Source organism: Pseudonaja textilis, chromosome 17 (genome assembly GCF_049901715.1).
Source record: "Pseudonaja textilis isolate UNSWEBS1 chromosome 17, rPseTex1.2, whole genome shotgun sequence".
In the NCBI taxonomy this organism is placed as follows: domain Eukaryota; kingdom Metazoa; phylum Chordata; class Lepidosauria; order Squamata; family Elapidae; genus Pseudonaja; species Pseudonaja textilis.
Genome location: NC_142006.1, coordinates 3,487,155 through 3,626,462, shown reverse-complemented (window position 1 = coordinate 3,626,462; position 139,308 = coordinate 3,487,155). Strand labels below are relative to the sequence as shown.

The 139,308-nt window shown below is 45.3% G+C and overlaps 8 protein-coding genes across 27 annotated transcripts in view; 7 read left to right on the top strand and 1 right to left on the bottom strand.

The window, feature by feature from the left end:
- SLC25A25 (solute carrier family 25 member 25) overlaps positions 1–18,572 on the bottom strand; it is a 45,234-nt gene extending 26,662 nt beyond the window's left edge. For 2 of the 6 annotated variants that reach the window (XM_026712323.2, XM_026712319.2), the window contains exon 1: positions 18,245–18,555. In XM_026712323.2, the coding sequence (XP_026568108.1) occupies positions 18,245–18,511 (267 nt within the window). In that variant the 5' untranslated portion in view covers positions 18,512–18,555. Of the gene's footprint in view, positions 1–3,649; positions 4,128–10,938; positions 11,063–18,244 lie in introns of those variants that run through there. The other 4 variants (XM_087914346.1, XM_087914345.1, XM_026712325.2 and 1 more) reach the window with 4 other exon arrangements.
- Positions 18,573–19,090: 518 nt separating this feature from the next.
- On the top strand, positions 19,091–24,567 carry NAIF1 (nuclear apoptosis inducing factor 1). 2 transcript variants are annotated; one of them, XM_026712302.2, is made up of 3 exons: positions 19,091–19,217; positions 20,735–21,314; positions 23,838–24,567. In XM_026712302.2, the coding sequence occupies exons 2-3, from the start codon at positions 20,801–20,803 to the stop codon at positions 24,308–24,310; spliced, it is 987 nt and encodes a 328-aa protein (XP_026568087.1). In that variant the 5' UTR covers positions 19,091–19,217; positions 20,735–20,800; the 3' UTR covers positions 24,311–24,567. The 2 variants fall into 2 exon arrangements, with proteins under 2 accessions (XP_026568087.1, XP_026568088.1); XM_026712303.2 differs by having other exon boundaries at positions 19,145–20,262.
- Positions 24,568–30,883: 6,316 nt separating this feature from the next.
- EEIG1 (estrogen-induced osteoclastogenesis regulator 1) lies at positions 30,884–79,156 on the top strand. 3 transcript variants are annotated; one of them, XM_026712301.2, is made up of 12 exons: positions 30,884–31,027; positions 35,052–35,760; positions 58,673–58,793; positions 60,018–60,047; positions 64,397–64,513; positions 65,966–66,012; positions 68,060–68,226; positions 69,938–70,042; positions 71,845–72,034; positions 72,893–73,014; positions 74,008–74,077; positions 74,273–79,156. In XM_026712301.2, the coding sequence occupies exons 2-12, from the start codon at positions 35,615–35,617 to the stop codon at positions 74,316–74,318; spliced, it is 1,161 nt and encodes a 386-aa protein (XP_026568086.1). In that variant the 5' UTR covers positions 30,884–31,027; positions 35,052–35,614; the 3' UTR covers positions 74,319–79,156. The 3 variants fall into 3 exon arrangements, with proteins under 3 accessions (XP_026568086.1, XP_087770672.1, XP_087770673.1); XM_087914546.1 differs by lacking the exon at positions 30,884–31,027 and adding an exon at positions 33,713–33,880; XM_087914547.1 differs by lacking the exon at positions 30,884–31,027 and adding an exon at positions 34,844–34,956.
- Positions 79,157–81,378: 2,222 nt separating this feature from the next.
- On the top strand, positions 81,379–85,979 carry DPM2 (dolichyl-phosphate mannosyltransferase subunit 2, regulatory). The gene is made up of 4 exons (XM_026712308.2): positions 81,379–81,516; positions 81,889–81,978; positions 83,505–83,607; positions 84,721–85,979. The coding sequence occupies exons 1-4, from the start codon at positions 81,514–81,516 to the stop codon at positions 84,777–84,779; spliced, it is 255 nt and encodes an 84-aa protein (XP_026568093.1). The 5' UTR covers positions 81,379–81,513; the 3' UTR covers positions 84,780–85,979.
- A 135-nt stretch (positions 85,980–86,114) lies between these two features.
- PIP5KL1 (phosphatidylinositol-4-phosphate 5-kinase like 1) lies at positions 86,115–97,235 on the top strand. Of its 6 annotated transcripts, XM_087914637.1 has the most exons (10): positions 86,115–86,527; positions 86,678–86,872; positions 89,803–89,853; positions 90,396–90,550; positions 91,747–91,871; positions 91,980–92,014; positions 92,535–92,590; positions 93,214–93,326; positions 94,530–94,692; positions 95,566–97,234. In XM_087914637.1, the coding sequence occupies exons 1-10, from the start codon at positions 86,504–86,506 to the stop codon at positions 96,077–96,079; spliced, it is 1,431 nt and encodes a 476-aa protein (XP_087770763.1). In that variant the 5' UTR covers positions 86,115–86,503; the 3' UTR covers positions 96,080–97,234. The 6 variants fall into 6 exon arrangements, with proteins under 6 accessions (XP_087770763.1, XP_026568083.1, XP_026568084.1 ...); XM_026712298.2 differs by having other exon boundaries at positions 86,115–86,872; XM_087914638.1 differs by lacking the exon at positions 86,115–86,527 and having other exon boundaries at positions 86,788–86,872; positions 90,312–90,550.
- A 2,425-nt stretch (positions 97,236–99,660) lies between these two features.
- Positions 99,661–113,110, top strand: ST6GALNAC4 (ST6 N-acetylgalactosaminide alpha-2,6-sialyltransferase 4). Of its 2 annotated transcripts, none has more exons than XM_026712305.2 (6): positions 99,661–99,960; positions 101,429–101,493; positions 101,951–102,136; positions 103,073–103,485; positions 104,797–104,904; positions 105,717–107,063. In XM_026712305.2, exons 2-6 carry the CDS (start codon positions 101,482–101,484, stop codon positions 105,904–105,906), a joined length of 909 nt encoding a protein of 302 aa, XP_026568090.1. In that variant the 5' UTR covers positions 99,661–99,960; positions 101,429–101,481; the 3' UTR covers positions 105,907–107,063. The 2 variants fall into 2 exon arrangements, with proteins under 2 accessions (XP_026568090.1, XP_087770733.1); XM_087914607.1 differs by lacking the exon at positions 105,717–107,063 and adding an exon at positions 112,973–113,110 and having other exon boundaries at positions 99,805–99,960.
- Positions 113,006–124,046, top strand: ST6GALNAC6 (ST6 N-acetylgalactosaminide alpha-2,6-sialyltransferase 6). 3 transcript variants are annotated; one of them, XM_087914609.1, is made up of 6 exons: positions 113,006–113,143; positions 116,417–116,481; positions 118,289–118,363; positions 119,189–119,586; positions 121,218–121,325; positions 121,412–124,046. In XM_087914609.1, the coding sequence occupies exons 2-6, from the start codon at positions 116,467–116,469 to the stop codon at positions 121,596–121,598; spliced, it is 783 nt and encodes a 260-aa protein (XP_087770735.1). In that variant the 5' UTR covers positions 113,006–113,143; positions 116,417–116,466; the 3' UTR covers positions 121,599–124,046. The 3 variants fall into 3 exon arrangements, with proteins under 3 accessions (XP_087770735.1, XP_026568092.1, XP_087770734.1); XM_026712307.2 differs by having other exon boundaries at positions 118,184–118,363; XM_087914608.1 differs by lacking the exon at positions 113,006–113,143 and adding an exon at positions 114,369–114,462 and having other exon boundaries at positions 118,184–118,363.
- A 6,785-nt stretch (positions 124,047–130,831) lies between these two features.
- AK1 (adenylate kinase 1) overlaps positions 130,832–139,308 on the top strand; it is a 14,943-nt gene continuing 6,466 nt past the window's right edge. The window contains exons 1-3 of one of the 4 annotated variants that reach the window (XM_087914340.1): positions 130,832–130,965; positions 136,403–136,445; positions 139,187–139,222. In XM_087914340.1, the coding sequence (XP_087770466.1) occupies positions 136,436–136,445; positions 139,187–139,222 (46 nt within the window). In that variant the 5' untranslated portion in view covers positions 130,832–130,965; positions 136,403–136,435. Of the gene's footprint in view, positions 130,966–131,928; positions 131,952–132,151; positions 132,459–133,259; positions 133,282–136,402; positions 136,446–139,186; positions 139,223–139,308 lie in introns of those variants that run through there. The other 3 variants (XM_087914341.1, XM_087914339.1, XM_087914342.1) reach the window with 3 other exon arrangements.

Genomic DNA, 139,308 nt, shown 5'->3' with positions numbered 1-139,308 from the left:
TCTCTCTTTAAAACCGGGATGATCTGCAGCGATTCAAACACATGCCCATTAATATTTCACCAAACTGGGAGGAGGAGAGGGAAGGGAAGCAAGTCTTGTTATATAGAAATGAGTCGCCCTAGTTGGCTCGAGGGAGAGAGTCAATAAAATCACCTCCAACTGGACTATGGAACTGTTCTGAATGCACAAGATTAATTGTGTTTGTTCCCGAGTGGCTGAAGCATCTCCGCAAACAGATCTACTAATCCTGCCAGGGTCCAGGTTGTGTGTGTGTGTGGGGGGGTGCTTGGTTTTTTTGTTTGTTTTTTGCAGAATAAGAGAGCAAACAAAAGGCTTTCGAAATCAACAGATGCTGCAGTTCGGGCAGGCAAGCCAAAAAAAAAAAAGAGAGAGAGAGAGAGAGAGAGAGAGAGGAGTTGGACGTTTCCTTCTTGCTCAGCAAACCTCACCTCTGTTCCAAAAAGGTGAAGCAATTTTATGACACGTGAATTGAACTGGGATTATCCATTCCCGATGACCGCAGCATAAAACGAGAAAGAGATGAGGCCGAAGAAAGGTGCTGCCTTCTTTTGGAGCCCCTGTCACGAGATGACTTAAGCAGGGACAACATTTCAAGAATTTAAATTAAATTTTCAAATGCAGTGTAAAAAAGCAGCGAGTGAAGTAGTATCCAAAACAACAACAACCTAGACTCAAATTGTGATGCAATCATGAGGTTTTTAAGACTTGGGGAAGTAAAAAGAAGAAGATTTTTACCGGGTGCCAGGAATGTGTTCGAGAACTGCTGAACAAGTTTTTTCTCCTTGCAGAGTTTGGGACATCCCAGGATTTTAGATCACTTAAAAGGAAGGAATCCTGTTAGCGTCTCCTTCCAGACCAGGGGTGTCCAAATCTTGTCCACTTTTAGGACCTGTGGATTTTCAACTCCCAGAATTCCCCAGCCAGCCTGAGGAATTCTGGGAGTCAAAGTCCGGGGGTCTTAAAAATTGCCAAGGTTGAGCACCCTTGGTCTAGACCAGGGGTGTCCAACCTTGGCAACTTTAAGACTTGTGGACTTCAAAGCTAGCTGAGGAATTCTGGGAGTTGAAGTCCACAAGTCTTAAAGTTGCCAAGGTTGGACACCCCTGGTCTAGACCAACCTTCTTGTCCACAAACCGGGGGACAAAAAGTTGATGGGATGAAGCAACAACGTCTGCCGGTTTGTGCCATTTTAGGGTGTTCGAATTCAGAGCAAGTTGCACCCTGCATCCAAAGAACAAGAGGCAACAGGGCAGAAATGCTTCAGTCTGAAAAAGCGGCATTCAGCAGGCCTTTGAATCAATGGAGCGGCAGAAGAACACGGGAACTGTATGTAATCTTGCACAAAAGGTCCTTCCCAATGTGACACGCCCCTGGATTTCAGATACTCCTGCACCAGTCAGGCCACATAGAGAATTAGGGGGTGCTAAAATCGAAAGAGGTCTGGAGGACTAGATTAGAAGCAAGGCCATTTCTAGAGGGCTGTTTTTCTAACACCCCGCAAAGTTTCAAGAACTCGTCTTCATCGTAACAGCAACCCAAACGCTCTCAGGTTTTTCTGTTGTGTTTTGTTTTGACGGTTCCTGACTTCAGACTCCTACCTACCTGAGACCCCATTTAAAAACCGCCTCTCCGTTTTTAGACTTTGCATGTTTGCAAAGAACAACCCTGAATGTTGACAAGGTTGTTAGATCCCTGATAAAGAAGGAAATATGCGAAGGAAAGCTCGCAGATTAACCGCACAGAGGTGGAAAATTTTTAACCTCGGTTCACAAGGGAGTATCGCAACCTTAGAAACCATTAACCGTGCCAGGTTCCGTCTTTGCTAGTCCCAAGCCGCAGCTTAAGATACTCCATCTTTTCAGCATGTTCTGTGTAACCGATCTAAGAGATTGTCTGATAGTTAATTTCTTTCTTCCTGGCCCAACCTTTGCCTTAGAGAGATTTCAAAATAAATATTCCAGCTTTCAAGCACCTTGATAAATGCTCGGCAACTTGACACCATTCTTTGACATTTTCCCTCTGCTATTATCCTCCTCATCACCTTCATTTGTAATTCTGAAGATCCTTATCGAGCCAAATGAACATCTAAAAAAACCAGTTTGCCGCCATTCTTGAAACTCGGGTAGCCTTGTTATACAAGGCTGGAAATTTTGGGAGGGAAATGCTAAGCTTTTTCGGACCGCATTCCACACCTGCATTTATTTCGGTGGGTGCCTAAAATACGACGGCTGTTATTTGTCCTAGATGCTGCACAAATGAAACCTACATCCAGATGTATCCCCAGGATTAAAAGAAGCGATCCAGAGGCACAGCACCGATTGGCTATTTTCTTTCTTGTACATTTGTAGGGGAGAAATAACCGAAGAGGTACATAAATCCTCCCTTTTTAATTAAGCACACATTTGTCTCTTCCCCCGTTCTTATCTATCTCTTCATCCTCTCCTCCATCCTTCCTATAAATTGTGAGAAGTTTCAGCATATTCTCTTTTCTCATTTTTTTTTTAAACCTCTTCCCGCCCACCTCCTTCCTAAAAGTTCTACGAATCCTACAAGTTCACTCTCCCCATGATCAACCTCCTTTCTGGCGCATTACAATTTTAATCCAGCAAATCTCATTTTATTTTTTTGCACGTAACATGCAAAAAAACGTAACACGTTCACGGTTCGCTTGTACCGAGTGGCCGGATCTGGCTTCCAAATGGGAAAAACCAAGACAAACTTTTGAGTTTGCTAGTAGACAGAGAGGCTCCCTTCGCTTTTTACGTATCTAATGCGAGAAGTACGACACTCAAAGAGTTTGGCCACCTCATGAGAAAGAAGGACTCCCAGGAGAAGAGCCTAAATGCTGGGAACGATTGAGGGCAGGAGAAGAGGAAGGGGACGGCAGAGAAGGAGGGGGCTGGATGGAGTCCCTGAAGCAGCCGGCGTGAGCTTCAACGGACTCCAGAGGACAGGGAGGCCTGGAGGAACGTTGTCCATGGGGTAGCAATGGGTCAGACATGACTTCGCAACTAACAACAACAAATGGGAGAATTTTGTCCTTTGTTTTTAAATTCTAGGTGGTTCTCTTGCATGGATGAACCAGGGCAGCTTTTCCGAGGCTCACCGCCCTCCTGCAGGCACCAACTGCATATTGACCACAGCACAAAAGCGGAGCTGCTCTGAGGCCGCAATTATGTCCCTAACCGAAAATCCTTTTCGCTCCCTGGAACGCAGGACCCTCGGCTTTCCTTGCGGCGAACGCGACCGGAGACCACGGAGAGATCTACGCGCTCTGAGGGGACCTCCCCCACAATGCCACAAGAGCCTTAAGTGAAGGCAAAAAACCCCCGGCCGAGAGCGATCATTGAAAACCTCCCCTTAGGTTGTCAGCCTGGAAGTCTATCAGTGGATAAGTAGAGCAATGGCAGATGGAGTGAGAATCATTCGGGTGCAAGAGTTGCATCAGGCCGACTGAAACTTCTTCGTGTGTGTGTGTGTGTGTGTGTGTGTGTGTGTGTGTGTGTTTCTCAAGTGTCCCCAAGGCTCCCATTCCCCAAGCAGTCACCCCCCCCCGGCCCCTTGCCCCACCCTCTTGTAACTAAGTCGCCTGGGGGGGGAGAAAAGACGTCTGCATCGAACCATTTACCTCTGTGAAATGCTCGGCAGGCCCAACCACCAGGAGGATGGTCGACCTCCTTTCGGAGGGGTCGGCCTCTTTGTTGTTGTTGCCGTTGGCGTGCAACTTTCTGGGCATCTTTGGCGTTTGGTCCCCGGGGTTGGGAAGCGGGGCTTCTTCCTTGGCCGCATCCTCCGGGGCGCCGGCAGGGCCCTGACACCCAGCCCTTAGAAAGAGGGAAGAGAAGAGACGCCAGAGCGACGGCAGCATCCCTTAATCCCAGGCGATGGGAGAGGCTGACTCGGCCGGCCGGAAAGGATGCTCGCCGCCGGCGGGATAAGCTCGAAGAAAGAGGAGGAGGAGGAGGAGGAGGAGGAGGAGGAATCGGTCCTGCAAACGGGAAGCTTCACACCCAGCCTTGCCAGAGACTCATGTTGCAGTCGCAGTGCCCGCCTTGCCAGCCTGCCTGCCTTTGAAAACGCTGGCAGCGCTATCGTGCCTGGACTCACAAGCAGCTCATTGAAGGAGGGAGGAAGAGAGAGAGAGAGAGAGAGACTAGAAGCTGGGCTGCCGCAGGAAGCCTGCGCAGAAGCCTCTCCTCGTGGCCAGAAGGATGGAGCTCCGCGCTCTTTGCCAGCTGCAGGATTAGCCGGGGAAGCGCCTCCCCCCCCCTCCCGCCACCCCTCCACCTCCACCCATACAATGCACATCTAAAGGAACAGGAGGGCACAAGCGGCGGCGACGGCAGCCCCCCGACGATCCAGCCTGCATTCTCACTGCAGCAGGGCCTGGCCAATCGACGCTCCCCACACTAACGGGTTCATTATTCAAAGCAGATGCCTCGGGCCAATCAGGGGAGCCTGTGACTGGACATTTTTCGGGCTTGCCAGACGGAAGGGGGGGGGGGGGCAAGAGGGCGACCTCGGTCTTGGGAGGCTACACGGGGCCCCCGGGGATGGTGGGGCAGGGTGTGTGTGTGTGAGTTGAAAGAGGAGCGTTCGATCCCAAAATGCATGGAGGAAAAAAAGAATTATTTTTGCATCCTCGCAACCTTTTCAGTCTTATTCTAGCTTTTTTTTTTTTTCCTTCTTGCCAAATAAATTTCCAAAAAAAAAAAAAAAGCTCTGGATGATCTTACGGAGAAACATCTGCAAGAAAACCACTCAAGGAACCCTCAGGTTCAAACCCAGAGCTACAAATATTCTCCTTAATTGGCAAACAAACAAACAAACAATATAAATAAATATGCCACTTTCTCCAGCCTTATCCTAACCAGACAGGAATCCGGGAAGCAGAAATATTTCTCCCTTCCCACCCCGCCTTTACTGCCTCTGTTTTCGGCAGATTATAAAGCAACATTTCAATTATAGCTTGTTTCCTCCTCCCCTTTCCAAATGAATAAAAGGCCAAAAACCAGACCCGGATCCTGGGGGGCCGGGGAGGGAATTGTAGGTCGGGCGGAGGAGACGGCTCAGGAGGCAGAATTCGAAAGGCAGTCTGGGCGTGCGAAGGGACAGATTAGATAGTCTCTCCCCTCTGGGATGTTTCTGCTTTCGACATGATAAGGCCCACGGAGCTGCCCCCTCGCGCGTCTGGTGCGGGGCCAGGCCAGCAAAACCAAGGATTCCACCTTCTGTTGCCCTTTTATGAGGAGTTTAACCTGGCCAGGCCTGTCTTAAGTCGAAACAGACTCCTCTGTTTGTAATCAATCAACTTTCTGGACGGGGAGAACCATCAACCCATGGAAGAGAAAGTCCCCTCTGAAGTTGTGGGACCGTCATCCCTCGAGACGTTCGGGAAGAGACTGGACTGCCACTTGTCAGAAATAGTGGAGGGTCCCCCGCGCGGGCGGGTTGGACTAGATGACCTACAAGGTCCCTTCCAACTCTGATTATCTGTTATCATCAAAGGAAGGAGCTGACTTCTCTCGCCGGTTTCGTCCTTCCATTCCCAGAATAAGTAACAGAGCAAAAGATTCTTTGGCACAACACTCCCAGAGAGTAAGAGAATAACTGAGTTGGAAGGGATCTTAGAGGTCCTCTAGTCCAGTCCCCAGATCAAAAAGGAGACCCTATACCATTTTCAGATAACTGGCTGTCCAAGCTCTTCTTACAAACTCCCAGCATTGGAGCACCCACAATTTCTGGTGGCAAGTTGTTCCACTGGTTAATTGTTCTAACTGTCAAGAAATTTCTCCTTAGTTCTAAGTTGCTTCTCTCCTTGGTTAGTTTCCATCGGTTGCTTCTTCTCCTGCCTTCTGGGTGCTTTGGAGAATAGCTTGACTCCCTCTTCTTTGGGGCAGCCCCTGAGATATCAAACACTGCCATCATGTCACCCCTAGTCCTTCTCTTCCCCAGACTAGCCAGGCCCAGTTCCTGCAACTGTTCTTCCTGGGTTTTAGCCTCCAGTCCCCCAATCATCTTTGTTGCTCTTCTCTGCACTCTTTCCAGAGTCTCAACATCCTTTTTATAGGGTGGTGAGAGAAGGAGACCAAGTAGGGGAGAGAAAAAAAAAGAGAATGGAAAATGCAAAGTCCAGAGGAACACAATACTGGAAACATTGTCAGGAATAAGATACCAAGGCTGGCTGAAAGAAGAGACACATATCTCCGGAACGGGTGTAAAAACAAAGCAAGGCTGAAGAGTTCTATTTCCTCCTCCTTTCCTGCCAAAACCATCCGGTGGGCGTATCCTTTGGCTATCTCCGGTGGAAAGTAATAAGGATTGCAAGCCCTTTTAAGGATTGCATCCTAATTTTTACTAAGGTTGACATGACGAGCTGGCTGCTATGATCAAAGCAAACTTGTTCCGCAAGAGTTTCTCTCTTTCTGCCCTCATTTAGAACATTTTTCTTTCATGACACATCCACCCACAAAGGAAGGCTAGCCAGTTAGATTTCTTTATATTCCCTCCTGCCTGACATCACACCTGGAATACTGCATCCGTTTTTGGTCGCCACACTATAAAAAAAAAACGTTGAGGCTCTAGAAAAAGGGCAGAGAAGAGCAACCAAGAGGATGAGGGGACTGGAGGATAAAACATACGATGAACAGTTGCAGGAACTGGGCCTGGCTAGTCTAGGGAAGAGAAGGACCAGGGGAGACAGGAGAGCAGTCTTCCAATACTTAGAAGGGCTCAAGCTATTTTCCAAAGCCCCCGAAGGCCAGAGAAGGAACAATGGATGGAAACTGAACAAGGAGAGATTCAACCTGGAAATAAGGAGACATTTTCTGACTGTGAGAGCCATCAACCCGTGGAACAGAAGTTGTGGGAGCTTCATCACTAGAACTTGTCAAAAGTGGTATAGGGTCTCTTTGCTTGGGTGGGGGTGTTGAACTAGATGGCCTACAAGGTCTCTTCCAACTCTGTTAAAATCTGTTAAAAGCATACAGATGGCCCCTCCACTCCATTAGGCAAGTGAGAACGGTTTAAGAAAAAAAAGGCAACATGGAGAAACTTTTAAAAAGCGACAGTTGAGCTCAGGGGGATGGGCTCCAGGTTCTTTAATGTCAAACGGGAAATTGGCAAACGTGGGATTTCTGAGTTTTCACACATTGGTCAGCTTGGACGGAGAAGCAAAGATGACTGTGGGGCAAGCAGGGAAAGAAATTTCCCCTTCGTCCAGGAAAGAGTGAGCTGAATTTTAAAAATTCAGCAGGAAGTTCCTCTGGGGCACTGTTCCCTTTCAACATTTGGTTGACGTCGTGAATTTCCAGCATGACACAAGTGGGCAGCCGTCACGGCTGTTCCTGACCGTACGGTTCGAATCCGCCTTCGGTTGCATTTGGGAAGCGTTAACGGGACCTGGGACCTCACTGGATTGTGGGGAAGAAGGAAAGAGAGAGAACATCAGAGAGCTGAGGCTGTCTTTCAACTCAAGATGGAAATGCCAACCCTGTCCCACCATGCAAGAAGATGATGGTAGAAGAATGACCCATTCACAAAGGGAGATGGAGAAGAAGAAAGTGTGAAGCAGCTGCCCCAAAAAGCCAACATTATCCTAGGCTGCATCAACAGAGGGATGGAATCAAGATCACGGGAAGTGTTAAGACCACTTTATAAGGCCACACTTGGAAGGCTGCCTCCAGTTTTGGTCACCACAATGTAAAGAAGGTGTTGAGATTCTAGAAAGAGTGCAGAGAAGAGCAACAAAGAGAATTAGGAGACTGGAGGCTAAAACGTATAAAGAACGGTTGCTGGACTTGGGTATGTCTAGTCTAATGAAAAGAAGGACTAGGGGAGACATGATAGCAATGTTCTGATATCTCAGGGGTTGCCACAAAAGAAGGGGGAGTCAAGCTATTCTCCAAAGCACTTGAGGGCAGGACAAGAAGCCATGGATGGAAACTAACCAAGGAGAGGAGGAACCTGGAATTAAGGAGAAATTTCCTGACATAACCATTAATCAGTGGGACAAGTTGCCTCCAGAAGTTGTGAATGCTCCAACACTGGAGGTTTTAAAAAGATATTGCATAACTCTTTGTCTGAAATGGTATAGGTAGGATTTCCTGTCTAGGCAGGGGGTTGGACTAGAAGACCTCCAAGCTCCCTTCCAACTCTGTGAATAGAATAGAATAGAACAAACAGAACTGAACAGAACAGAATACAACAGAATAGAACATAATAGAATACTTTATTGGCCGAGTGTGATTGGACACACAAGGAATTTATCTTGGTGCAAATTCAGTATACATAAAGGTACACTCGTTAAGAATCAAGAATCATAATGTACAACACTTAATGATAGTCATAGGGTACAATCAACAACCAAATCGTACTAGGATACAGCCAAGTGGGAGGGGATGGGTGATAAGGAGTGGTGAGAATATTACCAGTAATAGTAGTGTGCACTTTGTAAATAGTTGGACAGCGTTGAGGGAATTATTTGTTTAGCAGGGTGATGGCGTTTGGGTAAAAACTCCCCTCGTGTCTCGTTGTTCTGGTGTGCAGGGCTCTATAGCATCGTTTTGAGGGAAGGAGTTGGAACAGTTTATGTCCGGGATGTGAGGGGTCTCTAAATGTTTTCACAGCCCTCTTTTGGACTTCTGCAGTATACAGGTCCTCAACTGAAGGCAGGTGGGTTGTAATTTCTATTCTATTCTTTCTACTCTACTATTACTTCTATTCTATTCTTTTCTAATTCTATTCTCATTTAATTCTAATTCTCTTTCTATTCTACTCTATTCACCCCTATTCCCTGCACGCCAGGATAGGAAGATCAAAGGACAACCTTTAAAAAATGGGTTTTCCCAGTAGAACATAGGTTGTGTGAATGTGGAGAACAATAATCCATCTCATCATTTATGCTACAATGCATATGATGTCCTTCATCATGTAGGGAGGAAGGCCTCATGCCGGGGCAAGAAAATGCTGTTGACATGGCTCAATGCTAGCTGAATGTCACTTAGTTTTAATCCTATTTATTGCACATCCTTTTTACCTGAGCTACAGTACAATGACCTAGTTTACACCTGTTTTAATTGCTGTGGGTTGAAGGTTTGCAATTTGTGGCTTCTTCTTCTTCTTCTTCAGATGAAGGCAAAGAGGAGCTCCTGAAGAATCAATCTTAGGCCAAGCAAAGGCGACACAAAATGGATGTGGACTCTCTTTAATATATTTATTTTTGGTGGAGCTTTCTAAAATGGCACACACACACACACACCCCTCACAATCCTTCCATTGTGTTAACTTGTCCCCAAAGCAACACAATCTGTAATCCTTTACTATGTAGCTTTAGTCACAAAACAAAACGAGGAAAGTATCACTTTCCATGCAAACAAAACACCAAAAAGGATTCAAAAGTATCGCCCGGCCATATAGAAACATAAGAGAACAACAGGAAATAATCAGGAAATAATCCTGATGGACTAAAATTTGTTAAGTGAGTTTTGCCCCGGTTTACGACCATTCCTGCCTCCGTCGTTACATGAATCACTGCAGTTGATAAGTTACTAACCCGGCTGTTAAGGGAAACATTTGTTAAGGGAGTTTTGTCCCGTTTTACGACTTTCCTGGCCACATCTGTCAAGCGAACCGCTGCAGTGGTTAAATTAAGTCACCCGGTTGTTAAGTGAATCTGCCCCCACCCCACCCCCCCATGGATTTTACTTGTCAGAAGGTCACAAAATGGGGATCGCGTGACACTGTGAACCGCCGTAGATGTGAGCCGGTGGCCAAGTGTCTGAATTTTGATCCCACCGGCAAGGGGACCTTGTAACTTTGAACGCTCACTGAATGAACTGTTGGAAGTCAAGGACTACCCGCATATGGGCAGAGCCTGCAACTGAAGCAGAACAAAGCAGCCTTGATAGGAGATTTTTTCTTTCCCCCAAGCAGTTCACTGGGGTACAAGAGGGTACACACCAGTCCCTCTCTGGTGTGTCTAGACAATGCTGGAAACAACGCAACTGCCAACACAAGCTGCCAAGACAAATGAATGCCTCTGCTCTTGTTTTAAGGTCCAAAGGTTAGAGCTGCAGACCAGAAATAAAACTTGGCGCTCGTGACCGATGCAGGTTTGCAACAACCATTGACATAATTGTGAAATATTTAGACACTAGCTCGATGCCTGTGCTTCGCTGCGAAACTATGTGGTTGGGCTGTTTGGAGGGAGAAAAATAAGTGGTGGGGGGCAATTCTGCCTCTGCCTACCAGCATCCATCGGTATTCATCTGGCTAGCGTCCTGTCAGTGTCTGAGAGTTGAGGGCTGTTTGGAAACTGAAAAAGTATTTGCTGTGTGAGCAAGAAGGAGACAGCAAGGAGCCTGGGCGTGGCTTAGCTCCACTGTTCTGTACTAAAGCTGTTTGGTGCTGTGAAAGTAAAACCGAAACTCTTCTTTGTGTTTTGCATTTGGAAGAGATTTCTTTTCAGGTGGGGAGGGGGAGTAGAACTCCTTAGCATCAGAGCGTGTTAATAATAATAATAATATAGGAAATACTAATGCTCTGATTTCAAAGAATCCTTTTCTTAGTGAGCCCCTAGAAACCAAGAGGAACATATGTGCCAAATTTCAAGTTTGTAGGCTTTACAGTTCTGGAGATTTTGTGATGATGTGTGAGTGGCAATTCGCTTTTATATAGATAGAAGATTCCTCTCAAGGGCCCTTACCAACTTACGAACCGCAGTGATTCGCTGGCAGGAAAAGTCGTAAAATGGGACAAACGTTCTGCTTGCACGCAAAATGAAAATAATTCTGCCAAATTCTGAGCTGTCCCAAGACTCCAGGTGGGACTTCCTGTGTGTTGCTCTAACGTTCTGCTTGCACGCGACATGAAAATAATTCTGCCAAATTGGCAGAAGTGGGATTTCTGGAAACACACCGGTTTGTGGCAGCCTGGTTGAGACTGAACGGGCCTCGCTCTGTTGAACAGATGAGAAGTGGTAGAAGAATTCAGAGGCTGGATTCTACACATGAGAAGGGAGGGAAGGGAGGTTTCGTCAGCCCTACGGGAGAAAAGATGAAAAAAAGACAGAGGAAGTTGTCAGACAAGGAGAGATGAAAGCATGACAGGCTATGGAAGAAGAAGAAAAAAAACGCCCCTTGATATGACAGACACTCTTGCAAAGACAAATTTAGCAACACCAAGAGGTTCACGCTAGGCTATAAATACGGAAGCGGGAAGTGGTTTTTATGTACCGGGCTAACTTTGATCTCTTTAAAGCGGAGTGAAAAGAAAATTGGTCATGCCAAGGAAGCATCCCCAGGCAGCCAAATAAGGTTCATACGACAAGCAAGCCGGAGCATGGTGTTTGCGTGTTGTTTAACAAAGCTTACAGAAATTAGAGCTGCCCATACATGCAGCTAACACAAACATTCGCCGCCAAGAATGTAATCGCAAGCATGTTGGGCTGTCGAAGCAACACAAGATTATTTTGCATGACTGTTTTAACAGCAGCGCTGCAAATGAACGGCACCATTTTCTATTCCTCTCCCCACACAGCTCACAAGTAGGGAAAACAAGGCCTTCAAATCTTGCTGAAGTAGTCCCCCTAAGAGACAACGGGACTTTCTGGTTTTTCTTTGAAGACAGATTAACAGAGTTGGAAGGCTGAAAATCTCCATGGACATTTTGTTGGAGCAGAACTCCTAGTAGCTAAATCTGTCTGGCCGACAGAAAGGAACGGCAGGGTCTTCAAATCAGAAACTCCTTAGGCCTGCTATAAATTGAGATGTTTCCCGGAGAGTATTTGCCCTCCAAAATTATATAAAATCAACCCATGGATGCTCTCGGGAAAGAAATCACTGCTTGCGTTTGGACAAAGCCAGGCAAATCAGATTTCAAATATCCGAACCGTATGTGAAGCCAAGAAAGACATGCCGCTGTGGGCTCACAAAAGATTAAACATTCTTGGGCAGCAAGAATCACATTATTTCCACAGTAACCTGACGGTATCTAAGCTGCTCTTTGCGGCCGCTCCAGCGTTAACAGAAGAGGAAGCAAGAGCTGTCAGTCAGAAATGAAAATTAAATACTCGTGACTAAAGAAGTGGTTTGGCACGGAATCAGAAGGCGCTCAAGCCTAAAAATAAATTTCCCCGAGACTTGCTTTTGTTTAGCTTATTTTTTTTATTTCTGGGTTATTTTAATTGCTTTCTTCTTTTGATAAACCAGCCAAGACTGCAATGAAAACAATACGTAGAGATTGTGTTCATGGGAGAAAAATCAGAGAATATTATTCACCGCATACCAGAATCTATTTATATAAAAGGAAAATACCACTCACACATCATCACAAAATCTCCAGAACTGTAAAGCCTACAAACTTGACATTTGGCACTTATGTTCCTCTTGGCTCCCAGGGGCTAAGAAAGGATTTTCGAAATAACCATCAGAGCATTAGTATTTCCTATATTATTATTATTACTATTGTTTTTACTATTGTTATTACTATTATTATTATTATTATTATTAACACGCTCTGATGCTAAGGGGTTCTACTCTCCCTCCCCACCTGAAAAGAAATATCTTCCAAATGCAAAACGCAAGCAGAGGAGAGGAGTTTCAATTTTAGTTTCACAGCACCAAGCAGCTTTAGTACAGAACAGTTGAGCTAAGCCACACCCAGGTTCCTTGCTGTCTCCTCACACAGCAAAGCTGTTTCAGTTTCCAAATAGCCCTCAACTCTCTCAAACACTGACAGGATGCTAGTCAGATGAATACTGATGGATGTTGGTAGGCAGAGGCACGATTTTATCCCCCCAAAAAACTAAGCCCGATCACATAGTTTCGTAGTGAAGCACAGGTATCGAGCTAGTATATTATCTGTTCAGATGGACACCTCTCTCTCCCTCCCAAAGTATTTTCCCCACTTCAATCTAGTCTGTCACTGGTGCAATTTTGAAGTAAAACAGGTGATTGTATACCGGGTAGCCGAAGAAAAATCTTAAGGTCACAAATGAAGATTCTTGGCTTCAATGTAACTAGCAGTCCAGCTTTAGCTTCTCAGTGGAGAGCCACTACAGGTAGACCTTGACTTACAACGGTTCATTTAGTGACCGAAGTTACAACGGCACTGAAAAAAAGGGGCTTAGGACCATTTTGTCACACTTACGATCGTTACAGTGTCCCCATGGTCATGTGATCAAAATTCAGACGCCTGACAACTGATTCGTATTTATGACGGTTGATGTATCCCGGGGGCATCTCGCTTAGCGACAGAAATTTCAGGCTCAATTTTGGTTGTGAGTCAGGGAATACCTGTAAACTGGGCAATAGGGATTTCTCTTGGTAAGTCCTCAAAGGTAAGTTAGGATTCTATGGAATTTTCTCCCTTGATTGCATTGGTCAAGAAATATGGGCCGTGTCTATCAATGGTTAGATAATAAAATATAATGATAGAATATTTAGAATCTTAGGAAACAATGAATACATATTTTGTTTTTTTCTATGATATTATCTTTATAAAATTTTATTAAGATAGACTTGCTATGACTTTATGATTTGCTATAAAATAAATTAAGTAAACTATAGTTATCTCGCTAAGGTATGAATTAATAAAATTATAGTCAAATGATTGTTTAATAATGATATCAGGCTATATAATTGTTGATTGATAATATGAGCTATTATGCAATATAACTACAATGGAGACTTTGAAATGGATGCACACACAAAAAGTGATAAACCAACCCATACGCTGTCTGTAAACTCATGAAGGATGATGTTTTTATGTTTTATGTGTTTTTGTTTGTTGTCAAAATTAATAAAACTGTTTTCAAAAAAAAAAGAAAAAGAAATATGGGCCGTTTCAATAACTCGATGGTGCAAAGCTATTACAGAACCTAGTTGCTCTTCTCCGGTTACCCCAAAGACAACTCTTCATGGGGAGGACAATCCTCTGCACCCCGGCCAAGCATCCTGGACTCCACCTGACGCCGCCATACCTGGCAAGTCAACGCGAAGGTTAACCGCAGGGCCAACTGCCCCAAAACCAACAAGAGTGGATAAATTTAGCCTGTTTGACAAGGGCTGAGATGCTATCCAATGCCAAAGCAATCATATCAAAACCGCAGCAAACAAAAGGAACGATTAGAGAGGGCCTTTACTGACACGTGCAGGGATAGATACGTGCTCACCTACCAGTACGGATCATCCCAGGCTTACGACCGCTTGCTTAATGGCCGTTCGAATTGACAACGGCACCAAAAATGATGGTTTGGTTTTGTACCTTCATCTCTTCCCATCAATTTGGCGAGACTATTCCGTCGTTTCTCCCAGCTTTGTTACTTTACCTCCAGCTACAATCCAGGCCATCCAATTCATCACAGCTTCTAGGGTCCATAGACCACCCCCAACCCCCCAAAAGCAGCTTCTGTGATAGGATACTAGCTCTATATGAAACTATGTGGTCGGGCTTCGTTTTGGGAGAGAAAAATAAGGGGGGTGGGGAATTCTCATGAGAATATTCTATTATCCAGATTATGTTGAACAATCCACGAGGCCCTTGAAGGCTTTAAATTGTGATGGGGGTGGAAAGGAGCAGGAAAAAGCTTTGGTGAATGCATGGCGAGTGGTCCAATGTGACATATTTATGCAAGGGGAAAAATAACCCTCTACAGCTGGTGGTTTGTTAATCTCAGAAACGGCCAATCATTTATCCGGCTGCTTTGGCAAAAAGTCAGTGCACAGCACGAAGCACAAACCGAGTTCCCGACAACAGTTTAACTTGGTGGGAGGAATAGTTGCCAAAAGTCTATTATTCGGACAAGATTTTGTTTTTTCTAATTTCAGGCTTACGCAGTTGGGAAGCAGGCGACGCCAATGCTCAAGACATAAAGGCTTCCCTATCACCTTTTCTTTGCTTTAGTCTAAACATAACTGATTATGAATCATCTCATGAGGAAGGAGGCTGGGCACGTCGTTGCTTATTTAACCTGAGTGATGTACGTGCGTTTTATAAAGCCATCAATGGATCAAGATACACGCCCTATGTGAACTTTACAATCGACGTGTTATCAATATTGGATTTTGTGTTTTAGTATATAAAATACAAAGGAAAATAAAATAGGAAATTGAGTGATGGCGAACCTATGGCACACATACCACAAGTGACACGCAAGCCATTTGTGCCGGCACGCGAGCTACAGGCAAACTTACCTCATGTGCGTGCCTCACAGGTGATTTTTGGCTGGTTTGAGGCCTTTTTCGGCCTCCCAGAGGCTTGAAAAAAGCCTCTGCAGGCCGAATAGGCCCGTTTCATCACTTCCTATAGTACCAGAAGTGACGAAAATGAGTCTATTTGGCCTGCAGAGGCTTTTTCAAGCCTCTGGGAGGCCGAAAAAGGCCTCAAACCAGCCAAAAATCACCTGTGAAGCGCAGTGCAGGTAAGAGGGGAGGCAGTGGGGGGTGGGATTGCACACACATGCGCAGGGGCTGTGGGAGGGGGTGCTCACTGCCTTCTGGGTGCTGGCACGCGAGCGCTAGCACGCACACAATTTTTGGCGCAGGAGCCCAAGAAGGTTAGCCACCACTGACCTATTATCTTGTACGCAATTGACAAATAAATAAGCAAATAATCTGCTGTGCAGCGCCTCAGCTGAGCTTCAAAACTGCAGAAATAAAGGACAGACTGATGCAAAGGCCGGTGGGCGGGCCCAACCAACCGCCAGAACCCGTGCATACCCCGAGCAGCCCACTTCTAGGTGTGAGATACAAGGGGAAAAGAAGACAAAAACAAAAAACAGAAGAGCTAAGAAGAGTCAGAAGTCAATGCCCTTTTCTTCTATTTTCCCCCCCCTTTTGTCCTTGTATCTTACAATCGACTTTTGAGCATGGAATAATAATAAGTAAAAGGAAGAAGAGCATAAGGTATGGATGAAAGCAAATGTACTGACACAACCCTGCGAGGTAGTCCAGGCAAGAAACCCAAACCACAAGTGCAAACACTACCTACATTGGCCTATGTGTCATAAACTTCCCCTCTCAATTTGATTCAGACGTGTCTGACAGAAACTTTTTCAGTAACTGTCAGGTACCCCTAAGCGATGGGCTTAGTTATTTTTCCCTCTTAAGCTATAAACAGTTTCATGCATGTGAGAGAGAAATTGTGCAATACTAGAATAGAATAAGCTGAAAGAGATCTTGGAGGTCTTCTAGTCCAGTTTCCCCAAGCAGGAGAACCTACACCAATTGAGATAAGTGACTAGACTCTACTTAAAAACACCCAGTGATGGAGCACCCACGATTTCTCCAAAGCACCAGAAAGCAGGACAAGAAGCCAGGATCGAAACTAATCAAGGAGAGAAGAACCTAGAACTAAGAATTTTTCTGACAGCGAGGATCAATACCATTTGCCTGAAATGGTACAGGGCTGGACTAGAAGACCTCCAAGGTCCCTTCCAACTCTTGTTATTAACAGAGTCTTGCAGGTGTTCCCCCCCCACACACACTTATCTTTAAATAGGGATGGCCCCACAATATGCAAGTGAGTTGTGCCTGAATTTGCAACCTTTAGGCCAGGCTTAAGTGAATCACTGCAGTTATTAAGTGAATCATGCAGTCCTTAAGCAAATAGTCCCCCCCCCACACTTTGCTTATCTGAAGATGGCTGGGAAATTGATCATGTGATTTTGGGACACTGCAATCAGACATGCATGTTATCAACTGTCCAAATGCGGACCATGGGAAGGCTGCAAGGACCGGTTGTAATTTTTTTCCAGTGTTGTTCTATCTTCCGTCGCTAAATGAACAGTTGCTAAGTCAAGGACTTCTTCATATTTCTGATCCTTTAGTACATTTCCATCCAGTTCGTTTTGCAGAAGGTGCTCACACCAGAGTGGAAAAAACCCTCCACAAAAATCATCCCATCAACTGAAGATTTAGAATGCCATTATTGTCACTTTGAATGTACACTCATTGGCATACGTTACAATGAAATTTCGCTGCATGCAGCTCTCAAAGGGTCTCCACCTCCAATATACACTACATAAACATGACAAAATACAAAACTATGCACATATCCACACATAAATTGCAAAAGACTACTCATGGCGTCATCACAAAATTTCCAGAATCGTAAAGCCTACCAACTTGAAATTTGGCACGTACTTGGCTTCTAGGTGCTCAGTAAGATAGGATTTTTGTTTGAAATGACCATCAGAGCAGTAGTATTTCCTATATTATTACAGGCTCTGATGCTAAGGTGTTCTACTCCCCCTCCCCCCCTGAAAAGAAACCTCTTCCAAATGCAAAACACAAGTAGAGGAGTTTCCGTTTCAGAGCACCAAGAGGCTTTAGTCCAGAACAGTGGAGCTAAGCCATGCCCAGGCTCCTTGCTGTCTCCTTCTTGCTCACACAGCAAAGACTGCTTCAGTTTCCAAGCAGCCTTCAACTCTCTCAGACACTGACAGGACGCCAGTCAGATGAATACCGATAGATGCTTGGTAGGCAGAGGCAGAATCCCCCACCACCACCTTATTTTCCTCCCCAAAAACTAAGCCTGACCACATAGTTTCACAGCAAAGTACGGGTATGGAGCTAGTGTGATATGATACAGAGAAACCATACAGTCTAGCCCAGATGTTTACATGTACATGGCAAGAAAAACGATTCTTGCAAGTTTACCAGGTGGATGACCAAAGCTGTTACAGAACCTGGTAGAAATAAACAAAGTCCAGCTAGACATAAACAGAGTACCCAAATAAATTATAGGTAGTCCTTGACTTACAACCACAGCTGAGCCCCAAAATCTCATTCAGTGAGTTTTGTCTCATTTTATGACCTTTCACACCACACTTGTTAAAGCCAATCTCTGTGGCTGTCAAATCAGTCACACGCTTAAGCGAATCTGGCTCCTCCATCGGCTTTGGCTTGTCGGAAGGTCGCAAAAGTGGTTTTTATTTTATTCTTTTGCAGCACCGTCCTAACTTTGAACAAGTCACTAAGATGAACGGTTGTAAGCCGAGGACTGCCTGCACAGATTGCCTGCAGAGTTTATAGATCAGGAAAATCTATAAACCAGGATAAATCGAAGGAAAACACACACACACACACAAAGCAGGCTACGAGAGTCCGTCCAGGAAGGAGTTCAACACTTTGTGGGCTAACACGTGCGTGTAAAGATGCTGACACGCGTGTTCGAGCTTACGTGTGGATCCACGCTGGGGAGGGAGGGGGGCTAAACTCACCCAGAGGTCCCGCTCCGAGCGGTGAAGGCCGAGCCGCTCCAGCCCGACGGCCAGGTCGTGGACGCAGAGGGCGCCGTCCCGGTTAATGTCCAGCTGGGCGAAGAGGCTATACAGGCGACGCTCGTGCTCGGCCAGGAACCGGGAAGCGGCCTCGCCGCCGCCGGAGGAGAAAGAGGAGGAAGCAGGCGAGGAGACCCCGCCGCACTGGCACAACACGCCGTTAACGACCGTCGGGGAAGCCAGCGAACGCCGCGCGCCGGCCGGCATAACCGCCACACCAACACAGACACTACTACCACCACCACAGGCGCCGCCTCTCAGCGGAACTGGCCTCCTGCCCAGCGGAAGCGGCTTTTCTGCCGCCATGTCCCGCCTTCTTGAGGGCGCACCGCCCTCCGATTGCTCGACGGCGCCGCTTTTTTATCCACGCTGTCCAATCCGAAGCGAGAGGGCGGGGCGGAGGAAATCTCGCGAGAAGGAAGGATGGGAGGGCGAGAGGAAAGAAGGAAAAACGTGTCTTGCTTTGCTCCTCCTTCTCCTGCTCCTCATTACGTCACGGGGGAGGGCAGCGCGGATTGGAGGCGGCGCGCAAGGGCCCCCTGTTGGCCGACGGAAAGAACTCCAAATCCGAGTCCGAGGAAGAACGGGGCGGCCCTTGTAAGGAAGCGCCGTATAATCAAAACTCGCTCGCTTGACGGACAACGCTGGGAGCCAATCGAGTTTCAATCGAGGCCGCTCCGGCAATCGGCTTTCAGCTCTCCCGGATGACGGACCCACCCGCCGCGGCGCTCCGAGCCAATCGCCACCCCTTCGCGCGTGGCTGGGGCGCCGGGGAGGGCGGGCTCTGACCCCTAATGGGCAAAGAGCTGCGCCAATGAGAAGAAGGGGCACGAGGGGGCCGATTCTGGAAGCCATTACGCCACTGCCGCAAAGTAGAGGCTCTCTGCGGGGCGGGTGTCGCCGGGTAGTTGGGGTACGCAATTTGCGTACCTTTCTTCGCCTGCTGGGAAAGGGGACGGCGGGAAGAGCGGAGGGACCTCGAAATGGCGGGCTGGGCGAGGGGGGCGCTGGGAGGGGCCCGTCCAGTCCAGGCTGAGGGGCTTCTCTCCCACCAGGCCCGAAGCCTGAAGCCCCCTCAAAATCCCCCTGACACCTTTTCTTCCTCTTATTTTTTGGGGGGAGGGGAGGGGTGAAAAAATTAATTGATAAATTAGAATTCACTTTTCAATTCGGATTGCGTCGGAGAATGCAAACGATATCAATTCCCTTCTCTTGTCCCCTCACCAAATTCACTCCTGAAATGGAAGCCGCCAGTGCTCCCTCATTTCTGTTTCTCCAGCTCCCCCGTCAAAAAAAAAAATTAATATTTTTAGAGTAAATCATTACTGAGGCTTCTTTTTTCTCCTTCCTGAGATGTTAAACTGAACAGGAAATTATATGAATTGCTTTCACTTCTCCCTCTCTCCCCCAAAATGTACCTTTGCAATTGAAACCCCCATATTTTCCTCATTCCCCTCCCCTCAAAAATTGAAATTATTGCGATTTGGGGGAGGAGGGGGCTGCCTTCCTCAGGAATTAAATTAGAAATGAATGTATATTTGTTACGCGGCTACTCAATCCTTTAAAGGGCCATTTTCCCACTCCTACCCACCCCCCAAATTGAATTTACAGGTGTATAACTAGAAAATCCATTCCTTAATTTCATGCTTTAAAAATGACTGGGGTTGGCCTTACCGCTATTTATTTTTTTATTCCCTTTTATCCCCCTTCCCAAAGTCTACCTCAGGGTCATCACAGTTTCCATGTAGCCCCCTATTTCAGAGACACCCCCCCCCAAAAAAAAAAATATCCCATTGGGAGAATCCTATATTCCCATCTGCTTTAGAAATGGTCCAATTTCAAAATGCCATCCTAAACTAAACCTCGACCATCCTTCTCCTGACTCCCTTTTGAAACAACCCTTAACTCTGATTTCTGGACTTCCAAGTCCAGAAATGCTAAATGAGATGCTCTCCTAGGTAAGTTTGTACAAAAGGACCACCTGAATAGGCAGAGAGTCAATTATGCACTCCTTGTATTTGCTGTTTCGTCCACCCTCTTCGCTCTCTCAGTTGACTTCTTTGCTTTCCTAAAACATCGCCCAGTTTCCCCATGATTCTCTGTCATTTTGGAAAACTTTTCCTCAAAACATACCTTGGGAGCTAACTTCTCAGCGTTAACCCATGTATAATCTCTGCATCTCTAAGTCGCCATTTACCTTCAGTCCTGCATTATAAATACTTACAAATATGAATATTGTAAAATTTGTAAATACTTCACTGCAGAGCTGGCTCTGTTTATCTGCCCTTTGGTTGGATTTTGCATCCATCTTTTGGGAGATATTATTCTTGCATAACGAAGCCTCTCCTCTTCCTCCTGAAATAGGGTGACTTGCTCCAAATTGGCCCCTGGACCTGTTTTTTCAACATGATCCCCTTCTTTTATTTGCAGGCTCAGTCCCCGGGCTTTGTCTCCAGACCCCCTTGATCTGGCTTGTCTTCATCCTTGGGCCTTCCTATGGCCATGTCGTCCCCTCCGGCCCCACCAGCTAAAAAACGGAAGATGAACTTCTCGGAACGGGAGGTGGAGATCATCGTAGAAGAACTGGAGCGGAGCAAGCACCTGCTCATCAACCACTTCAACGCGGGCGTGCCGCTGACCGTCAAGGCCGCCGCTTGGCACAACATCCTGCGACGGGTCAACGCAGTAGCGACGTGCCACCGGGAGCTGCCGGAAGTGAAGAAGAAGTGGTCGGACCTCAAGACGGAGGTACGGCGCAAAGTCGCCCAAGTCAGAGCCGCCGTAGAAGATGGTGGCAATGACCAGGAAGGAGGCGGGGAAGGCCAGGAGGCTGAAGAAGACGCAACAGGGACCTCTGCTACCCCAGTGATTCTCACCCCCATGCAACAGCGCATCTGTAACCTTCTGGGAGAAGCCACCATCATTAGCTTGCCCGCAGGAAGCTGCACCGGCACCCATACGTCAGAAATACCCATTACAGCTGCCACAACCACCGTCGCCCTTACACAGAGTAAGTAGCTGGTTCCTTCCTTCCCATAGAGTCATTCCCGTACAGTGAACTTCAACTCCCAGAATTCTGGCTGAGGATGTGTGGACTCAACTCCCAGAATTCTGGCAGGGGATGTGTTGACTTTCAACTCCCAGAATTCTGGCTGAGAATTTGTGGACTTCAACTCCCAGAATTCTGCCTGGTGATGTGTTGACTTTCAACTCCCAGAATTCTGGCTGAGAATTTGTGGACTTCAACTCCCAGAATTCTGCCTAAGGATTTGTGGACTTCAACTCCCAGAATTCTGACTGCCTGGGAAATTCTGGGAGCTGGAATCCACCCATCTTCAAATTGCTGCGTTTGAGAAACACTGATTTGGTGTTTTTGGTTTTGCCACCCTGGTCTGAACCAAGTGCACATCCAGTCCCTGATCTAGAATTTGGGGAAAGAAAGCTTGCCTGGAACCCGCCCAACGTATTTCATAGCAGCAGGTAACCTGCACCTTTAAGGTCGCACCTGACTGCTTCTGTTGGATTCCGCAACCCTGCTGCTGGCAGCCCGTTCGGAACACCGCAGTCTCATTTTGTCCTTGCCTGCCAGAGGAGGAGAAAAATGTAGGCAAGGCATTGCAAAAACAGGGTGAGGTTGAACGTAAAAAAAAAAAAAAAAGCCAAGCTCTCCTCCTGGCTCACCTCCACTCACTGCTTCAATTAACCTTGCCAGGTGATTTAGTTGTGTTGTTTTTTTCTAGTAGCCCTGGAGATATATAATGAAAAACATCCTGTACCTGGTGTGTTCTTGATCCACTCCCTTCCTTGGAATGGATTCTTTGCCGTCTTCTACCGAGACCTAGTTGGACCTATTTCCATCCTTGGAAAAAAAATAATTGCTCCGATAAACACAATTGCCCTAATTTCTCAGGAAACATCCTTTCCCTATTAAGGCCACGAATACCATCATGTTGTTATCAGGCTTTGTGTGATAATCAGTAGATAAGGTTGCTTTTTCAGGCCCCCTGGGCAATTTATCAGGTAATACCTTCCTGTATTTATGGAGCACTGATAATGCTAGATCCGTAATGTGACTCTTTTCAAAGTCCCATGGAGGAAATTGGAAACTCCTATGTCCTTGGATCATGCGATCTATGAATCATATCTTCAACACCGCCACCCAAGAGGTTACTTTGCTTCTGGTGCCAGCTCCTCCTCTTCTTTCAAAGCTGGTCTTCTCCCTTGTCATCCAACTTCTCCTCCTTCCCAGCCATAGCCCAAAAAATTATATAAAACTATACAGGCAGTCCTCGACTTGCGCCCGTAACTGAGCCCCCAAACGCTATTGGTAAATTAGACATTGCTTAAGTGAATTTTGCCCCATTTTACGGCCTTTTCTTGCCCTGGTTGTTAAGTGAATCCCTGCAGTCGATAAGTGAGTAGCCCGGTTGCTAAGTGAATCTGGCTTCCCCGTTGACGTTGCTTGCCAGAAGGTCGCGAAAGGGGACCGCGTGACCCTCGGACACTGCAACCGTTAAAAATGTGGAGTCACTTTCCAAGCGTCTGAATTTTGATCATATTATCATGGGGACGATACAACGGTCGTAAGAGTGGAAACTGGTCCTAAGTCGCTTTTTTTCAGCGTCGTTGAATGGTCATTAAACAAACTTATAAGTCGAGGACTCCCTGTAATCAGTGGAAGCGCTTGCCTCCAGAAGTTTGTGGGTTCTCCATCACTGGAGGCTTTTAAGAAGAGACTGTCTGGAATGGTGCAAGTTTCCTGCTTGAGCAGGGGGTTGGACTAGAAGACCTCCGAGGTCCCTTCCAACTCAGATATTCTGATTCTTAAACTGCCAGAATGGGAAGCATTGGCAGAATCGTTGCTGGGTTCGGGGTTACCAGTGGCAACTGATCAGGCTGGATTTCGAAGCAGCCAGGAAGCATATTTTTTCCCTCCTCCCACGGCATTTGCTGTGTGTAATACCTCAAGCTGTCTCCCCAGCCCTGTTCCTTTCTTTCCTTCACACCAACTGTGAACGTGTGCAGATGGCATAAAAGAGGGGGAAGAAGTCACCACAATTGACTGGATTCACACAATGCATGTCACACTGCAGGGATTACCAGCAATCTAATCAGAGATCATTCATCTAACCTCCCCCACTTACTCTGACATGACATAGAAGCTGATAAATATACACCTATAAATAGCATTATTACCAAACACAGTCTTTGCTTAAGAGGCTGATAAAAAGGAACCACCTCATTTTTATGACCACCCTCTTTAGATTTAATTCTAAACTTGAATTTTAAGATGCTTTAAATCCCCAAATTTAATTCTAAACTCGATTCTTAGGATGCTTTAATTCCCAGATTTAATCCCAAACTTGAATTTTTAAGATGCTTTAAATCCCCAAATTTAATTCTAACCTCGAATTTTAGGATGCTTTAAATTCCCAGGTTTAATTCTGTTGACTGTCTTGGGAACCCTTGGTTGAAAGTCCACACTGCAAACGTCCCAGTTCTCAAAAAAAAAAAACTCTCCTCCTCTCCTTAGTTCCGGCCGAGATGACATACCACAGCCTGGAAGAGGGGGTGGTCGAGTACTGCACCACCGAAGCCCCCACCACCGTCACCGCCGAAGCCCCCTTAGAGATGATCACCCAGCAGGCCGAGGTGTCAGCCAAGCCCCAGGAACTGAAGAACAGAATCGCTCTGAACTCCGCCAAGCTCCTGCAGGAACAGCGAGTGACCAACCTACACGTCAAAGAGATCGCCCAGCACCTGGAGCAGCAGAACGACCTGCTGCAGAAGATCCGCCATTCCCAGGAGGTGCAGGCCTGCGCGCAGGAACGCCAGGCCCAAGCCATGGAAGGCATGCAGGCCGCTCTCAACGCCCTCATCCAGATCGTGCACCCCGTGATTAAGGACTTCCGGAGGTTTTTACAGAGCAACACTCCTGTTACTCCTTCGGGGACCACTGATCCGGCCCAAGCGACTCAGAATGGACAGGATAGCCTCATACAATGAAATTTGGGTGGTAGTGAGGGAATCTTCTAAACCCAAACTCGGCCCAGAAAGAAGCGATGGGCATCATATTTTGTGCCAGCCAACGGGTTCAGAAGCCAAAAAACCCACTCTGGATTACTTACCCAGCTCAGCTCATGTCCTTTTTTTAAAAAAAATATGGTTATGCAGTTCCTTGACTCTGCTAGGAATAAACCATAACTTTAAATGTTCGGTTTTAAAGGAAAAGATTGGCAAATACATTTTTATACAAACAGAAAGCAGCCTTTCTCTCTCTCTCTCTCTCTTTAAAAAAAAATGGTCAAAGAATTGCTGTTTCAGAATTCACGCTAGGATAAAGAGAGGAGATGGTCTCCACCAAGAATTATTGGAACCGAAGTCCCAGCTCAGAGAAAGGACACCAGGTGAACAAAAGCTGGACCGGAGGTAGCCAAGTAAGTGGGGATAATTGTAGACACGGTACAGAGATCAATGGATTTTGTGGCTGGGATGTGTTGATCGCAGAATGAGGTATCTAAACACTCCCTCACCACATCCTGAACTGCTCTCAGGACAGCCTCCAAGGTAACAGTCACACACACTGGTATGGCAAGCAATGATACAACAAACCTCAGTTTATTGAGTCTGAAGTTCACACGACACGAAGCCACAAGAAAATCATATTCTGGTTTAATGCAATGCACCCAGCCACAACATTGCATTTGTGGATGGCTGCTCATTGCATTTGGCTGTCTGTATAATGGGTCTATAACAAAAGCTTACAGAACGCCGTTAAATGTTCTACCTACAGAGATTTCCCAGTATCTGAAGCTTTGAATAAAATAGAGGCATCAGGGAAGACCGTTTTCCAATAACTTGTTTTCTGAGGTTCTCGTGGGTATTTGTATGTGGATCTTTGGTTATTCGGGTTTTCTCCCGTGTAAAATTGGAAGTATCTAGGCGATGTTTCGATGAAGTCTCATTCATCATCTTCAGGCTTGTGTCTTCAGCTTTGTGCTTCTCAGAGTAATGTGAGCTTGCAGCTGCTTCTTCCTTTTAACTGCTAGTGGGGGTGTGACTTGATTGGGTGGGGGCTTGGCTGTGTTCTGATTGGCTGGGGGGGGTGTTCTCATTGGTACCATTCTGGCACAGCAGTAGGCTAGCCCCAAATTTAAAACTGAAACGGCTGTGAAAGTCTGACTCACAGACGAACACAATACAGAAGCCTGATGATGGCAGATGAGATTCTGCCAAAAGGTTGCTACAACTTTAAAAGCACAACTATAATGACGTGGAAAATACCCGAACAAAGCTGAGTACCAGACATGTAAGTACCCGCAAAAACTTAAGAAAACTTATGTATATGTATATATGCATATATATGCATATATGTGTATGTATATATATATATATATATATATATATATATATATATATATATATATATATATATATATATATATATATATATATATATATATATATATATATATATATGTATGTTTCCTGGTGTTTCTATTACCTGCAGGGGGCATAATACCTCCACATTTCCAACTTTAAAAAAACTTGTGTTAAATAGAAAGCCCTGGAGCTCCCCAAAGGAAGATAAATTTAAAAGGCCTTTAATGGAGAACTTTGTTCCACCATCAGCCACGTAAGCAGTGACAAATGAGCACTGCAGTGTCAGAACGACGGATAAGCAAGAAGCTGCATTCGTACTTCTGGTTCTTTTAGTCTCACGTAATCCGAACAAGGGAAAGAAGGCGCCTAAAGATTTTTTTTCTTTAACCATTTTTGGATTGGCAAACTCTCTCCTGAAACAATTAGACGAAACAATTGCCGCGAAGAGCAGATTCTGTGCCCGGCCTGATGTCTGTTAGCTCCCAATTCTCTTCCATGATGTTCTCTATAGGAATATAAAATCTGCAGTGTCAGAATTCGTCCGTTCACAAAGTCCGTCCTTTCTCTTCTGGTTTTGTGGCACGGTCTACTGTTGTAAGAGGGTAGAGTACAATTAGATTCTAAGAAGTATATCATTACGGAGTTGGGAAAAGCAAGCTTTCAAATGCTACTCTATAGCCTGTGCTTGGAGCAATTCACCACTTACCGTTCTGCCCAATCTCCTTCAGAGCGCCGAATCCCCTACGAAAAAGACAATCTAAAACAGCGTTTCCCAACCACAGCAACTTGAAGATGTATGGACTTCAATTCCCAGAATCCCCTAGCCACCAATGGAGATCTCACACTTCCCCCACCCCCAGATGCGTCTTCCTGCCTCAGCCAGTTTTATTCTCACAGGTTAAGTTTACATACGAAATGCTAACCACGGTATAATTAGCGTGGCGTGTGAATTCCAGCCTTTAAATGGTTTGCAAACCACAGTTTTTGGCCTAGTGTTACAATTCAGAGTGGGTGAGGATGTTAACCTATCCTCCCCATTCTTAGCTAGACACCCGAACCAATACTGCTAACAATGGAAACTGAACAAACCAGTTTGAGCTTATGTAAACCAGCTGAAAGTTGCGATCATCACCTCTCCTGCTTTGCGGTATTTTCCTCAAGACAACGTAAGGAAGTATGAAGATGGGTATTTTTTTAAAAAACAAAGGACATTCTGGTTTTTCTGCATGACTGGGAAAAATTCTCTTAAGAGAACTGGCCTTTTTTAACCCATTGTTCAAAATGCAGAAATATTACCTCATGGGATTCACCACTTGGTCGGCCTCTCCAAGTTCTCCGTATGCTCAAAGCACAATTTATTTTCCTCTATTCATGACTTTAAAGTCCAAGCGGAAGAGTGGAGCGAATACCATAACCAGTACGGCAGGGAGAGTTACTCAGAATCAACAGGGCCTCCCAAAATAATAAACTGGATTCAAAGCTAGCATCAGTCTTGGTTTGTTTAACCGTGGTTGATTAAATAAATCAACATTCCCTAGGTTTGAGACTTAGGAATACTCTTAACTAGGACACCGCCTACATCATCGGAATTAATTACCTTTTTAAATCCCAACCTGAGCAGTAGTTTGCATAACAAAATATTAACCTGTACTGTTAATGTAATTCTTAGAAAAAAGTCCCTTTTTTTTTTCTTCTGTCATGTGCTTTCATTTACCTTTGTGGGGTATTTATAAGGAAAATAATAATTTATAACCCCTCCCCAGCTTTCTCAGCCACCTGGGAATGGAAGTTTTCTGGCATCCCAGAAAACAGCAGCAATGCTTCTAGTGCAAGAAAGCAAAAAAAATTTTTTTTGAAAAAAAAAAAACCCCACATTCCTGTAATACGTAATATTTCCAGCACTTTCTCCACTCTTCCTGTTAAGAGGGACATTTTTACTGGTAAGAGTAGAAAGGCCAGGAAACAATAGGAGCCATCAAGGCCAATTAAGTGCTATTACATTTCTCGGCCATCAGCCAAGCTTACCTTGGTTAATGGCCCCAAATGTCCAGTTGGCATCTTCCCAGCTCAAAGCTCCCTGGGACCAGATGGTTTTCCTGGCAGGCAGGGGGCTTTCGAATCAGACCAGCGTCCATGGGGCAAGCGTGGAGAAGGCGTCACCCATACCTTCAAAGCACCTGGGCTTTTCAACCATCACACTTGAGAAGACAAGAGGGGGTTACAACCCAGCTGTTAGGGTGGGCAGCTGAATTTCTCACGTTTTCCCGTTGTGAGAAGCTGGTGGGCTGGAGAAACCAGGCACGACCATGAACCCCAACAAAGGACTGGCAAACTGAGGAAGCCAAGCCATGACAAAGGTCTTTGAAGAACCTGTCCCATTGACCTTGACTAAGTTCGCGCACCTCATGCATACAAAATTCCTTCACCAAGACAGTCTCCTGAGTTATTAAAAAAAACCATCATGGTTGGGATGACACAGTCATGATGTCACTTGCTTGTTGATCAGGGTCTCAGCCAAACTCCGGTATCTTTGTCGGTGATTCACCCACGAGGGCTGATCCTGCCAAGTGCGGCTCATAAACGAAGGTTTATGGTTCATTGTGTTGAATGAACCCTACTAAGGATTTTGATAAGCTATGAATCAGTATAAAGACTGATTCAATAGATAATAGCATAAAGACGATTGTTTGTGACTTAGCATAACGTGTCAGCCTCCCTGTCATGGCTAAGCAAAGCAATGCCTTAACGTGTCAGAGCTCCATAATGGCCCCTTTCCCACATCACTCTTGGACTCCAAATAAAAACTAGCTTTTATTGCCCAACTAGGTTTATATAGTGAATAATGCTTATTTTAAAAATGCACTAATTTATCATGTACCCAGATGCATTTGAGATCTCGGTTTCTGAGAACTTCAGACATTTGATGGGCATCCTGGGAATCATTGGCTTCTTTGGGCCTTTTTACAAACCTGTGGATTAATAAGGTCAGTCTCGTAGTCCAATTATAATTATAATTATAACCATCTAGATATATAAAAGCGAAATACCACTCATGCACCATCACAAAATCTCCAGAACTGTAAAGCCTACAAATGTGAAATTTGGCATGTATGTTCCTCTTGGCTTCAAATTGCTCACTAAGAAAGGGTTTTTCAAAATGACCATCAGAGCATTTAGAGTATTCCCTATATTATTATTATTAACATACTCTGATGCTAAGGAGTTCTATTCCCGCTCCTCACCTAAAAAAGAAATCTCTTCCAAATGCAAAACACAAGCAGCGGAGAGGAATTTCAATTTTAGTTTCACAGCAACAAGCAGCTTTAGTACAGAACAGTTGTGCTAAGCCACGCCCAGGCTCCTTGCTGTTTCCTTGCTCACACAGCAAATACTTTTTCACTTTCCAAACAGCCCTCAACTCTCTCACATACTAACAGGACGCTAGCCAGATGAATACCGATGGATGCTGGTAGGCAGAGGCAGAATTCCCACCCACCCCGCCTTATTTTTCTCCCCCAAAACTAAGCCCGACCACGTAGTTTCCTAGCAAAGCACGGGTATCCAGCTAGTTAATTATAAAAGGAAGCCTCTGAAGAAACAAAAGCTTTGTGATCAAAGCCGCTGAATCAATACGGCATGAAATAGCAGGATTTACAGACCACTAGAAACATGTATAATCCGTCGGTATAATAATCACATGGCGAGTCCAAAGGGGAAGTTTAGAAGACTGAATCACAAAAGAGATTTTCCATCCTGGCACTAGAATTGGTTAGGAAAATGTATTATTTTTTTTCCCCTGTGGAGGAGAAAGCTCTTACCAAAGAGGTTTTATTAGACCCGTCATGGTTCCTCTGGTGTTCCCAACAATGCCCCAGCCAACAGGGGTTGGATTTTGGCTTATTTAGCTGTGTGAATTCAGACGTCCCGTGGTTGTAACCCAGAGTTTAGGGCTCTTGGGTTGTGCAAATAAAGCCAGTTGTGATTAGACAAGCCGGCCTCGACTTAACAACAGTCCATCCCGCTCAAAGTTATAACAGCCCTGACAAAAAGCGACTTAACGGTCATGTTTCACCCTTAACGACCGTTGCAACATCCCCAATGGTCATGTGATTTACCTGCAGATGCTCTCTGGCACTGACTCACATTTATGACGACCGCCATTGTTGACAATCTTGACAAAAAAGCCGAATCGGTGGGGGAAAACGGATTCCCTTAACACAAACCGTGCGGCCCGTTTAAAAGCTGCCGCCGCTCGCTTAGCAAGATGCGGTGAGAAAAAGCCGGAGGCAAGACAAACGTCCTGCTTAGCAACGTAAATCTTGAGGGGGGCATGGTGGTCATAAGTCGAGGACCGCCTGGGTCTCTGACCAACAGTGGCTCAACCACTACCACCCATGGTGCAGGATGATGGGGGACACATCCTGCCACCCTATTTCCCGGTTTCAGAGGAAAGGGGATGAGGAGAGGAAGCAGCTGGGTGGGTTCTGAAGAACATCTGGGTAGCCGCTCTGGAAAACAGGATACTGGATAATTTATTTTATTGGGGGGTGTGATACTGTGTGTGTGTGTGTGTGTGTGTGTGTATATATATATAAATAAAAAAATTTGGAGCACAATATATATATATTTTAATCGTGCTCCAAATTTACGATGCAGTTGATGCCCTGCCCGCCGTAATTCGTCCTCATTCCTTCCTTCCGAACCTGCTGCCTGGCAGATGGGCTTCATCCTAAAGCCCATCATCCCCTTTCCCAAAGCCTTGGCCATCCTGTTCGATGCGTTGGGACTACAATTCCCATCGCCCCAAGCACCTAACTCAGCTTTTCAACCGTGGAATCCCCATCCCTTAGGCCTTAAAAAAAAAAAGTGCTAATTCTAAATCCCACGGTGGCTGGGGATGATTGGCACGGGAGTCTCTCCACCTTCCTGAGGGCGCCAGGTTGCAGAAGCAAGCAATCAACTCCCCCCCCCCCCCCCGCCTGTCTTTGATAGTTTAAATTCAATGCAGAGGGCGGGCCTTTGGGGGTTTTTTTTTTTCCTTCTCCGCGCCTGATTGACTCACGCTTCCTCCAATGGCCGGTCTTCCTTCCGCCGTCGTGGTCAAGCGGAGCCAATGGGGACGCGGATGCCTTCCCACCCTCTCTGTTTTTTTTTTTTCTCCCCACCTTCAATTAGAGGCTTTACCCAATCGGCTTCGAGCATCTGCGGGCCTCGGAACCGGCCGCGGGCTTTCTCCCCTCCCCGTTTCGTCCCAATTACGCCAACGGCGTAGCGGGCGCAGTTGGCGTAAAGCGCTGGCAAGCCCCAGCTAAGCACAAGAGGTCTGGAACGAGCGCGCAGGTAGGAGAGAGAGAGAGAGCGAGAGAGACCCTTCCCCAAGGCTGATTGCTAACCTCCCCTCCCCATCATGGGGTGCATTGGGAGAGGATGAGGTGGTTACGGGGGAGCAATGCACCTCTCCCCTTGGAGGGTGGGGGGGATTTGGGGGAGGGGGTGCAGTCAAGGCAGCTGAGCCCTAAAATGGGTCTGGGGGAGCCATTGCAAGCTGCAAGGGGGGGCAGTCCAAGGAAGGGCTTGGAGGGGAGAGGTCGCTTGCACCCTATGCCCGGGGGTTTGCCAAGCATGCAAAATGCCCAGGTGCCTGCATGGGTGCACAAGGCGACCCTATGGGGGACGGGCGAGGTGGGGCAAAAGTTTCGGGTCGGTGCGTCCCCCCCGCCAACTGATGGTGCATGCACACGCACACACCCGGGGGTGTCTTTTTTTTCCGAGCACGAGAGCCTCTTCCCCCCACCCGGTTTCTCCCAGTGCAATACTTTGCCGGAAAAGGCTCGTGCAAAACACGTAGGTGCGCCTTCTTCACGTGTATTCCTTTCCCCATCCTGGCTTTTTGCTTGCGATGAGTCATCGGGCTCATCAAACCGTAATTAAAACCAGCCATGGTTTGTTGAGCCTCCAACCTGGATCCCGCAGGTATATCTTTTCTCCTCTGCCTCATAGCCAGGTACACCTGCATACAGGTGCCTCTGTGCCAAGCCATTGGCGGCTTGCTCTGAGCCCCTCCGCCCCAGACATTGGGCCATATTCAACAAACCCTATTTAAAACAAGCCACGATTCGACGTCCCGCGTGAGTCCTACGAATGTATCCTCCTCTGCCTCATAGCTAAGTTTACCTGCCTGCAGGCCTCTCTAAATTTAAATGCAAACTTTTTCCCATCTCTTTGCATGAAAGTTGCGTCTCTTACAGCTGCTTTCAAGATGCTTAGTTCCAGATTGTTAAGGATTTGTTGTTGTGTGAATGTCAGGCTTTTAAGGAGTTACTAGTTCTGGTGTTTTTGCAGGGAAATTGTGCAATCCCTTGAAGATTAGATCCCACATTTATTTCTCAGCACATTTAAGATTATACTGTCAGGTTGCAATACCCCACAGATTAATTCAAGATTAAACACCTGGTTGCAATACCACCAAAATTGCCTCTCTCTTGACACCTGTCTTAATCCTTGTGTTTCAACCTGTAGTAAAAGTGGAGTAGAGTGCAACTCCGCCTGGTTATAAATTAGGAGCTGTTTCTGGATGGTCAGGATTTTATAACCTCTTGCTGGGGGTCTGCAAACAAAGAGGTTTGAAGAGTGAATTGTCTTGAGGCTTATATGACCTACTTGTTTTCCCTTGAGGGGAAAAAAAAACTTAATCCAACCAATTTAAGAAAGCCAGAATGAATAACCAGGGATGTCTTTCAAGGGTTAAATCTTGCCTGACCTGTTTTCGCTGAATTCTCCCTCTGGATTGTCTGAATTGAAAGACTCCCATTGTTTGTTGAAATCCCATCAGAGAAGATAGAGTAGAAAGGACCCAAGGAAAGGAGAACTTCATTCCTCCACCACCAATGGCTGGTCTTCAGGCTCTTATCTTCAGAATAACTTAATCAAACGCTCCTAATTTAAAAATTCCCACCTTGTGTTTACATCATGGACTCCTTAACTGGATAAGCCATCATTCTGGGTTCACCATCCCATCCCTCCAAGAAGCATGCTACAGTTTTTACTTGGGTGAACAAACCATGGTGGTTTCTATATGATCAACCTGTTTACGTCCTGTATGTGGTTTGCAAATGTTGCTAGCGCAGAGGTCTTCAAACATGACAGCTTTAAGACTTGTGGGCTTCAACTCCCAGAATTCCTCCTCCGGTCATGTTAGCTCAGGAATTCCGGGAGTTGAAGTCCACAAGTCTTAAACTTGCCAAGTTTGAAGAGCCATATGCTAGTCTCAAGTGTTTCTCCATCTTGCCAAGTTTAAGATGGACCTTGACTCCCAGAATTCCCCTGAGATAGTTCTTGAGAAGGTTTGAGGTTGAGAAAGACTACCATAAGACTTATAAAGGGTCTTCAAACTTGATAGCATGACTAACATGACTTGAGGAGGAATTCTGGGAGTTGAAGTCCATAAGTCTTAAAGCTGAAGACCCCTGTCTTAAAATCACATTAGGTTCAATATTTTAGCATTGTGGTGTACCATTAGCACCATTGTGTGTCCCCTTGAGAATTGACCAAGGATGAGACTTGTCATACAGACTTCACAGAAGATGGGATAGGTGGTCCTTGGAACCTAGAAGAATCACCCTCTTTTTGGTTTTGGAATGGAGGGATGTTGAGATGGACGAGAACGTGATGCATTGGGGAGTTGAGGGCAAGCCAAGAATGGTTTTGGTTGGGTGAGTGGTTGAAGAACCTCAACGTCCGAGAATGGTGAAGAAGAACAGCAGAAGGAGGTTCTTGTTTTTCCCCATGGGAAAATGGTGCAGTTGGAGGCCTGCACTACCCGGTGAGACAGGTTGTCTCCGATCCAAGCAGCGAAGTTACGAGAGCCAAGCATTCTTCTGAAGATCACCTTGAACTTCTAAGGCTGAACTTTAGACTGAGAAAGTGCGGGCAGGCAGAAAAACAGCATTCTCGAGTTGCAGAATAGGGCAAAGTTCTTCAGATCGATAATGTCTCATCAAAATGTGCTTTTGCAGTGAACTGAATGTACACAATCTGTTACTCGCCCTCTCCTGCACTGCACAACGAACTGGGTGATTCAGACCCAGAGGCTTAAATCCTGACATAAGGCCTTGCAAAGCTGGGTATAAGGTTTAACTTTTGTAAATGCCTGAAGGTGTTACCAATTTGCATTTTTCTTCCTGGGAGGAAAAAGTGAGTTTTGAAAGTGCGGCAGCTGGTTAAAAAGCATAGAGGAAAAATATAGAGGAAAAGAATACAGCAGTAAAGTAGAAATATATTTACAGATACACACAGAGCTATGTTTGTGTGTGTGTGTGTGTGTGTTTATAACGCACACACACAAACTGATGCATGTTTTTGTGAGTATATGTCAAGTTTGAGGTAGATACTGTAGATGCATGGACAGATAGATGAATAGACAGATAGTTACATAGGTGACAGAGAAAGGTGAGAGATGGATGGATGGATGGATAGATGGGCAGATGGACAAATAGATGGATATATGGATGGATGGATAGATAGATAGATAGATAGATAGATAGATAGATAGATAGATAGATAGATAGATAGATAGATACCGGTAAGTAGGTAGATGATAGGTAGATACCAGTAGGTTGGTAGATAGGTAGATTGATGGATGATAGATTGAGAGGTGCAGGTAGGTAGATTGATTGATAGGATAGGATAGGATAGGATAGGATAGATAGATAGATAGATAGATAGATAGATAGATAGATAGATAGATAGATAGATAGATAGATAGATAGATAGGATACTGATAGGTAGATGATAGGTAGATACTGGTTGGTAGGTAGGTAGGTAGGATACTGGTAGATAGGTAGATGATAGGTAGATACAGGTAGGGTAGGTAGGTAGATAAGAATACTGGAAGGTAGGTAGATGATAGGAAGATACCAGTAGGTTGGTAAGTAGGTAGATTGGTTGGTAGATTGATGGATGATAGATTGAGAGATGTAGGTAGGTGGATAGATTCACTGATATGATAGACAGATATGATAGATTAGGTCAGATAGATAGATGTTGCTACTGATAAATGTGAGTTAGTGTAAAAGAAATAAGAGAAAAGATTCTGTCTGTGGTGTTTATGTGCACAATGAATTCCATGCTTTTAGATCCCCATACGTGGCACCCGGAAGGAAAGGAGAAGGTTGCAATAGCAGTTGGGGTTTTTTTTAAAGGCACCGCCAAAAATTAAGAAAGAGGGGTGATCTTCTTCAGAGGGGAAGGGGAGAGAAGGACATAATGAGGTGGGCAGTTGGGGTGGAGGAGGGAGGGGGTGTGTGAGAACGGAGGGAGGGAGGGGACGAACCAAGGCTCACCACCTCCTCATTCCTTTCCCTAGGCTGAAATACATAAAAGAGGAGGAGACTTCGTCCGAAGAGGCTGACACTTTGCTGAGAAGGAAACCAGCCATGCCTCCCAGTGAGGTCTCCGGAGGAACTGGTTTTGGTCACTTCTGAACAGCCAGCTCCCGCAGGTCGGGGTTTCTGAGTCGTCCCCCCCCTCCCTCCCTCCCTTTCTACGTTCCCCACTCCCTGGAGATGAACCAAATACCCCCCTGGCTTTTTTCCCTACCTGGAATCGTCTCTCATCCTTCCCGGCGCTTGGCGATCCCTGATCCGATAGCCCAGATCAGACTACCAAAGAAAGAGGAAAAACCATCGTTTAAAGCTCGGCTGTCCTTTCCTCTGAGTTAAAAGTCTCACTCTCTCTCTCTCTCTCTTTTTTATTTTTTTTTGGAGTTGGCAAAAGGCCGGAGAGAGGGAGATTTCATCACCGCCTTTGCAAAAGGAAAAAAAAAAGCCAACGCTCTGTATTTAGAGCTCGGTCGCTTTTTCCTTTTCTTTTTTCTTTCTTTTTTTCCTTTCTTTTTTTTTTTCCCCACCCCCTGGTTGTAAAGTGCCCATGGCTTTCTTGATGAAGAAGAAGAAATTCAAGTTCCAGATCAGTTTCACCCTGGAAGAGCTGACGGCGGTGCCTTTCGTGAATGGCATGCTATTCTGTAAAATCCGTCTGTTGGACGGAGGTGACTTCGTCACCTTGTCTTCCAGGTAAGTTAAGAAATGGGATTTTTTGGGGTGGGTGGGGGAGATATTATTTTGCCTGTCCTCCTCCCTTGTTTGGTCTCTAGAGCAGGTTGAAATAAACCCAAGGTCTTCTTTTAGACAAAGCAATATCAGTTTGGAAAATCTGCATCTCCTCCACGGAGAGAACAACTTAAGAGTTGTGAGATGGATACCCCACCATCCAATCAAACCTCCCCTGTTCCATCGTAGGGCATTGTGTGTGCGCAGACAATATGTGTGGTCAGCTGTCCCTCACCATCCACTGACTGCAAATCCCATAGTCCAGGGGTTCCCAACCGTGTGCGCGAGAAGATATTAGTTTACTTTCTTGTCATTGCACCTCGTACAACGAAATCAAACACCATTTTCAGTGCATATCACGACCATGAAAATAAACACAGACACACATCCTTCACCCTCCACACATTGAACCGAAAACCCGCAACACTGCATTATATAGTAGAATTCAACAGAGCTACTGCCCTGGGATAGAAGCTGTTTTTCAGCCTATTTGTGCTTGTTTTTAATATTCTGTACCGTCTGCCAGATGGTAATAATTCAAAAAAAAAAAAGGTGCCCAGCACGAGAGCAATTTTTAAGGATGTTTTGAACTTTCTTAAGGCAGCGGGAGCTATAAAGCTCTTCCAAAGAGGGGAGAGGGCAACCCGTGATCCTCTGAGCAATGATGTTCACCCTCTGGAGTGCCGTCCTATCTGCCACTGTGCAATTGGGGGGATTCCAAGGGAGGGTGCACAAACTCGGGTTTTGAAATTTCAAAATTGCTAGTGGTTTATAGGCATAATTCTATGCATCTAATTGTTTAGTTTTGTAAGAGGGGGGTGAGAATATTATCGGAAGCATTCTAGGGGTGTGGGGTGTAGAAAAGGTTGAGAGCCCCTGTCATAGTCGGAAGACTCTGGTGAAAATTCTTTCATGTCACAACAGATAGGCTGACTTAATCACCGTTTCAATTGGGAAAATGTGACCATCCGAAACTAAGCCAAGTCCCAAAACACCCAGGAATTTCTAGAAGCCTGGCACGCTGGCAAATCGCCCATCAATGGACACATAGACATTAACAACATCTACACGCTATGCAAAAGGGACTATCCCCCAGCCCCCAAAGGAACAAAAAGACCCCACCCACAATCAGCCCCCAGATCAGCATAAATTAACATCAGACTAACAAGTAAACTCTACCCCAGTCAAGAAACTGCCGAAGAGCCAACAGCCTAACCTAAAAGAATCACTTTAAGACTGTCCCCACCCACACAGACAAGCGGGACACCAGTATATAAAGCTGACAGCATACAGCGCTCCTTACTAGCCCTGATGGTGTTACCTAGTTGGGTCATGAAACATCTGCGAGAAAACAAGCTCAGAGAGCAACCCAAGGACCCCCTAATCCAATATGGTGCATGCAATCCTGAGATTGGCCCAATCGTTGAATGAGTCTTCCCAAGAATCTTATCAATGACTGGACATCCATTGGTCTTGAAATGGTGTAAGGTCTCCTGCTCGTACAAGGGGGTTGGACTAGAAGACCTCCGAGGTCTCTTCTGACCCTGTTATTCTATGTTCCCCTGTTGTGTGTTCATCCAGGGAGCGCGTGTGTTTATATAGAGAGAGGTATTCAAAGCCTGGGTTTTATCTCTCCTTTCTCCGTTCGTTCCCTTCCATGTTTTGCATTGACCAGGAAACTAAATCTTCAATGCTGTGTGACCTCTCCTCCTCTCCTTCCTTCTTTCCATCCTTCCCTTTCTTCTCTTCTTTTCTCTTCTCTCTCCTTCTTTCCCTCCCTCCTTGCCTTTCCTCTCCTCTCTTCTTCTCCCTTCTTTCCATCCTTCCCTTCTTTTCATTTCTCTTCTCTCTCCTTCCTCCTCCTCTCCCTCTCTCCTCTCCTCTCCTCTCCTTCCCACTCTCTCTCCATGCACTAATAGGTTCCAGTGCATCAGCAATTGATTGCATTGATATAATCTCAGAGGCTATGTTGCTCGGGGCTATTGTTCTTAGCCTTAATTTGTAGGATAGTTTGCCCTTCACACACAGGGAGCTGCCTTCTCTCTCTCTCTCCCTCTCTCTCCCCTAATCAAATGTTGCTTTTGTTTTCAACTGGGTGCATGTCGATTATTGCTTGGCACTGGACACACACACACACATACATTCCAGAGCAACTTCAGACTTGCCTTTACCCATGTCCTTTGGCAGAGAAGTTCTTGTTTGTTTATTTATTTATTTTTAAAATAGCAAAGCAAAGGTGGCTCATTGGGCAGGAACCGAAATCTCCCCTTCTTTCTGTACGCTTGTTCTTGTTCGTTTCCATGGGTTTTTAACTGAATTTGCAAAGTCAAGACGTTCAGCTTGGGTTGATCGCTTCTCTGCCAGAGCAAACGATGTCTCTGTGGCTCAGAATCCTGTATTGTTGTTGTTGTTTTTGTGATGATAGATGATGATGATGATAGCATGAGATGGGGTCTTTTCAGAGTTTGACTACTCTGGTGCTCCTCAAAACTATTCCTTGTTTAGTTTGGTTTACTTTCTAGTCATTGCACTTCGTACAACAAAACCGAACACCATCTTCAGCGCACATCGTGACCATGAAAATAAACACAAACACACATCCTTCACACATTGAATCGGAAACCTGACACCACACCAACACTGCACTATACAGTAGAATTCAACAGAGCTCCTGCCCTGGGATAGAAGCTGTTTTTCAGCCAATTTGTTCTTGTTTTTATTATTCTGTACCATTTGCCAGATGGTAGTAGTTCAAAAAAAGGGGTGCCTAGGATGAGATGGATCTTTGAGGATGTTTCGAACTTCCTTAAGGCAGCGGGAGCTATAAAGCTCTTCCAAAGAGGGGAGAGGGCAACCCATGATCCTCTGGGCAGTGACATTCACCCTGTGGAGCACTGTCCTATCTGCCCCTGTGCAAGTGGCAAACCATCCACAGGTGCAGTAAGTTAAGATGCTCTCTCTGGTGCAGTGGTAGAAGGTCACCAGCACTTTTTCACGCAGTTGTTTCCTGAGAAGCCTCAGGTTGTATAATCTCTGCTGAGCCCTTTTGACCAGTCAGGTCCTCTTTTATGGTAACGCACAGAAACTTAAAACTGGCCTCTTGCTTCCTTTTTTTGACTTGTTTTGGTTTTTTTTGTCAGAGGAAGGGAGCCCTGTGTACCTGTTAGTTAACCCAACCGTTGGCTTGCAAGTCCTCAACTTTCAACAGTTCATTTAGTGACCATTCAAAGTTAACAACGGCACCGGGGGGGGGTGACACCCACATTTTTCCTGCGGCTTTTGCAGCATGGTCACGTGATCAAAATTTAGCTGCTCGCCAGCAGACTCCTATTTATGACGGGATCATGGGATTCCCTTTTGCGGCCACCTCACCAGCAAAGTCGAGGTTGGAAGCCCGGGTTCCCTTAAGCAGTTAGACTGAACAACTGTGATGATTCCGTAAAATGGGGCAAAACTCACTCAGCTGTAGAAATTGGGGGCTCAGTGGTCACACATCGAGGACTACCTGCCGTCCTTTTTTGATTTAGGATACGGTTGTGCCCAGGCTGCCAAAGGAGTCGCCCATTAGAAGGTGGGAGAAAATTTAGCGTTTATTATATTTCATATCTCTCGGCTATTGACTTGTGCGTTCCAGGTTTGCTGGCTGTAGAAGTGCTGTGTTGGAGTTTGCCTGGGCTTGGTGTGGCTGCGAACATCTGTAGCTGCTGCTTCTGGTTGTCCCCCCCTCCCCCTCTGATGTTCAGCCATGCTCAACAGCAGTTTATTATTGCAGCTTGCAGATGTCTTCCAGCAAGGAAACGGCCTCTAATTCAAGCCAAATGCATGCATGCAATTTCTCCCTCCCTCCGTCCCCCCCCCTCTCTCTTTCTCTTTCTGTTTTCTGTAAACAGGCAAGTTGGAAACGTGACATTGGGGGGGGGGGAGGCTTGCTCACCCATCCCTGGGGTGGCTCGTTCCAAGTGAAAACACGTGGAAAGTTGTTCAGCTAAACTCTGTTAAAGCAGGGGTGTCCAATCTTGTCCACTTTTAAGACCTGTGGACTTCAGCTCCCAGAATTCCCAGCGTGGAAGAAAGGAAAGAAAGTTCAGGAAAGACTGAGCCGGGCTGTATCGGAGGGTCCAGTCTTGCCCACTTTTAAAATCCTGTCGATTTCTGTTTCCAGAATTCCCCACCCAGCATGGTTGGGAGATCTCAGGATTTGAGATCCAAACAAAACCCTTGATTGCACACCTTAAGGAAAGGAATACCTCAAGGGTTATTGTTAGCTTCTTCCTTCCGGACCAGAGGTGTCCAACTTTGTCCACTTTTAAGACCTGTGGGCTTCAATTCCCAGAATCCCCCAGCCAGCATGGCTTGAGGTATTCAGTCAAAGTGTGCAATCGAAGGTTTTATTCCGGGTCTAAAATCCTGAGATCTCCCAATCGTGCTGGCGTTGGAATTCTGGGAGCTGAAGTCCAGGGGCCTTAAAAGCAGAAAAGGCTGAGCCCTTCTAAAGTGTGCTGTTGCCTCTTCCGTTGTTAGGGGAGCTCATGGTGGCTTCAAACCTCATGTGGATATTCCACCCTTCTCTACTCCCCCCCACCTTTGTCCTCTTGACCCCAGAGTGGACATCCAGAGGACCCAGGAATTGAGTGGAGGCAATGCAGTTGTGCATTGTCCCCTTTGGATGGATCCTCCTGGGTGCAGTCTTTCAAACAAGGAGCTATTTGTAAAGATTTAAAAATGAGTCAAGAGTTTGCAACATCCTGGAAAAGATTTGCCTTGACTTTCCGACGGTTGCGGATTCTCAAAAATATGCTGCTTTGCATCCTGTTGGAAGGGTCGCTATCTGGATTTTTGTTTTCCCCCTAGGTTGTCAAATCCTTTCCTTCTGCTTCAGTTAGGAGTTATTTCCGGCAGTCAGAATTGTTTCCTGGTTCTGGGAGGTGAGAGATCGGCGAGAGGTTGAGCAGTTGTCTTGCGTTCACCGCAGCCTGTTAGCTCCATGGGTTGTTTATTTCTCTGGGCAGTGTTTGGTCTAAAAACCTCTATATTCAACAAACCAAACTTTATTACATACTGAGCCAGTGTGTGATAACTTCACGGCTCCATCGTTTGTCTCCCAAGATCTGCAGAACGTTGACAGTTGAAGCACCCTCGTGCTATGCTCACAGCGAGCTTGGCTGCGATAAAAATCAACCGAGAGCATTACTAAATAGCATAACGTCCCAGTAGATCAGTGATGATTATCAAACTTCGACACAGTGGCGTGGATGGCTTTAGGATTCCTTCCAAGAAAAAAAATGGTGCAGTCAGTTTATGAGATTAAAATAAACGTCACTTTGAATTTAATTTCAAATTAACTTGTCAGGATTCCAGCACTTAACCCCAATGTAAATCATGAGTCTCGAGCCAAACTTCTAAAGCTTCAAAAGGGTTTATTGGGAGTTCACATGTCCAGCACTGCCTGGGTGTAGCTGACTCTGAGACACATCATTCATTGTCACCCTTGACCCTGGTTTTCCCCCACCCCCTGAGTGTATTGTAATTCATATTCTCCAATGAGATACATCCATAGCCCAGAGTCATCAATCATGTTCTCCAGTTAGATTTTTGCGCGGCAGAAACTTCAGTCACCTAGTTACAACCTCTGAAAAACTATTTATGCAATGCACTTTTCATTTCCAAGCAAACCCGTTTTTCCCTCTCCCTTCCTGTTGGGAACTCTAAAAAAGACCATAGAAATATTTTTATTGAGTTGACATAACTCTTTCATTCGGATTGGAAACGTTGGGACTGCATTTGAGACGCTTGTGAAAAATAACCATCCATTTGGGACATGTGGAAAAGAGGTCAAACCGTCTAAGGATCCCTGTTATAAAGGTTTGGGCAGCTGATTTTTGGAACTCCTTCTGGGTAGGGACCTGTCCAAAAATCAAAAGTGGAAAGAAATGTCACAAGGGAACTGAATAAGTCACATCCACCTCCTATGAATGTGTACTTTCTCTTTGATGTAGATAGAGAAACATGAAGTTGGGTTAAGGCCTTGATTTCCTTAGGGAGGCAAAATATATTGCCGGATGCCTTGTTTTGGTCATTTTACGTAGACACTAGGGCTTCTTTTTTGAGAAGCAAGCAAGATGTTTCTTCTCTGGAGGAAACTCCCTGAAGGAGGCAACCCTGAAGTTGCAAAAATCACAATCTGTTATCTTGGCTTTCTGGGGAAACAGCAGGGCTTGGGTAGAGTAGAACAGAATGAAGAAGTTGGTGACTAAGAATTGTTATGTCTTTTGATCCAATGTCGTGAAGACAACTAGCTTTTTCCTCAATTACCCACGGTCTATTTGTGACATGAATGAGAGAAGTAAAGAAGGCAGAATTAGCTTTTTCCATATAATGGGCTGGGTTATAAAATTCCCCTGATACGATACTCTCTTTGTCATCCCTGGAGATGGGTCCACCTGGAGAAATCAAGAGACGTCCTAAGGAGATTGGGCCAGGCACCATGTTTACAAGTACATCCTAGCATGTTCCATATCCTAAAAATATTGTTAGACTCCCGCTACTTGGAAATCTCAATTCTTTTCACAGTAAACAGTGATCTTTTGGGGAAATCCCAGGTTCTAAACTGAATCAGAGTTTGCAAACCCAAATAGCTTGCTTCGCCCACCATGAGACGGGGTGGCGCAGTGTGGTGAGAATGCAGCATTGCAGCCTAACTCTGCTCACCTTACCAGAAGTTCGATTCCTTTGATCCTAACCTGGCTTAAGGTGGATTCAACTTTCCTTCCTTCCCAGGTGGGTAAAACAAGGATCCAGATTGCTGGGGACTCTGTAAACCGCTTTGAGAGGGCTGTGAAAGCACTCTGAAAGTGGCATTTATGTTAAACCATCCCTCAAGCCAACTAATGTTGAGTTAAATCCCGATGATGAGAAGCTTGAAAGAATTAGGATTCCCCGTCCTCTCTCCTCCCTTTCTCCTTTCTTTCCTAACGTCAAACGGTCACTAAATGAGCTGTTGTAAGTCAGGGGCTACCATCCTTGAAATCATCTACCCAATTGGGTAGAAAGAAATCCAGTTGGATCCTTCGGTGGGTCCTTCCTTAAAGGAACTCATTAATAGAAGCCTGACACCAGCTATAGGTTTTATTTTTTTCATCCCAGGAAACTCGGGAGATCTTAAAAAAAAACCAGAAAAACCCCACCAGCTTCTCAGCAGGTTTGGCTCAAGTAAAAGCTGGAGAGGACTCTTAGCAATGCTCTGCTCGAAGCTGTGTGTGAATGGCTCCCGCTGGCTTTCCGTTGTCTTTCCTTTTTGCTGCATCCCGGGCTACGTTTCTATGGCCAGAGGAAACCCATGCCAACTCCTCTTCTGTTGCCTAGCTGCGGCCCCTCAGGTATAGGAAGAGATATTCCTGAGAAAGGAAAGACAAACGCTTCCCCCACGAGAGGAGTCTGCATCCTGTTTTGCAAAAACAGCCCTAGTATATATATATATATTTTCCCCCCTGTCTGCGTACAGTGGATTTTTTATTTTTTTTATTTTTAATTTTTTGAGAAGAAAAATACCAGAATATGGTACTAACGGGTAGGAGAAGGCCGTCTGCATTTATGGGGTGTAACGCAACCAAATGCTGGATTTGGGGGTGCAGTTTTTTTTCAAGTGCGTTGAAAAGTGGTTCTTTGGTGCTCTCTGAGCTGGCTTGTTTTCTTGCAGACGTTTTGTGACCCTGTTCTGGCCTAGATCACGAAGCCGACTCCTCGTCCCGATAAAACCCCTTTTATTAAGGTTAAAGGGAATTCCTCTCCAGCAAAGTCCCGGCCAACAGTCCTTCGTGAGATTTCACAACTACAGACTTTTATCAGGCTTGGAGAGTTACCAGGCCGATAGCTTCCAAACGCCACACTGTAGCAGCAATTACTTGGCAAGAAGTCCGGGACAGATCTTCACCCTAATACATTGAACTAATTGTCTCCTGCAAAATCCCACTCCCCTTTCCCTCCCTATGGGAGGGGCCATTCACCGTCCACCTGAGCCTTTACTCCCGAGTCAACCTTTGTTCCTTAACTGTTCCCTTCTCCTGGCAGCTCTGTGCATGTGCACATCGGGAACAGGCTCCAGCTGTTCTTCTTCCCCACTGATCTCCGACTCTGAAGGCAGTCGATAACTGTCAGGTGACCGTGGCCCCATCTCTGCCTCCCATGCAGAGCCCTTGCCAGAGCCTTCCCCAGACTGGTCCATGCTCCTCCCCAACTTCTTCACTGTCCGAGTCTGCCACCCGCTCTGCTGGCCGCTGGCAGGCCCACAACACTAACTAGATAACATCAGTGCTTGTAAGGATGATGATATTCCATAGTTGGGTCATGAAACGTCTGCAAGCAAACAAGCAAGCCCAGAGAACACCAAGGACCCCTCATGTCAACCCTGAGTTACAAATATTATTCTTTATTGGTGTCAAGTAAACCTCTTTGGTGACACCTCCATTCTTGCTTGATCTAGAAGCTTTTAGTCACACTTAAAGATCGAGGAATCTTATGTGGTTGTGATTTGAAGCTTCGCTGATTTCAGGAGGCCTCCGCTGGGCAAAGGGGAAATAAAACAACCGATTTAACCGTTTGCCTGTTCAAAATGACCGCAAATGTTCCCATCCCAATTAAGGTGGAATGTTAAGGTACATGGCTTAAAATGTGGAGGGCAGCCCAGCGCGGCAGGTCCCTGAACCATGGTGTAATGGTGGCCTATTCAGTCTTATTTATCTCGACTTTGCAAAGCTCAGCTCTCAATTTCCACAGTTCTTTGCCCCACAACCTCACAAAAATGGTGGCACGCATCCCAGTGACTTCATCCTGAGCTAAACTCGAGGTGGCACCATTCAGCACCAGGCGGAAAAATCCCGCCATGACTTGGAGTTTCGAAAGAACCAACGCATCTCTTTAGAAACAGCTATGCTTATGTTTGCAGAATGAATAGTCTACACAGTCCCCGCAAATGAAGGGACGGGGCTGTTCTGAAGTTGTCGCGGTGGTGGGGGGGAGAGAAATCTGATGTGTCCGTCCTGTGTTTCTTTTTATCTTTATTTTTTGCCCTTGGCATCTTCTCTGTACACCTCATCCATGAAGCCGCGTTCAATACTGATAGGTCCAACCATTGGGTTGAGGTTCAGCAGAGTTCATTCAACTCTTTGAAAACAGCAGAACGGAGAAGGGAAACTCAGGTGAACTGCGTGTAGAGTTTTTAAGATCCTGTCCAGATTTGGGACTTACTAACCACCTTCTAGGGATGTGGTGGCTCAGTGGCAGAGACGCCGAGCTTGTCGATCAGAAAGGTCGGCGGTTCGAATCCCTAGCGCTGCGTCACGGAGTGAGCTCCCTTTACTCAAAACAGCTTCTGCCAACCTAGCAGTTCGAAAGCATGTAAAAAAATGCAAGTAGGAAAATAGGGACCCTTTTGGTGGGAAGGCAACAGCGTTCCGTGTGCACCTTTGGCATTTAGTCGTGCCGGCCACATGACCACGGAGACGTCTTCGGACAGCGCTGGCTCTTGGGCTTCGCAACGGAGAAGAGCACCGCCCCCTAGAGCCAGAAATGACTAACATGTACGTGCTGGAGGAACCTTTACCTTTAACCTTCTTCTAAAGGTGTTTTAGGGGGCTAAAGGCTAATGGAGAATGGTTACATGAATTGGGCAGGGCTAGTCTAGGGAAAAGAAGGTCCAGGGGGAGTCATGATAACAGTGTTCCAATATTTGAGGGGCTGCCCCAGAGAAGAGGGGGTCAAGCTATTTTCCAAAGCACCTGAAGGCCAGACAAGGAATAACAGAAGAAAACTGATCAAGGAGAGATTCAACCTGGAAATGAGGAGGAATTTTCTGACAATGAGAACAATCAACCCATGGAGCAGAAGTTGCCTTTGGAAGTTGCGGGAGCTTCATCACTGGAGACCTTCAAGAAGAGACTGGACTGCCATCTGACAGAAATGGCGAAGGGTCTCGTGCTTGGGGAGGAATTGGACTAGATGACCTACAAGGTCCTTTCCAACTCTGTATCTCGTTCCCATAATTTCAAATAGCATCACCCAAAGTATTGGCTGGTGGATTATGGAACTTGAGTTGAGAGCTGTCCAAAGAAGGTCAGTTATGAAGAGCAGAGGACAAATCTTGGATATGACCAGCTTCCATAATCTATATGCTGGTTGGGAATTATTGGAACTAGATGTCTTTAGAAGATGTAGATTAACGTCAATCAGATAAAGATATGTGTGAGTGTTCTGTCTCTTCGTTTCACCTTGCAAGGCAACCATGAACTATGCTTAGTCATGTTCTCTTCAGGAACTGAAGAAAGGGACTTAAATCAAGGGTCAGGTTTCAATTTGTGTAGCCATTTATCGATTGTTTCCAGAGGAAACGCAATTGTATTTTTGCTAATGGCCATTATTAAGGATAATTCTCCATCAAAGTCAATAACGAACGCCACAGGGTATAAAACCAATTCAATAATTGTGAGATTAAGCCCTCTCTAAGGTCTGGGCATCCTAATAGGCTAGAAGCAAATACTTGCTTAATTCTTCCTCTTGAAAGAATGTGTTTTGTCACTCAGGATTTCTCTCCAAGGAATTTGTGTGTGCAAAGCTTAACTCCGTGGACAAAGTAATCACAGCCGCCAATGTGTCATTTCATAATCTATAATGAGGCAATAAAGTCGGCTTAAGGTTACTCAAGTAAAAGTGACTGGAAGAAAAGTTATTTAACAGCATAGCAGAGTTGGAAGGGACCTTGGAGGTCTTCTAGTCCAACCCCCCCACCCCTGCCTAGGCAGGAAACCCTACACCACTTCAGACAAGTGGTTATCCAACATCATCTTAAAAACTTCCAGGGTTGGAGCATTCACAACTTCTGGAAGCAAGTTAAAATTAGAAGACTTCTACCTTGTCCTCCCGTAGTCCTATTTCCATTAGACTGGACCAACCCAATCCCTGCAGGTGTTTTTGGGTATGGTTTAGCCTCCAGCCTCCTAATCATTTTTATTGCTCTACTCTTTGCACAAGCCTTTAACCTAAGACCTGTGTAAAAAAAAAATACAAATAAACATTGCAACTGAAATCTTATTTTACTCTGTGGGTGCAAATAGCACTAGCACTTAGTCTTATCTACTGCTTCACAGGGCTTTTACCGCACTCTCTAAGCCAGGGGTGTCCAACCTTGGCAACTTTAAGACTTGTGGACTTCAACTCCCAGAATTCCTCAGCCAGGTTGGACTGAGGTTGGACACCCCTGCTCTAAGCGGTTTACAGAGTCAGCCCATTGGCCCCCCAATAATCTGGGTCATCATTTTACCCGCCTCAAAAGGATGGAAGGCTGAGTCGACCTTGAGCTAGTCAGGATCAAACTCCTGGCAGTGGGCAAAAGTTGACTGCAATACTGTCTTCTAACCACTGCAGATGATTGATTGATTGACAGACAGACATAGTACTTCAACTTCTATCCCACTTCACAGTGCTTTACCGCCCACTCTAAGTGGTTTACAGAGTCAGCCTATTTCCCCCAACAATCTGGGTCCACATTTTACCCACTTTGGAGGATCAGCCAACCTCAAGCCAGTCAGAATCGAACCCTTGGCAGTCGGCAGTGAGTCAGCTGACTAAATAAAATGACCCCCAACTTGAAAAAGGAGAGGGAAAGGAAACTCAAGTGTCCCTGGAACACAAAACACCAGTTTCCCCTTGTTTATTTAAAGAAATGAGTTACTTGCAAAAAAAAGTGTCATTTTTGAGGATAAGCATGCTGAAAACAAAACGAGACTTATGTTTGTTATGCTCTGCTTAGTTTGCCTTTAGAGCATCCCAACTGCGATTTGGATAAAAATGTATCTTAATTCAGGAGTACAGTAGATTTTTTTTCTTTTTCTTTTGAGGCTGAGATATTTGATCTGTTATAAAAAAAGACCCTTCTGCAAAAAAAAAAAAAAAAAAAAAAACAGAAAGGAAGGACAGAAGCCGAATTAAATTTAATTTGGCTTTCATTTCAATTAAAAGATGTAAATTTCACGTGCTTATACACCCGTAATTAAACATAGCATGGTTCTTCCACAGTTGGGTATTTTTTGTTTTCCTTTTGGCACATTCAAACATCACAAGTTGCTAACTATTTTCGGATGTGCTTCTAAGACCTTGACTGTATCTCTGCCCTGCTACATCAGTAAAATTTGGAGTTCTTGAATTATTACAGCACTGTGCAGTCTCGTCCCTCTTAAATATCAGGAACAGACCCCTCAAAATAATTATTGTTCTGACCTAGGCTTCTCAAAATCATGAAGCAGGCTCCTCGTACCGATAAAACCCCTTTTATTTAGGTTAAAGGGAATTCCTCTCCAGCAAAGTCCCGGCAAACAGGTCTTACATGAGATTTCACAACTACAGTCCTTTATCAGGCTTGAAGAGTTGCCAGTCCGATATCTTCCAAACGCCACACTGTAGCAGACAATACTTAGCAAGAAGTCAGGAACAGACCTTTAATGAATTGAACTAATTGTCTCCTGCAAACACCACTCCCCTTTCGCTCCTCTTTATTCCCTATGGGAGGGGCCATTCACCGTCCACCTGTGTCCTTACTCCCGAGTTGACCCTCATTCCTTAACTGTTCCCTTCTCCTAGCAGCTTTGTGCATGCTCACACTGGGAACAGGCTCCAGCTGTTCTTCTGCCCCACTGATCTCCGACTCTGAAGGCAGCTGATTACTGTCGGACGGCCCTGGCCCCATCTCTGCCTCCGACACAGAGCCTTCCTCAGACTCTAGGACTGGCCCATGCTCCTCCCCAACCTCCTCACTGTCCAAGTCTGCTGGCGAGCCACAACAATTATTTCTAAACCTCACACACACACACACACACACACACACACACACACACACACACAAAAATCAATCGTATAGGAAAAGCCAGAATTCCATGCTAATAACCTGCATTTAAATCTCCCAGCTACTATTGTCCTGACATCTTCTGTTGTTGAAAGATTCTTCTTGAGAAGGTTTGTTGAGAGTGTATCTGAGTAAGGCGGTTGTTTACCTTCAAGGTGCCAATGTGGTGGCTTTTGGCTTCCTGGTTTAGATCATCAGATGGCCCAATGCCAGGAAGGACATGTCTGAGCATGTTATTTAGGTCTCTTAAGTGTGATGTAGTTCAGGTTTGTCCGGCACTTCCTTCCTTAAGACGATGATCGTGAAGAAAGTAGAAGAGTGAGTAGGAACATCACTGCTTTTTCAGCTGATGCAGGGGTCTTCAGCTTTCAGACTTGTGGACTTCCGACTCCCAGAATTCCTCCTCCAGTCATGTTAGCTCAGGAATTCTGGGAGTTGAGGTCCACAAGTCTTAAAACGTGCCAAGTTCGAAGAGCCTTGCGCTGATGTGTCCTGGTTCTAATTCATCTGCATGTCCACAAAGTGGGTTTAGAACAAGGAGAAACCAGCCCTCCCTTCAGAATAACAGAGTTGGAAGGGACCTTGGAGATCTTCTAGTCCAACCCACGACTCAAGCAGGAAACCCTACATCGTTTTAGACGATGGTTGTTCAAAATTTTCCAGTGATGGAGCACCCACAACTTCTGAATTTCTCCTTAGTTCTAGGTTGCTTCTCTCCTTGATTAGTTTCCATCCGTCGCTTCTGCCTTCAGGTTCTTTGGAAATAAGTTGAATTCCCCTCAGTTTCCCCAAACAGGTTCTTGCACTGTTTCCAGGGCCTTCTTTGCTCTTCCGGGTGACTCAGGACTTGCCCTAAGTGAGAGCAACTGGATTAAAATACAGAGAGCCGACCAATATGCTTAACTCAAATAATTTACGAGAGAGAGAGAGAAAAGATGTAGGTGGCTAGCCTAGAACAAGCTATCCTTGGCAGTCGCGTTCTTTGAAAGATGGACAGTCTGAAAAAAAGAGATTTTTTTGCGGGGGGGCAGGGAGAACAGCTCCTTTCCTGCTCCACAACATTTGAGGAGCATCTAGTCATTACAAGTGAGTCACAGCTCAAGTTGACACAAATGGAGGAACCAGACGGGCTGGAGGCTGTGGAGGCTTTTGAAGCCAACGCTCCAGAATGTGACATGGAAAAAAAGAACTAATTGGTATACAGGTAGTCCTCAAATTGAGCCTGGGATTGCGGTCCAAAACTTAGTTGTTAAGTGAGTCATCATATTACCCCCACCTAATTTTGATGGCCTTTTATCTTTTTGGGGGCAGCAATTGTAAAACGAGCGCCGTTCTTTAAGCCAAACCCCGTTCGTTTGCTTTTGCTGAAAACCAGCCTAAAAAAAAGATCACAAATTGTGTCTGGTTATTATTATATTAACTTCAAATGTCATTAAAAGAGCCAGTCACTAAGCGGGGACTATCTATAGAGTAGTAGCTCTTTGCTGACGTAGGTTTTAGTAAGACTTAGGACTTAAGGATATAAATGGTTAAATGACAGATATTGAGGTTAGAGGAGTGAAATTAGGTGAAATATGGTTTGTAGGAGAAAGAAAAAAACATTTCTGTTACATAATACTATAATGGAAGATAATGTATGTTATAATATGATTGATGTTATATTTGTTTTTATATTACCGCCTATTTGATTATATATATATGTTCATAATGGTGATGATGATGGTTGTATGTTAACACCTTGGACACCTAGAGAGCACACTGCTCAACCCAGAAAGGAAATGCATGATATAAAACAATAAAAAAATAATGTTTTTAAAAAAGAATTTCACCCAGGTTTTGCAATCGTTTGAAAGCACCCAAAGGGGACAGTCCAGAAAAATTAGATGTGGTCCTGACTCTTGTGTGTGTTTTTGTTGTGTGACAACGCTGACTGAAGACGCCTGCTTTCTTATCTGAGGGGCTGTTTAATCAGCTCTTTTTAACTAAATCTTGTGCTCTCTGGCTTTTTTAAAGTACTCCTGATCTCATTTCAGCAGAAGAATTTGACATCCGTCCACCAAGTCACTTATTAACTGTGCAATTATACAAGAGTGGCTTTTAATGTGGTGAGGAACTGTAACATTTTCAGTTTCTTTAGCAACCCAAAGTCAAAATAACATATCTTTAAAAGACCAGTTGTGAAGATGTCTGTTGTCTAGTCTTTGATGTCTGGGAAGGGGCATCTTCAAAAGATACCCCAGCTCCTTCGTAAATTGCTAGTTAGCTCGCCAAGCCAGGAAAGCATCTCACGGTCTCTCTAGATAATACTAGGTTTGGATTTTAAAGGATGAGAATCTTGAGTATCCAAAAAAAAAAACTTTTTATAGCCACCAAAAGAACATCCAGGTGTTCCCACCTACCGTTTCCATTGAATTTTAGGATAGGATAGGATAGGATAGAATAGAATAGAATAGGAATAGGAATAGAATGAGAATAGAATAGAATAGAATAGCAGAGTTGAAAGGGACCTTGGAGGTCTTCTAGTCCAACCCCCTGCCTAGGCAGGAAACCCTTCAGACAAATGGTTATCCAACGTCTTCTTAAAAACTTTCAGTGTTGGAGCATTCACAACTTCTGTAGGCAAATTGTTCCACTGGTTAATTGTTTTAATTGTCAGGAAATCTCTCCTTAGTTCTAAATCGCTTCTCTCCTTGATTAGTTTCCACCCATTGCTTCTTGTCCTACCTTTGCTGCTTTGGAGAATAGCTTAGTAAGGCCACACCTAGAGTCCTGCATCCAGTTTTGGTCACCACACTATAAAAAAGATGTTGAGACTCTGGAAAGAGTGCAGAGAAGAGCAACCAGGATGATCAGGGAACTGGAGACTAAAACATACGAAGAACGGTTGCAGGAACTGGGCCTGGCTAGTCTCGTGGAGAGAAGGACCAGGGGAGACAGGAGAGCATCTTCCAATATTTGAGGGGCTGCCCCAGAGAGGAGGAAGGGGGTCAAGCTATTTTCCAAAGCACCTGAAAGCCAGATGAGGAATAACGAATGGAAACTGATCAAGGAGAGGTTCAACCTAGAAATAAGGAGAAATGTTCTGACAGTGAGAACAATCAACTGATGGAACAGAAGTTGTGGAAGATTCATCATTGGAAGCATTCAAGAAGAGACTGGACTGTCTTCGGTCAGAAATGGTGTAGGGTCTCCTGCTTGGGTGGGGTGGGGGGTTGGACTAGATGACTTACAAGGTCCCTTCCAACTCTGATTATCTGTAAGAGCTGAGGAACTGGCATTTGGCTCAACTCTGTTGGGTGAGGGCCATTTAACCAGGAACCAAACGTGTGTTTCTTTCCTCCATCAGCTAGAAATAGTTCAAATTCCCCCGTGAGATCAGGAGGCTAGATTTATTTGTGGACCTGCAGTGAACGTAGCCATAAACTCCCCCCCAAATTCCAAATGTTTGTAGTTCACTTCTGCTAAAGTTCCTCTACCCTGGATTGCAGCCTGATCTTGCTTACTGACCCTTGAGATAGTTCTCTCTGGCAGTCAGCCATGGCTCCCATCCAAAAAAAAATGACCCATGTCCTGTTCTGTTCACGTAGCAATCAGGGCTTAGGTTGAACTGGTCAGGAGTTATTCAGACTCATGTTCTCCTAATACCGCGGTGTGTTCTGACCAAGGTTTCCCGAGACCGTAATTAAGCACACGCTTAGTCCAAACAAGTCTTGTTTCATTTCAATGCTGGGAATTATATTCATTCCCAGCCTGTAATGAGTCCCCAAACAGTCCCTCGAGATAAGCACCCAGCTTTCTCTCCTTTGAATGGCTGCCAACAACTAAAGTGCCAAATGGACTGAAAAAAAACAAACCCAAAAACCAACCGAAGTACAAAATCCACACAATTTCAGAGTTTAATCTGAACAGAGCGAACGACTTTGCTTCCTGCAAAGGTTTCTCTACCTTTGCACTTCCTTTATACCTTATGGGAGGGGGTGATTGAGTCTCCCCTTTTGTCTCAGCTGCTCTCACCTTCTAGCAGCTCTGCGCATATGCGCATTGGGAACAGGCTCCCCTTGTTCCTCGGCCTTGCTGCTGCCAGACTCTGGAGGCTCTGGAGTCAGCACATAACTCCCAGATGGCCCTGACCCCATCTCTGATGCAGGACCCTCCTCCAAGTCCTCCCCAGACTCCCTGACTGATCCCCGTTCTTCCCCACTGTCTGATTCCGCTGCCGTCTGCACAGGCTGCTGGTGAACCACAACGCTACAAATCTCACCTCAGCCCTGTAGTCCTCTCTGCCTTTTTTCCTCTCTCTCTCCTTTGGCTGTGTTACTCCAACTTGCATTATGTTCTTTTCCAGTAATAACGGCAAAGTTAGAGCCATAAACTTTATATATGGCAGGGACTTGGACTTCATCAGCAGACTGCCTTCCTGCCAAGACGTTCTTAAAACCCTGAGAAGACCACTTTCCCGTTGTGTTTTATCGGTTTGACCTGCCAAAGAATCACCCATGCCTTAAAATTCAGGGCTGCTTCATAGCAGAGTACAAGAATGACATTTACGGCATTTCAAACATAAAACCATCGCTGTTCCCTTACCTACGTCGTGTACGTGGTGGGTCTATCTAGCTAATAATGTTGTATTCTCAGTAGCAATAGCCTGGAAATTTTTTAAAAAATAATAATCGTGTTTTAGCTTGCAAATAAAATCGGGCTTATTATAAACCTGTTTGCCCGTGGCAGTGGCAGCGTTCATTACGGTTGAGACCTGGGTCTGACTGGCTGGTTTTGTGACAAAATAACAGAACAGCTAATCCTCAAATTACAGCTTTTCATTTAGTGACCGTTCAAAGTTACAACAGCTCCGGAAAAAGAGACTTATGTCTATTTGGAGACAAGCTATTCTCCAAAGCACCTGAGGGCAGGACAAGAAGCAATGGGTGGAAAGTAATCCAGGAGAGAAGCAACTTAGAACTAAGGAGAAATTTCGTGACAAATTAGAACAATTAACCAGTGAAACAACTTGCCTCCAGAAGTTGTGAATGTGCCAACACTGGGAGGTTTAAGAAGAGATTGGATAAGCATTTGTCTGAAGTGATGTAGGGTTTCCTGCCTAAGGCGGGGGTTGGACTAGAAGACCTCCAAGGTCCCTTCCAACTCGGTTATTCTCCGGTGTGCTGAGGCGAGAATCCAAAGAACGGGTTAACCACGCCTCTTGTTTCCCCAGTTTCAACTCAGTCTTTGCCTTTGAATGGCCACTAAGCAAACTGTTGTAAATCAAGAACTACCAGCAAAAACATCTCTCGCTCACTGGCAAGAAGCGAGGTGGTCCTTTTAGACCAACTTAACTCGGGAACCAAGTTGTCAGAAGTATGTTGGGAAGCTGGTGGGGTGAGGGGCAGAGTCCACTCAAACACACTCACTCCCGGGGTAGTTTTGGGAAAAGATGAGTGTCGTTTTGTGGGTAGAAGAAAGAAGTTGGTCATCTCCAATGCCCTTCGGAGAAAACAAGCTGAGATACATCACACACACACACATACATTAGGGTCAATTGGTAATGAGGTTTGCATCATTTCAACCCCTTGTTAGGGATGACTTTGTCTTGCTGAATCACTGCCCTGTTTTGTTTTCTTGTCAAGAAACAACCCTCCCAAGAACCAAACAGCTGGACATTCATCAGCCTTGGCTCGGTTGGTGTCTTGGATGACGTGTGCCAAGTCACAAAGGAATGACTTTGGGCCATGACTGGTTGCGCTGTGAGGACAGCGAATGGGAAGACAAGCTCCTTTTTGATCCCGAGCCATTCTCTGAGGTTGCGGGGTGATGAGCAATTCCTTGATTCGTAAAGGGGTCTTTGCTCAGGGCTTTGGGATCTTTTGAGTTTGGGATCTGGAGGTGGAGTGGAACAAGCTATGTCATTTCATCCCAGGAACGTGGATTGAACAGCTGCCAAACAAGGGAAGCCTTATGGATGGATGGATGGATGGATGGATGGATGGATGGATGGAGGTAGAAGTAGAGATATATATTTTTATACCCTTGTTTCCCCAAAAATAAGACCCTGTCTTTTTTAACATCTATGTATACTGTATCTCTATGGATGGATGGATGGATAGACAGACAGACAGACAGATAGAGGTAGAAGTAGAGATATATTTTTATACCCATGTTTCCCCAAAAATAAGACCCTGTCTTTTTTAATATCTATGTATACTGTATCTCTATGGATGGATGGATGGATGGATGGATGGATGGATGGATGGATGGATGGATGGATGGATAGATAGATAGATAGAGGTAGAAGTAGAGATATATTTTTATACACGTGTTTCCCCAAAAATAAGACGCTGTCTTTTTTCTTTTTTTGGCCACCAAAAAAGGCACTAGGTCTTATTTTGGGGGGATGTCATTCTCTGACTAACGTCACTTGCGCGTGTGGCTCCTGGCCTCCTTTTTGCTATCAGAGGCCTTCAGGAACGTCTGCGCCCGGCAAGGCTTTCCTGAAGGCCTCTTCAGCCAATAAGAGAGGTCTTGTATCTATTGTTTGCTCTTGTGTTGTTACGGTTGAAGCTGAAGTATTCACTGACAGGTAGGATATACAGTGCGGATTCCAGACAGATGAGCTGTATTCGAGTATTGGTCTAGCAAAGGTTTTGTATGCCCTAGTTAGCAATTCAATATTACCGGAGGAGAAGCTTCGTAAGATTAGATTTTACAACTCTTAATGCCTTTTTGGCAGTGCTGTTGCAGTGAGCTCTGGCGCTTAGGTCGTTTGATATGAATACTCCGAGGTCCTTGACAGAGTGAGGATCATCAACGATGCTATATCTGCCTAGCTTGTATTTGGTGTACTGTGTTTTTTTTTTTTACCAATGTGTAGGACAGAGCAATGGTCAAGCTTTGGAGTTGCCAATTGTTTGACCATTCAGACACATAATCAAAGTCGCTTTGAAGGACGGTCCGCAGTGGTTTAAAACTTCTTCTGATCTTTAGCATCTGGTATCAGATTTCCTCAGAAGATTGATTGCTCCTACACAGGAGCGAAATCCTGCCTAGACAGCACAATATTTTAAATTTTGATGTGTTCAACCATGAGCTTTTAAAAGCATTTCTTTTTCTTTACATGGACACACCACGCCTTTGCAGATCTTACAGTCGGGGTGGAATAAAACAACGGATTTCAAAATGCGTCTTGGCATGACAAGGGCTGGCCATTAAAAAAGGGTTGTTCTGAAATGTTCTCTCTCTCTCTCTCTCTCTCTCTCTCTCTCTCCCTCTCTCTGACATGACTCTTCTGGAATTAACAGTTGGCTAAGAGAGTGACCTCTATGAGACTAAAACCAAAACAATATATATGAAAAACAGCTGGTTGGTCTTCTTTTAAGCCATCTTTGTTGTGTAGCTTGGAGAGAAGCGACATTCCAGAATGGTGATGTCAACTTTGTAGAGTTGGCAGTCAAGAGGAATATCCCGAAATACCCATAAGCCATCAAACGGCTGGGGTCTGAACAAGGGGCAGGATCCAACATCAAGAAACAGTGCTTCAGGATGAGGACGAGGGTGTATCTTCTGTGGTTGTGAGAACCTCCTTAAAAGAGGTACATCTTTAACAGAGTTAGATGTTGGTAACATGGTTTGGAGAAACTACATGTGTGAGTTAGAGAGACACCCACAGGTTGGGTGAATATTGGGCAAATATTTTAAAAAAAATTGGTTGGAGGAAATGATAAAACAACAGATAGACTTAAAGCCAGAGCTATTTCTATTGAGCATACTAACAGGGAAATATAATAAGAAAACTCAGTACTTGATGCTTCATGTAGTAAGAGCAGCGAGAATTAGCTACGCACAAAATTGGAAAAACATAAATACACTCACAGGGGAAATGGTAATAAAGAAAATACTTGATTGTGCTGAAATGGACAGGTTGACGATGGAAATTAAAGATAAAGGAGAATCAGAATATTATTCCATTTGGGACATATGGTACAGTTGATATAAAAGGTGTTTGTGCACAGCACCTTGCTGGAAGCAAAGCGTGCGTTATCTTTGTTTGTCAAGTCCTATCTGGGTTCCGGTGTCCTCCCAACTCTGTGTATTTCCTTATCTTTGGAAGTCTGCAATTCCTTATCCTGACCTGTCTCATTAATTGCTGCAGCGTAGATTGTGTTGGATTTTTATTTATAATTTAGATGTACTTTGGCTTTTCAGCTCTTTGGATTTCAAGGAAGGAGTCGGTCTTTCTCAATCTTTGAGGAGGTGACCCCGATTTTGAAACAGGAAGTGACGTCTTTGGGGCCTTCAGAAGGACATTTTCATGATTCCAGAAACGGGAGGGCACCTCCGTTTGAGCACTTTCATTTAAGGGGCAGGTTGAGTTTCAGTTTTGCTTGCAAGAGAGGACCAATAAACCCGAGAGTCACAAGATACATCTTGTCCTTCCTCCCCAACTTTCCATGCGAGAGAAACGCTCCCGAGATGTGCGTCTCGCCACTGCGTGATGGAGCAAGCGAGAAACCAAATTGCTGATCCTCTCATCATGTGCCTCACCTCTGCTTGTGGGTTATCTTTTCGGTTCGTCCCTCCCTCCGTTTCCTTCCTTTGCATCCGGATTCTTCTGAAAGGGACAAAAATCTGTCTTCTTCTTTTCCGCAGTGGCTGCGGGTCAAGCGTTGCCTTGTAGCTTTTGGGCATTGCCTTTCTCTGTTATTTTTTTGATGGCGCAATGCTTCCAACGGTGCGTTGCAAGGTCAGATCAAATAGGACCACGCTAACCAAGAACCACTGTTGATCTCTTAGGGTGTTGCAAAGGCCTCAACCTTATAGGCGCGTCAATGGGTTAAATTCTGGTTTACTAGCAGCAGGCACCACATTCACATCTTGTTCAGCTTTGCATTGTCACAAACCACAAATAGTGATTTAGAGCAGTGGGGGAAACCGACTTTTGTTGTCAGTGCAACTTGAATTCGTTTTTCTTTCTTTTTTCTCTCTCTCTGTCTCGCTTTCTTTCTTTTTCTTTCGTTTCCTGTCTCCATCTTCCTTTCTTTGTCGCCCTCTATCTAGCTATCTCTTATTTTTTTTCTCTGTCTCCCTCTTTCTTTCTCTCTCTCCATCTTTCTTTGTCTCCCCTTTCTTTCTTGTTTCTGTTTCCCTCCTTTCTTTCTTTCTCTCTCTCTGTCTTCCTTTTTCTTTCTCTGTCTCTTTCTTTCTTTCTCTCTCTTCCTTTCTCTGTCTTTCTCTCTCTCTCTCTCTCTCTTTCTTTCTCTCTTTCTTTCTTATCTGATCCAACCCCACTTAAAGCTTCTATAAGTCTCCTCCTCTCCAATTTGACCATTTTCCCCCTTAGCCAGCTGCATCTTATCCTTGATGTGGCCAGTTGGAGGGTTTTTTTTTTCCCCACTTTGCTTTTTCAGCAAAACACTCAAGGAAATAACGGTGCGAAATGAGCCGTTCCGGAACATGGTTCGGCCTGAGCTAACAGGAGGCGGGGAAAATGGGTGTTATTGTGAAGTACGTGCTCTCGTCCGAGAGCAGTAGATTGACAAGAATTACTATATACAGGCGCAGGTCGAATTACAACAGTTCATTTCGTGACGGAAGCGACAAAAACACAGAATAAAGTGACATATGACCGTTTTTCACACTTACGACCGTTGTGGGATCCGCATGGTTGCATGGGGACGCCCGCAGCTCTCGTGTTTATCACAGTTCTACCTCCACACTTCACAGCTGCATTACTAACCAAACAACTGCAGCAATTCTCCCCGGACAACTGCGACAGGAAAGGCCATAAAACGGTTCAAAAAACTCACTTAACGACTCCCTCGCTTTAGCGATGGAAAATTTAGGACTCGGTTGTTGTCATACTTTGAGGGCTACTTATGTACGACACTGTCTGTCCTTCCAAGAAGGATCCTTGCGTTTCTTCCCAAGATTCAAACGTTCAGGTGAAGCTGGAGCCAGTTTGCATCTCTCTGTTTTTGTCCCCCTTCTCCCCCCCAGGGAAGAAGTTCAAGAAAACTGTGTCCGCTGGAAGAAGAAATTTACCTTCATCTGCAAAATGAGTGCCAATCCCACCACAGGACTCCTGGACCCCTGCATTTGCCGAGTCTCGGTCCGCAAAGTGAGTTTGTTCTGACCAAGGCTTCCCGAGACAATAACAATTGCACACTGTTCTCCAAAACCTTATTTTTTTATTATTTCAACGGCTGTGAATCCATTCGAGACTTCAGTTCCCATAACTCATGAGCTATGGGCCTTGGACTGATGGAGTATCGGTCTCCCTGAGCTCCATACGAGACTTCAGTTCCCATATGGCTGTGCTGGCTCATGAGATATGGGCCTTAGGTCAACCTTTGGGTTCTTCTGCTTGTGGACTGATGGAGTATCAGCGTTCTGGAGCTCCATGCAAGACTTCAGTTCCCATAAGGCTGGCTTGGCCCATGAATTAAGAGCCTTGGCTTCCACCAAGGTAGGGCCTTGCACGTTGAATCCAAGATCTTCTAAGGAATCCATAATTAAAAGCAGCAAATTTACCAGGCCTTCAAAAGGTGAACTCAACCTCTCAAGAACTTCCCTACGATGGACTTGAGGTTGCTCCTCCTTTGAAGTGGTTCTTGGGAGCCTTTTAAACATAGCTGCCTTTGCTCCTGTGGCTTAACTAGAATGTTTTCATAAAACTGACTGGCTTAGTGTGACAAATGTAGGCTTGTTTTGACCAAGGCTTCCTGAGACAGTAACAATCACATGCTGTTCCCCAAAAACCTTGTTTTTATTACTTCAATGGATGTGAAATATATGCATTCATAGCCCGTAATGAGTCCCAAACTGTTTATGAATAGTCCAACAGAACTTCTGCCACAATCCTTCGGGATAAGGCTGATAAGCACCCACCTTTATCTCCCTTGAAATGCTGCCAACAACTAAATTGCCAATTAGCTGTTCAAGACCAAATGGAGAACAAAGTCCGTATGGAGCTTCAGAGTTTAAACTGACCAGAATGAACAAAGTTGCTTCCTGCAAAGGCTCATATCCCTTTGCTCTTCCTTTATGTCTTATGGGAGGGCCAATCACCTCCAAGCCTTACTCCCAAGTCTCCCCTTTTGTCTTCTTGCTTTCTGGCAGCTCTGCGCTAGCAGGGCTCGGAGGTTGTCTTATTCTCTTCCTGGAAAGATTGACCCTCCTGCCCAAACTTCTAAGAAATCGTTAAAAATTTCCCTCCAAATGCCAAAAAATAAACAAAACAGCATCCCCCCTTTTTTGGGGCGGGGGACCCTCATTTGTAAAAGAACTTGATTTTTTCTTGAGTCCTTCTTTGTAAACTGACTTTCTCTTTCTTTCCTGGCAGGAACTGAAAGGAGGAAAAGCTTATTCCAAGGTAAGAGGACACATCAGGCCACCCAGAGCAAAGTTAGATGATGATCTTGTCTGGGTTTGCAAAGCGAAACAAGCCAACTTTGCACAAAAGTCTCCCCAGCTCCTTTTAACCACCTTTGCCCCAAACCAAAATTTAGGAGTGGATACCTGTACAGTGTACCATAAGTTTTAAAGTAATCTTGGGGTGAAGAGTTTAAAATAACACGAGAGATCGAAACGTTATCTAAAACCTGGGGGAAAATAGCAAAAGGTTTTTGAAAGTCCAGCGTGAGATGTTTCCTCCTGGCCCAAGACTGATCCCACCACCACCAAAACCTTGTTCAAACATGTTACAAGGAGTGAAGCTCTTTTTTTTTTAACCACAGTTTAGACACCCTGATGGGAAAAAAACTGCAGGCTAGGCCACTGGAGACGAAGATACTAATGGATATCAGGGCCAGCCCTGGTTTGATTAAACCCATCACTTCTAGACAGCCGCAATAACAGAGGACTCAGGTCTCAAGCAGGAATCTGGCCTGAAACAGAAGTCTTGACGGGCCAGTTAACCCTGGCCTGGCTCTTTGGCCCAAGACTATTTATAGTCCTCCCCTAAAAATAAGACAAAAGTGTAAAATATGAGATTTAAAATTCCGGCATAATTCATTGCTCAGGACAAACGTACTCTAAAGACAGGTGTGTTTTTTTCCGTCAGCTTGGCTGAGGACATCAGAGGTTTGTCATGTAAGGACAACCTGTCCCCTGTACAGTGAAGCGTTCAAATTGTTCTAATGTTGCACTCCAGTAATTTTACCGGTTGTAAAATACTGAATTAGATAGATAGATAGATAGATAGATAGATAGATAGATAGATAGATAGATAGAAATAGATAGATAGATAGATAGATAGATAGATAGATAGATAGATAGATAGATAGATAGATAGATAGACAGACAGACAGACAGACAGACAGACAGACGGATGATTAGATAGAGATAGATGATTAGATAGAGATAGATAGATAGACAGACAGACAGGATTAGATAGAGATAGATGATTAGAGATAGATGATAGATAGATAGATAGATAGATAGATAGATAGATAGATAGACAGACACATAGATAGATAGATAGATAGATAGATAGATAGATAGATAGACAGACAGACAGATAGATGATTAAATAGAGATAGATAGATAGACAGACAGACAGGATTAGATAGAGATAGATGATTAGAGATAGATGATAGATAGATAGATAGATAGATAGATAGATAGATAGATAGATAGATAGATAGATAGATAGATAGATAGATAGATAGATGATAGTGTTTTAGCTGTAAAACATCACATATAATTTGGCACGTCGGCTAAGAGAAACAGGAAGTGGGTTTCATGCAAAACTCTGCGTGCAATTCTGCCACTCGGTTGCTGAATTGCTCATAGGCTCATGGTCTAAAGATAGGTTTAAATGTGGGTTTTTGCAGCTGTGGGAAGAGGGGAAACTGCAGGAAATGTCTACCCACATCAGCCCCGGCCTGTTTTTGTGAGTCTCTTGCAACACAACATAATGGAGTGCCATTTGTCAGAAATGGTGTAGGGTCTCCCGCTTGGGCGGGGGGTTGGACTAGATGACCTACAAGGTCCCTTCCAACTCTGATTATCTGTTATCTGTTAATGCATCTAGATAAAGGTAAAGGTTCCCCTCGCACATCCGTACTAGTCGTTTCTGGCTCTAGGAGGCGCTGCTCATCTCCGTGACAAAGCCACAGAGCCAGCGCTGTCCAAAGACATCTCCGTGGTCTCATGTGGCCGGCAGGACTAAACGCCGAAGGTGCGTGGAACGCTGTTACCTTCCCAACAAAGGGGTCCCTATTTTCCTACTTGCATTTTTTTTACATGCAGAAGTTGGGACGAGTATCGGGAGCTCACTCCATGACGCAATGCTAGGGATTCGAACCGCCGAACTGCCGGCCTTTCTGATGAACAAGCTCAGCCACTGAGTCCCACCACCTTTGAAAAGCCACAAATGGACAACCTGGATTCTATGGCCAATCCACGTTTCCTCCTGGAACAAGGGCTCAAGCCCTGGAGCTCCACTGCCAGAAGGAACATCCGTGTCTAGACTAAAAGCTGAATTCGATTGTATCTCTTTGGCCTTGGAAAGGAAGTTAAAATCAAAAACATTTCTCCCCCTTCCGTTCTTTTTCTAGTTGTGCCTTTAATCAGTTTGCCTCACCTTCAATTAGACGAAAGAAGGAGACCCTGAAGGATGTCTTGACCATCCTAGACTATCAAAGGGTCCTCCTGTAACTAGGTTAGTTAGGCCTTTAACGAGGTCACTCCTGTGGCCTAGGGGTGCGGTGGCTCAGTGGCTAAGATAGCTTGTCGATCAGAAAGGTCAGCCGTTCGGCGGTTCGAATCCCTAGCGCCACGTCATGGCGTGAGCTCCCGTTACTCGTTCCAACTTCTGCCCAGCTAGCAGTTCTAAAGCTCGTAAAAAATGCAAGTAGAAAAATAGGGATCTCTTTGGTGGGAAGGGAACAGCGTTCCATGCGCCTTCAAAGGCGTTTAGTCGTGTCGGACGCATGACCGTGGAGACGTCTTCGGACAGCGCTGGCTCTTCGGCTTTGTCACGGAGATGAGCAGCACCCCCTAGAGCCGGAAATGACTAGCACAGATGTGCAAGGAAGCAACCTTTATCTTTTAACCTAGGCCTGTTGACACATGGAGACACCGTGCTTTTCACTGGAGTTGTTGAAGTTAACGGTTAACTGAAATCCCCATACAGGGAGTCCTTGACTTACAACCACCATTGAGCCCCAGATTAATGTTCTTAACCGAGACATTTATCAAAAGTGAATTTTGCTCCCTTCTGCCTCCTTTCTTGCCCCCGTTGCTAAGTGAATCACTGCGGTTACGGTTGTTAAGCGAATCCGGCTTCCCCGTTGACTTTGCTCGTCGGAAGGTTGCCATAGGAGATCGCATAACCCTCCCCGGGGGGGGGGGAACGCTGCGACCGTCGTAAATGTGAACCAGTTACCAGGTCTCCCAATTTTGATCAGGTGACCTCAGGGAGGCTGGAACGGTCATAAGAGTGAAAAACGGCCCTCGTTGCTTCTTTCAGTGCCATTGTGAACGGTCACTGAACGGACTATCGTAAGTCAAGGACTGCCTCTGTGTGTGTGTGTGTGTGTGTGTGTTGTGTAACCTGCCTGGAGATGCTTCCCTTTCAACCTGCCCCCCCTAAGAAACCCAAACCAACTTTCATCCCCAACTCTCCATTCTTCCTCTCTTCCCGGGCTGGCGGTGTGGATCCTGGGATGCGCCTAGGACAAAGAGTGCCTTATTATATTTGTGTACACATACATGGGAGTGAACTTTTTCCACTTCACTGACCTGGCATGTTCTTGGTTATGCAACCTTTCCCGAGCGAGTTAACGCTTCCCTTGCCAGGCTGATGGTAATCCTGGTTCTTTACCAGGATGATCAGGGTTTTCTGGAAAACGAGGTCAAGGTTAAGGGGGGGAAATGAATAGAGAGTAAAGTAGAGTCGAATTAGAATAGTATTAGAATAGGGTAGGATAGGACAGAACAAGAACAGAACAGAAGAGAAGAGGGGAAGAGAATGAAACTAGGATAGGACAAGAACAAAACGGAGGAATGGAATGGAACAGAATAGAATAAAACAAGGATAGGACAGGACAAGAACAGAACAGAGGAATGGAATAGAACAGAACAGAACAAGGCTAGGATAGGACAAAACAAGAACAGATTAGAATAGAGAAACAGAATAAAACTAGAATAGAACAAGGATAGGATAAAACCCAACAAAAACAGTAGAATACAACAAGACAGGAACACAACAGAACAAAGGAACGGAACAGAATAGAATTAGAATAGAATAAAGCTAGGATAGGGCAGGGCAGGACAAGAACAGAACAGAGGAATGGAATTTAATAGAACAAAACAAGAATAGGACAGAACCAGAACAGGATAGGACAAAGGAACAAAATAAAACTAGAATAGAACAAGGATAGGATAGAACACCACAAGACAGAACAGAACAGAACAGAATACAAGGATAAGACAGGAACAGAACAGAACAGAGGAATGGAACCGAATAGAACCAGGACAGGACAAGAACAGAATAGAGGAACGGAACAGAACAGAACAAAATAACAGAGTTGGAAGGGACCTTGGAGGTCTTCTAGTCCAACCCCCTGCCCAGGCAGGAGACCCTACACCCTTTCAGACCAACGGTTGCCCAATCTTTCCAAACGGCTCTTCCTGGAGCTCAGAAGGGACAGTAATACCTTTTGATTCGCCTGGGGATCGTGCAGCTTTTCACGCTCCTCCGTTGGGCTTTTCCAGCTGGGTTTCACTGACCTGAACTTGGCCGAATTCGCCGGCTCGGGCCTGACCGTCCGATGCTGCCTGTTGGAAGGATACGACACCAAGAACACCAGGCAGGACAATTCCATCCTGAAGGTAAGTCTAGAGGATCTCTGGGTGCAGGGAAAGATGGGGCGGACGGACGGGGTGGTTCTGAGAGAAGTGCTGGAGATGCTTTCCCCCAAAAAAGGAGCAGACTCACAGCGAGATAGGCGGCAAATAAATGTAACAAACAAGCCCAGGTCACCCTCAACTTGCGACCACCACTATAACACCTCTGTTGTTAAGTGAGACATTGGTTCAGTGAACTTTGCACCCCATTTTTACGTTGTTTCTTGCCACCGTTGTTAAGCCAATCGCTGCAACTGATAAGTTAGTTGAGTAGATCCGGCTTCCCCGTTGATTTTGCTTCCCCTGGGACACAGCAACCGTCGTAAGTGCGCGTTGCCAAGCCTCTGAATTGCGATCACGTGACCATGGGGAGGTTGCAACCCGTCGCAAGTGTGGAAAAAAATGGTCGTAAGTCGCCTTTTTTCAGCACCGTTCTTCGAACGGTCCCTTCATAAACAAGGAGTCCCTGCAAGTAAATATAAATAATAAAATGGCGGCTAGGATGAAATAGAGAACGTACCTAGTAACGAAACCCAGGATAGCAATTGCAATAGCACTTAAGACTGATATACTGCTTTATAGTGCTTTCACAGCCCTCTCTAAGCGCTTTACAGAGTCAGCCTCTTGCCCCCAACAATCTGGGTCCTCATTCGACCCACCTCGGAAGGACGGAAGGCGGAGTCAACCTGGAGCCTGATTAGATTTGAACTGCCAAATTGTAGGCAGCTGGCTGCAGCAGAAGTAGCTTGCAGTACCGCACTCCTAACCACTGCGCCACAGAAGCTCCAAGGATGCTGGTACCTTGTTTATTCTGGACAAGGGAGCACGCTTTCTTTTTTATTTATTCACCTTTTTTTCTATTTCTTAACACCCTCTGAAAGGGGCCTGTCTCTTCTTTTGCACCTCATTTTTACTAAAATGTTGACACTGGGACATAAAAACCAATAATGCAAGTAAGGAAAGAAAAAAGAAAAGGAAATGGAAGACAAAGCCAAAAAAACCCAAGGGAAGGCGGGGGGGAAGTTGAAGAAAAATAGGGCAGAAAGGTAATCGCTTGGTCACAGGCTCTGTTCACAATCCATAACCTGTGTGTGTATGTGTGTTTGTGGGTGCAGTTTTATCACACTCTTCCTTGTCTAGATTTCCACTCCAAAGATTGTTTAGCAGATATAACAGCTTGGGGGTGGGGAGGTAGAAAATACCATATGTCTCGAGTTACGGAAGCTGCTCGGTTGGCCAGATATCAGAAATAATCTCTTTCCCTCTTTCTCTCATTCTCTCTCTCTCTCTCTCCCTCTGTCTCTCTTCCTCTCCCTTTCTCCTTCTCTTTCCCTCTCTTCCCCCCCTTTCTTCCTTTCTTCCCTCTTTCTTTCTTTCTTTCTTTCTTTCTTTCTTTCTTTCTTTCTTTCTTTCTTTCTTTCTTTCTTTCTTTCACAGGTGACGATTGGCATGTCCCTCTTATCCGGAGACCCTTGTTTCAAAACGTGAGTCTTTGGGGAAGCTTAAAACCCTTCTGGGAGGGCGTTTCAAAGGCTAGGATATCTCCATAGCTCTTGATGTCCCCTCTGATACCTTGCTGGTAGCAACCACCAGCCTGGGTTGGGGAAGATTGGAAAGGAGAAAAACAGAAAGGGGATCCAACCTGAGTTGGTCTCCAGAACCAGAGCGTTCGTCTTCCGAGTTTTCCTCCTTTAGCCCGTCTTCAGGAAATTTTTCTCTAGCAGAGCGTTCTGAACTCATTGGTAGCCTCACCCCCCGCAATGCACAGATTCGAATTTTGCAGCTACTAAGATTGTTGGGCGAGCCGGGACAAAAACAGCCAGAGATTGAAGCCTGGGCAAACAGGCCCCTTGTCAATCAAAAGGGGTGCTGATTTATCAGTAGCCTCACAAGTACTTAGAAGGTACTTGATAGATCGGAAAACACTCCAGAAGGTTAACATCATTGCCCAGAGGATCATGGGTTGCCCTCTCCCTTCTTTGGAAGAGCTTTATTGCTCCCGCTGCCTTAAGAAAGTTCAAAACATTCTCAAAGATCCATCTCATCAAAGGGCCACCCTTTTTCTTTTTGAACTATTACCATCTGGTAGACGGTACAGGACAATAATAAAAACAAGGACAAATAGGCTGAAAAACAGCTTCCATCCCAGGGCAGTAGCTCTGTTGAATTCTGCTGTATAGTGCAATATTCATGCAATACCAGGGGGTTTTCAATTCAATTGCATGGGATGTGTGTTCGTGTTTCATGTTCATAGTCGTAATGTACACTGAAGATGGTATTTAATTCCATTGCAATGACAATGAAGTAAACTAAAGGTGAGCAAGCAAACAACAACCAACTATTTAAAAGCCAGCCATCCCCCACACCCCAGTCAACCTCTAAAAAGCCGCACGCAACCAGGCACCATATAAATACCACACACAGAACAGCACACATTCCCTGAAGGATGGGCGCTCTAGCACAAATCCAAGAACTCGGAAGACTTAAAACCTTTGGTCCCGGTAACCAAACTGATTGGATCCTACAACGTTATTCCAGGGCACCTAGATTTGCGAAAAATAAAAGAGATTTTTTTTAAAAAAATTGTTGAACAAAGCAACAGGTATGTGGTTGTTGACTTTCCAAGGAGGTGGCTGCTGATTAGCTACCAGCAGCTTAGGCATACCTGGCAGGGGTGTGGCATGCAGTAGGCAAAAGGTGTTGGCAATTCCATACCGGTAACCAAGGCAAGCAGGAAAAGAAACACACCTGTTGCGTAGGTGCGTGTGTGTGTTGGGGGGGGGGGGTTGCAAGACCTTGTCACCAGCTTGGTTGAAGTCCACCGGTGTCACAATGGTGTGTAAGCAAGGGTGGGATTCAAATTTTTTAACAACCGGTTCTGTGGGTGTGGCTTAGTTGGTGGGCATGGCTTGGTGGTCATGTTATTGGCTGGGTATGGCCTACTTAATACCACTCACATCGAGGCACGTATCTCCTCACCTGGCCTCTCGTGACTGTGGGGATGCTGCAATAGTCATAAGTGTGAAAAATGGTCATAAATCACTTTTTTCAGTGCCATTGTAACTTTGAATGGTCACTCCACACAAGCAAAGTACCAGCAAAGGAGGAAAAAAAACTCCAGAGATGTTCCTGAGACAGGAAGTCTAGTCCTGTCAAGAATGTAAAAAGGGTTAACGGAGAGGCAGTTTCTGTAAGCAACACCAGAATATTTCCTTCCTGCCTTCCTTACAGGATTAGCCCAGTAATTTCTTCTAACAGTCGGTTCTCCGAACTGCTTAGAATGGTAACAACCGGTTCTAGCGAATAAGTGCGAACTTGTAGAATCCCACCCCTGTGTGTAAGGCTAAAAAACACCTTTTCACATTATGGGGGGAAGAAAAGAGGAAATTTCAGCCTATTCCCAGATTGCTCGGTTTCCAGTGCTTTTATATTTCCATCTTCAATCCAAGATTTTTGCTGTTGGGTGGTTGGTTTTATTTTTATTCTCCCCTCCTCAAGAATTAATAAAAGCCCTTTTCTGCCTTTTCGCAGCCCACCTTCCACGGCCAAATCCGTGGCCATCCCAGGACAAGACTCGAGCCTTGAGCTCACCTGCAAAGGGGAGGGAACCAGCCGGACTGTAACTCCCAGCACCAATGCAGCGTCTTCAATCGGTTCCGTCCGTCAGAACAAGCCCAGGGCCACCATCCTGGGGTCAGGTATGAACCAAGGGGGATTTCCTTACCCGGTCCCAAATTTGGGAGAGAAAGATTCAAAATTGGAAGGGATTAAGTCACTTACACAGTTCTCCTCCTTCCTCCCCTCTCCCCCACAAATGCAAAAATTAAAATTTTAAAAAATTAAATTTTTAATAGCTTTGGTTTAGAGTCTAGACCTATAAGGGATGCGGTAGCTCAGTGGCTAAGATTCTTAGCTTGTAAATCAGAAAGCTCAGCAGTTTGGCGGTTTGAATCCCTAGCGCCGCGTCACAGAGTGAGCTCCCTCCCGTTCCTTGTCCCAACTTCTGCCAACCTAGCAGTTCAAAAGCATGTAAAAAAATGCAAGTAGAAAATTAGGAACCCCTTTGGTGGGAAGGTAACAGCGTTCCATGCGCCTTTGGCATTCAGTCATGCCGCCCACATGACCACAGAGACGACTTCGGACAGCGCTGGCTCTTCTTTGGCTTTGTAACGGAGATGAGCACTGCGCCCTAGAGCCGAAAATGACGAGCACATATGTGCATGGGGAACCTTTACCTTTTAGAGTTTAGACCATTCAGCTTCCTTCTTCTTTTTTTTTTAATTACTTTTAATAAATTTTTACACTTTTAAAAACAAATCATATATACAATTTTTTGCGGTAAGTTGTGGCATCGACTTTTCCATTTTCATTTACATACATACATATATATTATATATATATAGAGAGAGAGAGAGAGAGAAGAGATGATTCCACCAGACTCAATCATTTGGAAGCCTGCACTCACAAACAAAAAAATCTCCACACCACTAGCCAGGCAAACACTTGGGCACAAACAGATCCCCCCTGATACCTCCAGCTCAAACACACCCCAACCAGGCACCCAGATGAAACCTAGTTTCCTAACAAATGATAGCCGTCCATTTACTCGGAGCCAAGCTGCACTAAAAGCCTCCAATACAGGAACACAATGTTGCCAGCCAATCAAGACACAAAAAAAGCCACAAAACAGATAGAAGATATTAGAAACACCAATCCAGCAGAACACAGCAAACTCCAAGACCAATAAACACAGACCAAGACTCCCAACCAATCAGGATAAAGAAAAAACCATTCTGGCACAGCAGTAGGCTGCCCCAAATTTAAAACTGAAACCTCTGTAAAAGTCTGACTCACAGACGAACACAATACAGAAGCCTGATGATGGCAGATGAGATTCTGCCGAAACGTCGCTACAACTTTAAAAGCACAACTACAATGACGCGGGAAAATACCCGAACAAAGTTGAATACCATATATATATATATCATAACTTTCTTTATAATCATATCTGTGGGACTACTCTCTAATTTCCAATTTTGGGCATACATTATTCCAGCTGCTGTCAGTATATGTATTATATATTCAGTGTCTTTCTTATATTCACCACTGATTATCCCTAATAAGAACATTTTCAGGCTTGAGTTTGATTTTTAAACCAATTATTTCTTGCAGCCAGATTTTATTTTATTTTATTTATTTTATTTTGGAATTAAATTTTATTCCAAAATTTCTTCGCTTTAGAACCCTAATCCTTTACCTTTTAGAGTTTAGAACATTCAGCTTCCTTATTTCACTTGATGAAAGATGATCAGCTCCGCAGCTAATTATTATTATTATTATTATTATTTTTTATTATTATTATTATTATTATTATTATTATTATTATTATTATTATTATTTCCTTTCCAGGGGTTTTAGAAGAACCAGACCAGAACTTATCAAGTCCAGAAGAAGTGTTTCATTCTGGCCACTCGCGAAATTCAAGCTATGCCAGCCAACATTCCAAAATCTCTGGTCAGTGTCCATCCCATCAAGAGCTGAGTTTTCATAAGCCGATCAGAATGGAGGTCTAATTTCTAACAGTCTTTTTCCCAGGCAGAACCAGACCTAAAACAAAATGATAAATTTTTACAAATGTAATAGCAATTCTTTAAATTTTTGATTTTTTTTATCCTAGCTTAACCAGAAAGAGGGTTTTCATTTTCTTTTTACTACTGATTTAATTTAATTTTAATTTTTGATTTAATGTTTAATAAATACACTTAAGACCATCCATTTATGGCATCCATATGGGATACTGAGTCCCCTTCCAAATTGGGTATTTATCTGCCCTTTCTATCATGAATATTTGAAAAACTATTTTTTGTTCCTAGTTTTTTTTAAAAAAATTTATTTTTATTTTAGTTTTTACTCAGGGGTCATTGGAGTCAGATTTGGCATACAAGTTATTATTATTGTTTTAAAGAATGATATTTCTTTTATTCTAGCTAAGCCAGCAAGAATTGTTGGTTTTTGTCGTCGTTGTTTTTTTTTGTATTGGGGTGTTTAATAGATAAATATGCACTATTGCTGTAAATTTGGGATATTCACAGCCCAAGGCATTCTGATGGAGAATTAGTACCGCTTTAATAAAGCCTTAGTAAGGCCACACTTGGAATACTGCATCCAGTTTTGGTCACCACGTTACAAAAAAAGAGGTTGAGACTTTGGAAAAAGAAGGACTGGACTGCAAAGAAGAGCAACTAAGACGATTAAGGGCCTGGAGACTAAAACATATGAAGAACGGCTGCAGGAGTTGGGTTTGGCCAGTCTAGAGAAAAAAAAACTAGGGGGAAAAGGATAGTAGTTTTTCAGTTATTTGAGGAGTTGCCACAAAGAGGAGAGGGACAATTTTATTCTCCAAAGCACCAGAGAAGCGGGACAAGAAACAACGGACGGAAAGCAGTCAAAGAGAGAAGCAACCTGGAATTAAGGAGAAAACTTCCTAATAGTGAGGACAATTAACCAGTGGAACAGCTGGCCACCAGAAATCATGAGCGCTCCATTACTGGAGGTTTTTAAGAAGAGACTGGACGGCCACTTGTCTGAAACAGTATAGGTTCTCCTGCTTGAGCAGGGGGCTGGACTAGAAGACCTCCAAGGTCCCTTGCAGTCCTACGATGAAGGAAGGAAGGAAGGAAGGAGCCCTCTCTAAGCAGTTTACAGAGTCAGCCTCTGTCCCCCAACAATCAGGGTCCTTGTTTTATCCCCTTAGGAGGGAGGAAGGGAAGGAAGGAAGGAAGGAAGGAAATGGATGGATGGATGGAAACTAACCAAGGAGAGAAGCAACCTAGAACTAAGGAGAAACTTCCTACAGTGAGGACAATTAACCAGTGGAACAGCTTGCCACCAGAAGTTGTGGATGCTCCATCCCTGGAGTTTTTTAAGAAGAGAGTTGACAGCCACCTGTCTGAAATAATATAGGTTCTCCTGCTTCAGCAGGGGGGTGGACTAGAAGACCTTCAAGGTCCCTTCCAGCTCTATTCTGACTGAGTTGCTGTTAAATGGAGAGGGAGGTGGCTAAATTCATTAGGATTGGTTTATCCTACATGATAATCAGTTTATTAGTCCTGAAGACTAAAGATCACTTCTGCAGTGAAAGTAGCTTGTTTTCAAGTCTCAGGTAACATCAGAAGAAGATGCAGAAGAGGTCCATCTCCCGTCTCCTGCTAAGGACCTTCGGGTGTTCTTCCGGTGGGCCATGTTGGGAACAAAATTCTGGGTTCAGATGGTTCCCGGCCTGCCCGTTGACGTTGCCCTGATGTTCTCATTTGCAGGATACAGCACCGAGCACTCCAGATCCTCCAGTCTGTCGGACCTGACCCACCGCCGGAACACGTCCACCAGCAGCAGCGCCTCCGGAGGTCTCAGCATGACGGTCGAATGCCCGGAGGGCGAACGGGAGCACAGATTGGAGAAGCCACCAAGACCCCCCAGGCCAAACCTTTTGTCAGACAGATCTTCTCGGTAAGTACAGTGAGATGGAACTGCGGAAAGAGAAAAATAGTGGGATCCTACCTTAGTCACAACCAGTTCGGGGGAGGATCGCATGTGTGCGCGCGCCCCTAACAAGCCAATCGGCTGAGAGGATGAAGAAACAAAACGTTAGGAGCAATCCACCCCCCCCACCTGTTCTGACCAAGGTTTCCCTAGGCCGTAATTTAGCACACATTTAGTTAAAACAAGTCTTGTTTTATTTCAACGCTGGGAATTATGTTCATTCCCAGCCCGTCATTAGTCCCAAACAGTCCCTTGAGATAAGCACCCACCTTTCTCTCCTTTGAATTGCTACTAAGTGCCAAATTAACTGAAAAAAAAAAGCCAAACAAGGTATAAAGTCCACACAGAGCTTCAACTATTAATCCGAACAGAGCAAATGACTTTGCTTCCTGCAAAGGTTTCTCTACCTTTGCACTTCCTTTATCCCTTATGGGAGGGGCAATCCCCTCCCAGCCTTACTCCCGAGTCACCCCTTTTGTTTCAGCTGCTCTTGCCTTCCAGCAGCTCTGTGCACACGCGCACTGGGAACAGGCTCCCCTTGTTCCTCTGCCTTGCTGCTGCCAGACTCTGGAGGCTCTGGAATCAGCACCCCACTCCCAGATGGTCCTGGCCCCATCCCTGCATTGGACGCAAGACCTCATTCGAGTCCTCCCCAGACTCCCGGACTGGTCCCCATTCTTCCCCACTGAACCGGTAGCATACCACCACTGGAGGAGAACATCTCATCCAACTTAAAATAAGCCTGGCCATTAAGGTCATTTCATTGCAAACACGAGAGATTTGTTGCCTATTTCCCCCTATCTTTGTTCACCTCTTTTCCTGCAGAAGGAAAAAGGATTCGGTAGAAAGCCACCCCACTTGGGTTGATGACACCCGGATCGACGCAGGTGACATTGTGGAGAAGATCATGCAAAGCCAAGATTTCACCAACGTCAGCAACACTGAAGGTGAGATGTCCCACCCACCCGCTAAAGAAACTTCCTTCCAGTTGTCCTTCGCCCCTCGTGCAGCCTTCCAACTTTCCAACTTCACCTTGAACTGCATCTCCCAGAATTCCTAAGCCTTGGCTGGGGGATTCTGGGATTGAGAGCCCAAACCCCTGTCGCAGGCGTTCATTTGTTAGGTGCAGGCAACCAGAGCCCACTCGTAAGTAGCTGAAGAAAGCAACTTTATTGTTTTCTGCCTGAGTTACAAGAATCTTTCCGGACTGCTTGCCTTTCCCTGGAAAGGACCAGATTCATAGCTCTTGGGCAAGTTCCAGCTTATGCCTCTTGCAGCTGCGCAAGGATTCCAAGCTAGGTCCCTGTTTGACCCCTCCTTCCAGCCGAGCTGGCATTTTCCCAACATCTTGTAAGAAGGCCTTAGTAAGACCACACCTAGAGTACTGCATCCAGTTTTGGTCACCACACTATAAAAAAGATGTTGAGATTTTCGAAAGAGTGCAGAGAAGAACAACCAGGATAATTAGGGGACTGGAGGCTAAAACATACGATGAACGGCTGCAGGAACTGGGCTTGGCTAGTCTGGTGAAGAGAAGGACCAGGGGAGACAGGAGAGCAGTCTTCCAATATTTGAAGGGTTGCCCAAGAGAGGAAGGGGTCAAGCTATTTTCTAAAGCACCCAAAGGCCAGACAAGGAATAATGGATGGAAACTGATCAAGGAGAGATTCAACTTGGAAATAAGGAGGAATTTCCTGACACTGAGACCAATCAACCCATGGAACCGAAGTTGCCTTCGGAAGTTGTGGGAGCTTCATCCCTGGAGGCTTTCAAGAGGAGACCGGACTGCCATTTGTCAGAAATGGTGTAGGATCTCCTGTTTAGGCGGGGGGGTTGGTCTAGATGACTTACAAGGTCCCTTCCAACTCTGTTAATCTAATCTAATTTGCTTTCTGGATATCTCTGCAATTGCACCCCTCCTCTTCCTTTTTGTCTTCCAGATAGTAACCTGAGGCTGTTTGTGAGCCGAGATGGCACGACTACCCTAAGTGGGATTCAGCTAGCAAACAGGTACGGTCCTGCAACGGTCGCTTTTCAATACTTGGGGTTTAAGCCTCATTTCTGGGGAGAATGCCGGATTTTCTAAGTGCACCTCTGTACACCTGGAGCCCCAAACTGGTCCACGTTTCTTAGTTTCAGTCGTTCTTCCTTCTGTTCTTTTTAAACCACACGTTCTTCTATCACAGTGTCTTTTTTCTCCTGCAGAGTCTCGTCTGGAGTTTACGAGCCAGTGGTCATCGAAACCCATTAAATGTGAACTACCCCAGGTGGAAACCTGTCTCTGCAGTTAGGGGGAGTGGGGTCCTTTCCTCCCCACCCCACCCAACCCCGTTTTTCTTTCTTCCTTTCTTTTTAATCTTCTCCGCACATAACATTCCGGGCAGGACTTCTCAATTTTTTATTTTTTATTTTTTTTGCAATCCAAGCACTCCTCCCCTGCCCCGAGGTACTTCATCATTGGGCACTTTATCTGGGATCTGGGAAGGTGACGCCAACGATATTTGGAAGGACATGGGGATCGACTGTCTTGCCACAAGGCAACAGCTCCCTGGGAGGGACAGCAACTCAGGACGGCTCTCGTTACCGAGCGCCCGCGGTTTGGCGAGCGTGGTTTGACCCATCCTTCCTCCACTGCCTAGTCTACACCACTGTGAACGCTTCCCTCCCACCCGTCCAAGAAAAGCCTCCGATTGGAAGCGCTGCTCGCCACGGCCATCGCAAAGATTCAACGGTTGGTTCGTCTGCGTCTCTCCTCTCGTGCGTTTATTATCCCTTCCAAGGGCTGATGCTCGAGAAACCGAAGGCCCGGTTTAACATCGCCGCTTCGAACCGGAAGTCGTCCTCACACTCTGCCTTTCATAGGAAGCCGCTTGTGTGGTTTTGGTCTCAAAAAAAAAAAAAAAAACCTTTCAAGCCTCCATGATCCCTGGAAAGCTTTTCAGATGCCGTGTGCAAGTTCAGCTTTTAGCGTAAAGTCCTCCTCCTCCTGCAGGACAAGGAAGGGGAAGGACCTTGGCCAGCAACCATGCAAGGTGACTCTTGAAGAATCTCAGACGCGCCCAGGAAAAAGCTTTGGTTTTCCTCAAGGGATACTAACTCTTGACTTTTTCATTATTATTATTTTTTAAAGCCAGTTGTTTTGGATAACACACAAACTGCTGCCAGGTGAGGGGTGGAGAGAGCTCCAAGCCTGTTGGGGGGTTTCTGTTTTCGCTTGGTATAGTTACAGTAGACAAATATCCCCTATCAATTCCAACATTGTTGCCTTCTAGACCCAAAACACGTTGGGTTAAGATTCTCCTCGGTTGGGTTTTGATTTGAAACAGAGGCGTTGAGCGTTGAGAAGGTATGCAGGGCCTCCTTCCTTCCCATCCAAACATGGGTGGAGAAGGTTCCATCGCGACATACCAACATGTTCTCCGTTCACTTGCTTTCCCATTGAGCGTGTGGAGTCTTGAGCTGAACCCAGGCTCCATAAGCAGTGAAATGAGGAGGGTAGCATCAGCAATCATCACTCAGTTGTATGTCCTCAACTAGGTTCTATCACGTTTGGAAGGTGTGGGGAGAAGGGAAAAACTCCCTGGATCGGTCGGTCTTTCCATCAGATGGATGCTTTATTGCCCTCTCCATCCAAAGGTTGAGATTTGTGTAGGAAGCACAGCAGGTTTTTAGGGCTCAGTGCAGAAGGTGCGAGCTGGTTTCCCCCATGTTGCGTTCTTACGTTGGGACTTCTGCAAGCTACCTGTAGCTTTGTTCCTGTGCAGTGTCATCCTACACGTAGGATCTCCCTCCCATCCTTCACTTGTTGGTGGGGGTGGGGAGGGGCTCAGAATTTCCTCATTTCAAGAAAACTAACCTGGCCTTGTAGGCATCAGTTGAGTCACACACACATTTCGCACGGTTTAGTAATGGCTCGGGGTGTCATTTCCCCCACCTGCCTTTAGACTACTGACTTCTAAAACAAGAGTATGCAAATGGAACTCGGAACAGGATCAGGAATTGGGCAGAGGGGCTCATAGACATCACAGGCCAGGCCTGTGGTCCCTGGAGTGGTAGCAGGATAGTGGGTGAGAATCGGCCAAAAGTTGGGTTCTCCACCCAACCACTGACCACAACGTCCCTCTCCTATCTCGGCTGAGCTTTCCAAGGGTTGTATGAGTTGAAGACTCCCAACCCAGCTCCAGGCCACTGTGTCGGGCAGTTCAGAGAGCCTCAAACCCTCCCCGGCCATCCCAGGTTGACCCTGGTCTTCAGCAAAAAGAAGAAACTTGGGATAGGTTTAGCACAGGGGTCTTCAAACTTGACAGCTTGAAGACCTGTGGGCTTCAACTTCCAGAATTCCTCCTCCAGTCATGTTAGCTCAGGAATTCTGGGAGCTGAAGTCCACCAGTCTTAAACTTGCCAAGTTGGAAGACCCTTGGTCTAGCATCTCCAGGACAGACCTGGAAAGCTCCCATCTGGAAGTTGGGGGCCTTTCAAATCTTTCTACCACCACGTCAGAAAAGGTCCTCTGGAGTTTTTCTATAACAGGTCCATCACAATTCACAAGTGATGGTCCTCTAAGAAGGACCTGGTGAATTGGAAGAAGCCAAAGCTGCTTTGAGATACCTCTGTGGGTCTCCGGTGGCCTGTCCTATCACGAATGGGTGAGGCAGGAGAGTTTGATAATATGGTTTTTTTATTATTTCTCTGGTGGGCTAATTCTGCTGTTTTTAAGATATTGGTCACACCTAGCCAAGCACTATCCATGACAATTAACCTAGAGATCAGCAATGGGATTCACACATTTTTACTACCAGTTCTGTGTCCATGGCTTGGGTGTGGTGTGGCTTGTTGAGCATGTCAGGGGAAGGATACTACAAAATACCATTCCCGCCCCACCCCACTAACCTGCTTTCCAGCTCCGTTCTCCTTTGCAGGGCAACCAAAGAAGACCCAGCTGATCAGCTGGGACTCAGGAGGCAGAGAATAGATAGTGGCAGGGCCAGTCAGAGGTGGCATTGGCCGGTTCTTTGAACTACACAAAATTTCCACTACCGGTTCTCCAGAACTGGTCAGAACCCGTTAAATACCACCTCTGCTAGAGATGCCATTTGGAAAATGGTTGGTTTTAATTTGACCTCCTTACACCACGGTTAACCTTCTTCTCCCCTTTTGATTTTTTTTTTTAAAAATATATTAATTTTGTTGTTGTTGATCAACCCAGCAGGCTGGTGTACGTTGCGAATTTTGGAAGGAGTGGGGTTTAAATCCTTGTTTCATTGCTTATAGTATCTGTCAGGCTGTTGTTTTATAATTATGTCAAACTTGAGCAGGGAGGGAGGAAAGCAACAAAAGAGTTGGGGTTTCTCTTAGTTTCTCGCTCGTTGCGTTCCTTCCAACTTTTTTGGGGGGGTGGGGTGTTCAACGCTCGCCCATCCATCTGGGATCCAAGAACCCAAGATTCAGCGAAACATCGGAATGGCATCCCCAACCCGAGCCGTGAAGCTAGCCCGGCCAGGAAGAGAGCCCAGCTGGCTTCTGTTCTCCTTCCACGCACGGTGCCAAATCCGTAGACTTGTTTTGGGCTTGGTTGTGGTTCTGCAGCAGGAAAAAGAAAAAGAAAACTCTGGAGGGATGATTAAACACACACACACAAACCCCCTCCGATTTTGCAAAAAAATAATAAAATGGCAACGAGGCCATGAGAGCATAATTCATTTCCAATGAAGAATTTTACAATGTCATCGTTGCAGACAAAGCATCCTTCTATCTCGGTGCAAAATTAGCATCCTTCTCAGTCCCCCAGCGCCTTCAGAAAATTTAATTCCCTATTTCTTTTTTTTTTTATTAACACTTTTTAAAATAGTTTGGGTCGCCACGGTGATCCACGCTTAAATGGCTTGCTTTTTTTTTTTTTTTTTTTAACGATGCTTCTTTCTGCCGTTCAATCTTCCCCTTTGGAAACAAAATAAAAGTTTTAAAAGGAAAGTTAAAAAAAAAAATAACTTGATGGAGGCAGCTGGCCTGCACTCTGGTTGTGAACCTCTGGAAGGTATTTCTTCCCACCCCGCTAGGTACGGATCAGGACGCCCCCTCCTGGAGAGGGATCCACTGGAGAGCAGATTTCTCCTTCACGTGATCTCAGGAGTTGTTAGAAGAAAACGCCATTTCCCTGTAAGCAACCCTTAAAGTTGGCTGGTTTTACTTGTTTCTTAGCTCCGTAGACGGAGCTGGTCTCTTAAAGGCACAATGATTTCTCGGACACCCAAAATTTTGTGGCTGTCCAGTTCTTTCCCCTCAATAAAAAATAAATAAATCTGATTTTTTTCCACCTAAGCCAACTTCAAAACTGCATAACCTTCCCTCTTCCCTTGCCAGCTTCTAAGGACAAAGATCCTTTTGCCCCGACTCCCAAAATCAAACGAACTTGGAATGTAAAAGAGTAAAGTTGAAATTCTTCACCATTTGCTTTTAAGAAGTGACGTTTTCTTAGTTGGCAGTTGCTTTTTAAGCCCATATTTTTCAGGGGGTTGTTAAGGGAGAAGAGATTGCGTTTTATTTTCTTGGAAAGCAAATGAAACTTTTTAAAAGAGATTCAAAAGGCACGCGCGATTTATATTCAGATATTTCTATAGCAGGAGAGATATTTTTGGGAAGAGAGAGAAAGAAAACGGACTATGCAAAATTTAAGGTAGAGAACTGCCAGAAGAGAGAGTTTTGATGTGTTCTGAACTTTGAAATCTGAAAAGTAGATTAAAACTGAAATCCTTAAAAAGCATTTATAGAAAAGATTTTTTTTTATATAATTTTTTTCCTTCCACCCACCCCTGCTGCTCCATTTCCAAATATATTTTCAAAAAGTGTTGGGCCCGGAGAAGAATCAGCCATAGAGCTGCATATTCTCCTGTTTTAACTCCTAGTATTTATCATTTTTGTATTGAATGCTGTGCTGTCTTCGATTCAGAGTCTTGTTTTGTATTCTCTGTTACCTGGTTCCTGATGTAGAGAAGCCACAGTTATAAAAGAAGAAGAAAAATCACTATAAAATCAAATGTAATGGTTTTGGGGGTGGGAAATAAAGATTGGGTTTTCTTTGGTACATCACAACGAGCGTCTGTGCTGTTCTTTTCGTTTTTTGCTGTCAAAATCTTGACACGGACGCACAAACACACACACACAGCTGTTCTCAAACCCTGGAGATTAAATGGATGCGATCGGGTGGGCTTCGAATTTTTTAGCAAGGGGCTCTCTGCCCTAATGACTGGCTGGGTGGGCCATGTCTAGGTGGTCATGTGACTGGGTGTATGTGGCCTAATTACCTTAAAAAGGATAATACACCCCAAAACATTTATTAAATACTTAAATAAAACACTTGGTGAAATCAGGCTTAATAGCAGTGACCGTGAGAGGGATCTTGGGAGACTTAGTGGAATTTCTGGTGAATGACATGATTCTTATTATTTGAGAATTAATCCCCTCGGAGGCTAGTGGCTAAGTGATCGCATTTTCTCCATGGCTCCCCCCTTGCAAGGGTTGAGTGGATTGCTTATCTAGCTTGCCACACTTTTACAAGGTGTGAAATGCTCTTGGCTGAACGCCCAGAACTTCAATTAAGCCTATTTAGAGCTTTCCCTTGCTGTTTTTCTGAAGTTATTGGGGGCTCTCCAAGCCCCCAGCAGTCCACCCCTGGCATGCAGTCAACAATTAAGTTTATTTTCCTGACATTATATAATCGCTCAGAGTCACCTTGAACCACAAAATGAACGGCATATAAATTTCAAAAATAAATCTGGAAATGGTTTGCTGTTGCCATCTTTGTTTTGTTTACCTGACTTAGTATCTCTCCTGACGGTATCCCACCCAGTAATGTATGTGTCACATCCACTTCTATATATTCTGACATTATTTTCATCAGGATTTTGGATAATCCACCTAATTCCTTGCCCCCAAAAGACTGACAAACCTATTGACTCAAACATCAACATTCTGTCCTTACATCTACAAAGACATAGCAGGTGAGGAGGAGGAATCCGTTTCAAATCACCTGCCAGCTACTAAGTTATTTCAATTTAAGTTAGGGAAGGCTGTCCTAACCTCTTCTGAGAATTGCGAGCAAGTAACACAATTAAGTATCAGAATTAAGCAAGGATAAATAATGAGAAACCACAGTCAATCCGTTGTGAATTGCCAGATCAAAATGAAAAGCCCGTTCTCATTGAAATATCTCCATGAAATTAAAATGCAGACCCTGCAAAGTGAAAAACAAAATCCATACACTGAACTAGAAAGCAGAAATGTTTTCATATTGGCTTTTTTTTTTTTTTAATGATCTGGGTAGATCAATCATGGCAAACCGAAGATAGGTAGATCCAATTCCAGAATTCTGGGAGTTAAATATTGCTAAAGTTGTGAAACTTAGATATTTGACCCAGGGCAAAAGGAATTAGATAAATTTTACCACTATGGTACAAAACAACGTTCATCACAGAAAAGGGAACGTATATATTTTATTAAAATGTGCAATGGTTAGGTATTTGCCCAAATACGTATTTATTTATTTTTTTGCTTTGCAGAGAAAGGTGCAGGGAATTGCACACGTATGAAATGCACCCCTGTATACACCCAAGACCCTGGATACATGATGTCGCCTAGTAGTGTTTTTAAAAAAACAACAATAAATTTTGGGGAGTTTGGAAAGCGTGGGTGTAAACACAGACACAGCCATGAACGTCTGCAGCCTGAATTTCCAAAAAATACCAGGGTCAAAATAAGATGACAGTGTAACGTGAGATTATTTGAATATACTCCCCAGATTTCAATGCAACCCCCACTGGGAGAAAAAAAAGGGGGGGAAACGGGAGAAAAAAAAGGAAATTTAAGAATCCATATTAAAATAGCAACTGATCCATTTTGGAGACTATGACAACACTTCCTCTTAAGAGCACTGTGCAAAACTACTTTAGATATATATATATAAATAAACTTTTATTAAACAAATTCTACAATTAAAAAACAATTAAAAATGTATTTCCATTCATTGCAGCACACACACAAAAACTGTGACCTTCACCCACTAAATATCCAGACAGTTGGAAAAACTGCATGGCTTTTCCCCCATGTCTGCCTTCCCCACCAAAAAAAATATATTAAAATTAAAAATTAAAAAAATAAAAATAAAGCAAGCCCGGAATCATTCCTGATCGTTTCAGTCTTCACTATTGAATAAGTCTTTGATTGTCCGGGGATTTATTTTATTTATTTTTTCCTCAATGTTTCAGGAAGTCCCAACTGGCTACGTGGGGTTACCCCTCTAGCACTTTTCTCTGAGCTAAACTCTACTGTCCGTGGGAACTTTCGCACGCCTTCTCCGCTCCTGATTGGCCAGCGTGGCCGGAAGGAGGTTAATCCTTAGTCAGATCGCAGAGCCAAGTTGCAGAAAAGAGAATTGGGGTTGGCGGATTGCAATGGTGAGGCACACTTTTTTTTTTCCTTTGATTTTTGCAAAGGGGACAGCCGGGTTGCTACCTTTTGCAAAACAATTGCAAAAGGCACAGGAGGGAGGAGAAGAAAGGGAGAAGTTGCAGTGTTCTGTGTTAAAAGTATGCGGTTTGTTTATTGATATTATTATTATTTTTTAATATGGAGTTGCCTGTTTCGATTTGGCTACACTGTCTCCAGTTGTGTCGCCTTCGGAGCGCCAAAAGGTTGCAAAACCCTCGCCGGATGGCGAGGTTTATTTTTATTTTGTGCGTTTTTGTTTAAAAAACGAACTTCCTTTTCTATTTTGGGATGAAATAAACATTTCTTCTTGCTTTTTGTGTGTTTTGTGCTGTTTTCAGGCCACGGTGAGTGACCAATTCGTTGGGTATGGCTTGGTGATCTTCAGCTTGGTTCTCTTCGCCTATTACACCGTCTGGATCATTATCCTGGTACGTCCTGAGTTTACATTAAGTTTATATCTCTTGTGTGCTCTTGTGTTGCTGTGGTTAAAGCTGAAATATTCATTAACTGGTAAGACGTAACATATGATAGAGATAGATAGATAGATAGATAGATAGATAGATAGATAGATAGATAGATAGATAGATAGATAGATAGATAGGAAGGAGAGATGATCGAGAGATAGGATAGACAGACAAAAGAGAAAGCGATATGATAGAGAATATATACAATGGATAGGTAGATGATTGCATGATGGATGGATGGATGGATGGATAGATGGATGAGAAAGAGAGATATGATGGGGAGGATAGATAGACAAGAGAAAAGAGAAATATGATATGAAGAGAGAATATATGATGGATAGATAAATGATAAACGATTGTATGATAGATCTATGGATGGATGGATGGATAGATAGATATGGATGTAGATGGTTGGATGGAAATAGGTAGATAGATAGACAAACAGACAGACAGATAGATGATCTGTCCTCTTAAAACAGCAATGAATAATCCAATTCCTCTTCACATGTTGAGGGATGAGAATAACCAGTAATTTAATTCAACTTATTCATTTATTAAATTTCTACCCTGTCATTCTCATTTAAGTGACTCTAGATGGTTTGCCACCACATAAATAAAACCATATAAATCTAGGAATAAAAGCACAGCTTAAAAAAATGTAGCTTATGAGCAGGTCCTTGGTGTTCTCTGGGCTCGGCTGTTTTCTTGCAAACGTTTCACAACCCAACTAGGTAACATCATCAGTGCTAGAAAATCCACCCAAAGTTGGTTTTTCCCAGTAGACACCACTGTGCTAACCTATTATCTCCAGAAAGTGCCTTAAGACTACTTTGCATTATCAACATATTCACTATCCCTGTGCTTCGCTGAGAAACTATGCGGTCGGGCTTCGTTTTGGGGGAGAAAAATAGCGGGGGGGGATTCTGCCTCTGCCTACCAGCATCCATTGGTATTCATCTGGCTAGCGTCCTGTCAGTGTGAGAGAGAGTCGAGGGCTGTTTGGAAACTGAAGCAGTATTTGCTGTGTGAGGAAGGAGGCAGCTAGGAGCCTGGGCGTGGCTTAGCTGAATTGTTCTGTACTAAAGCTGGTTGCTGCTGTGAAACTGAAACTAAAACTCCTCTCCTCTGCTTGTGTTTTGCATTTGGAAGAGATTTCTTTTCAGGTGGGGAGGGGGAGTAGAACTCCTTAGCATCAGAGCGTGTTAATAGTAATAATAATATAGGAAATACCCTAAATGCTCTGGTGGTCATTTCAAAAAATCCTTTCTTAGTGAGCCCCTAGAAGCCAAGAGGAACATACGGTTCCAATTTCAAGTTTGTAAGCTTTACGGTACTGGAGATTTTTTTGATGAAGCATGACTGGTATTTTGCTTTTTTATATATATATAGAAGATAAATTTCATAAATAATAAGACAACCTGCTATATTTCAGGGACCCGTGGAAACATTTTCCTCTGCTCGCTACTGATACGTTTTCTGTTCCCCTGCAGCCCTTCACTGAGAGCGACCACCTCATTCACAAGTACTTTCTACCCCGAGAATATTCAGTGATCATTCCTGTAGTGGCCGGACTGGTGTTGTTGCTATTTATTGGTGAGTTTCATCCCAGTTTGTGGGGCTTGAAAGAAGACAGGAGACCACTGAAAATGCTTCGTAAGGCTAGTTAGAAGGCCTTCCTTCCTTCCTTCGGTCTCGTCTGTCTCATCTGCCCTGCAAGAACCTCAACTTTTAATATGATATTTAACAGGCACAAGCTCTGGGCAGTCGAAATCAAAACCTAAGGAATGAAACCAACGTAAAAGGGAAAAAGAAGGAAAACCAGGCATCCAACTTATAAAGATATCCCTTTGTCTGTTTCAATCCTTACGGTCCCATCGCTTGTTAGTTGTTTATCCGTTTTGAGTTTTAATCAAGCATCCGAGATAGTCCTCAACTTACGACAGCAGTTGAGCCCAGCATTCCTGTGGCTAAGTGGGACATTTAAGGGAGAATATTTGTAGCTCAGGGTAGAGACGAAGGGGTCCTTGGTACTCTCAAGCAAGCTCAGAGCGCATCAAGTGAGACATTTGCTAAGTGAACTTTACCCTGATTTACGGCCTTTCTCGCCACAAAAAGAATCCCTGCGGGGGTGAAGTTACCCTATTTTCCCCCAAAATATGATCTATCCTGAAGGCCTCTGGAGCTGAGAACAAAAAGCTCTGGATCGATCCAGAGTCCTTCAGGAAAACCTTGCCACCTGCAGAAGAAGTTGCTGAAGGCCTCTTGACAGCAGAAAGGAGCCCAGGGAAGACATGCGCATGTGAGGTTAGTCAGTGGATGTCTTCCTCTGAAAATAAGATTTGGTGGCAAAAAAAATATATAAGACTGGGTCTTATTTTTGGGGAAACATGGTAGTAACACAGTTCTTAGGTGAATCCGACGTTCCCATCGACTTGGCTTGCCAGAAGGAACGCAAAAGGGGACCTACAACCGTCATAAATATGAGTCCATCTCGAAGCATATGAATTTTGATCGCATGACCAACGGGGAGGCTGTGACGGTCCTAAGTGCGAAAAACGGTCCCGAGTCACCTTTTCCCATGCTGTCGTAACTACGAACGGTCACTCAATGAACTCGCTGTAGCTTGAGTTTTAAATTTTAATTTTTCTGTTTGCGTTGGCCAGAGCGGTGGAAGATTTCTCCTTTTCTTTCTGTTTCTCTCCTCAGGAACTTTTATAACCATCGTGATGTGGAAGAATCAGAAATCGGACAAAAAGTCTGCCTGAAGAGAGAGAAAAGGGAGGAGGAAGATGGGAGATCCCTTGCAGGGTTCAGGTTGGGGGAATGGCGCAGCAATTTGCAAGATATTTTGGGAGCCAGGATTGATCCCATTATCCCCACCCCATCCTGGCACGGACCGAGTTTCCAAACTGTGAACCAACCTGCAGAGATCCCCACATATATGCTACCGAATACGAAATCCCAGAGCGAGTGTTTCACCCATTTTTATTTTTTTTTAAGGGTCCAAACTTAGCCTGGAAATTCGACTAGGACTGATGTTTACCAGGCACTGGTTCTAGTTGTGTTTTTATAGTTTTTTTAAAACAACAACAACAACACTGCTTTTCTCCTGCATCATCTCATGTGGTTTTGTGGTGCTTTGACTCTCTGGATTGCATTGGTCTTCTTCGTGCAAGCGGCCGCTCGAACGTATAACACACCCCTGAGGGATGGTAGTAGATCCTTCCAGAATCGTCCTTCGGTTTTGCCAGCTTAGGGAGAAAACTATTCTTGCCTCTTAATTTGTTATTCTTCATTTTTTAAAATTTATGTCTCGAGCCAAGTGACCCGTCAAGATGCTGTTAAGGTGGGTTAGTTGGAAACTTTGAATGACCCCGTTCAATGGCATTTTACAAACAGGGTTTACTCCTTTCTCCGAGAACAGGGGTGTCAAAAACTCGGTTTCATTGAGGGCCACATCAGGGTTATGTTTGACCTCCGGGGGGGGCAACAGGTGGGGTGTGACCAGCTCAACATCATTCATGTTGGAGGCACCTGTGGTGGCCCACTCACTTTGCCAGTGAAAACAGGCTCCCGAGCTCCATTTTGGACTGCAACGGCCTCCTGCATCCCTCTGTCAGAGAAAACAGAGCTTGGCAGGGCCTCCATTGAACTGGTTCAATTCCGAAGTTTCCAACCTTCACTTTCATTGCACTTTAAATTAAAAAAAAAAAAGCAAAGTGAGGAGGATTAATACGTGTGCGTTTGCATTAATAATTCAGATAAGATTCTGAAATACAGACATGCATTCCGGGATCACAAGACGGATCCTCTGTTTAAATGTTCCCCACTCCACCCCAGAAAAACTACATATCTGGATCTCGTTTTCTGCAATGTAGATGCATTCCTCAGTATTCAAAACTCAGTTTCCTCCCTTCTGGGCCTGGTTATGCAAAGAGGTCTGACAATAAAATGTTTTTCTTGTATTGATTTGTTGTTGTTTTTTTCCCCCGCCACCTCTTCTGCTTCTGTGTGATTCTTGGCGCTTTGTCGGAGAATAAAAAAGGTTAAGAAGTTTGTGTGTGGTTTTCAGAAGGGCTGTTCCAGGCCTCTTCCTTATAATCCATTTTCATTTTGCAAAATCAGTTTCTGTTTTTTAATAAAGAGGACACCCAGCGAGCAGAATCCTGCCCTCTGGCTGAATCAACGAATGAAAGAGATTCTTAAACTCTTATAAGAGTGTTACCTGGAAACGCGAAGGTCTCCACTGTTGATGCTGCGTTGTCTAATATTGTAAGAGGTGGTGGAATAGGAGGGCTTCTCCTAAAATCTACCCGATCTGTTGTGTTGGACGTGTAAACCTCCCCTGGTCTTTGTGGATGGAATCCTGGCAGGATCATTGACTGACGGTTAAACATCTGCTAAGCTTTCCCACTGGGTTCCATAGTTTCTAAGGAGACCAGAACCATCAAGCGATCTCTGGTTGATTTCACCTTGGCTCTCCGGCATCATGGATTCGATGATGCAAGTGAAGGTATCTCTGAGAATCTTATTTTCCTCCATCCTTTTCCCCTTGTGCTGTTGCCTCTCTAAAAGGCAAGCCGTGGGTCTCTTTCTCTCTCTGTCTCTCTTGATCCCCTTGCCTCGCGGCTTGGCTAACACTGCCCCCCCTTCGGCCTTGCAGTCCAGTGTCTCGTACCGGCGGCCTTACAGGACCTGGTCAGCCACCCAAAGGATGCTCTGCCGAGTGCGCCAGCAATGGAAGATGCAGGGCTTCTTTGAAATCAATGAGCAGCATGATTTTTTTCAATTCACCCGTATGCTCAAACAAGGGCTGAAGGCCTCCATCCAGAAAACCATCGATGAACCAGCGAGCATGGTAAGTTCCAGAAAAAAAACACGGGGTCGTCCCCCCCCCACTCACCCCCAATCCTTCCAGATTAGACTGTCCTAGAGACTTAAGAACAGCTGCAGGATTTGGGTATGGCTAGCCTAGAGAAATGCGGTGGCTCAAGCGGCTAAGACACTGAGCCTGTTGATCAGAAAGTTCAGCGGTTCGAACCCCCAGCGCCGCGTCACAGCGTGAGCTCCCGTTCCTCATCCCAGCTTCCGCTAACCTAGCAGTTCGAAAGCATGTAAAAAAAAAATGCAAGTAGAAAAATAGGGACCACCTTTGGTGGGAAGGGAACGGCGTTCCGTGTGCGCCTTTGGTATTTAGCCATGCTGGCCACATGACCACGGAGACGTCTTCGCATAGCGCTGGCTCTTTGGCTTTGTAACAGAGGTGAGCACTGCCCCCCTAGAGCTGGGAACAACTGGCACATATGTGCAAGGGGAACTTTTACCCTTACCTTTATAGTCTAGAGAAAAGAAGGACTAGCGGGGACATATTAGACAGCAGACGGCAAGAGGCCAATGTGGAGGCAGAGATTAAACATTTAGATTAAACATGACTGATGTAGAGGGATATACAAGATCCCAAGGGAGGAGCAAGGGTTAAAGCCGATTAAAAAGCTGATTAAAAAGTCAATAAGAGTTGAAATACTAAAACAAACGAGATGATGGATAGATCTAGAATACATCTTAATATGGGATTAGTTTTAGTAAAGACTAAAAAAAAATAGAGCTAGAAATTAAAAATTGGGGAAATGTTACTATGCATACTGTGATAGGATAGAAGCTATTTTAGTTCATATGTATAAGCAAATGTTAGAAGGGAAGATTACTATGATAGAGGCTTAAAAAGTAAAAAACAAATAAGGGATGATGGATAGATGTATAATACCTCTTAATATGGGAATTGTTATGTCAGAGTCTAGTCAGAAGACGCAGAAAGTAGAAATCCGAAAAAACACTATTTTATATTCTGCCACAAAATAGACTACATTATAATTATAATGTAAGCTGAAAGTATTATGTACATTTACTTAAAACCATTATTGTTATTAAGATTTTGTATAAAGTAAATTAACGTGTGTGTGTATATATATGTATGTATGTATGTGTATATATATGCTGTATATACTTGTAAATTTTCATGGGTACAGGTATGCAGGTCTTGGCGTGTTCGGGTCTTTTCCCATGTAAGATTGACAGTATCTTGGCAACGTTTTGATGAGGTCCCACTTGCCATCTTCAGGCTGATGCTTTCGGCTTCGTGCTTGTGTGCAAGCAAAGCGTGATTGGAGCTGCCGTCTCTCTAAATAAATACTGGTGGGGATTTGGTTGTGTTGTTATTTCTTGATTGGTTGATGGAGTTGATGTTTGCAGATTGGTTGGCTTTTTCGTAAGATTCTCCTGTTGGTTTGCCCAATGTATGTGGCTGGGCAATTGTTGCATGGTATTTCATAAACTCCTTGGTTTTCTAGCTGGATCTTGTCTTTGGGGTTTCTTAGGATGTTGGCTATTTTTTGGTCAGTGCCGAAGGCTGTCCTGATATTGTGTTTGTGGAGAATTTTGTGAGAATAAATGCACGCATCGCAGAACACAAGAACGCAGTCAGAAAGGAAGAAAATACTTCCTCCCTTTTCCAGCACCTTAAAGCCAATTAATGAAATTAATTTTGAGGGAACCAAATTAATCTCCAATACTGAACACTTCAACAAGAGAATAATCAGGGAAGCCATTGAAATAGAGAAACATCCCCATAACATGAATAAACGGGACAATGCCTCCCGCCTACCAGACATCTGGAAACTGGCACAAGACCCTGGATGTCACAACAATAGAACGCAGAAGGTCATCACACAGCCCATTACCCAGGTCATTACAACACAGGAGGCTGATAGACACACAGCCAATACCTCAGCCACACATGTTCTTACAAAAAAGCCAACCAATCTCCAATCAACTCCATCAACCAATCAAGAAATAACAGCACAGCCAACCAGCCCGCTTACAACAGAGCCAGCACACCACACCTCCCCACCAGTATTTATAGAGAGACAGCAGCTCCGATCACGCTTTGCTCGCACAAACACGAAGCCGAAAGCACCAGCCTGAAGATGGCGAGTGGGACCTCGTCAAAACGTCGCCAAGATACTCTCAATCTTACACAGGAAAAGACCCGAACACGCCAAGGCAGGTGGTTCGGGAGGAAAATAAGGGAAGAAAATTCTGCCTCTGCCTACCAGCATCCATTGGTGTTCATCTGGCTAGCATCCTGTCAGTGTGTGAGAGAGTTGAGACTGTTTAGAAATTGAAACAGTACTTGCTGTGTGAGCAAGAAGGAGACAGCAAGGAACCTGGGTGCAGCTTAGCTCAACTGTTCCGTATTAAAGCTGTTTGCTGCTGTGAAAGTAAAACTGAAATTGAAACTCCTCCGCTTGTGTTTTGCATTTGGAACAGATTTCTTTTCAGGTGGGGAGGGGGAGTAGAACTCCTTAGCCATCTACCTATTCGCCAAAGCACCGGAGGGCAGGACAAGAAGCGACAGATGGAAACTAATCAAGGAGAGAAGCAACCTAGACCTTAGGAAAAAATTCCCCGAAAGGAAGAACAATTAACCAGTAAGCTACGCTACTGGTTAATTGTTCTTCCTTTCAGGGAATTTTTCATCATTGGAGGTTTTATAAGAAGAGACTGGATAGCCCCTTGTCCGAGATGGTCTAGTGTCTCCTACTTGAGTAGGGGGCTTGAACTAGAAGTCCTCCCAAATCCCTTCCAGCACTATTCTGTACATATATAAAAACACTTTCCTGGGAGTCATAGCAAGGGGATCTCTGAGGACGTTAGATTTCCATGACTGTTGAGAAGACCAGGTAAGAATGGAAGTCCTACCAACTCCATCATTCCTTCTCTCTTCTCTAGGAATCGCAAAGGCCGTCTGATTTTACCAGGGTGCTTAAGCAGACCCACGAGGTAAGAACAGCTGGATTTATATTCTTAGCCGATGAACCTTGGAAGCAGGATGAAGCGTGCACTGAGCAAAGAGATGGGCGAACGATCTTTGACCCCGCAAGCATCTCAATCTAGAGTCATTGTCCGAACTTCCACCTCACTGCCCGTCGGTGGGGTGGGGAGGTTGGAAGGGTGGACAAGGCCTTGGGGGGGAAAGTGAAACTGAACCGTGAGAATAGTTCTCTGTGAGAATCGATGATGTCTTCAAGGTCCTTTCGCTGGGAAGAAGAACGCCAGCGGCAGGTAGAGTTTCGAAAACATCTCTTTTGAAACAGATTGGACAATGAGAGAGACCAGCAATGGGTCTTAAGGGTAGAAAGTTATCTGGGAAAATTTGGCTCTGTTTTTTTTTCTTTTGCTACTGTCATTCACTTGACTTCTAGTGAACGATACCTTTATCGATCCGTCCTTCAACCCAGGGAGGCAAACTGAAGATCAGGCCTCCTCCGTTGACCTTCTCTGTCTGCCCCTTGAGGTGATTCTCCAGCTTGGTTCTTCTGCAGGGTTACGAGATGAGGACCTACGCAGCTCCCGTCTTTTCCCGTTTCCGGCAGTATCTTGGCATGGCGGACACGGATTTCCAAATGTCCTTGACGTGTGAGAGCGCCTACCTGCAGTTCATCAGTAACTCTAAAAGCCAAGCTGACTTCTTCCTCACGTAAGGCCTGGGAAGGGGGAATCCCAAGCAGATACATTCATTTAAAAGGTCTTGTACCGGAGAGGAACGATAACCATACCAAACTACATTAATGTTGTTCTATCTATCAAAGATCTATCTATCCATTCTTCCACCTACTCAATTTATTGCCTGTCTGTCTGTCTATCATCTATTTATGTATGTATCCATCCAGTTTGTCTGCCTATCATCTCTCTATGATCTACTTATCTATTAGTTATCGTCTATCCATCTATCTATCTGTCTATCTTATCCATCCAACCATCCATAATTTATCTGTGTACCATCTATCTATAATCTACCTATTTATTAGCTATCAATCATCAATCAATCAACCTATCTCTATCCATCCATACACCTACTCAACCTTCCATCCTTCCATTTGGCATGTCTGTCTGCTAACTGTCTGTCTGTCTATCTGTCTATCTATCTATGAGGCACCTAATTAGCTAACTATCATCTATCAGTCTATACCCATCTATCCACTCTCAGCTTGTCTGTCGATACATACATACATACATACATACATACATACATACGTCCATGTATCCATCCATCCATCCATCTATCTATTTATCTATCATCTATCAGTCTATATCCATCTACTCACAGCTTGTCTGTTGGTCCGTCCGTCCGTCCATCCATCCATCATCTATGCATCTGTCTGTCTGTCTGTCTATCTATCTATGATCTACCTATCATTAGCTATCTATCATCTATGAATCTATATCCATCCATCCATCCACAGTTCATCTGTTGGTCTGTCCATTCATCCACCCATCCATCATCCATGCATCTGTCTGTCTATCTATTATCTATCTATCTATCTTTCTATCTATCTATCTATCTATCTATCTATCTATCTATCTATCTATCTAATCTATCGTCAATTCCCCACTGTATTATTGTTTATAAATAGTAAAATAAGATGAAAAGTGGGAAGGGAAAAAAACTTCTAAAACAATATAGACTTATTTAATTCCTGACTTTTCCCTCCTCCTTTGACCTCCAGTCAACACACAGTATTGACTAACATCCTTTCAATGAAAGTTTGTGTTGTTCTTTTCGAGGAACACATCAAAAGCACATCAAGAAAAGCCGCGGTCCTTATGGAAAAGAGAAGGACCCCCTCCCATCTTCCTTGGCCGTAGCCATTTCTTCTCCCCTTGGTTTGACAGGTTTGACAAGCGCTTTTTCCTGAAGACACAACGGAAACGCGAGATCCGGTTCCTCCTCACCAACCTGTCGAAATACCTGGATCACATGGAGAGATACCCACACTCCATCCTTGTGAAATTCCTGGGTAAGGCTGGTCAACTCAACGAGTAGCAGAAAAGAAACAAAAAATGGTTTCAGAGGAAGAGCTGCCTCTTCCTCTTCCAAGTATTTCCCCTCTTGCTCTGCCCCACAGGTGTGTACAGCATCATTGCCCCTCAAGAGAAGAAGGTAGGCCGCCTTCAACCTGCAGCCCAAATTTGCACTGTGTTATCAAATTCCTCTTAACATGGATCAGCCGTGACCAGCCCACTTCCAAAAACTCATCACTCTCATTTCCATCTCATTTCTTCAGAGAGACAGAGACAAAGAGTTAGAAGGAGACAGAGAGAAACATAGAGAAAGACAGGACAGAAAGAGAAAAGAGAGAAAGAGAGAGAGAGAGACAGATAGAGAGGGAGGGAGGAACAGGGAGACAGGAAGTGAGGGAGAGAAGAGAGGGAGGAAGAGAGGGGGAGAGGGACAGAGAGAGACGGGAACAGAGAGAGAAAGAGATCTCAACACTCTCATTTTCCTCTCCTTGTTTCTTCCAAGGGAGGGAGGTAGAGAGATTTTCACTGGGGGCTGGTCTTCCTCTGGGGTATCTTACCTCCCCATTATTTTGATGGCTCTTGAGAATCAAAATTGGCTTTTGACCCTTCAACTCTTCCATCCGGTTCAACCTGCTCATCCTTTCTGTTTCTCCCTGTAGAGATACTTCATCATCATGCAGAGTGTCTTCTATCCACATGAGAGGATTACTGAACGGTGAGTTTTCCACACTGGCTCTGAGAGATGGAAGATGGCTGAGCTTGGCTGAAGATGAGATCCATGGGTCTGTCCTTGGATGAATGGATGGATGGATGTTTGGTTGATTGGTTGGTTGGTTGGATGGATGGATGCATAGATCATTGGTTGGATGGCTGATGGTTGGTTGGTTGGTTTGATGGATGGATGGACAGATGGTTGGTTGGTTGGCTGGCTGGGTGATGGTTGGATGATTGGTTGGTTGGTTGATTCGTTGGATGGATGGATGGATGGATGGGGGGTGGATGGGTGGATTGTATCTCAGAAGACTCAGTTATTCAGTTCAGTGCCATAAACATATTCCTTTAGGACTGGATTCCAAGCAGAGGTCTTCTAAGCTTTGCTTTTAGATCTCTTTGGGATAAGATGTAGAACCTCTTTACCATCAACCAATGGTGAAGGCCATCACCCATCTTACAGATGGGTGGACTTCAACTCCCAGAAATCCCCTGAATTCATAGCCACCGCTAAGAATTCTGGGACCCTCACCCATCTAGATGTTATCCAGGCTGAGGAACCTCCTATCCTTTCTACAAACTTGAATCCACACGGATTGATGTTCCTGATTTCATTTGTTCCTCCAGGTATGACATCAAAGGGTGCCAAGTCGGACGCTGGACAGAGCCCACTGTAGACAGCAGTGAAGTCATTATGGTTTTTAAGGACAATGACTTTGGAGACAAGGTGATCTCCCTTAGTAAGTTTCTGCACGCCACAATTCATGTGATCTGAAATCTTGGATCAGTTGAGATGATATCCTCAAATTCTACAACTGAACCCATGCAAGATATTTAACACTGGCTAAGAATGTCTGAAAAAGGGACACGGTGGCTCAGTGGCTAAGACGCTGAGCTTGTTGATCAGAAAGGTCGGCAGTTTGGCGGTTCGAATCCCTAGCGCCATGTCACGGAGTGAGCTCCCGTTCCTTGTCCCAGCTTCTGTCAACCTAGCAGTTCGAAAGCATGTCAAAAATAAATGCAAGTAGAAAAATAGGGGCCACGTTGGTGGGAAGGGAACAGCGTTCCATGCGCCTTCAGCATTTAGTCATGCCGGCCACATGACCACGGAGACGTCTTCGGACAGCACTGGCTGTTTGGCTTTGTAACAGAGATGAGCACTGCCCCCTAGAGTATGTGCGAGGGAAATCTTTACCTAAGAACATCTGTGGCCGTAATTCCGGGTTTGAATATCAGGCCAAGATGAATCCTAAATGTGATTTTTTTTTTTACTTCTTGATGATGTCACCCATTAAGTTGTGTCTGACTCTTGCCAATTCCATGGTCCAGGTCTCTCCAGATCTCCTACTTCGAGTTGTTCTATGCTCTGACTGGTACCAGCTTTGACGGCGTCCAGCTATCGTGTCTTTTGATTGAATTCCAGATAAATCAAGTCTTACATAGAGTAGCACATGGACTTTCCAGCTGTTTCTTACTATTACTACTACTACTACTACTACTATTATTATTATTATTATTATTATTATTATTATTATTATTATTATTATTATTATTATTATTATTATTATTATTCGGTGGCCTGGAGCACGCTTAGAATGGGAAGCCTTTCTAGTTCCAAACAGCTATTTGGAGCATGGGAGCTTGGCACTCAAATTCTCTAGAACTCAGAACATTTCCAATAAAAACAGAACAATTTTAGGATATTCTTGGTAAGATCGGAGCAATCTGATGGGAACATTACAGGCTGAGAACGTTTTGTATCCAGGTTCTGTGTTTTCAAGAGGACTCGGGGTGCCAACATTTGGAGGGTACAAGGGCACCTGCGTTCTCAGGAGGTGGGAGAGCTGATCTGATTCTGGAACCCTTGGGAGATCTCACCCCTGCTTTCTGGGCCCTCTTAGTCCAGAGGACATCAAGCCTCTCCCCTTCTCTCCTCCACCCAGATGAAGACCAGACCTGGTTGCTGCAGCAAGTGAAGTTGGACACCCAGTTCCTCAAAGCTTTGCATGTGATTGATTACAGTTTGCTGGTGGGCGTGCAACCTCTCCATGATGATGACCGGTTCCTGAACGACACGCTGGGAAATATATTAGCCAGGACGAGATTGTGAGAGTTTTGCCCTAGTGGGTGGGTGGGTGGGTGGGTGGAGCCCCATGTGGAACACTCTGAATCTTGGCTTATAAATAATAATCAAAACCAAGGTAATCCCATTAGCCTCAACGTCATCAGAGGTTTGCAGGATCGGATGGCATGAACATGCTATGGTTGGTTGGCTGATGGCTGGATGGTTGGTTGGTTTGATGGATGGATTTTTGGTTGGTTGGTTCACTGCCCGGCTGGCTGGCTGGCCGATGGTTGGTTGGTTGGTTTGATGGAAGAATGGATGGTTGGTTGGTCGCTTGGGTGTTTGGCTGGTTGGATGCCAGTTTGTTGGTTGATGGTTGCATGGCTGCATGGATGGTTCGTTGGTTGGCTGGCTGGCTGGCTGGTTGATGGATGGATGGATGATTGGTTGGCTGGCTCATTCATTCTCTATCCTCCAACACCTCAGAATTACTTCATACCTTAACCCAGTGTTTCTTAACCCTGATATCTGTATGGACATCAGCTCCCAGAATTCGCCATCCAGCATGCTTGAAGATGGGTAGATATCAACTCCTAGAATTCCCCAGTTGTTAAGTTAGTTAGGAACATTGTTGTAAAGCAAATCTGGCTTCCCTGTTGACTTTGCTTGTCAGAAGGTCCCAAAAGGGGGATCACATTACCTCCTGGGATGCTGCACCCACCCTAAATATGAACCAGTTCCCAAGCATCCGAATATTGATCTCATGATCATGGGGATGCTACCCATGTCGTAATTGTGAAAAACAGTCCTAAGTCACTTTTTTTCAGGGCCAGTCTCACTTCGAATGGCCGTAAGCAAAGGCACCTGGGACACAGGTGCGCCTGACCTTCCTTTTTCCCCCCCTCTTCCACCAGGTCAGTCAGCTATGACTATCCTCGCCGCCACATTGCCAGAGCTACCTCCAACTCCTCGTCCAGCAGCTCCAGTTCTGACCAGATCCTCCGGCTCTACCCCGATTACTTGCTGTCCTACTTGAAACCCGACCGGCCTCCGGAGCAGTTGATCCAAAGCGAGGGTTTCATGCATAATGTTGTGACGCCATTCCTGATGCAGAGCAGCTGCGAGGACATGAGTTGCACCGTGGGCCGCGCGCTCTATTCCTCCAGCCTCTCGGATTTATCCAGCGCGTCCTTTGCCGCGCAGCATCGACGGATCCTCCCCCACTCCAAAAACCCTCTACACACAATTGATGGGCCGGACTACCGCTATTACGTAGGCATCATTGACCTCTTCACGGTCTACACTTTCCGCAAAAAACTGGAACACTTGTGGAAGAGCATCCGTTACCGGGGCCAGCAATCTTCCACGGTGGAACCTTCTTGCTATGCCCAGAGATTGTGTCAGTGGGTGGAAAGTCACACTATATGAACTGGAACAGAGGCGATGGGCCAGTTTTTAGCTGAAAGTCGGACAGTAGCCCTGTCTCTTTTTGTAGGTTCTCCCGGTCCCTGCAGATCAGTATTCATGTTTCAACACCAATCACCTCTTGTGGTGGTTCTGATGACCTCTTGGCTACCATGAGATGGAGCTGCGTGAAATTTCCCTAGAAATAGGCCACTTGGCAAGCAAGGACAGGGGGCAGGCGGTTTTCCACGGAGCATGGAAGTTCTTGAGGACATCTCGGTGGTGGCTTTGCAAAAACCAGGTGGACACCTCAGCCCCACGGACATTGCAATCAACGGCACTGAATCCCTCAAACTCTGAGAGAACAGCACAGGGGGGGAGGGTACCACCCAGTCTCCTCCCAAACAAGCCATGTCCTCCTGCAACCGTGATCTGCCAGATCTGTAGAAAAAGAACAGTTGGTGCAGTCCATCTTGGTGCCCTGTAGGCCAACCCAATCCAGGCAGGCACGGGGTGGGGTGGGGTTAATCAAGAGCTCCTTCCTCAAAGGATTTAAGGTCCCAAACCCACGAGGGGCGGAGAAGGGAGGAGAATTTGGATTGTGAGAAGAATAAAGAGTTTCCAGAGAAAGGATTGGACTGGTTCTTTAAAGCACACCTTGAAAGTTCTCTCAAGGATGGCTTCAGCCTGTCTTAAGTCTTCTTCCTTAGTGACCTCCCTGGCCGGAGGTATCCATCTGTCTCAGAAAGGGCCCGTGGTGGTCTTGATGCTGAATGATGGGGCCAAGCTGACTTTGAGGGAGCTCTTCAGGGGTGAGCTTCAAAAATTTTAGCAACGGGTTCTCCGACTGATCGCTGGGTGGATGTGGCCGTGGTGGGCGTGGCCTAGTCAGCCTCCTGCACCACGGTGGTGGGAGGGGTGTTTTTGCTTTCCCCGGACTCCGGAGGCTTTCCTCGAGCCTCCAGGAGGGCGAAAATGGCCTTCCCGGACTCCGGAGGCTCTCTGGAAGCCGGAAACGGGCCTGTTTTCAGCCTCCCCGAACTTCCGGGAGGCCCGTTTTTTGCCCTCCCCGAGCCTCTGCACGCACCCTTCATCCAAAACGGGTCACGTGGGAAATCCTGGGAGGGGCAGGCAGGAGTGGGATTCGGTGGTTCTCCGAATTGCGCAGAATCTTAGCTAGGGGCTCTCCCGACCCCCCAACAGCCCACCTCTGGAGCACTTTGGCCGTTCCCCCCAATTTCGTACCATTCCTTCATCTTCTCCAAGGGCCATTCAGTTGTCTCACCTTTCCACCCAAATTGACAAGAGGCCACCATCCCGGGACAGCTTCTGGCAGTCGTCCGAGGAGCCACCATCAGTCCCATCCTCCCCATGTATTTGGCTGAAGCTTTGAGCAACAGAGGTTTTGCCCATGGCCTTCCTTGTATTCCCAATGCTAAACCTGGTTCAAGGAGACCTGAACCTCAAGAGATATTGGCTTGGAGAACCAAGCTAAGAAGAATTGAGTCTAGTAGCACATAGGGGAAAGCTTCTCTTCCAGGTCTCCTGTACGGCAGCAATCACCTGCACATCATACCTGTCCAGTGTCACACTGTCTTTCTGCTTAGATGGTCTACAAAAAGGAAGCGAGGGAGGAGCTGTCCCTTCTGCAAATCACCTGTTTTCTCAGGTTATAAGAGAAGGACTCAAGAGTGATGTCATGGCTTAGAGGTGGAGCTCTCACCTCACAATCAGGAGGCTGTGAGTTCAATCCTAGGTGGAGGCGGATATTTCTCTCTCTGGGCACAATGAGAATATAACTGCTGAATATGACTCCTCATTGGTGACGGGAAGAGCATCTGGCCAGTAAACACTTGGCTCAATTCAGTTGCTTAGATTCCACCCCTCAAGGGATTACGGGGTCATTAAAAGAAGATGATGATGATTATGATGATAAGAGAAGGACTCAGCTAAGTCAAGAGCTCTTGGGTGTTGAGCTGATGGATGGCTCATGAAAGTGGGGATAGATGCACTGCACCTCGACAGATATTTTGCATAGGATGAAGGTGTCAATGTGCAAAGACCAGCCGTGGAAGGAAGAGAAGTTTGAAGAAACAAATATCAGCCTGAGCGTCAACAGGAGTTGACCTTTGGAATGACAGCCATGGACATGTTGAGGTTCCTCCCAACCACGTTTTATGTGTTAGGTCAACAAAACCCATGAATCTCCTAAAACCAGGCGACCAATATGGTGCCCACTAAGTCCTTGGACTTAGATGGCCATTGCTGCCAAATAGCCCCCATAGGACACGGGATTTGGGGATCCACAGTCCAAGGCATCTGAAAAGCTAGAGCTTGTTGTTTAGGGTGTGAAACCCCAGAGGGGCACAAGAGGGCAGCAAAGCAACACGAAGAAAGAGATTCCTTTGGTGCCCTCCTGTGGTTTTCTTCAGTTTTACCATCCTTGGAAAAATAAGTTAGCCATCATGGAGATTAGCCGGGTGTCGGCAACCCGCAGCTCTGGAGCCGCATGCAGCTCTTTGAGCCCTCTGCTGTGGCTCCCTGTAGGGTGATCCCACCATTGGCTGGCCCCGCCCATCCCCCCCCCCCCGTCACTCCTCACCTGGTAAAACACAAAAAAACAGAAATGAGAGGGAGGGAGAAACCCACTTCCCACAGAAAACACTGGGAGCCACAAAATCTAAGTGGGCGTGGTGGGGTGGGTGGTCATGTGACTGGGTGGGAGTGATGTCCATTTGGCCACGCCCATCCAGGTTTTGAGGCTCACGGTATTTTATTTTTTGTGGGAAACGGGTCCAAATGGCTCTTTGAGTGTTTAAGGTTGCTGATGCTCTGAGCTAAGCCAACAAAATTAAGAGGAATTGCACGGCATGGGGTGGAAGAGCGTATGTAATCTGGGTTTACACATCTTGAACCACAAACATATCTACCTGACCCCTGCTTAGTGTCTTGTGTGAACTGGGCCCCTAGGAATGATGCCTTGAAGTTTGTTGGTTGGTTTGTTTTTGTAAAAAAGTTTTTTTTTATTTTTTAATTATTTGAATACATCTTTGAGAGAACAGTGTGGTTCCAGGTCTTTTTACATTTTAAATGCATCATATCCACAATCACAAACCCAGCTTTCTAACATCCCATCACTATCTTTTACCAAATTTTCTTCTATATATTCTCAGATTAACTTGATATCAGTCTCTTTCTTTTTAATCACTCTCTATCATATTACCGTTTAATATATTCACGTCAATTCATTACTCATTCAAAATGTCATCTTCATTTCTATCATCTCCTTCCCAATATTATATTTGCCATTGTTGCATTTATTTCTATTTTCTCAATGCTCCCTTCCCTCTCACTTCTCGTTTTTGCACAACTGTATTTTCCATCTTATTTTTTTTTTAGCAGATGCCTTTAAGCTGATGCCCAGCTTTGCTTTCCATCCATGTTGGGTTTTTTTTTTTCCACGCTCTGCGGCGGGCCGGCAGTTGCACAAACCCTGGTTTGTCTTGTCTCCTGCCCACTCGTCCCTAAATCTGGTCCCAACCTCCTCTCCCCGGCCCTGAGAGCTTAACCAACCCTTTCTTCCACGGAAGAAAAGGCCGGCACGCAGAGCGCATTGAACAGCCGATTGCCCCCGTGCGCCCTGGCGCCGCGCCTCTTAGCCTGACCTTGCCCGCGGAGAGGAAGTCGGGGGGAGTCCAGAGCCGCCTCCCGACTGGCAAAGAGGGGGGGCGGCGGTGGGTGGGGCGTGGGGAGGGGGTCCGAGGCGGAGCCTGAGCTGCTTTGCAGAGCTCTTAAAGAGGTCGCGGCTGGGCTAGCTGGAGATTAAACGGGCTCTCCAGCGCCGGGCGCGTTTGGAGAGGTGGTCCATGCGCGCGCGATGCTTGCGGGTTCCCTTGGCCGGGCTGGTAAGTGGCTGCTTGGCGAGCCGAGGCCCGTCTGCCTGGAGCCGGGGGAAGTCCCCAGGAAGGCGGAGAGGCCCCCTCCGCTCCGACTCCCCCCACCAACCTCCCCTTGCTATCCTCGCCTTATTTCCCAGGACGCGCCCTTGGCGCTCGGGGGTCTCCCCTGGGGCGCGCGCTCGGCTGGCAAAAGAGCCTGCCCGCCGCGTCCTCTCCACCCCGCGGGGTTCCTTTTGCGCATCCCCCTGGCGCCCTCCTTCCCTTGGCATCGGCTCCGCAGCCCTCGCCGCCTCCTCGGCGGCTTGCCAGCAGAGGGAAGGAGCCTCCTTTTCCCCACTGCCATCCTGCGGAGAGGAAACCCCTTTCCCCCGCTCAGTTTTGGCCCTCGGGGGAGACTCTGGGGCGTGTGCAGAGCGTCCTTCTTAGTTCTTCTGCCCGCCTGGCCCTGACTTCTGGCATCCGCGTGGATTCTGGGTGGTTAAGCGGTTAAAAATCCTTGTTAGGTGGATTTTATTTTTATTTTTTTGGTTAGGGAAGGGGACAAAATTATTCCTAACTGAAGAGGGATGCTAATCCATGGCTCTTCTCTTAAGAACATTGTGAAAACAGCACCCTGTGGCTTGCCAGGTGTCCACGGAGTTACAACTCTTAGCATCCTCTGCTGGGAAGAGAAGGGTTTGCTGGGAATCATGGCTTAACCAGCAAAAACGTGGCCTGTTTCCTGGCCCTGAATGAGCAAAGTTGGAATTCCCCCATTGGCCACCTGACTTCATTCATCTTCAGTTGTGTTGATGTTAAACTAGCATAGTTGTCAGGGGAAGGGGAAAATATGATGGAATAGTTTTGTGTTTTCTCTCATTGTCACCAAGTTACAACAGAGCTGGGGTTGTGATGAAATCTACAGGCAGCCAAGGAAGTTGGTTTTGAACTAAGACTTGCAAAATCAAATACTCTGCCTTTCTTTGTTCTTGCTAATCCATTTACCTATTTGGTTGCGGGTGATAGATCCCTTGGCTAAAACCGGTCCATTCTTTTATTGCTTTTTTAAAAATCACAAGGTCCTAACTCCGGCCACTTGGGTGGCACACTGAAATCTTTAATAGCTGAAATTTCATAATGTTGTCAATAGTTTCTTCAGATGCCTGTTATGACTTGAGGATACTGATCTGTTATGGTCTCAGCGGAATGAATGGATAAGTCATCCCAAAGGGTGCTTTATCCTTGGACTTTCTTGTTGTTGTTTTTTCCATTAAATAAATCCTTCGGTTTCCTCACCTGTCAGTTAGAAGTGAGGAATCTTCTTGGATGAGAAGCGAAATGTTTTCAAAGAGAAAAACAAAAAACAACCCAGGAAAGTCCAGTTGTCTTTTAGAAAACAGCACTTTTGGGACAAGCAACACCTGGATGAGTGAGCATCTCTGTAAACAATGGAGAAGTCACCTCTGGAATCGCTCACCTGTTTGTCTCTTTGTAGGGCTGTTGTCCCAGAAATCCAAGCCAGATACATGGCTGAAAACTCCTTAAAGGATGCAAGTGCTTGTAAGTATCCAATGGCTCTGAAATTTCCAGAGATCTGCAGGGCCCGTTATTCTATAATGCCTTGTTAAGACCACTTGAAATACTGCATGTAGTTTTGGTCGCCACATAATTAAAAAAAAAAAATGCTAAGACTCTGGAAAGAGTGCAGAGAAGAGCAACAAAGAGGATTAGGGGACTGGAGGCTAAAACATATGAAGAACAGTTGCAAGAATTGGGTAGGGCTAGTTAGAACCATTAACCAGTGGAACAATTTGCCTCCAGAAGTCGTAAATGCTCCAATACTGGAAGTTTTGAAGAAGAGATTAGACAACCATTTGTCTGAAATGTTACAGGGTTTCCCACCTGAGCAGGAGGATAGACTAGAAGACCTCCAAGGGCCTTTCCAGCTCTTATTATTCTGCTATCTCTGTTCAATTGAATCCTGCGTCTGGGTATCGACACCTCTTCTCTCTTGCAGTCCCGCCTGTTCTTCACTCTCGTTGTGTTGTGTGCCAGCGGCATCCTTTACTTCCTGCTGTGCCCACGCCTTTGTAGTTCCCTCTGTTGGCTCAGCTGCCAGCCTAAAGAAAGAAAGGAGGACAGGTTGGCACAGCGTTTTAAAACTGCCCACTTCGAGGGCTACATCAGCGTTCCAGATGGAAAGGTGAGCCTGGCCTCAAGATTAGGAGCAAAGGCAGTTTGGATGCAACTTGGGCTAGGAAGCCCTTGCAATCAAACTCGGGAACACCCCGCCCCCCAAAAAACCCAAGATAAATACATTTTGAAATGGCCCTTCGATGCTAATTTTCTCCTTGCAAAATAGGAGATTCATAGGAGAAGCAGTTTAAATATGAGACTGCCGCACAGATGCATAAGAAAAGCTTTTTGATAACACAGGAGCTCTTATCTGGGTATTAATGCAACCGTTCAGCTACACAAATGGGTGTCCTGAAAAGGCTGTGTGGTGGAGCGCTTGATGTGGCATGTCAGCCAATCCCAATAAAGCCTTTTTGGCAACATCCAGCCAGAAAAAAAAAGTGATGTTCATTGATTATGGTGCTTAATTTCGGCGACTTCAAGATGTGTGGACTTCAACTCCCAGAATTCCCCAGCCAGGGGAATTGTGGGAGCTGAAATCCATCCAATCTTTATATATTTTGTTCCTCTTTCATTATTTTCTTTCTTCCCCTTTTCAATATTAGAAGTAATCCTTTGTTCCCTCTTTCCTTCCTTCCTTCCTTCCTACAAAATTTGAAGTTCATTGGTTATAGCGGCATTGCTTGTATCTTTACAATTTATATTGTTTTATTTGTTCCCTGTATGATTTGATTTGCTTATGAGTAACATGTCTATCGCTAAGTGTTGTATCTTATGATTCTTGATAAATGTATATTTTTCTTTTTATGTACACTGAGAGCATATGCACCAAAGACAAATTCCTCATGTGTCTAATCACACTTGGCCAATAATTCAATTCTCTTCTCTTCTCTTCTCTTCTCTTCTCTTCTCTTCTCTTCTATTCTATTCTATTCTATTCTAATGTCTATTCTATTCAATTTTACTTTACTTTACTTTTCTTTATCTTTCTTCTCCTGGTTAGCCCCTGGCTCAAGTGCCCTGCCGCCAATGTGCCGTGGTGTCCAGTTCCGGGCAGATGCTGGGCTCCCGTTCGGGGAAAGAGATCGACGCCAAGGAATGCGTCCTGCGCATGAACCAGGCCCCCACCCGGGGCTATGAGGAAGACGTGGGCAGCCGCAGCACCGTCCGGGTGGTCTCCCACACCAGCATCCCTTTGCTGCTACGCAACCAGAGCTCCTTCTTCAAGCCATCCTGCGACACCACCTACATCATTTGGGGTCCTCCCCGGCTGATGAACCGGGAGAAGGTCGGGCTGGTCTATCGGACCCTGGCGAAGATCAAGGAGATGTATCCGGCTTTGCGCCTCTACACCCTCACCGAGCAAATGATGTCCCACTGCGATGAGCTCTTCCAACTGGAGACGGGGAAAAACAGGTGAGGAGAAGGCCTTCTCGCTAAGGAAGGAGCAGCAAAGCCCGGGGTAGAATTCCCAGCTTCCATTCCTGGTGGAAAAAGTTGAGATTCTTCTTTCCACCAAGAATGGAAGCTGGGAATCCTTAGTAAGGCCACACCTAGAGTACTGCATCCAGTTTTGGTCAGCACACTATAAAAAGGATGTTGAGATTCTAGAAAGAGGTCAGAGAAGAACAACCAGGATGATTAGGGGACTGGAGGATAAAACATACGATAAATGGTTGCAAGAACTGGGCCTGGATAGTCTAGGGAAGAGAAGGACCAGGGGAGACAGGAGAGCATCTTCCAATATTTTGGGGGCTGCCCCAAAGAGGAGGGGGGTCATGCTGTCTTCCAAAGCACCTGAAGGCCAGGCAAGGAATAATGGATGGAAACTGACCAAGGAGAGATTCAACCTGGAAATAAGGAGACATTTTCTGACAGGGAGAGCAATCAACCAGTGGAACACAAGTTGCCTTCAGAAGTTGTGGGAGCTTCATCCCTGGAGGCTTTCAAGAAGAGACTGGACTGCCACTTGTCAGAAATAGTGTGGGGTCTCCTGTTTGGGTGGGGGGTTGGATTGGATGACCTACAAGGTCCCTTCCAACTCTGTGAATCTGTTAAAGATCTTGGGGGCTTTAGGAGAGTCACCTAGCTATCCATAATTGTAGACGTTTCCTTTTTCTCCAGAAGTCCAACCCCCTTCCCAAGCAGGAGACCATACCCCATTTCTGACAGATGGCAGTCCAGTTTCTTCTTAAAAAACCTCCAGGGATGAAGCTCCCACCACTTCTGAAGGCAACTTCTGTTCCATCAGTTGATTGCTCTCACTGTCAGGAAATTTCTCCTTATTTCCAAGTTGAATCTCTCCTTGTTCAGTTTCCATCCATTATTCCTTGTCTGGCCTTCCGGTGCTTTGGAAAATAGCTTGACCCTCCCTCTTCTCTGGGGCATCCCCTCAAATATTGGAAGACTGCTGTCATATCTTATGGACAAGGATTTTGATATATGGAGAGACCCCTCCCCAGAATTTTGGCTCTGGCAGTGCAAGGAAAAGCAGTCTCTGCCTTCGGAGAGATTACACAGGTGGTCCTCGGCGTACAAGCACAATAGGAAGTTTGCTATGTTTTATAAACCCCACAGTCACTTCTTCATTGGCCCAGATCACAGCAGGCTTCTACCACTGACTATGATTAAACAAACCAGGGCTTAGCTCCGTAGGCAAACCCAACAACCAGCGCATCTGCGTTCCTCCTGCCTCAAATCTCAGTATCTTCTCTTTCCGACCCACAGGATGAAATCCGGTTCCTTTCTCAGTACTGGCTGGTTCACCATGGTTTTGGCGATGGAGTTGTGTGAGCAGATTTTTGTCTTCGGTATGGTCAGCGAGAACCATTGCAAGTAGGTAATTTGGAGGTGGTCTTCTGGGCTGGGAAGCCAAAGGAGAAGATGAGACTATCCTTCTCTGTGTCCCTTACCTCTTGGGAGGCTACGCTTTTGAGCTCTGGTGGCCAGGGTGGAGAGTTGGAGAACATCTCGGAGATGTTCTCCAAAAAAGGCCACCCCAAAACACCCATTTCTTAGAAGACACAAAGAGGGGGAGGCTGTATCAAAAGGATAAACTCTTCCCCGGGTAAATATCTCTGGAGATTCTCTGTCATCCAGGCCATGTTTTGTCCCAAAGGTGTTTTTTTCAAAAGACGTTTTTTTCCTTGAAGACGTTTCGCTTCTCGTCCAAGAAGCTTCTTCAGTTCTTCAGAAGGCAACTGGACTCTGTTCTTCCTTGAAGACGTTTTGCTTCTCATCCGAGAAGCTTCTTCAGTTCTGACTGAAGAAGCTTCTTGGATGAGAAGCGAAGAAGCTTCTTGGATGAGAAGCGAAGAAGCTTCTTGGATGAGAAGCGAAGAAGCTTCTTGGACGAGAAGCGAAGAAGCTTCTTGGATGAGAAGCGAAAAGTCTTCGAGGAAAAACAAAGAAAGCCCAGTTGCCTTTTGGGGAAAAAAAAGCACTTTTGGGCCTTTCCCGGGTAAGGATAACCCCCCACCCCCCAAAAAACCTTTCTCTCTGAGGCATCAATCAATCATTTTGTTTTATTAATGGCCAGTTATTTCAGGCTGACTTTGGTGGAATGTGCAGCGTTGCATGTCAGCTCTTAACAGGCTGGTCTATATATAGATATATAGTGGTTTAAACTTGGCTCCTTCGATTGGCAGAGAGAGGAACCAACCTCCGGTGCCTTACCACTATTTTGAGAAGGGGCGACTGGACGAATGCCGGATGTACCAGGTCCACGAACGAGCTGCCCGCGGTGGGCACCGTTTCATCACCGAGAAAGCCATTTTTTCTCGCTGGGCAAAGAAAAGGAACATTATCTTCACTCATCCATCGTGGTCTGATGGGTAGAAGGGGCTTTTTGCAGCCTGGCTGAGCGGAAACTTTTGCCACAGGGCGAAGCTGCGGAAATTACAGTGTTAACAGAAAGTTGGAACTTTTGCACCGAGAGCGACGTTTCCCCGTGAACAAAATATCACCGCATCTTCTTCTCTTAGCTCCCTATTTTTTAACGTTCTGTCAAGAGACCGCAAATTGTTTTGTTTTTAATTTTCCTCTGTGCAGCTAGTTTTTTGTGGGGTGATTTTTTATTTTTATTTTTGCACACAGAAAAGAAGAAAAGAAAAAGGAAACTACTCTTAATGAAAACGGGAGGCCAGGGGTTCAAAGCTTCCTGTTTTGGGGTGGATTCCGGAGGCTTGAATGCAGAAGAAACAGATGTTGACATTTTTGCCCGTTTGCAAACCCTCCTTTAAACTTTAAATTTTAAATTTGCAACCCACGAAAGCCTTTGAGAGAGAGATGTCCTCCTCTGCGGAACACTCCTACCCTGCTTTTAATTTGGCCAGGTTTGCAATTCTGGGGGCAGAACCAGAGGAAGGAAATCCAGGTACTTAAAAGTCAAAAAAAAAAAAAAACCCAACAACTACTTTGTTGGCGCAAGCACTTTAACTAAACCAGTTTACAATGGTTTGTACAGCTTAGGGAGGCCTAAGGTGGCTTTTTCCATAGTGACATCCCCCATTCCAATGGTCTCTTTACCCCTCGCCTGAGCCCAGAGTTCAGGATAGGTCGTCCTCCAATTACGACCACATGTGGGAGCGGAATGTCCGTGGCTAAGCAAGGCAGGGGCTTAAAGGGCTTGCCTCCGATCCCGAAATGTCTCTTCCCACCCACCGCCACTCCCCGTGGTTGTAAAGCCAATCAAGTGACTCACTTGGTCATGGAGCAAAGCTAGTTTCCCCCTACTTGGTTGCCCGGCACCCACCTTTTGATCCTGGAGGAGGGGGCATGATGCTGTGACGGGGGCATGTCGGCTCCAGGTTGGCCATCCCTGTTCGGTCGTCTGTGGCCGATGGTTTGAGGGTAGCGGCCGCAAAAACTGGGGTGGGAATAATTTGAAGAATTTGGTGGGGGGCGGGCGGGTTAGAACAGCATCCTGAAGTCCCTTCAGTGGAAATTCAACTGTGGCTTGAAAATAAATTTTCAATAAATTTGGTTTATTCTTCTGCCTCTTGCTTGTTTTCCTCCTCTTCCCCTTCCCCTTTTCCTTCCTTCTTTCCTTCCCCTCTTCCCTGCCCTTCCTCTCCTCTCCTTCCTTATTTTCTTCCCCCCTTCCCTGTCCTTCCTCTCCTCTTTCCTTCCCTCCCTCCTCCTCCTTCCCTGCCCCTCGTTTTCTTCCTTCCCTCCCTCCTTCCTTCCTTCCCTTTCCCCTTTCTTGCCCCTCATTTCCTTCCTTCCCTCAGTCCCTAAATTCATTCTAATTTTAGTTCCATGAAATTGAACTTAAGGCTTGGGGAAGAAGGAGACCAGCTGGGAATCTCTCTCTTTTTTCTTTCTTTCTTTCTTCTTTCTCTTTTTCTCTTAACTCTTCCTTTCCTTTCCCAACTCCTTCCTTCCCTCTCACTCCTTCCCTCCCTCCCCCTTCCTTCCTTCTTCTCTCTCTTTTTCTTCCTTCTTTCCTTTCTCTTTCCCACTTTCTCTCGGTTCATTCCTTCCTTTTCTCTTTTCTCTTTCTTTCTTTTCTTTATCTTTCTTTCTTACTAAATTATTTTCTCATTCATTCATTCAACTTGTGTGCTGCCTATCTCAATGCAAGCTGACTCTTTTCTTTCTTTTTCTTTCTTTCTCTCCTGCTCTCTTTTCTTCTTTCTCTCTTTCTCTTTCTTTCCCTTGCCTTTCTGCAAACTGGATTACTCAAGGCGTATGTGGGAATCTTCCCTCTGTCTGTGCGTGCCTGTGTTTGCACTCATCCGTACTCTTCGTCCACTCACATGGCTTCCTCAGTTCCTCGCCTTCCATTCTTTGTCTGCTGCCAGTCACCAATATTTGTGGATTAGTGCCAAAACCGATAAACTTTTGCACCCAAGGTTTGCTGGGTTTGTTGTGCACATCTGTTTGTATTCCAGTTTTTCGGACAGTTTCAACGGGGCAGAGATAAACCATGGCTTGTTAGCTTATGTTTTGTTAGGTTCAACTTTAGCTGGTTTGCATGCAACCATTTTCACATTCTGAGTGCTTTTTAAACTCAGGATTTCTCTTTGTCTTGTTACAGTTTTCTGGATTTGACTCAAAGGCACATTATATTAGCCAGTTCTTATTCCTCCTCCTCTTCCTTTTTTTGCAAAATCTGAATAGTTGCCAGTTGGAAAGATATTCCTTATAACTGGCATCAACCACTTCTGAGTCATTAGCTCTCTAGAAATAAAAACTGAATTAAAAGAATTGCTCAAACTCAGCTCAAACCACCGGAATAAACCAGGCAAGGGGATCAGACGAAAGATTTGATGGGGAAAGGGGACTGCAACTCCCATCATCCTTGATTAAGGCCTCATTTTTGGGAACCTGCCAGGGGCTCCCCAAACTCCTAAATTTTTTGGGGAGGGGGTGGGGAATGCGATGATGAAGAGATTAAAGGTTGCTTTATTTTACTTCCAAGCAGGAATTTATGAAGCTGTTTTGCTCCCTCGTTTCTGGTTTTTAAATCAAACTTGTGAGCCCAGAATTGCTGCATCGGTGGGATGAGAACAGACCATCTTTTGTTGGAGGTTAAAAAGAGGCAAAACAAGACATTCCTTTGGCATTTGAAATTTGTGGAATTTGCAAGCCTTGTGTAGTTTGGTCAATCCCTAAAAACAAATCTGCTATTTGCAACCCTGTGAACAGCAGCCAGCTTCGAGTCTTTGAACCAAGACAATTTTCTAAACAATAGTTTTGTGTGAAACTGCGTGTTTACAAGTGTGGGCTATAAATGCCTTTCCTTTTTTTTTTTAAACTAGAAAAAAATCCCAGTCTTATCCCTTGGTAAGCCTATTTTAACCAGCACAGAGATCTGCAAGAAGTGATCCACGTTTCTATGGCAACTGAATTTGGAAAGAAGAAGAGAGGATATAACAAATCCTTTCTGAACAAGAAAAAAAAAAGCTGCTTTTTAGATGTCTCAAAAATTTTTTTCCAACAGTCTTCTAAAGGCAAGTCGTTCCACTGATTAATTACTCAGAATAACAGAGTTGGAAGGGACCTTATAAGTCATCTAGTCCAACCCCCTGCCCAAGCAAATGGCAGTCCGGTCTCTTCTTGAAAGCTTCCAGGGATGAAGCTCCCACAACTTCTGAAGGCAACTTCTGTTCCATTGGTGGATTTTTCTCACTGTCAGGAAATTCCTCCTTATTTCCAGGTTGAATCTCTCCTTGTTCAGTTTCCATCCATTATTCCTTGTCTGGCCTTTGGGTGCCTTGGAGAATAGCTTGACCCCTTCCTCCTCTCTGTGGCAGCCCTGGCTGTCACGAAATTTTCTCCTTAGTTCAAGGAGAGCAGCAACCTAGAACTAAAGATAAATTTGCTGGCAGTGAGAACAATTCATCAGTGGAACGACTTGCCTCCAGAACTCGTAAATGCTCCAACACTGGAGGTTTTTAAGAAAAGATTGGATAACCATTTATCTGAAACAGTACGGAGTTTCCCGCGTGAGCAGGGGTTGGACTAGAAGGCCTCCAAGGATCCTTCCCATTCTGTTATTCTGCCTTGCAATAAAATTTAAGAAGATCCAGAAAATGCAGTCTTTCAGTTTTAGGAATGTCTAGTAGTTGTAATAACCTAGGAGGTAGTAGTTCTTGACTTACGATGAGTCACTTAACAACCATCTGAAGTTGCGAAGGACTTCCACGGGGTTACTTATAACTCATTTTCTTCCAAAGGATTTCAGTCTTTCAGCCAGAAGAGAAATGCAACAGGCTGTTAGTCCAGCTTGAATCAGCTCTTTTATTATGAACAACGAGGACTAGAATATTGATCAGTTTAGGGTGAAACGTAGTAGTTTGGATATTGCCTGCTGAAACACCCCTTTTTTCCCAATCCTTGGGTGGGTGGTTACCTCTGTCTGCAGGGGGATTTGACAATTGAACCAAGAATTTTGAGTCAATCCAAGATATATTGTCCTGTTCCCACAACGTCTCTGCACAGAATGCGAAGGATGTGTGTTAATGTACCCTGAAGATGGCATTTAAATTTCGTTGTACCAGGTGCAATGACAATAAAGTCAACTAAATTAGTCTGAAAAGTTCAGGATCGCCAGAGATAGGTAGCAAATAAATTTCCTAAATAGGTTTTACATCTGCAGACAAATGGTTTCTACAGTTCAGTGTTTAATATAGGTTATTCTTGACTTACATCACTAAGGATCCCACGGTGCTATGTTTGCTTAGCATTAGCAAATGGGATAATGTGTGTTCAATCAAATAATCTATCAAAATACAGCTGGAAGGGACCTTAGAGGTCTTTTAGTCCAGCCCACTACTCAAGCAGGAAATCCTATACCATTTCAGACAAGGGGCTGTCCAGTCTCTTCTTAAAAACCTTCAGTGATGAAGCGCCCACAACTTCTGAAGGCAACTTCTGTTCCACCGATTAATGACCCCCTCCCCTTTGGGGGCAGCCCCTCAAATACTGGAAGGCTGCTGTTGTGTTATCTTTCTTTAAACAGAATTTGCCTTACGGGGTCCCATTTCCGAAACTCCCGTTCCAAGTGGTTAAGTCTTCTCCCTCTTTCTCTAGACTAGCCAAACCCAACTCCTTGCAGTCGTTCTTCACATATTTTAGTCTCCTTTTTAAAATCTTACACTTAGCATGGGGAGTAATCCCCATCCAGTTTGCTCAAGGCAGGTATGAACAAGCTGTCCAGCCCCAGAAAAAAAAGAGAGAGAGAGAGAGAGAGAATAGATTTAGAATTCCTGGGTTTAAAAAACAATAACATGTGGATTATTGTGACCTCCGCAAACGGGGCTTGAGATCTGCCTGCTTGGCACACTTCGATATCCATCCATCCATCCCCATCTGCGTCAGCCTGAAATCCTTTTGTCCAACCAGACAAGAAACAGAAAAAGAGAGAGAGAGAGAGAGAGAGAGAGCCAAAAAACCTGGGAACAAGCTGGCCGTTTTCTCGGCACGTTCTCCAGCAGCTGCCATCCCTTGGAAGGCCAATCCTTGGCGTTCCCCTTTTGGAAGCTGTTGAAATTGGATCAGGGCACAGGAGGAGGAGGAGGAGGAGGAGGAGGAGGAGGAAGAAGAAGAGGGAAAGCAAAGAGGGGGAGGAAAAAGACGCACACTAGGACCCAGAAAATAGTCCTGCCTTCCAGATTTTCTCACTGGATGCTTTGCTACGGTCTTCCTTCCGAGATGCACTGCCCCTAAGACAGGGGGGTCCAGCTTTGGAGCAGAGGAGGGGGGAAAGGACAGAAGAGAGAGACACCCCCCCCTCAACCCCAATTTTTGCTTTCTGGAATTTGGAGCTGGCTTGGAGGCACCCCAAAAATGCCAGCTTGGTCTTTGCCCTTTTAATTCCTCCGCTCCCTGGCGCTGGGTGGCTGGACCAGCGGGTGAGTTAACCCCTCCAGGGCCTTGCCCAGAAGACTGGATTTTTGGGGGGTGGGTGGGTGGGTGGGTGGATCAGGAAGGGGAAACCCACCCCCCACCCCCACTGGAGGAAATCAGAATCCTGGCATCCATCTACCTAATTTCCACCCCACCCCCCATTGGAACAGGAAGTCTCAGGGTAGTCAATCCCCTTGTTTTGGGAGCGGTGTGCAGAGGAATGGGTGGAGGAGCTGGAAAGATTTGCACCTGGTAAAGCCTTTAAAATGCACACAAAAAAGACCCCCCCAACACCCCACCGCTTGCAATGCCCAGAATTCAGAAGAAAAAAAAAGGGGGCACGCGCAGGTTTGCCAAGGCAAGGGAAGGAAGCTGGGTGGGTGGCATGCCTGAACCAGTTTTGGGGTGAGGAAAGGAGGCGATCCCCAAAGATTGGGGTACAGAAGCTCCCCAGATCTTGGGATCGCTCTTTTGGGGCAGGCAGGCAGGCAGGCAGGCAGGCAGGGGCTTGGCGTTTTGGACGGTGAGGGCTGCCTGGGCATTTCCTGGAAGGCTGAAGGGGCCGGGCGCCCTCTCTCCGCTTCCGAGAACCAGCGGCTTTGCTTAAGATGGATGCTGGCAGCAGCGGGGGGAAAAGGGGGGGTGGGGGGGTTGGAAAGCTTGGCCTGAGTGATTTGTTCCTCTTGAGCCAAAGGAAGTATTTTCTGTGTCAAGCGGTTGGTTAATTGATGTCCCCCCCACCCCCCAGACAATGTGGGTCTCACATTCAGTTACAGTTCAGTTGAGGAGGGAGAAGAGATTGTAATATGTCTATTTCTAAAAGTTCTATTTCTATTGTTTCTATTCTATTTCTATTCCTTATTTCTATTCCTTATTTCTATTTCTATTCTATTTCTATTTCCTTCCACCACCACCCAACCTTCCTTCCTTCCTTCCCTTTCTTTCTTTTCTTTCTTCCTTCCTTTCTCTTTTTCTCTCCTTCCCTCTTTTTTTCTCTTTTTCTTTCTTTCTTTCTTGTCCTGAATAGGATAGTCTCCTGTTTGATCAGGAGGATGCACTAAAAGTCCTCCAAGGGCCCCTTCAACTCTGTTATATAATTTCTGTTACTGTTGTTTCTTTCCTTCCTCCCTCTTTATTCTTTATTTTATTTTATTTTCTTTCTTTCCTTCCCTCCCTCTTTCTCTCTGTCTCTCTTTCTTTCCTTCCTTCCCTCCTTCTCTCCCTCCCCTTTCTTTCTTTCTTTCTTTCTTTCTTTCTTTCTTTCTTTCTTTCTTTCTTTCTTTCCTTCCTTCCTTCCTTTCTTTGCTTCCTTCCCTCCCTTTCTTTCTCTCTCTCCTTCCTTCCCTCTCTCCCTTTCTTTCTTTCTCTCTTTTTTCCTCCTTCTTTCCTTCTCTCTCTTTCTTTCCTTCCTTTCCTCCCTCTCTCACTTTCTCTCCCTCCCCCTTCCTTCCTTCCTTCCTTCCTTCCTTCCTTCCTTCCTTCCTTTTGCTTATAAACCTGGCACTCATTTTTAATGCTCCTCCTGACATGCATCCCGGTTATTCCACAGCCCTGCTTGCAAATTCTCTCTTTGGATCCCAGCCGTGATGTGAGGCTAAGAGAAACATAATCCAGACACATGGAAGAGCGGTCCGGAAGTCAGAAATGGCGCCGTCGACACGAAGGAAAAGGCCCTGCCAGCTGTGCCCTGGCTTTCATTCAAAGGAGACATCCCGCCATGGTAAATGAGAGGTGGCATCGGGTGTCCAGATTATTATTATCCAGATTGTTTTTTTTTTCCTTTTGAATATATAAAATATATTCCCAAATCCCCTGCAATTAATAACCAGCTTGGCCTTTGCAGAAAAATGCGGGAAATATCCTCACTTCTATTTGTGATTTAAATCAAAGAAAAGAAATATTGTTGCTTTCTTTCTTTATCAACAAGGCACTTTTATTTCTTGTTTAACAGAGAGGAGACAGAGATTACATAGAGAAACTGGGACAACAAGGTTAATCTAAGCAGATAAGATTATTCTCTCCCTTGGATTTTCTCCTCCCTTGCTAGACCTATAAGGGTTTCTTCCCTCCCTCCCTCCTTCCTTTCTTTTATGGAAAATTCGTCTATTTTTCCAGTCGCTGGCGGGGTGTGGTTTTCAAAGAGCAGGATGTGCTTCCATTTGAATCTCAGAAAAAAACAAGAAGGAGAGAAAAAAAGTGGTCTGTTTCTGGGTCGAGATACTTTTAGGTACTTTTGGATAAAGTATTTCGGATTTCCCTGAGTTTTAAATCGTAACTTGGTACTGGGCATCGAAACGATGCTTCTGTATGCTTCACCCTTGGCTGACCGAATTCTTTTTCTGCCATTTTTCAAATTGGGACTCCCAAAGCCCAATAAATAATATTTGCTGGAAAGGTTTATTAAGATGATGTAAATTTAGAACTGAAAGACAAGGAGAAGCTTCAGGTTGCCAGATTGGGAGCTTCCAAGCGGTTGCTTATAAGATGGGATGGCTATAGAAATGGTTTAAATAAGTAAGACTGGATCTTGAACAGTGTTTTATGTGCTTAAGCTCATCTGTATTCAGTCAGCCTGTAAATAAATGCAAAATACCCTGCCAAAATTCCTTTCAAAGGAATTCCTTTCTTCTTGGACAAAATAAAATGGCATTTAAGTTCTTCTTATGTGGATGATCAAATAATTGCAAACTTGGTCTTCTTCTTTCCTTTCTCCTTCTCTTTCTCATCTATCCTCTCTTCTTCCTTCTCCTCCTTCTTCTTTTCATCTATTTTCTCCTCCTCCTCCTCCTCCTCTTCTCCTTCCTCTTCCTCCTTCCCAGAAGATTCCTAATAGCCAATCCTTTCCAGGGCTGGGGCTGATGGGACGGACTCCTGCTCCTTTGGGGAGGGAGACAGAAAGGGGAAGGATAGAGAAGGGCAGGGCAGGAGGAGAGTCGAAAGCGAAATGCAAAACGAGAGAAGAGAGCCATGAACTTGAAATGGGTTGGCAGGGCCAAAATGGGGCAAAGGACTCTAGCCCCCATCATCCTGTCTTGGAAGGTGAGATTTTTAGCAACCCCCCCTCCCCTCCCCAGAATATAAAGAGTGGGAGGGATTTCCATCTTTCCGGGACAAAACAAGTCCATTTTCCTGCACAATTTAACCTGTTGCATACATTCTGTTTAATACTTGCACCTTTGCAAAATTATTTCTTCTTCTTCTTCTTCTTCTTCTTCTTCTTCTTCTTCTTCTTCTTCTTCTTCTTCTTCTTCTTCTTCTTCTTCTTCTTCTTCTTCTCCTCCTCCTTCTTCTCCTTCTTCTCCTCCTCCTCCTCCTCCTCCTCCTCCTCCTTTTCAACAGTGAAGAAGTTATTATGAAATGTCTGCAAGGAAACAACTAAGCTCAAACAACTTCTTCTTCTTCTTCTTCTTCTTCTTCTTCTTCTTCTTCTTCTTCTTCTTCTTCTTCTTCTTCTTCTTCTTCTTCTTCTTCTTCTTCTTCTTCTCCTTCTTCTCCTTCTCCTTCTCCTTCTCCTTCTTCTTCTTCTCCTTCTTCTCCTTCTTCTCCTTCTTCTCCTCCTCCCCCTCCTCCTCCTTCCTAGCATATTTCCGCAGGTACAGAGTCTGCTTTTTGGATCATTGAATGCCACTTTATACAGTCAGCTGTGTCTCCACAACACAGACCCACAGCTTGCATAATGTTGTTGATGGTATCTTGCCATCTCTGTTTTGGATGCCTGCAAGGTTGCCGGCTATTGACTTCTAGTTGGTAGACCTTTAGTTGGCCATGGTGGGAGGTGCTGTTCTCGGGACGTGTCCATACTAGCAGAGCTGGCCTTCTCTCATCTTCTCTGTAATTGGTGCCACACACCAAAATGTTATCGAACGGTGTCATTTGTGATGGGATCAAGAAGGGTGATGTCCGATATCCAACGGAGCCTTTGCATTTCCATGGCATGGGGAGAGCTTTCGGTCCCTGTTGTTGCTGCCCAGCATTCAGTGCCATATCGTGCAACAGGGCGGATGGTTGTCTTGTAGATCTTAGATTTAAGACAGGTTGTGGCATTTGTCTGTCCCGTAACACACCTGGTAAGTTCTCGTCAACGCATCCAGGCTGCCTTCACCCTTGCTCGCACCTTGCCATTGATGTCGCCATTGCCTTGGAGGTGGGATCCCAGATACCCCAAAATGTCCACCACCTTTAGGGTTTCACCATTGATTTGAAGCATTCCAGAAGTGGGGACACTCTCTGAGGTACTCAGTTTTCTTGAGGTTGAGGTGGAGTCCAAAATGTTTGAGGCAATCATTCCATGTTTGAACTTGCTGCTGTAGTTCGCCTGTGGTCGTGGAGGCGAGCATAACATAACATCATGCTCTAACAGCATAGAGCTTAGTCCAGGGTGTGTTCTGCTGTGGGTCACGCATCATGGTATCCATGACAAATATAAACAGGAGTGGTGAAGGAGAGAGAAAGAGAGGGAGAGAGAGAGAGGCAGGAGATAGATAGATAAATGATAGATAGATAGATAGATAGATAGATAGATAGATAGATGATAGATAGATGATAGATAGATAGATAGATAGATAGATAGATAGATAGATAGATGATAGATAGATAGATAGATAGATAGATAGATAGATAGATAGATAGATAGATATGGTGTGTGGATGGATGAATGGAAGGATAGATGAATAAATAGATAGTTGATGGACATAGAGACCTAGAGACAGACAGACAGACAGATATAGTTGGTTTTTGGATGGATGGATGGATGGATGGATGGATGGATGGATGGATAGATGGATAAATAGATGGTGGACATAGAGATAGATAGATTGATATGATAGATGATAGATGAATTATGGAGGGGAAGTTAAATGATAGAGATACATAGATGATAGATGATAGATGATGGAGAGAGAGAGAGAGAGAGAGAGAACAAGAGAGAACTTGAGTGGTCAGAGTGATACCCTGGAGCTCTTGAGGTGACTTTGTGCCTTTGACTTTAATGCAGGTGCTCAGGTTAGAGTGACTGAATTTCCCACCTAAACTTCGGATACCACAATGAAAAACCACCAGGTAGGAGTTTTTGTGAGAACATATTCAGATCCTTCCAACCTGTTCCTGGATGGGCGGTTTAAATGGGAACAATGGTGCAAACTGGGCGGGGGGAATCCTTTCTCTTTCTTTTTCTTCCCATCACCATTGTTTGCAAAAAATTTATCTGGCTGAAGGCTACCGGTTGTCTTCGACTTATGACCGACGATTGAGACTGGAAATAATAATAATAATCAGATTGCTCTGATCTTACCAAGAATATCCTAAAATTGTTCTGTTTTTATTGGAAGATTTAGCGAATTTGAGTGCCAAGCTTCCATGCTCCTGTTATGAACTAGAAAGGTTTCCCATTCTAACCGTGCTACAGGCATAATAATAATAATAATAATAATAATAATAATAATAATAATAATAATAATAATAATAATATCTTGGCCAGGGTAGTTAAGCAGTCCAGGTTCCCTCCGTTGAGTGAACTCCTTTTTGCTTTCTCCTTCCCCTGAATCCGGCCCAGAAAATTCCTAATAGCCAATCCTTTCCTGGGCTGGGGCTGATGGGACTTGGACTCCAGCTCCTTTGGGGAGGGAGGCAGAAAGGGGAGGGGTAGAGAAGGGTGGGGAGGGAGAACGAGCCGAGAGCGAAATGCAAAACGAGAGAAGAGAGCCACGAACTTGAAAGGCGTTGGCAGGGCCAAAATGGGGCAAAGGACTCTATCCCCCATCATCCTGTCTTGGAAGGTGAGGTTTTTAACAGCCCCCCCCTCCCCTCCCCAGACTATAAAGAGTGGGGGGAGGGAATTTCCATCTGCCCAGGACAAAACGGGTTCCATTGTCCTGCAAAATTTGACCTGCTGCTTTCATTCTCTTTAATATTTGCGCCTTTGCAAAATTTTCAGGCCTGATTCCGGCCTGCACGGCAGCAAAGGAGGGTTATTCTGTCTTTCTTTCTTTTTTATGGGTTTTGTAATCCAGGGAAATGGGGATTTTAAAAAGCCCTTCCTTATAGGGTCCCCCCTCTAAGTCTTGGGATGAAAGGGCCATGGATCAATTTTGTGTGAATTTCAGCCTCTTCTTTTTATTTTTTTTAATTTTTTTTACCCCTTTTGGAAAGAAACAACAGGATGAAGATGAAAACTTTTTGTCCTGTTGTTATTGTTGTTGTTATACAATGCAAACCTTCCATTGATTTACCATCAAAGTGTGGCTGTATCGCCAGAGGGAGAATGATTTATTTATAAGCCAAGCAGCGTTTGCCAAAATAAACAAAAAACACTCAGGCTAAGAGGAAGGTGGAAGAGGCGAAAGGGAGACAGGATGGCTCGCATGGTAAAGCAGAATTTTGTCCCTTCAAAATACCACCACCACCCCCAAAAAAAAATGCAAAGAAGAAGCGGAGGGGAAAACGTGCAAAATTCAAAATAAATAAATTGCAAAGAGGAAGCAGAGGGGAAAATGTGCAAAGATAAAAATAAAAAAATTGCAAAGAGGAAGAGGAGGGGAAAAACGTGCAAAGATAAGAATAAAAAAATTGCAAAAAAGGAAGGGGAGGGAAAAACGTGCAAAATTCAAAATAAATAAATTGCCAAAAAAAAGGAAGCGGAAGGGAAAATGTGCAAAGATAAAAATAAAAATAAAAATTGCAAAGGATGAGCTGGTGGTGACTTTTCCTTTTTCTTTTTTTTTGGGTGGGGGGGTTGTTCCCGCTTCTCTGTCCGCACCCGCAGAGCCCACACGCCATCGTCCTGGTGATTCTCTTCGCCTTGTTTATGCTGCTGATCATTTACAATTCCAACAGCCGCAACGAAGCCCTCCGCTACTCCGCTTTGCAGGCCAAGACCCCGCTGCCCTCCAGCCTCAAGAAGTGGGGGGTGAAAGGCGAATACCTGCCTGTTCCCGGAGGGAAGGTAAGAGGGAGGGATGTTGGGGTGGGTGGGGTCTCTCCTCTTGGGGCTGGGGGTTGTCCCCCTTCCCCATCGTGGGCAAGGGGCCATCTCTGGCTGGTTGGCTTGAAGGCACGTCCCAGGCTCTAGCAAAGGCAGAGGGATTTTTCTGTGCAGAGTGTGTCAAGATGCAAACTCGACGAATTTGTCCAGGTTCTGGGTTTCCACAGGGAAGGATGGTGGTTTTTGTATTACGGGGTAGTTTTCAGAAAGGGGCTTCCAAAATCTGGATTTTGAAGGGATCAGAGGGCCAAATCCCCCTCCTTCTCTTTCTCCTTCTCTTCTCCTTCTCCTCCTCCGCTTTCTTCTCATTTCCCTCCATCTTCTCTTTCTTCTCCTCCTCCTCTTCCTTAACTCCTCCTCCTTCTCCCTTTTCATGACTCCTCTTTCTCTATCTTCTCCTTCTCGCTCTCCTCCTTTTCTCTTCCTCCCCTTTCTACCATTCCTCTTTCTTCTCCTTCTCCTTTTCTCTTCTTCTTTCTATCCTCTCACCATTCCTCTTCCCTCTTCTGTCTTCTTTCTTCCTTACCTCCCTTTTCTCTTTCCCCAATTCTTCCTCCCGCTCCTTCTTCCTCTCCACCTCCTTCTGCATTTTCCTCTTCCTCTTCTACTCCTCCTTCTCCCTCCCCCTCTTCTTCAACTCCTCCTTCCCCCTGTTCATCTTCGTCCACTTCTCCTTCTCCTCCTCCTTTCCCCACTCTCTCGTCTCTTTCTCCCTACTTCTCCCGGATCGTCTTAAGCCAAACCACCTTCTCCCGGTCGCTCCAACCGAGTTGCTTTCCATCCTAGCCCTTAGTTCAGCATTGCAAGCAGTGTGCCCTCATCACCAGTTCCAGTCACCTCCTGGGCAGCAAACTGGGCAAAACCATCGACCAGTCGGAATGCACCATCCGCATGAATGACGCGCCCACCACGGGCTTCTCGGAGGACGTCGGGAACAAGACCACTTTCCGCGTCGTGGCTCACTCCAGCGCCTTCCGGGTCCTGAAGAGGCCGCAGGAATTCATCAGCAAGACCCCGGAGAACATCTTGATTTTCTGGGGTCCTCCGCTCAAGATGCAGAAGAGCATCATCAAACTCATCGAACGAGTCAGCCTCAGTTTTCCCAACATGACGGCCTTCGCGGTTTCTCCCAAGCGCATGCAACAGTTTGACGAATTGTTCCGGAAAGAGACGGGCAAGGACAGGTGAGTCCATTAGGATGGGAGGAAGGCAGGGGTTTGGGGGTTTTTTTGCATCCCAAACTGAGAACCTGTGGAACTCCCCACCTCAAGATGGTCACAAAGAGAGAGAGAGAGAGAGAGAGAGAGAGAGAATGTTCTGTTCAGAGTATTGGAGCGTAAGTTCAGCACCAGAAAAGTAAACACAGATGGCTGAGGCTTTGTTTAACTTCTTTATAAACCTATAAAGTAAATTTTTACAATACCAGTTGTAGATTTCTCCAACATGGAGCCAACTCAAACAGAAGCAGATATGTTACAGCTTCGGAGCTTAACAGCAACTCAAGAGCTCAGAAAACAGACATCAGTTTCACTTTAGTTCACCAGGCAAGCAAGTTAGTTTCTCTTTCACTTTAGAGCTGAGCACAGAACAGAGATAAACCATGCGCAGATTCTCTAAGTTTCAGCCCTCAATCCAGCTCTCATTGGCTGACTTTGTTCCTAAGCTCTATTCCTGTTCATGAATACACTCTGACATGTTCTGACCCAGCCTTAGCAGAAGCAAGACTCCTAGTCACAAAAAACCCTCTTTATTTATCTCTTGTGAATTAACACAGCAAGGTTCTGTGCGCAAACGCCCTTTCTATCCTGTTTCCCCAGCTGCAGCTAATGAAGGGAATCAGGCCCCTTTTCTCCCCCATAACCCATGTTGCTCCCTTATCCGTTCCTCCCTGAGTGCCCGAGGATGAAGACGGGGTGGGCCTGGGTCTTCCTCTGAATGCCCAGCCGGACTGTGCCCTTCCCCAGTTTCTACCACAGCCACCAGAGCCACACTCCCACTTCCTGTCAGCTGTTCATCCTCCCCCTCGGAATCAGATTCCAACAGGGGCAGGACACCTTGGTTTCCACAATTATTAAGTGAGTCACTGCAGGAAACTTCCCTATTTTAAGTCAGAAGGTTGCAAAAGGACATCACACAACCCTGGGACACCGCCACCGTCATAAATACGAGTCAGAGGTCAAACCTCTGAATTTTGATCACGTGACCATAGGGATGCTGCCTCGTAAGTGTGAAAAACCATCATAAGTCCCCTTTTTCAGTGCCGTCATAACTTCAAACGGTCACTAAACACACTGTTGTAAGTCAAGGACCAGATGGATGGTCTCTAAGCCAGCACAGGGGAATTCTGGGAGGTGTAGTCCACACATCCTTAAACTGCTGGCTAGCCACATTGCGCATTGGCGGAAGCCCCTGCGTTTCATTCTTCTGCCGTTGCACAACCCAAAAGGACATTTCCGAAACATTTTCTTTCTTTTTCTGCTGGAAATTTCAAAAGTATTTTCTTTTTTGGCTGGAAATTTCATAAACTCTTTCTTTCTTTTTCTGTTGGAAATCTCAAAAGTATTTTCTTTTTCGGCTGGAAATTTCATAAACTCTTTCTTTCTTTTTCTGCTGTAAATCTCAAAAGGATTTTCTTTTTTTGGCTGGACATTTCAAAACTGTTTTATTTTAATTTTGGGGGATGGAAATTTCAAAAGTTATAAAGTCCTTTCTTTCTTTTTCTGCTGGAAATCTCGAAAAACATTTTCTTTCTTTTTCGGTTGGAAATTTCCGAAACATTTCCTTTCTTTTTCTGTTTGTTCTCTGCCCACCCCAGGCAGACTTCACGGTCCTGGCTGAGCACCGGATGGTTTACCATGGTGATTGCGGTGGAATTGTGCGACAAACTCCATGTTTACGGGATGGTGCCTCCCAGCTACTGCACGTAAGTAGCCCCTCGCCTGGCTTGCAAGCCTGGGGGTGGGCGGGGCCCACCTTCTCGACCTCACCTGCCTTTTCTCCTCCTGGCAGTAAGACCCCTCCCCACCGACTGCCCTACCACTATTACGAGCCCAAAGGACCCGACGAATGCACCACTTATATCCACAACGAGCGCAGCCACAAAGGGAATCATCACCGGTTCATCACCGAGAAACGGGTTTTCGGCAGATGGGCCAACCTCTACAACATCACTTTCTCGCACCCCGAGTGGAAATAGGGCAACGAGGAGACACACACACCCCCCACAAGTGCCAAAACCAGGATCCTGCGGAGCCCCCCCCTACCCCCCCCAAATGGTCCTGGACTGCTGAGTATTAAGTTTCCCATTGTGCCATAGAGAAGCACCCTGGGGCATTGTGGGAAATTAGAAGTCCAGTGAGCTCACAGCTGGATGGAAAGCCAACTCAGCCTCTTGCAAGGTTACTTCTAGGTGTAGCTCATTATTAAGCGCCCCAAGAGAGATTTTTCTTCCTCTCTCTCCCTCCCTCCCTCCCTCCCTCCCTCCCTCCCTCCCTCCCTCTTTCTTTCTTTCTTTCTTTCTTTCTTTCTTTCTTTCTCTTTCTTTCTTTCTTTCTTTCTTGTTCCTGGATTGCTGAGTATTAAGTTTCCCATTGTGCCATAGAGAAGCGCCTTGGGTCATTGTGGGAAATTAGAAGTCCAGTGAGCTCAGCTGGATGGAAAGCCAACTCAGCCTCTTGCAAGGTTACTTCTAGGTGTAGCTCATTATTAAGCACTCAAAGAGAGATTTTTCTTCCTCTCTCTCTCTCCCACCCTCCCTCCTCTTTCTTTCTTTCTTTCTTTCTTTCTTTCTTTCTTTCTTTCTTTCTTTCTTTCTTTCTTTCTTTCTTTCTTTCTTTCTTTCTTTCTTTCTTGTTCCTGGACTGCTGAGTATTAAGTTTCCCATTGTGCCATAGAGAAGCGCCTTGGGCCATTGTGGGAAATTAGAAGTCCAGTGAGCTCACAGCTGGATGGAAGGCCTTCCAAATTCTAGTTGGATGCTTGGTGGTTGGTAAGTTCTCCAAGAAAGATTTTTCCCCTCTCTCTAGTTCCTGGACTGCTGTGTTAAATTTCCCATTGTGCCATAGGGGAGCGCCTTGGGGCATTGTGGGAAATTAAAAATCCAATGTAGAGCTCACAGCTGGATGGAAGGCCATCCAAATTGCTTCTAGTTGGATGCTTGGTGGTTGGTAAGTTCTCCAAGAAAAATCCCACCCCTTTCCCTCTCTAGTTCCTGGACTGCTATATTAAATTTAAATTAATTTAAAAATTTAAATTAAATTCAGGCCACAGGGGAGTGCCTTGGGGCATTGTGGGAAATTAAAAGTCCGCTGAGCTCGCAGTTGGATGGAAGGCCATCTCAACTGCTTGCAAAGTTATTTCTAGGTGCAGCTCATCAATTAAGCTCTCCAAGAAAGATTTTTTTCCTCTCTCTCTCTGGTTCCTGGACTGCTGTATTAAATTTCCCATCATGCCACAGACAATTGCCTTGGAGCATTGTGGGAAATTAGAAGTCCGGTGAGCTGACAGATGCATGGAAGCCCATCAAGGTGCTTCTACTTGGATGCTTTAATGGTTGGTAAGTTCTTCCAGAGAGATTTTCTGGTTCTTCTTTGCTACCTTGTTCAACTTTAGGGGGCTTGATCCTGGTGGCGGAGCCCTCCTGAACTACGGACTCTAACTCCCATCATCCCTAGCCAACTCACTCATGATCTGAGAAGATGATAGTTGAAGGGGGCTCCCCATCTGTTTAGCCACCTCTTCCCCCTCTCACTCAACTTCTTTAGTCCTTCCAAAAATGTGGGTTTGTTTTTTTTAAGAGGTCAACTGGGTAAAACCTCCCTCGGTGCTTGCCCCTCCTCTGTGGAGGATGGGAGTTGTAATCTTGGAGCATTGAGGAGAGCAAAATGGGGTGGGGGGGGGTGTGTGCTGTTATTTTCCTTTTCCTATTCTGAAAAGATTTTAAAAATCAAAATTAAGAGCAACAACAACAACGAAAGAACAGAGAAGGGAAGAGAGGGCCCTCCAGTGGTCATCCAATCCATCTGGGCCCAGGAAAGGAAGACCCAACCGTTCCATAACTGCTTCTGGTCCAGCGAAGAGGAAAGGGGTTCCCCAAATCAATAGATTTTTTTTTTCCCTTTTCTGCTCCGTGATGGGTGCCCGGCACCCAAGCACCAAGGCAGCTGATTCAGCCTGGCAGAAAAGCCCTGGCCTCCAAATCTGCCAACTTCCCCCAAAGACCTCACCATTCCAACAACACCTCGGTCGGCAAAATTCAAATAAAAGAATTGCTCTTGGCGACTCCGAAACCCAAGAGTTCTCTTCCTCTCTTGCAATACCCAGCTTTCCGTTCCTCTTTCTCAGTTCAGTTCACTTCCACCTGTCGGGTTGCAAGGCCCATTATCCCCAGCTGGAACAGCCAGGTTAAGAGATGCTCCCCCCATCTCTTCCTTTCTGGAGCCCCCTTTCCTCAAAAATTGGGTACCAAAGCAATGGCGGTGAAGAGGTTTTTTGCTTGGATTTTGCACTGTTGCCTTTTCGTTCGTTCTGAGACGGTTGAACTTTTTACCGGCCGGGGACATTCTTAACTGTTAAGCGTTGCGATTGGACGCCTTGGATGAATCTTCAACGGTGAAACTTTTATTAAACGTTGACTTGACTAAAATGGTCTTCCCTTTTTTTTTTTTCTTCTTAAATATGGATTTTTTTTTTCAGATGCAGAAGTTCAATGACCGTCGTACAAACAAATCCAACCTAAACTTAGAAGAGAAGAAGGTGGGGGGGAAAGGAGCGGGGAAAGAGGAAAGAAAGAATGAAGAAAACATAGGGAAGGGAAGGAAGGAAGGAGAGAAAAAAGGAAGGAAGAAACTTAATATTGAAAGTATTGAGAGTATTTACACCAAGACAAATTCCTTGTGTGTCCAATCACACTTGGCCAATAAAGAATTCTATTCTATTCTATTCTATTCTATTCTATTCTATATTCTATATTCTATATCCTATTCTCTTCTCTATTCTATTCTATTGTCTATTCTATTCTCTGTTCTATTCTCTATTCTATTCTCTATTCTCTATTCTATTCTATTCTATTCTCTATTCTATTCTCTATTCTATTCTATATTCTATATTCTATATTCCATATTCTATATCCTATTCTCTTCTCTTCTCTATTCTATTCTATTGTCTATTCTATTGTCTATTCTATTCTCTATTCTATTCTATATTCTATATTCTATTCTCTATTCTATTCTATTCCATATTCTATTCTATTCTATTCTCTATTCTATTCCATATTCTATTCTATTCTAAAAAAATGGAAAAGATAATATAACGAAGCAAAAGAAGGGAAGGAAGGAAAGGGAACAAAGAATTACACTTAATATTGAAATGGAAAAGAATATAATGAAGGAAAAAGTATCGGAAGGGTTGAAAGAAGGAAGGAAGGAAGGAGAAAGGAACAGAATTTACCCCACTTAATATTGAAATGAGAAAGAGAACATAATGAAGGAAAAAAGTATCGGATTGAAGGAAAGAAGGAATGAGAAGGTGCAAAGAATTACACTTAATCTTGAAACAAAAGAATATAATGAAGGAAAGAAGTATGAGGAAGGGAGAGAGGGGACTTCAGCTCCCAGAAACCCCCTGGCTGAAGAATTCTGGGAACTGAAGCCCCCACCTCTTCAAGCGGCCAAGACTGAGAAAAAAACCAGTGTTATGAACCCAACCAATCTCTGCCTCGCCATGTCAGCCCCGCTCAGCCTGCAAGAAAGACATCAGTTGCTATGGTAGCATTTGGCTAGGCGCGCCGATGCTCTCCTGGTCCTTATGGGAGTGCGGGGGTTGAGCCGTGATGCTAGTCCCCTTGTGGGAACACAAAGGGTGAGAGAAGAGAACCACAAACTGAGAGTCTCCAAACTCCAGGATTCTGGAGAGGAGGAGAAGCGGGCTCAGCAACCACCAACTAAACGATACCACTTGAACAAAACGGATGGATGGATGGATGAATGAATGAACGTCAACGTTGGGCAAAACCAGGAGGGCAAACAGTAGGGACATGTCGTGCACGTTAGAGACGACATCACTGGAATGTAGCATTAAGTCACCCTGGTTTTGTCTAAACTCCAAGGAGGGCAAATAATAATAATAATAATAATAATCAGTGCCAGCTGGAGGCTAAGAAAGATGACATAATGGTACTTTGGAGGAGGGGCGACGTCATTGGAATACAGCATTACATCGACCTGGTCTTTCCTTAGCCCCTAGCTGGCCTTGTGCCAGGCAGAAAGGGAATAGAGTTTATATCTATCTTTATCATCCATCCATCCATCCTTCCAAGGTGGGTAAAATGAGAACCCAAATTATTGGGGGCAAGGGGCCGATTCTGTAACCGCTTAGAGAGGGCTGTAAAAGCACTGTGAAGCGGGTATATAAGCCTAAGTGCTATTCCTATCTCTATCTATCTATCTATCTATCTATCTATCTATCTATCTATCTATCCAATCATCTATATCATATATCATCGGTCTTCTATCTTCTAACATCTGTATCTATCTATCATCTATCTATCTCTATCATCTATCTATCTATTATCTATCTATCCAATCATCTATATCATATATCATCGGTCTTCTATCTTCTAACATCTGTATCTATCCATCCATCCATCCATCTATCATCTATCTATCTGTATCTATCTATCCATCCATCCATCTATCATCTATCTATCTATCTATCTATCTATCTATCTATCTATCTATCTATCTATCTATCTATCTCTCTCTCTCTCTCTATCATCTATCTATCTATCATCTATCTATCTATTATCTATCCAATCATCTATATCATATATCATCGGTCTTCTATCTTCTAACATCTCTCTCTCTCTCTCTCTCTCTCTCTCTCTCTCTCTCTCTCTCTCTCTCTCTCTCTATCTATCGTGATGGCACAGTGGCTAGAATGCAGCATTACAAGCTAACTCTGCCCATTGCCAGGAGTTCGATCCTGACCGGCTCAAGGTTGACTCAGCCTGCCATCCTTCCAAGGTGGGTAAAATGAGCACCCCGATTGTTGGGATGGGGGTGATAGGCTGACTCTGTAAACCGCTTAGAGGGGGCTGTAAAAGCACTGTGAAGCGGTATGTCAGTCTAAGGGCTACTGCTATTAACCGCTGTGGCTGAGACAGGCCGTAAAACGGGACAGAACTCCCTTAACACGTTTCTCCCTGAGCCACATCAATTTGGGGGCTCCACTGCAGTCGTTAAAGTGACGGATGCCTCTTTTCCAGTTTAGTTTCCCGATATGGCGAGAATAGAGGTACAGAGACGGGGAGAGGAAGAGAGAATTCTTCACTTGACCCCCTTTTCCAAAGTCTTTGGAAGGGCTGTTTATTTCCTCTCCGAATCACCTGATTTCCACCACCCCCCGGAACCATTTTTGGACCGAGCCCCACCACGCACCCACGTCCTAAGAGGCTAGGCCTTTCCCATAAATGCCGTTGGAAACTATGCTGCCTGCCAAGGCTTTGCACGACGCCAGGTTGTTTCCAGCAACATGGCCTGGAAAATAGTCAAAATGGGAGGAAAAAGAGGAAGGGAGGAGAGGATGTCGGGTCCATAGCCCGCTACATCCTCTCCTCCCTTCCTCTTTTCTCCCTCGTTTTTCAGCAGGGCAAGGAGCCTCTGCAGACGGAGGCTAAGCCATGTGGGAGGAAGCGGCCTCTGGAGGCTTTCGGGGGGCGGGGGGTGTCTTCCCTGCTTGGAGGGTCTTTCTAAAAAAAACAACCACCCCCCAAAACGGAAAAGAACATCGGTGTGATTTTTCTGTGGTTTTTTTTTTTTTGAAGGGAAAGGCAGACCCTGCTAGCTAGTTGGAGACTTCAATGCAAGGTTTGGGGAGGATGCCCCGTTGGAAGGAAGAGCCTCCTCAGGCTGGGGATGATGGGAGGTGTTATCAGAGGAGCCTGAGGTGGAGAATGGTGGCAGGCTGTAGCTCATAGACAAGAGGGAGGGAGGGAAGGAAGGAAGGAGGGGAAGGAAAAAGAAAGATAAAGGAAAGAGAGAGGAGAGAGAGAGAGAGAGAGAGAGAGAAGAAGGAAGAAAGTGGAAGGGAAAGAGAAAGAAAGAAAGAGAGAAAGAGAAGGAAGGAAGGGGAAATGAAAGAAATTAAAAAAAGAGAAAGAAGGGAAACAGTCAAAACGTGAGGAAAAAGAGGAAGGGAGGAGGAAAGGGGGAAGGAAAAGAGAGAAAGAAAGAGAGGAGAGAGAAAGGGAAGGAAGGGGAAGGAAAAGAAAGGAGAGAGGAGAGAGAAAGAGAAGGGAGGGGGAAGAGAGAGACACGCAGAGAGAGAAACGGGAGGGGGGACAGAGGAGAGGGAAAGAAAGAAAGATGAAAGGAAGGAAAAGAAAAGAGAAAAATGACAAAGAGATACAGAGAGAGAGGGAAGGAACGAACGAATGAGAGAAAGAAAGAGGGAAGGAGCAAAGAAAAGGGAAGGGAAAGATAAAGGGAAAGAGAGAGGGGGGGGGGTGTTGGGTAAGTTTTTAAAGAGCCTTAAAAAATCACCCTGCTTCTTGCTTGCGCGCCCAGCTCCTGCCAGCTTTGGGCAGCCCTCTGCACAGGCTCAAAGACGCCTTTTCCACTCAGCCACACATGGGCAGTCCTTGGCTGGACCTCCCGCCCCCGTTCCCCGCCCCGAGCCGCCAGAACCGGGCTGGACGAGGAAGGGAAGGGAAGGGAAGGGCCAGCGTCCCAGCAAGGGCGATGAGCGACTCAGCCGAGGCTGGCGACTATGTCTCCCGTCGGGAGACCCCGCAGCTCTTCGAGGTAGGTCCTGGGGCGCCGGGGCAAGCCAACCCCCTCCTTCCTCCCGGGCGCCTGGGTGGGGGTCGCCTCTGAGCATGCACAAAGCGCCCCGGGGCGCAGCCTGCATCGGTCCAGAGCGCAAAGGTGCCGCTTTGGGAACGTCCAAACTTTACGCAGGGACGCCAGGAAGGTCGCGAGGGCGGGGTGGGGGGTAGGGGGGAAGCTAGCCTCGCCAGGATCCCCAGGAAAGGAGGGCAGAGGGTTTCTGAGCATAAGCAGAGCACGCATTTCGGGAAGGGCAAGGCTTAATCCGTGGGTGCCAATCCCTACTAAGTGAAGTGGCGACGGGAGCGCTGCTACAACGGGAGGGGACATTGGGCACAAACACACGCGCACACACACACACACACACACACACACTGGAGTGTGGGAGTGTGGCTCTGGTGGCTGTGGAGGGAAAGGCACACAGTCCAGCTGGACCTTCAGAGGAAGACCCAGGCCCACCCCCTCTTCATCCTAGAGCGGGGAGGAACGGAGAAGGGAGCAACGTGAGTTACGGGTGGAGGAAAGGGTCCTGATTCCCTTCATTAGCTGCAGCTGGGGAAAGAGGATAAAGAGGGTGTTTGCTCACAGTACCTTGCTGGAAGCAAAGTGTGCATTATCTTTGTTTGTCATGTCTTATCTGGGTTCTGCCGCTCTCCCAACCCTGTGTGTTTTGTTATCTTTTGGAAGCCCCGCCATTCCTTATCCTGCCCCGTATTGTTCATTGCTGCAGCGTGGTTTGTGTTGGGTTTTTTTTTATTTATAATTTACATGTTCTTTGGGTTCGGACTGAATTTTTTCCCTTTAAAGACTGTTCTTGGGAGAGTTTTATTTTTCTCTCCAGCCGATGATAAGTGGATGTTGGGGGCCAAGTTGGAGGAATTAAAGGGACTTTGCCTGCTTTTGCGGCTTCGTTGCTTTTGTGCCAACGCCCCTTTGAGTCATCACATCCTGGGAGCAGTACCAGGTGTCCTTTCCTCGGAGATCTATGGAGTCTCCAGTGCCTAGATTGGCTCACTGAACAGCTTCCTTGCTTAGCAAACAGAAATCCTGATTCCCCCATTATGGTCGTAAGTCAAGGACTGTATCTTGTTGCATTGCCTTGTCCTGTCCGCCTCACATTATCGCCCCTCTCTGATGAGTTTCCGTTTCCCCAACTAGGCTGTGACGTCTTCCCTCCCTCTTGTAGGACCTGCCTCGGCTCCGTTCAGTTCCCGCCAGGACGGATCTTCGGTGCAGAGCCAGTTCTCCATCGAGAGCGATTCCGATATGACTGAGTCCACAGAGTTGATCCAAGAATACGACGCCTTTGAGCCCGGACGGCCCCGCCCTAAGATCGTTTTCGTGATGGGTGAGAGAGGTCTCTGTCAGAAGACGAGATCCGGGGGGGGGGGGCTGGGTGGGTGGGAGGGTTGGGTTAGAAGACGTTCAGGCTCCCTTACAGCCCTAGGTTGACAGAAGGCCAATTCCACAGGACACAAAGACCTGTGTTTCTTCCAGGACCCTCAGAAGTGGTGCAGGGTCTCCTGCTTGGGTGGGAGTGGGGGTGGGGTTAGACTAGATGACCTCCAAGGTCCCTTCCAACTCTGTTAATCTATCATCTATCATGTAAAGCTTCCTTTATGGGCGGAGGGACACGTCACCTCCAGAGGAGGAGAACAGAAGACCGTAGAATGATACGGCTGGAAGGGAGCTTGAAGATTATTCTAGTCCAATGTCTATTCAAAGGCCTTATGCCATCCTGGTGAGAGGAGGAGGAGGAGGAGGAGGAGGAGGAGGAGGGGAAGGAGGAGGAGATGAATCATAGTGCTGGAAGGAAGGGACTTTGAAGGTCTTCTAGTCCAACCTCTAGCTCAAGACAAGTGTCCCTATACTGTCCTGGTCAGAGGAGAAGAAGGAGAAAGAGACAAATGGTTATCCAATCTCTTCTTAAAAACCTCCAGTGTTGGAGAATTCACAATTTCTGGAGGCCGGTTGTTCCACTGGTGAATTGTTCTCACTGTAGGAAATTTCTCCTAAGTTCCAGGTTGCTTGATTAGTTTCCATCCATTGTTTCTCGTCCTGCCTTCTGGTGCTTTGAAGAATAGGTTGACCCCCCCCACCCCCAACAAAATTGGGCTGTTCAAAGAAACGAGTGGTATAATGAAATTTGGAGTATGATAAATTAACGATGTGTTATTGTGGTTGAAGCTGACAGGTAGGGCATTACAGCAGACAATTTTGTATGCTAAGCTTAAGTCAGATCGTAGGCGGCGTAATTCTGGGTTGTCCAAGCCCAAAAATCTCACGCCTGGTAGTGCAGAGTATTCTATTATGAGCAGAGGAGTGGAGTACTCTTCTTGTGAACTACTTCTGGATTCGTTCAATTGTATCAATGTCTGTTACGCAGCGTGGATTCCAGGCAGACGAGCTGTGTTCAAGTATTGGTCTGGCAAAGGTGTTGTCTGTTTCAGACTCTCTGGGCCCTCGGCTTTCTTTTAGTAGCCTCCTCCAGCCTTCCTTTCTGGACTTCTCTTTTCTCTCCTCCTCCTCCTCCTCCTCCCCTTCTCACTGCTATTCAGCTCCCGTCTCTGGGCACCCGTGCCTGCCAACGCTCCCTCCTTCTCCCATCATGCCTGAAAGCCTCTCTCTATATAGGGAGGTAAAAATAACCATGCAGGGTGGTCAGTGGTGGAGAAGCACAGCCGCCTCTCTCTCTCTCTGTGTGGCCGCCTTTGTCTGCTCCTCTTCCAGCGCTGAGAGGTAAGGCTGAGCCGTTTTTCCCCAGGATGTTTTAAAATTAATTCTTGCTAAAAGGCAGGGCAATCTTTCGGGGAAGGAAAAAAACCCCGAAAAAACAGCGCAGAACTGAACAGCTCATTCAGCGGAGAACATTGGGGAAGATTTCTCTGACGGTTTGAGAAGCAGGAAACAGCTCCGGGTAGAGATTTGCAACGGGGCTTTTGATTTTATTTTATTTTTCCCTTGAGGGATCTGCAGCCAAATGGACCCAGGGCCAAAGGCTGTGGATAGTTGCAGCAAAATCAGACATGCTTTGATCCATTTAGGATTGTGTGTATGTGTGTCTCTGGGTGATCTTGCATCAACTTTGGGAAGGCGTCTGGTTGCAATAACCTTGACTGACCTCTTAGGGTTTTGTTTTGTTTTCTCTGTTGCGCCAAAGCCGCTGGAGAGGGGCTTTCAAATCATTTTTTTTTCAAGGAGTGGAGGGGGGGGTCTTGGTCTCCCTCTTGCCCCCACCCCATCCTGCAACGTTGCCCTGGTTAAACAGCTGGGATTTTGGCAGGAGTTTACTCTTTGTTAAATTGGAAAATAATAATAATAATAATAATAATAATAATAATAATAATAATAATAATAATAATAATAATCCTCCCCCCCCCAGCCAGATTTGGAGGTCGTAAAGACATCGCTGGGGGGCCAAGTGTGGAGAACTATAGGATCTGGAGGAAATCCAGATGCTGGTTTAAGCAAAATGGAGAACAAGAAGTTCCTGTTCTGTTCTCCTTCGCCTTCTTTCGTTCTTTCTTGCGAGTATGTTCTCTTTTTTCCCCAGAATCCAAAGACCTTTGAACCAAAGGCAAAGGAAGGGGGGAAAGAACTTGATTAATTGCTTCCTTGTCTAGCCAGTTCCTTGCCTGCAGAAAGCTAGCATCTCAGGGAGAGACTCCCTGTACGTTGATTTAACCCAGCCTTCCCCCAAAGGATCTAAACAGCAATTTTAGCATGTGCGTAGCCGTCTCTCCTCCTCTTCTCTCCCCTACACTCCACAACTCCCCTGTAAGGTAGGCTGGGGGAATAAATAGCTATCTAAGAAGCATTGGTGACTAAATTTGAACCTGGGATGCATCCGATGATGCTAAAATTCAGAGTATCTACATTGATTATCCTGGGGGTTTTAATTGCACCCCCTGGAGAGACAACACAACACAACACACACATATCTAAATCCCTTGTTCTTGGTAGTTAGAAATCCAACAGAGAGGCCCTGGATTTCTCCAAGGGAGGAAGCTCTGGGATTTTTGTGTTGTTTTTAAACAGCCCACACACCTGTCATTAAACACTGAATCACCTCATTGTGATGATGAGGTACATCATAATGACCACGTCGCTTGGATGTCAAGGGAGGAAACTGTCATTCCAGAACCAGATTCATCAATAACCATCATCCTCCACTAGTGTTTCCTGACAGCTGCTGGAGGATGTCTAATGTAGTTTTCCTAACATACTGGGAGGTAACCTGGTTTTTTTTTCTTTTCTGTGCCTAGTTTGTAACCTTCAGGGGGCCAGGGAGGCCATCCTTGAGGCAGGAGTGGCTCATTGGAAAGGCAGGAGAAGAAGGAAGAAGAGATTGAGCTGGCTGCTTCCTTGCCCTGCCAATTCCTTGCTTGCAGAAAAGCTAACACCTCAAGCCAGGCTGATTTAAACCTGGGAGGAGACAACAATTTTAGGCAGGTTTTCTCCTGATGTTTTCAAGGGATGTGTAGGGGTGTGTGTGTGTTTGGTGAACGTGCCTGCCTTTGGATGCAATCGTTTTGCAGAAACGGAAGAATTCCAACTCCCGACATGCTTCCAAATCCACTTTAAACTTCAGGAAGACATTTAAAACTTTGCTCTAGCACCCAACTCACCTTTTCCCTGCAAAGGTTGAGCAAAGGGACTCGACTAGAAGACCTCCCAGGTCCCTTTCAGCACTGTTATATTATATTCTTCTCCGTGCCCAGCCAGATTTACAGTTGTTGAGTTGCACTTTGCAAAACCTCAAAGGAGTTAACCTTATTAGGTGTTTAAAAAAAAAGAGAGAGAGAGAGAGAGATGTGTAACCAGACCTGGTTATTTGTCCCCTCAAACTGTGCCAGGATCTATTCTAGGAGTCGCTTCTCTTTCGGCGTCATTAGTAGATTTTTTTTTTAAGGGAGGGCGCTTTTTTTTTTTGGGCTGAGGTGAAATAACCCAATGTAAAGGTGAGCTGCTCTCCAGCCATGAAACTCAACGCCACCCAAAGAGGCTTCCGAAATCTAACCGCGATTCGATCCACGCCTCGGAGAAGCCCATGAGGTGGGTTTCAGCTGCTGACCTTTTGCAGTGGGGAAACTGAGGACTGAAGGATCAAGTAGCAAGCCAGGATTGGAAGCCGCGATGCCAGGATTTAATGGAGCACTCAGACAGGGGACAACGATTGGGTTTGATTCATCTCTTGGGGTCAGCAATGCAACAAACGCTTTGTTTGTAAGAACAAAACAGAATAGCAGAGTTGGAAGGAACTTTAGAGATCTTCTAGTCCAACTCCCTATCCTTGGGCAGGATACCCTACACCATTTCGGACAAATGGTTGTCCGATCTCTTCTTAAAAACTTCCAGTGTTGAGCATTTACAGCTTCTGGAGGCCGGTTGTTCCACTGGTTAATTGTTCTAACTATCAGGAAATTTCTCCTTAGTTCTAAGTTGTTTCTCTCCTTGAGTGGTTTCCACCCTTTGCTTCTTGTCCTTCCCTCAGGTGCTTTGGAGAATAGCTTGACTCCCTCTTCTTTATGGCAGTCCCTGAGATATTGGAAGACTGCTATCATGTTACCCCTAGACCTTCTCTTCATTAAACCAGACATACCCAATTCCAGCAACAGTTCTTTGTCTGTTTCAGCCTCCAGTCCCCTCATCATCTTGGTTGCTCTTCTCTGCACTCTTTCTAGAGTCTCAACCTCTTTTTTTTTTACATCGTGGTGACCAAAACTGAAAGAGTTGGGAGAACAAATAGAATAAGATATCCATTTGTTGGTGACGTTTCCCCCCACACACACAAAAGTCAGGCTGCTTTTTCACAGAATGGAAATAAAATCACCTGAATCGTTGTAAAACTCACGGCGTTGGGAAAACTTAACCAGCCTTTGGTCTTGAAATGAGCTTTACAATCTGAACTGATACGCTAGGGAGTCCCTGTTGATTCTTAAAACGGTTCTTCCAAGCTTGGTCCTTCAACAGTTCCAGGGGTCTATCTGTCCATTTTGCAGTGGACTCCTTCATAACCTCCCAAAAGCAGAAAAATAAAATAAGTAAGATTTCCCCTAGCTAAATAGTACAGAAGAAGGCATAGGTTATGCTTTTCCTTTTGAGTCATTTTTCAAGAAAGAAGGGGGGGGGAATGCAAAGAATAGTCCAAACTTCCTTAGATACTTACCAGCTGGGTCCACTGCCTGGGGATGATGGGTGTTTTAGTCCACTTTCTTCACCCAAGGCTGACCTAAACTCCAGACTGAAGTAGCAGCCGACGGCTTGAAAGCAAATCCAACGATATATTTTTTTTATGGAGAGCAGGGATCTGGAGAGATCTGGAGAACTGAAGAATACAATATTAACAGAGCTAGACGGGACCATGGAGGTCTTCTAGTCCATCCCCCTCTGCTGAAGCAGGAGATTCCTATACCATTCGTTCAGCCTTTTCTTAAAAACCTCCAGTGATGAAGCACCTACGACGTCTGAAGGCAACATCTGAAGGCACTTGAGCTTCGCCTCTTGATGAAAAAATTCTGGAGATCTTTTTTCTGGGCCAAGAATAGATTCCACAGCCTGAAAAATCATTTTTCTAGATCCCAGGCCCCTTGCTCAGCATAAGAGCTGCAGAGATACGGAGCTCCATTTGTGCTGACTTGAGGCCCCTGGAAAAGAAACAAGCCATGAATAGTCCATCTAAAAGACCTGGAGAACTTGAAGTATTCCTGTCGTCTTCTCGTCTCCTCCTTTACCACTAAAAACCACCCTGTCTTGAGACCCAGCGTTCCAAACCAAATCCTCTCCCGTTGTCCGTGCGTGCTTTCTCTAACCATGGCTCCGTGCTCAGAGGCGCCACCAGCCCAAGGTCATGGTGCAAAGACCATGACCGGCTGGAAGAGAAGATGGAAGCGCAGGCATCGCAAGTGGTCGCCGTCACGAAGTGAAGTATTGAGCCAGGCGAAGGAGAAAGATGGAGAAAACTTACCACTTGGAGTGGGAGTTTTCAAAAATGGGACCCCATAATGCAAATTCTGTTTAAAGAAGGATAATATGATCGCAGTATTCCAGTATTGGAGGGGCTGCCCCGGAAAAAAGGTGTGTGTGGGAGGTCAATTTATTTTCCAAAACACCAAAAGGCAAGACGAGAATCAATGGATGGAAAAAACAACAACCTAGAACTGAGTAGAAATTTCCTGAATATGAGAACAATTAACCAGTGGAACAACTTGACTCCAGAAGTTGTGGCTGCTCCATCACTGGAGGCTTTTAAGAAGAGACTGAACAGCCGCTTGTCCGAAACGGCGTAGTCTCCTGCTTGAGCTGGGGGCTGGACTAGAAGACCTCCAAGGACCCTTCCAACTCCGTTATTATTCTTTTTTTTTACTATTTTTTATTAAACGCCAACTCTGTTAATTCTGTTATGCCTAAAGTCTCCTGGGGAATTTCATTGCTTCAGTTTTCCCCCCACGGTGGTCCTTCTTGCCTCTGCCGTATGGCGTTGAAGTTCTCTTCCCAAGAGCTGCCGGTACATCCGAGGCAGGAAGCAGTTGCCATGGGAACCTCTTCCCAGGTGATGCCTCAGCAGGTGTTTTTTTTTCCTCCCTCCATTCACGTAGCTGTGAGTCAGAGGCTGCCTACCAGGTTACACATCAACAGCGATCCTTGGACTCTTGTTTTCCTCCGTTGGGCAGTTGCCGGGGTGACTCTACCGGGAGGGTTGGAGAAAAGGCTCAGTAAGGCCTCGTCTCTCTTCACCGTTGAACCTTCTCGGGGTCTGCCAGCTGAAAAGAAAAAGGAAGGGAAAAAAAATTAGTTGCCGTGTCTAACCCAAGATTGATTTTGGTGTTCCAGGATAGATTGAGGTAAAGCCTTTTTGTGTCGTTTTATTGCTCTGCGTTTTATCCCCAACACCTGTAGGGATGATGGAAGGTTTTATTTGAGGTGGCAGTTAGGGACATACATTTTTTTAAAAAAGGCAGGGAGATGGGAAGGATTTAAAGACACGGCAACATCAGGTAGAAGTCATAATTATTTTATGACTTAGTTATTTTTGCCAGCGGGCCTGAGTTCTTCTCCTATCTACTTTTGGAAGGGGAGATTGGAGCAATCGAGGAATTTCCTGAGCTGCTTGAAGGGTTGATGTCCTTCAAGAGTTGGGATCTTCGGTCTAATCGAATCTTCTGTTTTCTTTCAGACAGAGGAGGTTGACACCTCAGAACCTGTGGGAATGGCGGCAGGTCAGTGAATTGTCTCCCTTTCTCAGTTTTGGTGGATCTTGATTGATCTTTCTGGTCAATCAAGCCAACGTTCGTAGTTATTCTCTTTTGATCTTCACCTACCAGCACTTCTTTATGAGGTTCCAACTTCTGGGCCTCCCAAGATGCTCCATTCTGCCCCCCCCAATCTTTTTTCCAAATTCCCCCCCCCCCCAAGGAGTGAACATTTGTCCAGTTTATTTTGACTTGAATGGGACTGTAGACTATACAAATGTAGGACATATATAATAATGACATATATAATAATATACATTTGTATATTAAACAGTCCCATTCAAGGAACAGGATAACAGATAATCAGAGTTGGAAGGGACCTTGTAGGTCATCTAGTCCAACCCCCCACCCAAGCAGGAGACCCTACACCATTTCTGACCAATGGCAGTCCAATCTCTTCTTGAAAGTCTCAAGTGATGGCGCTTCCACAACTTCCAAGGGCAACTTCTGTTCCACGGGTTGATTGTTCTCCCCGTCAGAAAGTTTCTCCTTATTTCCAGATTAAATCTCTCCTTGTTCAGTTTCCATCGATGATTCCTTCTCGATTTCCTTGATTTCCCTCACAACTGGAAAACCAGTAGGCCAGGGATGGGGAACCTTTTATGGCTCACTCAGGAATTCTGGGAGTTGAAGTCCATAAGTGATCAAAGAGCCAAGTTTCCTTACCCCTGGCCTAGGGCATGTTGGTACCATTGGTTGGACAGTTTCTAAGTTGAGGCCTTATATTGTGGTCCTTCTCTGGTCTGAAATTTGCAGGTTGATCCAACATTACAAGTATGTCCCCAAAGGTGCTTTTTTCAAAAGACCATTATGGGGCTTTGTTCTTCCTTGAAGATGTTTCGCTCCTCACCCGAGAAGCTTCTTCAGCTCTCCAGAAGGCAACTGGACTTTGTTTTTTTTCTTGAAGAGGTTTCGCTTCTCATCCAAGAAGCTTCTTCAGTTCCTCAGAAGGCAACCGGACTTTTCTTGAAGAGGTTTCACTTCTCACCCAAGGAGCTTCCTCAGTTCTAACCTGAACTGTTCAGATGCAGTCACTCAGAACTGAAAAAGCTTCTTGGATGGGAAGTGAAATGTCTTCAAGGAAAAATAAAGCCCAGGGGCCTCTTGAAAAAGCGCTTTTGGGATAACCGTGACCTGGATGACTGAGAACCTTCACACACATCAAACAACACAGTGCATTTCTTTGGCATTAGTGCCGATCCAGTGCATTGATGTCCCAGGTGGGTGAGTTTTTTTTCCTGTGGTAGACACTTCTGAAGTCAATTTGTGAAGTGGACTTGAGAGATTTACAACACACCAGATATTTGTCTGCAGAACAGAGTTTGGCTTGGATGGTGACCTTTCTCCACTACTTAACACCCAAGATATAATTGGGGCCGATATGTTGGAGTTAAAAGATTGACTTTGTAGTTGAGTGGCAGCATCTACAGGCTGAGTTTCCTCTGGAACTGAGTTGCTAAAAGAAAGGGAAGAAAGGATGTACAAAAACTAGCCATTCAGACATTCCGACTAGACTCCACAGACTTCATCATTTCCTTACTGCTCATTTCCTCAGCTCTGCAAGGATGTAATTCTAGAAGGATGTAATCAAAGGTTGTCCGTGAAACCTGAAACGGGTGGCTTTTATTTTTAGCTCTCCCGCTTGGCAGTCTATACATTTTCAGCCAGATCTGGAAAAGTTTCCGGGCTCCTGAAAAGCATCATTCAAAGAAACAGTAGCAGAATGAAGGCACCTCCTCCGTTTTGTACTCCCATGTTTGCAGCCCACAGAAATTGGGAAATGAAACTTTGGGGGGGTGCCGATTTCTGCAGTCCCCGAGACAACATTTGTTGTGAAATAAGCTTGTAAGGAAGTCTTGTATCTATTGATACGGGTGGGAGTTCACATCTTTTGCAGTGATAGAGATAGATGGATGGATGGATGGATGGATGGATAGATAGATAGATAGATAGATAGATAGATAGATAGATAGATAGATAGATAGATAGATAGATAGATAGATAGATAGCAGTCAGGATAGATAGATAGCAGTCAGGATAGATAGATAGATAGATGATAGATTGATAGATAGATGAGGGGGGGGGTTAGAAAATAGAAGACAGATGATATATGATATAGATGATTGGATAGATAGATAATAGATAGATAGATAGATAGATAGATAGATAAGAGGGGGGTTAGAAGATAGATGATATATGACATAGATGATTGGATAAATAGAAAATAGACAATAGATAGATAGAGATAGATAGAGATGTTAGAAGATAGAAGAGATGATATATGATATAGATGATTGGATAGATAATAGATGATAGATAGATAGATAGATAGATAGATAGATAGATAGATAGGTAGATATATACAGATGATAGAAGAGAAGATACATACTTACATACATGATATAGATGATTGGATAGATATAGATGTTACATAGAGACAGACAGACAGAGATGAAGAAGAGATGATATATGATATAGATGATTGGATAGGTAGAAAATAGACAATAGATAGAGATAGATGATATAGATAGATATAGATGATAGGTATATAGTTAGGTAGGTAGGTAAATAGATAGAGGAGGGATGAGGGGGGAATCCTTTTTAAAACGAGTTCACAAACGGAGGTGGCTGTCTTGTGTAAGCACCCAAGAACTGGCTTCTCCATCAGATCCTAACAGGTTTTTCTCTCCTTTTTTTTTTCCTTGCAGAAAAATTGAAAAACCACAAAATCATCTTCGTGGTGGGTAAGTCTTAAGCCAGCGCAAAGTATTTCTTTTGACTCCCACCCCTTCCCCCCAAAAAAAAAAAAAGCTTTTAAGGACTTTTCAAC

Bases quoted from the DNA above. Each gene is read 5' to 3' on its own strand.
- PIP5KL1 (XM_026712298.2), top strand. From the start codon at position 86,504: ATGGATTCGATGATGCAAGTGAAGGTATCTCTGAGAATCTTATTTTCC. The intron at 91,872-91,979 runs GTAAGGCTGGTC...TCTGCCCCACAG, and splicing joins CATCCTTGTGAAATTCCTGG to GTGTGTACAGCATCATTGCC. The intron at 94,693-95,565 runs GTGAGAGTTTTG...CTCTTCCACCAG, and splicing joins ATATTAGCCAGGACGAGATT to GTCAGTCAGCTATGACTATC.
- ST6GALNAC4 (XM_026712305.2), top strand. The intron at 102,137-103,072 runs GTGAGCCTGGCC...TCTCCTGGTTAG, and splicing joins TCAGCGTTCCAGATGGAAAG to CCCCTGGCTCAAGTGCCCTG. The intron at 104,905-105,716 runs GTAGGTAATTTG...TTCGATTGGCAG, and splicing joins GTCAGCGAGAACCATTGCAA to AGAGAGGAACCAACCTCCGG.
- NAIF1 (XM_026712302.2), top strand. From the start codon at position 20,801: ATGGCCATGTCGTCCCCTCCGGCCCCACCAGCTAAAAAACGGAAGATG. The intron at 21,315-23,837 runs GTAAGTAGCTGG...TCCTCTCCTTAG, and splicing joins CACCGTCGCCCTTACACAGA to TTCCGGCCGAGATGACATAC.
- ST6GALNAC6 (XM_026712307.2), top strand. The intron at 118,364-119,188 runs GTAAGAGGGAGG...TTTCCATCCTAG, and splicing joins TGCCTGTTCCCGGAGGGAAG to CCCTTAGTTCAGCATTGCAA. The intron at 119,587-121,217 runs GTGAGTCCATTA...TGCCCACCCCAG, and splicing joins AAAGAGACGGGCAAGGACAG to GCAGACTTCACGGTCCTGGC.
- EEIG1 (XM_026712301.2), top strand. From the start codon at position 35,615: ATGGCTTTCTTGATGAAGAAGAAGAAATTCAAGTTCCAGATCAGTTTC. The intron at 58,794-60,017 runs GTGAGTTTGTTC...CTTTCCTGGCAG, and splicing joins GCCGAGTCTCGGTCCGCAAA to GAACTGAAAGGAGGAAAAGC. The intron at 60,048-64,396 runs GTAAGAGGACAC...GGGCTTTTCCAG, and splicing joins GAGGAAAAGCTTATTCCAAG to CTGGGTTTCACTGACCTGAA.
- DPM2 (XM_026712308.2), top strand. The intron at 81,979-83,504 runs GTACGTCCTGAG...GTTCCCCTGCAG, and splicing joins CCGTCTGGATCATTATCCTG to CCCTTCACTGAGAGCGACCA. The intron at 83,608-84,720 runs GTGAGTTTCATC...TTCTCTCCTCAG, and splicing joins GGTGTTGTTGCTATTTATTG to GAACTTTTATAACCATCGTG.